Consider the following 121,896-nt stretch of genomic DNA (forward strand, 5'->3'; position numbering starts at 1 on the left):
AATGTCCTCATTGTCAACTGTAAAGTTACACAAATCTTCTGTTGTCATTACTTTAGTCTTTTTCATGTTCAGCTGTAGTCCTGCTTTTGTGCTTTCCTCTTTAACTTTCATCAGCATTTGTTTCAAATCATTACTGGTTTCTGCTAGTAGTATGGTATTGTCTGCATATCTTAAATTATTGATGTTTCTCCCTTCAGTTTTCACACCTCCTTCATCTTGGTCCAATCCCGCTTTCCGTATATGTTCTGTGTACAGATTAAACAAATAGGGTGATAAAATACACCCCTGTCTCACACCCTTTCCGATGGGGAACCAATCGGTTTCTCCATATTCTGTCCTTACAGTAGCCTCTTGTCCAGAGTATAGGTTGCACATCAGGACAATCAGGTGCTGTGGCACCCCCATTTCTTTTAAAGCATTCCACAGTTTTTCATGATCTACACAGTCAAAGGCTTTGCTATAATCTATAAAGCACAGGGTGATTTTCTTCTGAAATTCTTTGCTCCGTTCTATTATCCAACATATGTTTGCGATATGGTCTCTGGTGCCTTTTCCCTTTCTAAATCCAGCTTGGATATCTGGCATTTCTCGCTCCATATATGGTAAGAGCCTTTGTTGCAGAATCTTGAACATTACTTTACTTGCATGGGATATTAAGGCAATAGTTCAATAATTACTGCATTCTCTGGGATCCCCTTTCTTTGGAATTGGGATATATATTGAAAGCTTCCAGTCTGTGGGCCATTGTTTAGTTTTCCATATTTCTTGACAAATTTTTCTCAAAATTTGGACAGATTCAGTCTCAGTAGCTTGCAGCAACTCTATTGGCATGCCATCTGTTCCTGGTGATTTGTTTCTTCCAAGAATTTTAAGAGCAGCTTTCACCTCACATTCTAAAATTTCTGGTTCTTCATCATATTGTTTTATTGTTTTATTTCATGTGGTGGCAGTAGCGGTGGGATACGAACAACAGAGAATCCAGATACGAATACTAGAGAATCCAGAAGAGTGGTGTGGCAAACAGAAATAACAAAACAAGATTTCTTGTGAGAGTGACTGGCAAAGAGTGTGTGGCAAAGAGTGAGTGAACTCAGACACCATGGCTGAATACATAAAAATGAAAAGAGAGGAGCTGGTGGAGAAGTGCATAACATTCAATTTACCTCACGAGGGTAAAGGGGTAGATGAATTGAGGGTACCACTTATAGGATTTGCAGCTGCCCAGCAAAAACAACCTATCAGGGAAGAGACCCCAGAAGGATATTTAAGCAATCCCGCTTATATAGAGTACTTGAGAGAGAAGTTAAGATGGGAGGCTGAGGAAAAAGACAAGCAGAGGGAGTTGGAAGCTGAGAGATTGAAGATGGAAGCTGAGAGATTGAGGATGGAAGGTGCAGAGAAGGAAAAACAGAGGGAGTTGGAAATTGAGAGAATGAGATTGGGGTTTGAGGAGAGGGAGAAGCAACGAGCATTGGATGCTAAATTACAAGTAGAAAAGTTAAAATTTGATAGAGAGAAATTTCACTCTGAGGAGACAAGGAAAGACAGAGATGGAGCAAAAATAAAAATTACTCCAAAAGACTTTGCTGTCTATGAGCCTGGTCAAGATCCTCAAATTTACCTCAGCACCTTTGAAAAAGCAACTCAGTTGTGGGGGCTACCTGAAGATAAATACATGCAGTATTTATCAAACCTGATCAAAGGGGAATTGGCTGAGGTATACCAATATTTCCCCTCAGACAAGCCCGTCACCTATGCTGAGTTTAAAGAGGCAGTATACAAAAGGTTCAGACTGGGACCTGACTACTTTAGAAAATTATTCAGAAACTGTCAGATCCAAGCAGGGAGGTCTTTTGTGGAACTAGGAGCAAAGTTGATGGATATATTTGGAAAGTGGATGAGTAGTGCCAAAGCTCAGTCAGTGGAAGAGGTGAAAAGCCTCATGATACTGGATCAATTATACCATCAGTTACCACCAGAAATAAGGCTCCTGGTCAAAGACCGTTCCCCTACATCTGTGCAGGAGGCCGCAGAGATGGCGGATCACTTCGCCTCCAATAGAACTGGCTGGGTGGGGAAAACATCAAGAGAGTTTAAACCCAGACCATATAGTGCTGGCAGAAGGGATGTGGTACCACAGCGAGTGAGTCCTCCATTAAAATCTGAAGGGCACAGGACACCCCAGAGTGGATCTGTGTACCCTAAAAGTGAGGAGAAATTATGCTACAAATGTGGTAGACCGGGGCACCTACGTTTTCAATGTGAGGTTGCCAACCCCATTAGTAATCCTGCTCAGACAAGGGCAGTGAAAACAGAGCCCAAGGCTTTAGAAGCAGCGAAAAAGGTTCAGTTTTGCCAGATAAACTGGACAGAAGTAACAGACCTTGATTCAAGTCTGAGAGAGGAAGTGAGTGTACAAGGGGCAAATTATTGGGCATTGCTTGACACATTGCATTTGGTTTGACATGCCAAGATCAGAGTAGTAGCCTTTGCCTTTCTTCCCACCTCCCTAACAGCGGAGAGACCACCATTGCTATCTTATGGATAGAAAGAATTATTCTACTACCTCTATGTGTGTTTATTTTTAATGTTGTTTTAGGGAACTTAGATGTGCAGCAGCTAAGGCCAGCACCTTGTAGGAATCATATGGTTCCTCCATGAATGAATCTGTCATTTCCCCACAATTCCTAGTTCTTCTCTGTTCCCTACTTTTGCATTCCAGTCCCCCATGATTATAATCATATCTTGTTTTGGTGTGTTATCAATTTCCTCCTGTACTTCTGCGTAAAATCTCTCCAATTCTTCTGTGTTTCACGTTGGAGCGTAGACTTGGATGATGGTTATGTCAATAGGTTTCCTGTTCAGTCTCATTGATATCACTCATTCATGTTGTGCTGTGTGTAGTTGTGTTGCTTAATTTCGTTTAAAAGCAGCAGCACAGCAGCAGATGTTGAAATGCAAGTGTGCCAGCGTGTGCGTGCATTTGCCTAAGAAAGCAGGCTTTTACCCTGCATAAGCATCACTGAGACTGGAGACTTAGTAAAATAAGAAAAAGCTACTTTATTTATAGAAATACATTGTAGATAGAAAAGGCAAACCTAGTTCTAACTAACTAGCTAAGTTGGAGGCATAACTCCTAGGTGTAGGAGTCAGCCCCATGCTCGGAGAGAGAGCAGAGACAAAGGGATGTCTCCTCTCTCCTGGACAGCCAGAGGACAAAGGAATGGAAAGGGCAGAAGGAGGAGGGGCAGGTAAGCTTCCCTAATGGCCTCACAGTCTAGTGACAGAAGGAAGTCAGTCAGAGCATCACAGGTAAAAGGTAAACAAAGCCTATCCATCTGGAGGACCCTAGCCCTATTTTCTCTCTGGAGCTTAAACAAAAGAACAAAACAGGAGTTGCTCTTGCCCCACTTCCAACAGCTCAGAGCTTGTGTTGTAGCTCCTAATTGCTTTTGCTACATCACTTCTCACTATTAAAGCAACCCCATTTCTTCTTGATTTCTCATTTCCTGCATAAAATATTTTGTAGTTGCCTGATTGAAAATGTCCCATTCCTGTCCATTTTAATTCACTCATGCCAAGTATTGTAATGTTGATACGCTCCATTTCTTGCTTGAAAATTTCTAACTTTCCCTGGTTCATGCTTCTCACATTCCATGCTCCTATTGTGTGCATCGTACAACTCTGGACTCTCCTTTCGCATCTGTGCACATCAGCCTCTGGCCTTCCTTTCGGCTTTGACCCAGCTGCATCATTAGTCACAGTGCTACTTGTCCTTGTCCTTTGTTCTTCCCCAGTAGCTCGGTGAGTGCTTTCTGACCTGGGGGTCACATCTTCCAGCACTATCTCATGTTGCATTTTGGATACTCTGTTCATAGGGTTTCAGTGGTAAGAGGTATTCAGAGGTGGTTTACCATTGCCTTCCTCTGAGTTTGGATGCATCAGTCTGGTGTCTCAGATTTGACCTTCCACCTTGAGTGTCCCTGCTAAGAGTCTAGCCTCTTGGTCTAGACTCCTGATGGCATTGCTCTCAGCTTCTTCAACACTCTCAAACTTCCTCACCACATTAAGGTGTGCATCCTAAAGGGGGACTGATTACTTTACTTTTTCTCAAAAGGAATCACTACAATTACATTTCAGTTACTTTTAAAAAAATGCCTACAAGGTGCTGGCCTTAGCTGCTGCACATCTAAGTTCCCTAAAACAACATTAAAAATAAACACACATAGAGGTAGTAGAATAATTCTTTCTATCCATAAGATAGCAATGGTGGTCTCTCCGCTGTTAGGGAGGTGGGAAGAAAGGCAAAGGCTACTACTCTGATCTTGGCATGTCAAACCAAATGCAACCACCACCACCACCCCACTCAGCCAGCAAGCATAATCTCTCTCACTTAACCACCTCCTGGACCCTGCTCTGCCACCAACTAAGGGAGACGCAGCCAAGCAAACATTTTCCCAAGATGCAAAAAAGTTAAAATACTGCAAATGCAGCACCGTAGCCAGAGAGGGTGGGGGAGGACACTTTGTGTACCATGTGCAAACACAATATTCTCTCTCTCTCTCTCTCTCTCTCTCTCTCTCTCTCTCTCTCTCTCTCTCACGCACGCACGCACGCACGCACGCACGCACGCACGCACGCACGCACGCACGCACGCACGCACGCACGCACGCACGCACGCACGCACGCACGCACGCACGCACGCACGCACGCACGCACGCACGCACGCACGCACGCACGCACGCACGCTGTCATCTTTCACCTCCACAGTTCTTTATCTTCATTCTGCTGCTGCCTCCTTCTCCTCCTTTATCCATGTTCTTGCCCTCCGGCTCCTTTTTTCCTCCACTCCATTCTTCACCACCACTATCCATTTTTTTAAACCATTGTTTTCTCCACTCCACCCTGTCTCACTCTCCACCTCCCTACTCACCCACAGAGCATGAGGGAAGAGTGATGCTGCACAGAAGCCCAGTTTGGGGTGCATTATTTTCATCCACAAATCTGAGGAGCAGAAGACTTCCCCTGCTTCCCCCCCCCAGTAATGCCCCAAAGCAATGCTGGAAACATTACAATTACTCCACAAATGTAATAAAATTACTCCTAGTTCTATTATAATCAAAATGTAAACTCACTTGTTCCTCAAAAAAGTAAAGTATTTCAGCCTTACTTTTGGATAAATATGTTTTGAAAAGTACAGGTTTATGTCAAGGGTAGGGAATGGGTGTGTTAGGGGCAGGGAGAGGAATAAACAAAGTTACACTGCATCTTAACTCCATTTATTCACTAGTTCTGCCCACAGAGTTCAGTGCAACTTAAACCAACCCAAATGCAGACGTAATTAATTTCACCCAAGGGGAGTTAATAGAAGAACAGAAAATGAAGGCTGACACTGCCCCCAACCCCCATCATGCCCCCTTGTTTGGATTCAGTTTAATTACAGAGAAGATATGCCAATGCAGTGGTGGCTAGTGTCCATTGGGGCTGGCGGGGCAGAATACCGAGAGCTGAAACAATTGGTGGAGCCAAATAATTCTAGTTTTGTCCCCATCCTCCTCCCTGCTGAATGCCACAAGGGTATCACCAAGACTAAAGAGGAGGCAGTTTCACCTTGTGGACTGGATGTAACTACATGTATTTGTTCCAATAGACCAGCCTCCACTGGGCCGACATATCTGTTCCCTGACATATCCTCCTGGTTAGGATTCCTCTGCCCATTATTGAAAATCAGGCTCTATTTGTTCATTACCAATTAAATGGTAAATATAATTTAGTCATCTCTTCACAATATTTTCTGTATTGTATTTTTTTCCCTTACACTCTAACGTCTTTAATGTAACTATTAATTTTTATTTAAACATTTAAAAAGTGGACAGTATAAGGTGCAAATTTCCCCCCATTACTTTTTAAATTTTATTTTTAATTAAAAGTTGTACAATGTACAAGCACAAGCAATCATACAATGAAATTAAGAGGAAAACAAACGGTGACAGTAAAAAACTAAATATAAATTTTCCTCGTTACTTTTTGATCCTTGTTTTGATTTTAGGGTTGTCCACAGTTCTGCAATAATAGTAGAAGCTACAACTGGCAGAATTGCCTTGACAAATGCTGGACTTCACACCCTAATGCTCACCTGGCCCATGTTCTTCCTGCTAACGGTGCATAGCCCTGCCTACCTCTAGGCCCTTGTGTACTTTTGACGGAGTGCCTTACCTTTGGCTCCTCCTTTCTTCAAGTTCACAAACCCAATATTTTATCATGTTTTTACTTTGCCCTGTTTCTGTAGCCACCACCGCCCAGAGAGCTGTTGCTAGTCGGGCGGTATATAAGCTTAATTAAATAAAATAAATAAATAAATAAATAAATAAACTTTGCTCTAGATTCCCCTCTCTTCTCCACCCAGGCTTAAATTATTGGAAGATGCGGAGGACAGAGAGCCAGGTCTCCCATATCTTTTGGCTACTCCTTAACTACTGTTTTTTAAAGAAGGCTATTGGTGTGTGTGTCATAATATGGCTAAAATTAGAGGATGCAAGTGGATTTCATTAAGAGTCTTTCTATCCTGCCCCCACTAGTTAGAGCACTGATTTATTCAGAGTTCCCTTTTTGTCCCAGTTTCCTGCCTCCTCCTCTACCCTTTTCCTCAAGACTCATCTTCCATCTACTCTTCCTCCAGGATTCTCTTTCTCAGTCCTTCTGGACAATTTGTCCCTTCCATAGGGACAGCTTCCATATGTCATAGGACCCCACTGCAGTCCTTAGTCATTCCCCAGCTGAACTGACAGTTTTCCTTTCCTCACAGAATCTGGACAGCAAAATGGTTACTTTCCTAAGCAGTGGAGCATTCCATGCTACCTTGCTATCTTTGTTATTCAGTGTCAGAAAATACACTCCCTGTCACATGCAGTACAATATAGAAATAGACACTGCTGCAGTGAGTCAGTGTATTACCACTATGCTGGTGCAATAGCACTGCACAAAGCCTTGCATGAGTCATATGTTAGCATACAACAATGTGATATGGGAGGATGAAGGCGTGCCATCACTAATCCTTATCCTATCCGCACTATTAGGACCTAGAAGGCCCTTGTGCAACACTATGATAACAAACATCAGTTTCAAGGCCCATGGTTCACACAGACCACAGGGTGTTAATAAGCTTCCATCAATGCAGTTGCTTTTCTTTTAAAACACTCATAAGAGAGGCTTGTAAGTACTTCCAGATGGTGGCTGCTCTGGCTACCATATCAACAACAAAAAGCCAATGTTGGCTAAGAAATATATTGAAAAGTGGTGCACGTTAATTGTATTTGCAACAAACTGGGTTTTGGAAGAGGGAGTATGTGTTACGTAAATATGTATGGTATAAGCAAGTAACACAATGACCCTGCTTAAATTTGAAGAGGGTGTGTGGTGTAGTGGTTTATGCCTTGGACTCAGGCTAAAGAGGCCAGAGTGGAAATTCCTGCTCAATTGTAAAGCTTACTTGGTGATGCTGGATTGGTCACTGAATGAAGATTCTTCCTATGGCAAGAGAACTGAAAGGCTTTTTCTTTCTTCGGGGGTGGTGGTGGTGTATTTGAAACATGAACAGCATGAGAATTGGGAGAAAAAATGTCTGGATTTCTGGGAAAAGAAGCCTGTGTTCTCTAGTTAAGTGTTCTATATCTGCTAGAGAGGTGTAAAGGGGGTTTCATTTCTAGAAAGATGTATGTAGGGGCTTGGACTTGTGAAGGAGCAACACCATCTTTTCTATAAGGCTATCTCCTGTCTTTGTAGGAAGGGCCTGCACTTGCTCAGTGGAAAGGTATTTTGCATGAGCTCAGAGGCATGTTCACTATGTTTCTTCTGGCTAGTAGGAATAGCTTTTTGCTACCAGGCCCAAACATAATTGGTGGATCCTTGGTCTGATACTACCTCTCATCCTAACCTACCCCAACAAAATGGGGGAGGGAACCATGTGTGCCCCCCTGAGCCCCTTGAAGGAAGTGAGGGATTACAAGATAAAATAACTGAAACCAAAGCTTGCCTGCAGAATCTGCAGCTTGTGTCTGTTCCACAAAGGTTGCCCCATTTAAATCTGTCACCTTTTAAGAAAGGTCATTTTTTAAATTTGTGCCTGGTGCTTTGACAATCTGTCATGCGCATACATGCACACATGTTTAGGGATGGAGAGCCTGCAGCACTCCAGATGTTTTTGATTAAAATTCCTGTCATCTCTGACCATTGGACATGCTGGCTGGGCAGATGGGAGTTGGAGTCTTACAACATCTGGAGTGTCACAGGTTCCACATCCTTGGGAAATAAATGAGCAAGTACCTGAGTAGCTCCTCAAGCCATCAAACTGTGGAATTTACTTCTGAGTGGATATGCAGAGGATGTCACTGCACCTTAAGGAATCTCCTTGATTTCCAAACTTTGATTTATTTATTTATTTATTATTGTATTTATACCCCGCCCTTCCTTCCAGCAGGAGCCCAGGGCGGCAAACAGAAACACTAAAAACACTTTAAAACATCATAAAAAGATCTTAAAATACATTAAAACAAAACAATGTTAAAAACATTAAAAAAACCTTTTAAAACATCTTTAATTAAAAAAGGATTAAAGATATTAAAAGACATATTGAAAGCAATTCTAACACAGATGCAGATGGGATAGGTCTCAACTTAAAAGGCTTGTTGGAAGAGGAAAGTCTTCAAGAGGCGATTTAGAAAATCAGAGGAAGGTGGATGGGCTGCAGGGCTAGATTAAGACATGCTGAGGGCGCAATCCAACGTGCTTTTACCCTGGGCTGAGGGGAGTTGGATGCAATGGATCTCCAGCTGAGCTAGCTGGGTCCCAGCTCAGCTAGGCTATGCTAGCATAAGTTCCTCAGCCAGGTTGTGCTGGGACCTAGCTGGCTCAGCCGAGACCTGCGCAAGTGGAGCTGGTGTAAGGCCTGAAAAAGGGGTGTGTCAGGGAAGGGGCTGAGATGAGGGGACAGGTTACATCCACCTTGTGTTCAGAGTGCTCCTGCAGGTCCCAATTCAGGCAAAAGCTATGCCAGGAAAAAGGTTGGTCAGTGTGGTGTAGTGGTTAAGGTGTTGGTCTACGACCTGGGAGACCGGGGATCGAATCCCCACACAGCTATGAAACTCATTGGGTGACCTTGGGCCGGTCACTGCCTATTAGCCTCAGAGGGAGGCAATGGTAAACCCGCTCTGAATACCGCTTACCATGAAAACCCTATTCATAGGGTCGCCCATAAATCGGAATCGATTTGAAGGCACTCCATTTCATTTTTCAAGAAAAAAAATTCAATAGAAGTCAATGGAGAGGGCTTACTCCCCGGTGGGGGTATTTGGGAGACCAGGCTTTTACTTTCTGGTCCCTGGGTTGGTGTTTAGCCAACCCAGAGTTTTCCAAATGGCAGTTGGACGTGGTGGAACTTTACTTTGGCTTCTCTTGCTCCAGCACAACTTACGCCAGCTTCCCCTGAGTTGAATTGCTCTGTTAGCCATGTCAAGATTCAGAGGTCTCAAACCATAAAAAATAACGAGAAGAAAGTGTATTACTTTATAATTGAGAGGGTAATGAAAAATAAATGGTAAATCATTCTGTTTGCATATATACGTTGGCAAATGTGCAATGAAAGGCCTGTGAGGTGATATGTGGAGGGGTGGGGGTGACAAAGAGGCAATGAGGGGATTAGCAGAGATGTCTGGTGTGGAAGGGGACTTTTGAATGTGTTGGTAGGCTAGCTCTTGAGGTCTGAGGTGAGGGTGGGCAACCTGTTGTTGATGCGAGTAGTCCAGCAGCCCTGGAAGGGGAAGTTGATGGGATCGGGTGTAGATTGGGATGGGGAAGCCGGGGTTTAGAATTTGGGTGGTGGATTTTATATGCATGGTTAGTTAAACCAAAGGAATTTCAAGTATAATAAATTATACAGCCACGAGAGTGGCTGTATACTATAGTCAGCATGGATTTTTCACATTCCACAATGTTAAATGGAAAATATCCCCGCATGCCATTCTGATGCTTCCCATAAGCTAATTTCAAAACAAAACCTTACATAACTTATAGTCCTGAACTCAGAAACGCTTGCTTAATAATCCTGTCAATTTTCATGGTGATACACAAAACAGTCAGAGAGAATCGAGAGTTCAAAGTCTAAAAAGAGAGAAACCTCAGAGCCCTTTTGGACTTTTTTCTGCCAGAGTTCTCATAATCTGTTGAAATTCATTAAAAATCAGCCATGTTCACAGAGTACCTGTAATCCTAATACTGACCTGGCCCCATACTCTGACCTTCATCTACTGCAGTTTAAAAGTTAAAAAAATGCCTGGTTGATTTTTAATTAATTTAAGAAATTTTGGCTGGAAGCCTATTATAACGCGGGGCATGCTCAGTAAGGACCAACTGTCAGTGTTCCAAAAGCCTCACAGCTGCTGGGCTTGGCTAATCAGAGGGCCACACCCACACCAGACTTGATTTCATTTGAGACAGTCATGGCTTCCCTCAAAGAATCCTGGGAAGTGTAGTTTGTGAAGGGTGCTGAGAGGAGACTCCTATTCCCCTGAGAGAATGGTTAACAGTCAGCCACTCTGATTGAAGGTCTGTGAGAGGAACAGGGCGTCTCCTAGCAACTCTCAGCACCCTTCACTAACTACACTTCCCAGGATTCTTTGAGAGAAGCCATGATTGGCTTTGAGCCATGGCTTTGAGAGAAGCCATGATAAATTCTTTTAAATTGTTTTTAAAAGATGTGTTTTTAAATTTGTATATTTGTTTTTAATGTTTTTAGTTATTGTAAACCGCCCAGAGAGCTTCAGCTATGGGGCGGTATATAAATACATGAAATAAATAGATAAATAAATAATGATTGTCCAAAGTGTAATAGAGGCCTGGTGTGGATGTGGCCAGGGACAGCTTTGTTTTAAATTTGGGTGGGAGGTAGGGTTGCCAGGTTCAGGGCCAGAGACTGATCCTGTATCTTTAGTAGAAGAGAAAGTCAGCCAAGTGCAGGTGTTCTTGCAACAATGTAATGGGAAAAACCACAAGGTAGAATTCTCCCTTCCCCCATCACAACTTTGAAAGATACAGAAGACATCTTGGTTGCCAGGCCCAGCCTAGTCAGTTTCACCTATCCTAATCATGATTGCATAGGAGTATATCCGTTTCAACTCAATAATCATACAAATGATCAGACCTACCTTTTCCCTCCTTCCCCATTCCTCTCCCTTTCTTCTCCCCTGCCCTCTTCCTTCTGCCTCCTCCCCTGTCCACTTCAGGCTTCCCTCCCCATGGTCAGTTTTACCTATCCTAAGCATGATTGCACGGGAGTAAATCCCACTGAACTCAATAAACATGAAAATGACCACATCTGTCCTTCTTCTCCCCTCCCCCTCCTGCCTGCTCCCATCCCAGTCCTCCCCTCTGCCTTTCCACCCCTCCCTCCTCCCCCTCCTCCCTTCCCCATCCCCTGTGGTCAGTTTCACCTATCCTAAGCATGATTGCTGTGTGTGTGTGTGTGTCAATAAGCATGCAAATGATCAATCCATTCTCAGCAAATTTGCTCAGGATCCAATTTCTTACCTCCCAGATTAAAAAGCAAGGAAATTCACTAATATGCAAAACACCTTGAGGTTTAAGAATGTACCTATAGCCCACAGATATTTCTACCAAACTTTAAAAAGCAGGGAAATTGGGCAGCTATAGTGAATGCACCAGGGGAGCAGGAGACCTGAACTCCTCTCTGAGATATTGTACTGCCCTACAAAGTTGTCAAAATGCAAACACCATTTGGGTTGGTCTTTCACAGTCCAATCCACTTGCTGTGTAGCTTGGAAGAATTTGGTAACATGTGCCTCTGAGCATATGGTGAGTGGTGGCAACACCTGTAATCAGCCCAAATAATAGAAAGAAGATATGTCCTGTGCTGATCTTGTTTTAGCACGGAGGAAGCAACATTATTAAGACAGTTGATATAGTTCAGATGGTCACTTTAAATATGTCTGATTTACTTTGCAATTTTCGTGAAGTTTCCTATAGGAAATCATTTTCTTTTGCTTTTGTTTCTATGAATATGTGAAGTACAGCAACACTTTGCAAAATTTATACTAAAAAACCTCCAAACATAATTGTGGAATAATGGCACTGACTTCTGCAAAACAGTCTCCAGTGGACCTCAGAAGTATCTCAATTTGCACAAGGTAAGACAGTGGAAGGTGAAATATATTCTAGCAAAATTCTAGATGTGCTCTATGTTTTTAATTGATCGTGAATACCTTGCCTTAAATGAAGTGGTTTAAACATAGCAGGATGAAAACATGCATCCTCTTTTTTCCAACAGCTAGAGTCATTGCTGAAGCAGCAACATATTGTGATCAGTCTGATTTTACATTAAACTGCAGTTTCAGATTCAACTGTTAATGCACCCAAAATAGAAATAGAACATAACCTCCAATATAAAACAAAAAAGGCTGTCTTCACCATCACATGACAATGACCAAAAAAAGGCTTTGAAATTAATAAAAATACATTTGATACATTTCTAGGATGAATGTGGAGGGGGAAAATTTTCTGGTTTAGATTATCTGTAGAAACATTAGTAACACAGGAAAGAAGCAAAGTAAGAAGAACACCAACAAACATACAAAAATATAATTCTCCATCTTTGGAGATGGCAGGTGTTGCCACCACTCACCATATGCTCAGAGGCACGTTACCAAATTCTTCCAAGCTACACAGCAAGTGGATTGGACTGTGAAAGACCAACCCAAATGGTGTTTGCATTTTGACAACTTTGTAGGGCAGTACAATATCTCCGAGAGGAGGTCAGGTCTCCTGCTCCCCTGGTGCATTCACTATACCTGCCCAATTCCCCTGCTTTTTAAAGTTTGGTAGAAATATCTGTGGGCTATAGGTACATTCTTAAACCGCAAGGTTTTTTGTGTATTAGTGAATATTCATAAATTATCTGCAACATATTTAGAGGCGGCTCATAATGTGAAGCCCTAAGCCATGTCTTCCTTGATTTGTTCCTAAATCCCAAACTGGCGGGATGCTATGTTGATAAAATCTTTCCTAACAAAGAGGAAACTTTGGAAAAAGTACCCCCTCCTCTTTTTGTCACGCTTCCTTTTCCTCCTCCCCCAATTTTCCCCAAGGCTACCAGCAGCAAACGGAGGAGAGGTGCTCCTTCTCTCTCCGCTGGTGTCACACAACCTCAGGGTCAGATACCAGAGTCAGAGGGAGGGAGAGAGGGAGGGAACAGGGACTGATGATGTCAGCCTGGAAAGAGAGAGAGTGTGTGTGGGAGAGGGAAGGAGCGAGCGCGCGGGAGGGAGGGAAGGAGCGAGCGAGCGAGCGAGCGAGTGCGTGTTCCGGGTCAGGCACAGGAATGACAAAAGGTGCTCAAGCTTGAGCAAGAAGCGAGCCGTGCTACTTCTCCTTCCACGGCTAACGAGATCTCGGTGCAACTGACTGGGCAGGCGAGACCCGATAAGAGACAATTACAGGAGGAAGGTTTTCTTTTCTCTTTCACTCGTAGTACTTGCTCCTCTATTCTGTCTGGAACTGAAGAAAAGAAGGCGGCGGCGGCGGCGGCGGCGGGGGGGGGGGGAGGGAGAGAGTTTTCTCCTGTCCCGGTCGAATGTGTGTAGAAGCTGCCTCCTCCTCCAGGACTCGCTGAGGAAAGGACGGGAGGAGAAAGAGAAGAGGGCGCCTAGAAGGCGGTGGCTGGCAAATAAGCAAGCAGTGGCGACGCGCTCTGGAACCCAGTATCGGCGACTAGGGTTGCTAAGGGGCGGGGTTGCCCCCTCCTCTCTCTCCCCTCGCGCTGCGAGTGTCCGAGGGCAAAAGCAGCGCGCCTTGGGTGGAAGGTAGGAGCTTCCATTGGAACGCTACCAGAAGCGGAGAAAAGCGAACGGGAGCAAGAGGAAGAGCGGGGCAGCTGTAAAAGGCTGAGGCGGTGTGCGCCTCTCTTGCCTCGAGTGGCCGCCGGAACCCTGTGCGGCTTCGGAGTCGGCAGGCGGGTGCTGCAGCCGCCTTTGCTGCTATGTTTCATTGCATCCCGCTGTGGCGGTGTAACCGTCATGTGGAGATTATCGATAAGCGCCACTGCTCGCTGGCCGCCGTCCCTGAGGAAATCTACCGCTACAACCGCAGCCTGGAAGAGCTGCTGCTGGACGCCAACCAGCTCCGAGAGCTGCCGAAGGTGAGCGAGGGGTGCTAAATGGGGGGGGGAGTGGGTGGGAAGGTGAAGAGACGGTGGGGCTGCAGTTGGGGCCAGAAGAAAAGGGAGTTTGCTCTTGAGGTCGCTGGTGGGTCAGAAGTTGAGCGCTACTCTCAACTTTCTTCCTCCCCGACCTGGAGGTGAACCAGCCTGCAAAAGGTTCCTTAACCTCTGCTGGGCGCAACCATTAGTTACTTGTTACTCGGAAGGAGTTCCGAGTTTGCATTTACTCACAAACAAGTGTTCTTAGGATTGCATCCTTAAACTTCGAAGATGTAGTTTTCGTGCATAGACTTCTGTCAGTGTCCTGGCAAAAGTCGACGCTGGCGGAGGGGGGGGGGAGAGGAAAATGTGTGGGGCAAGTAGGTAGGTAGGGAAAGGTGACTGAAAAACAGTTGTCTCGGCAAGGGCGCCAGCCTTCCTTGCCAACAGCCCCAAGTCTCCAGTCTTGCAAGACCTGCTTTTCCATATGTGTTATGATGGCCTGTTTGCCTAGTAAAAAGGATTATACTTCACAGCCAGGTACAAATGAGCTTGCATAATGTCATCGTGTCAAGAAAGAACATTGGGCCCAAGATGTAGGGGGAAAGTGAAAGTGGCACAGCTATCTTGTTGGGTATCCTTTGTATTCTTAAAGAAACAGTTTAGTGACTCTTGTAGAATTTTGTTTTGGGTGACCACTTAAGGATTCATTCACACTATAATAGTTCACTATACTCCTGGATGCGCCCTGCCTTGGACAAGTAACACTAGGGTATTTGTGGATAGGGCTATTTCTGCCATTGCAGCATTGTATTCTCCAGTTACTGTGGTCACGGGGATTGCTGCCTACAGTTGCAGATCTGTATCTGTGATCGTACTGGTGGTCCATGCACTCTTTCCCTATGGCTGATACATCATTTGGATTTACAAGGAGAAAAAAAAGTCTGTTTGAACTACCCTTTTTACACAGGAACTGTTGAAAACGTTGTTCTTATACATCCCCAGCCTCCTGTTGTGTTTTGTTTGGATTTTTTTGTTAGCCTACCCAATCAAAAAGGTTCTGAATGGGTGACTGGTTATTTTATGTTTCCAAAATACACACACAGTATAAATTAAACAGATCCTGTGACTATAATTTAACCACATGCCAACTCAATCTACCACACATTTCTTCTGAAATACTTGGGTAAATCTCACGAGGTCTTGGTATATGTGAATGATGATATAGTCAATAGATGCAGCAATGGTGTTGATATGTGCTGCTTTTAGCCGTAGCTCTGAAATGGGTCTTTCGATGGGCTTAAACACATGGGCACCATACATTTTTATGGTCTCAAGTCTGTCTCCTTGCCTCACTAGTGGATTTTCTCATTGTAGATACTTCTCCTTCCACTGGTCATGACTCAAATACCACCTCATCTGAACTGTATTGCACTTGCAGTGAACAGTCTGTGGTGCAAATTGACTGGCTGGGTATGGTTTCTGACACAGGAACTAAGCAGTTTGCAGCCCAATTTGTGTGAGGGAAGTATGGCTAGATTAAAGCAGAAACACAGGGGATAGCTGAGAACTAGGATACAGAGATGCTAAGTGACAAGTCGCGCAGAGGATGGAGGCTAAAGTAAAAGTGCAGAACAGGCAAGGGGCCAAGACAGGGTGTTATCTGAACGAAACACAGGTGGAGAATTCAGCTTGGAAAAAAAAAGTTAGTTAATGAGGCAAGAAGGGGGCTAATAAATGGAAGCTCTGAAGAAACTTTGAAATGGAAATGGACTGCCTTCAAGTCGATCCCGACTCATGGCAACTCTATGAATAGTGTTTTCATGGTAAGTGGTATTCAGAGGGGGTTTACCATTGCCTTCCTCTGAGGCTGAAAGGCAGTGACTGGCCCAAGGTCACCCAGTGAGCTTCATGGCTGTGTGGGGTTTGAACCCTGGTCTCCCAGGTCCTAGTCCAACACTCTAACCACTATGCCACACTGGCCCTCGGAAGAAACTTTACACTGCTTAAAATCAGGAGAGGCTGTGGGCTATGGAGGAGAGAAGGCAGGGGTGCTGGACTGGCTAGCCAATGATAGGGTAGCAGTAGAAGAGCAGCAAAGTCGGCAGTGACCTGGAAATTGGGAACAGGAAGAGACACTGGATGACGGAAACCTGTATGTGAAGGAAAGAACAGCTGAGGAGAAAGTAGCTATGGGACAAATAACTTGCACTGGGCCAAGAGACAGGAGAGGCTGTGCATTAGATTATTAGAAGTGGGCAGGCAAGAAGGCATCAGAATATGGTTTAGTTTCTGCGGAGAGTAGAAGCAACAACTGGCAGAATTTCCCACTACAGCATTGGGACCTGATATCCCTATGGCAATGAGGGCCACTAAGTGGGAGAAGGATTAATTGATTCACTCACTTGAAATGGCTAGTCATCCCAGCCCTAAACTGATTTTATATTGGAATGTCCTACACCTTTGTTCTGTACACTGATTCCTAGGTGTAACTGGACTTGTGCTGGAAAACCAAGTGAGCATTGTTTGCAGATAAGAAAACTATTAATGGTTTTTGTTTTACCTTTTTTTGTCACTCCTCATTTCGTACCCATGTTCTGGTTGTTTTTCTTACCTGCCTCTACTATTGTTTTGGTGTAAAAAAAATGCATGTAATACATACTTTGGAACAAGCTCTAAGGCACTTCTCCCTTTCTAGTGTGTGTATAATGAAAACACACAAGGCTTGTCTTGCATTACATTTTACAAAAGTACCTTGCATGTACAAATTCTATGATGTATGAAGTGGCACTAAGAGGAGTGTCCTTGACCATCTTAGGGTCATCTGAGGTGTTGAACAATCTCAGAATTTGTAATGGTCTCAGCTCTGGGGAAATCCCATTTGCTTGAGCACCTAAATATTTGAAAATTTGCTGAAGTGTAATAACTATATTTAAAAATATCCTATATGTGGAGGGGAGTTGGTTGGCTGCTGGGGGCCCATAGGCAGTATTTATCTGAGTCTGTAGGGTCTGGTAGAATTCAAAACACTTCACAGTGTCAAGGTGTCTGAACTCTAATGAGTTGTATTCCCTTCATGAGCCATCAGGGACATAGTAATTGCATTCAGATAATATGTGCTGCCTCGAAACGTGTATAATAATGTAAGAAATGATCAAGTATTTTTGGTTGTGTTAATACCGGCTACTAGTGCAGTCTAGACTTTGATGGGCCTTAGATTACTCATCTGCTTTTCATGAACTCCCTCAGTTGTTACCACTTCAGAAAACTAACTACTGTTTCATCTTGCAAACAAGCTGCAAAAGCCAGCACTTTTAAAGGTTGTTTGCACAAGGTTATAAAGTGTAATAAGGATTTTCATCTGGCAGACCCATCTGAAATCAGTTTCTTCACATGATCCTTCTTGAAGTTTTGAAATGCAGATATTCCCTAGAAAAAAAGCAGATATTGAGGGAGACATAAATCTATCTTCTTCTGACATAATTTAAATTTACAGAATTATACAGCCATGAGAGTGGCTGTATACTATAGTCTGTAGGGATTTTTTTTGCGTTCTACCATGTTAAATGAAAATACCCACACACACACCTTTCTGGTGCTTTGTATAGTCCCACTTCAAAACAAAAACTTACAAGTCTTATACTGTTGGATTCAGAATCGCTTGCTCTACAACTCTGAAAGTTTTCTTGGTGATACACAACCCCCCCACGGAGAATCCACAGATTAAAGTGAAAAACGGGAGAGAGAGAAAAAAATAGGCCGTTTTGACTTTTTTCTTGAGAAGTTCTCATAATCTGTTGTCATTCATTAAAACTCAGAGATGACTGTAAGGTATCTCTAATCAAATCCCTGAGCTTGCCCCAAACACAGACCTTCATCTTCAGTAGGTTTAAAGTAAAAAAACGGCATGGTTTGTTTTTAATTAATAGATTAAAAAATGCATTACCATGGATTATAACGTCATGCAGGCGCAGTAGAAAGCAGGAGTTCTTTCATTTCACTCCCCCTCCCCCCTCCCCTTCCAGTTACTTGGAGGAAGCAGGGGAAGTCTTCTGCTCCTGTGATTGGTGGGCAACAGAAATGTGACTCACACTGGCCTTCTGCTCGGATTTGCTCCTCCCTCGTGTTCTGTGTGAGGAAGCACGAGGGAGGAAATGAAGAGCCAGACGGTCAGGAGAGAGAGAGAGAGAGAAATGGATGGTGGAGGGAGAAAGCCAGAGGGCAAGGATGACGGAGAAGGCAGCAGCAGAATGGAGGTGAGTGATGGTGATGTGTGTGTGTGTGTGTTCGTGTTCCCATGCCCGCTGTCTCCTGCAGCCTGCTCTTTCTGCTGGCTCAATTGCCCTGCCAGCCCCCAGCCCCTATCCTCAAATGGGTTTATAAATGAGTTACTTTGAGATTGTATGAGACTCTTTGTTTGTAAGACTTTAATCCTGAATTTAGCTCTTGGTTGTTAATATATATATATATAAAAATTATAAAATATATATATATATAAAATATTATATATCACTCTCTCTCTCTCTCTCTCTCTCTCTCTCTCTCTCTCTCGCACACACACACACACACACACACACACACACACACACACACACACAAATCATTAGTATATTCATTGTTCAGGAGGATGCATAGGTTACATCAGCCCTGCAAAGTAGCCTAGTGTGGCTGTACAGATATTGGGGGGGGGCTGAGAGGGAGTTGTGTATGACAACCCTGAAGTTGTGTTGTTCAGTCTCTTGGTTTTGTGTTTCTCATACTGTGTCTAACTCGGGTTTAATTTCATTTTTTAACTTTCCCACCCCCCCCCATGTATGTAAAATTACATAGATTACTAAATTACCCTGCTAAAGCAAATGGAAATAAATTCATCGTTAGTACATTCATAGTGCAGCAGTGAGGAGGGGTGGATATAGTGCTTGAGAAAGCATAGGTTACATCAGCCCTGCAAAGTAGCCTAGTGTGGCTGTACAGATATTGGGGGGGGCCTGAGAGGGAGTTGTGTATGACAACCCTGAAGTGTAGTCCAGTGTTGTTCAGTCTCTTGGTTTTGTGTTTTTTCTTTTTCTTTTTTGAAAAGAACTTTTAAATTGACTGTAGCAGCAGCATTTATTTCTTTAATTTATTAAATTTATATCCCACCATTCCTCCCAGAAGGAGCCCAGGGCGGCAATGGGTGAAGGGATCATTGCTTTCCCACTCATGGGAGAAAAATAGAGGCTTCTTGTGTTTGGGTTGATGCTGGTGGTATAAATCCTTAAATGGGTTTATAAATGACAAATGCTCAAATACTTTTTGTTTGAAGTGTGTGTGGCTGTTTGACCTGTGCTCATAACATTGCTGTAGTTATTTTGAGATTTGATGCGACTCTTTGTTTTTAACACTTTAATCTTGAATTTAGCTCCTGGTTGTTTAATCTTAAATCTCACTCACTCACTCACTCACTCACTCACTCACTCACTCACTCACTCACTCACTCACTCACTCACTCACTCACTCACTCACTCACTCACTCACTCACTCACTCACTCACTCACTGAAATTAGTCCTGAGTTGAAGCCCCCATCTGAAATTAGTGCTGTGTTGGTCACTACCTCCCACTTTTATGAAAGCCTTTGCTGTATAGGGAAGAGGCATTTTCCCCTTCATATTTTGCAGAGAACAGAAGGTCTTCATCAAACATTTGCAGGGGCATCAAACATTTGCAGTTAGTGTAATACCATATTATACTAATGAGGTGGCCAAGTGGTTTTTCTGTTTGTGACCAATAGTGCAGTAGCAAATTAAAAAGTGCAGGGTTTCTTCATGATAGTCACAGCCATGCCCCTCCTTCTTTTTTTGCTGCTGGGTTGAGAATAAAATCCTTTTTAATGCCTTCTCCTATAACAATAGATGTCCCTACCTCAGTACTGACTGACAAGGTTTCAGATAAGGATCTCTCCCAGCCCTAATTGGAGATGCTGGGTATTGAATGTGGGGACTTTTGCATGCAAAGCATGTCCTCTGCCACTAAGTCATGACCCTCTTGTAAAAGTAAAGTCATTCTTGATGGTAATATAACATTTAAAATACACTACTGAACTGTTTCTGTTACTGCTGGTGCTAACTTGCACAGGATCCCATCTCTTACCTCCCGGATTAAAAAGCAGGGAAATTCACTAATAGGCAAAAAACTTTGTGGTTTAAGAATGTACCTATAGCCCACAGCTATTTCTATCAAACTTTAAAAAGCAGGGAAATTGGGCAGCTATAGTGAATGCACCAGGGGAGCAGGAGACCTGAACTCCTGTCTGAGATATTGGACTGCCCTACAAATTGGTCAAAATGCAAACACCATTTGGGTTGGTCTTTCACAGTCCAATCCACTTGCTGTGTAGCTTGGAAGAATTTGGTAACATGTGCCTCTGAGCATATGGTGAGTGGTGGCAACAACTGCAATCAGCCCAAAGAATAGAAATAAGACATGTGCTGTGCTGATCTTGTTTTAGCAGGGAGGAAGCAACATTATTAAGACAGTTGATATAGTTCAGATGGTCACTTTGAATATGTCTGATTTCCTTTGCAATTTTAGTGAAGTTTCCTATAGGAAATCATTTTCTTTTGTTTCTGTTTCTGCGAATATGTGAAGTACAGCAACACTTTCCAGAATTTACACTAAAAAAAGCCAAACATAATAATGGCACTGACTTCTGCAGAATAGTCTCCAGTGGACCTCAGGAGTGTGTCAATTTGCACAAGATAAAACAGTGAGAGGTGAAATATATTCTAGCAAAATGCTAGGTGTGCTCTATGTTTTTAATTGACCATGCCCACCTTGCCTTAAATGAAGTGGTTTAAACATAGCAGGATGAAAATATGCATCCTCTTTTTCCCAACAGCTAGAGTCATTGCTAAAGGAGCACCATGTTGGAATCAGTCTGATTTTACATCAAACTACAGTTTCAGATTCCACTGTTAATGCACCCCAAATAGAAATAGAACATAACCTCCAATTTGAAACACAAAAGGCTATCTTTACCACCATATGACATTGACCAATAAAAAGGCTTTGAAATTAATAAAAATAAATTTGACACAGATTTCTGGGATGTATAATGAGGAAAATAAAATTTTCTAGTTTAGATTCTCTGTAGAAACAGTAGTAACACAGGAAAGAAGCAAAGTAAGAAGAACACCAACAAACATACAAAAATATAATTCTCCATCTTTGGAGATGGCAGGTGTTGCCACCACTCACCATATGCTCAGAGGCACATGTTACCAAATTCTTCCAAGCTACACAGCAAGTGGATTGGACTGTGAAAGACTGACCCAAATGGTGTTTGCATTTTGACAACTTTGTAGGGCAGTCCAATATCTCAGAGAGGAGTTCAGGTCTCCTGCTCCCCTGGTGCATTCACTATAGCTGCCCAATTTCCCTGCTTTTTAAAGTTTGATAAAAATAGCTGTGGGTATAGGTACATTCTTAAACCACAAGGTTTTTTGCCTATTAGTGAATTATATATCATATGTATATAGAAGCCTCAAGGCAAGACCTCAAAACAGCTTAGCTGTGTGTGTTGATCATTAAACTATCAAGAGGATTTTTGTTTCTTTTTAAATTATTCGATTGTAAGTTAAGGGCTGAATTAAGTATTGGTATTAAGTTATTTCAGTTATGAAACAGTGTGTGCTGTCTAGGGATGTCTTTACTTTTTCCATGTCATAAACAAATACACCAAATTGACAAGAAAACCAAAATAGTGGCATTAACTTAAGCAGTGGCTGGGCAACATCTTTCCCCGACTTAGCACCATTTTATTAAACTGGAGGTGAGCGCATATGAGTAGCTCAGGAAAGAAGTATGAAGTAACTACTGCAAGGCTTTTTCTACTATAAAAAAGTCTTCTATCATTGTGCTGATGTATCTAGCCCCACAGTTTGCTTGCATTCCTGTGCAGCTAAGGAGACATGCACGTTGAAAGTTGTTCTCTTGGCTACCATGTAGCAGCATGGTTTTTTGCCCAAGTCGCCAGGGTAATATGCAGGTTATGTATGCTGAATCAGCATGCCTGACACTTTGAGGATACCTTCTTATTCTTAGACTAGGTTTGCCAGATTACTGGTGGGCGTATGAAACTGCATCCCACTAGAAGCAATACAGTGCAGACAGGTGTCCAATCTCGGGCACACTTGCTTTACGGCAGTGATTTTTACTCCCATAAGGCCGGGATGGGGAACGAGTGGCCTTCCCAATGTTGCTAGATGCCCAGATCTCATTATCCCTGACTGTTGGCTATGCTGCCTGGGGCTGATGAGAGCTGGAGTCCACAACACCTGGAGGACCACAAGTTCCCCTTTCCTGCTGTAGGAGACATGGAAGCCTGCTTCCACATGTAGATGTTCTTGGCTGCATAAGAAAGTGCCCTTTAGACAAAGGTGTTACTAGGATGTAGCAAGACACTTTTGGAAGGCCAATGGGGTAGGCTATTTTTGAAGAAGAAAGACAAGACTAAAATAATTTCAGTTCTCAATTACAGTATGGGGTTTATTTGCTTCCTCTTGCTGTGTTCACTCTGAGAATCTATATCCTAATGGCAAAAGGAATCGACATGTTCTATACATTGACTGGGAACCTGAAGTAGTCTGGGTGGTGATTCATCCCATGCATGACATAAGGAATTAAATCATATCAGTGGTTTGTCCCAGGGGTTCCCAGACTGTGGTCCATGGACCACAAGTTGTTTGCAGGCTTCATTCATGAGGTCTGTGGCATGTCTGCATTAAACATTCATACTGATTTTTAACTGTATTTTTACTGCTCCTTTTATTTCTTTCTCCTCTGTCTCTTTGGCCAACACCAAAGGGCAGCCAGGTTGAGCCCTGGCCGAGGACCCTGCAGCCCAGAGGGGGCCCTGAAGGCCCTCCTTAGGATGGAAGAGTGGCACTCCTGTTCCATGATCTGCAGCAGTCCTACAACCTGACCCTGCTGCAGAATGCCGGGAGGGAGCTCTCAGGCAACCCCAATACAGACAGTGTGGGCTTCAATAAGCCCATACGCACGCACCACCAACCTCTCTCATCAGTGTGAATGCCATGCATGCTGTGTGTGCATGCCTGTCTTCACTCAAGATGGCAGTGGGGGCTTCCCTAAGGGACTAACGCCCCCGCCGCTATCTTGGTTGATGGCAGGCATGTGAGCTACATGCACATGTCATTTGCATGACACAGGAGGTAGGTGGGGCACATGGGCTGGCTTATTAGCCCCGTACTCCCTGTATGGGGGGGTGTTGGGCTGTGGTGCTGTGGGCCCAGGGCAGGCTGGTGCCTAAGGGCCCAGTCATGCCTGGCACCTGCCCTGCATTTGGCTTTTCAAAATCACAGGAAAGGGTATTTCCTGGTTCAGGTACCTGAGTGGAGATCACACTGCTTTTCCACTGAGCCATGCCTCAGCCCTAAAGGTAGAGTTTGTGCTTCACCTCAGACTGCCTTCATCCAGGATACAACCCTGCAACCCCATGGGTGCAGACCTTCTTGTGTGTGTGTGTGAGTGTAGCTGCTTCATGTTCAGATCTCGTGTCAGTTTGTTTCTATATGTTTCTATATGTAAAGTCATTGTAAGTCTGTAGAGGTGATCACACAGGGTTCAAGAATGCATGGAAGCCTTTCTCTCTGTGTGTAGATGTCTACTTGCTTTGACTCTCTCTATGCAGACATCAACATGTAATGTGAGTGGGTGTGGCCAGCATGCTATTTGTCCATGTTGAAATATGTCTCTAGACTTATCCATATCTAAATCCATACACTTTTGTCAGTTACTTCCTCCTTGTCTTAAAAAATGGCTCCTCTTTCATCCTTGCAGGTTTTTTTCACCAAGGCCACATTTATAGTGTGGAATTACACTGATTTACCCATAATTCTGTCTCCTCCAGAGACTTTTGTTCTGTGAACGGAGCTAGGTATCCGGAGCAGACAAGTACCCACACCATACTACAGTTCTCAGGATTCTTTGAAAGCCTCAAAAAATGATAGAAAAAAACTGGCTTATATAAATTTACTGTGTAGATTGGAACTATACTATACGCTGTAGATTGGTCAGATATTATCCATTTTCTTATCAGCAGCTGCTGGAGTCATCTTGCAGCAACTCTTTGTTTACTTTCTATTGGGTTTAATTTTTTTGAAACATCTAACAAATTAATAAAGTGCTCTCTCAAGATGTAATAACTTACATTTGATAACTTGTGCAAATACAGGAAAAATACAATAAAGAGAAACATTTTAAAAAAACCTGTCCAGCTGGTGAAAACCTAATTTAAAATTCCTAAAACATTATGGCAGGTATGGGGAAACTTTGACCCTCCAGATGTTGCTGAACTGCAACTGCTATCATCCCTGGTCATTGGTCATGCTTGTTGGGGCTGATGGAACTTGTAGGTCAGCAACATCTGGAGGGCCAAAGGTTCCCCACACCTGCATTATGGAATCGCTATGATATTTTGTTTTCTTGTGGGGAGAAAAGATCACACAACCTTTCTGCTGTATGACTATGGTGCAATCCAGTGTACATCTTTTGTGATTTTTTCCCACATGGAAGAATCTATGTTTAGTAAAAACATGATAGGAACATCATTTAGGGTAGCTGTCCCAACCTGGTGCCCATCAGATGTTTTGGACTACAACTCCCACTATCCCCGACCATTTGTCTTTCTTGCTGGGGCTGATGGAAGTTGGAGTCCAAAACAGCTGGAGGTCATGAGACCGGGGAAGGCTGCCTTAGAGGTTTAGGATGAAGAGGAAGGCTAATCCGTTTTAGATCGGAAACTTTATGTATTCACATGCAAGCCATGAGACTTTAAAATAAGTCATGTCTTATGCTAAAAGATGACAATCCTATAGGGTGTGTGTCTAAGTACTAAATGGTATTTTGAGGATTATATATGCACAATGGAGCTGTCATTTTCTTATGCCTTCAAAAAAATTCAGAGAATTTTCACCCAGCGAGTTTTATTGCTGGAGCGGGTTGCTTGTTGTCTGAGCATTCTCTTTTGAAATACCTAGATTCACTGGAACAACAGGTTTTGAAACATGGCATGGCTTCAAGTCAGCAAAGGTATGTAAGTGATACTGTACTACGAGCAAGGCCTTTCATATCTGAAACTAGATAATCGTAGTTACTAATACTTGGATATATTGCTCTTCCCCCAAGGAGACACATTGGCACATTTTGCATATATTTCTCTGGTAAATCACCCAACTAGGTAGCTTATAGAGGCAGACCTTATTAGTTTGAGTAGTGGAACTGTGTAATATGCCTTCAGGCTGTTTTCTGGGCCATTGACTGTGTGTGGCTGTGCTTTTATGGATGTAAAAGTTTCTATGAGAATACTGCCCCAACTATCTTCTCAAATATCTCCGGAACCCACAAAAGAATGTCTTATGACTAAAGGAGCAACTAGCCTTGTTGTTGCTTCAACAGTCCCTAATGTTTTCACAGGTGATTAGTCACCTTTTGGCTTCTGTCCTTACAGGATGTTACTGTATTCAGCTGTAATGTGAGACAAATTACAACTGATCCCGATTCAGTCATGAGATAGTGTTACTTTCTAGATGTAAATGTGAGTGTTGGAGAGGTGTGGACAAATATAGAGTAAGCTGTTTTCAGGTATCACAGTCAGTCATTAAGAGCTCTGTATTCTAGGTTATATTAAGATGCTTTGGGATGATAGTAACAGAAGATATGTGGGAATACTTGGATTGTCCCACTTGAATTTTCTGTATGAGTAGTAACTGATATATCACCTCCTTAAATTTTTAATTTTGATGTTACATGTTGTTTTTTATGTTTCAAGCTATTTTTTTTAAAAAAAATACTTGCAGTGGTCTAAAACAAACCTTCTATACTAATTCTAATACCATTGCTTAGGTAGAAAACTGCAGCTGGCTTGCAGGCTTGAGGTATCCCTGAGGTATTCAGAGGTACAAAAAAAAAGTATTTAGGAAAAATCTTAAATGGGGGGACAATTGGGGAGAGGACACTTGGACAAACAGCTCTATGTGGATTGAGCATGCCCAGTGCCTATGGAATACTAACTGAGGAAAAACACCTTGATAAATGGATGGGAGGAGAAATGGGATGAAGTGGCTGGAAAAGGAGGATGAGGCATGTGGATATAAGGGTATGTGCCCAATCACACATTCTGGGTAGTCTTCTGCTTCAATAGGCAGAGCTTGAAGCGCCCCCCCCCCCAAAAAAATCCTTGTATGTTACATTTTGTTTCAAGGTTCTACTTATTCCGCTTAATACAAGTTAATATGATCAGCATCTTTTCATTGTTTCTTAGTGCTCGTCAGACTGCTTATCTCAGAGGGCTCTTGGATTATTGACCTAGTTTAAAAGTAAGATTGATATGGTTGTGGCTAGATAGGTGTAACTGACTTTTTAATAGGTGCATTTATACTTTTCTATGAGTTTCTTGAAATATGCACACATTATTAAAAGGGACATGTGCCTAAGATTTAGGCCACAAGTTAGCCAGTGACCCAGTAGTCTTCATTAATTATACAGCCATGAGAATAGTCAGCATGGATTATTCACATTCCACAGTGTTAAATTGAAAATAACCCCATGCCATTCTGATGCTTCCCATAAGCTAATTTCAAACAAAACCTTACAAAACTTAAAGTGTTGAACTCAGAAACGTTTGTTTAACAACCGTCTAAATTTTCATGGCAATACACAAAACAGTCAGAGAATCAAGAGTTCCAAGTGTAAAACGAGAGAGAGAGAAACCAGACCCCTTTTGGGCTTTTTTCTGTCAGAGTTCTCATAATATGTTGAAATTAATTAACAATCAGCCATGTTCACAGAGTACCTGTAATCCTGTTACTGACCTTGCCCCATCCTATGACCTTCACCTTCTGCAGTTCAATCGTTAAAAAAAATGCCTGGCTGATTTTTAATAAATTTAAGAAATTTTAGCATTGAACTCAATGATAAGGCCAGGCAAGCTCAGTAAGAACCAACTGTCAGTGTTCTAAAAGCCAGAGTCACAGCTGCTGGGCTTGGCTAATCGGGGCCACACCCACACCAGACCTTTATTTCACTTTAGACAGTCATGGTTTCCCCCAAAGAATCCTGAGAAGTGTAGTTTGTGAAGGGTGCTGAGTGGAGACTCCTATTCCCCTGACAGAGGTCCAATGGCCAGAATGGTTTAACAGCCAGCCGCTCTGATTGAAGCTCTGTGAAAGGAACAGGGCATCTCCTAGCAACTCTTATCACTCTTCACTAACTACACTTCCCAGGATTCTTTGCGAATAGCCATGACTGTGCAAAGTGAAATAAAGGTCTGGTGTGAATGTGGCCATGGACAGCTGTGGTTTAAATTTGGATCAGAGGCTACATGTGCCTGCTGTAGAATAAAAAGCTGGGGGAAACCCTAAAAAAGAATGATATTGTTCACAGTGTTTTCCTTTCAGAAAGCAAAGGGGCTTCCCCTCTGCCCAGTGCCCTCCCCTCCCGCTCTCCTCCCCTCCCGCTCTCCTCCCCTCCCGCTCTCCTCCCTGCCCTCCTACTCCCCTCCCTGCCCCTCCCCCAGGTCAGTCTCACCTATCCTAAACATGAATGCACAGGAGTAAATCCCACTGAACTCAAAAAGCATGCAAATGATCAAATCTGCCCTCTCTTCCTCCTTCCTTGGCCTTTCCCTCCCCCTTCCTTCCCCCTTTCCTTCCCCTCCCCCATCCTCTTCCCATCCCCTCCTTCCCCTTCCTCCTCCTTCCCCTTCTCCTCCCCCATGGTCAGTTTTACCTATCCTAGCCACGATTGCACAGGAGTAAATCCCACTGAACTCAATAAGCATGCAAATGATCAGACCTGCCTTCCTGTCCTTCCCCTCTCCTCTCCCTTCTTCCTCTCCTCCCCTCTTCCTACCTCCCTCCCTCCCTCCCTCCTCTCCTCCCCTGCCCACTCCAGGCCTCCCTCTTCATGGTCAGTTTTACATATCCTAAGCATGATTGCAAGGGAGTAAATCCCACTGAACTCAATAAACATGCAAATGATCAAACCTGCCCCCTCCTCCCCCTCCTCCCCCTCCTGCCTGCTCCCCTCCCCCCCTTCCCCCCTTCCCATCCCCTGTGGTCAGTTTCACCTAATCTAAGGATGATTTCAGGGGAGTAAATCCCACTCAACTCAGTAAGCATGCAAATGATCAATCTATTCTCAGCAAACTTACAAGGATCCCATTTCTTACCTCCTGGATGAAAAAGCAGAGGAATTCACTAATAGGCAAAAAACATTGCGGTCTAAGAACATACCCATAGCGAACAGATATTTCTTTCAAACTTTAAAAAGCAGGGAATTTGGGAAGCTATAGTGAATGCACCAGGGGAGCAGGAGACCTGACCTCTCTGAGATATTGTACTACCCTACAATTGGTCAAAATGCAAACATAATTTGGTCTTTCACCCCAATCCAAGCTTGGAAGAGTTTGGTAACATGTGCCTCTGAGCATATGGTGAGTAGTGGCAACACCTGCAATCAGCCCAAATAACAGAAACAAGACATGTGCTGTGCTGATCTTGTTTTAGCAGGAGGGAGCAACAATATTAAAATAGTTGATATAGTTCAGATAGTCACTTTAAATATGTTTGATTTACTTTGCAATTTTAATGAAGTTTCCTATAGTAAATCATTTTCTTTTGCAACACTTCGCAACACTAAAAAAATGCTCCAAAAACAAATGTGGAATAATGGCACTGACTGTTGTACAGAATAGTTTCCAGTGGACATGAGGAGTGTCTCAGTTTGCACAAGATAACACAGTGGGACGTGAAATATATTCTAGCAAAATTCTAGGTGTGCTCTATGTTTTTAATTGACCATGCCCACCATTCCTTGAGTAGTTTAAGTATAGCAGGCTGAAAACATGCATCTTGGGCAGGAGAAGTTTGATTTTTCCAACAGCTAGAGTCCTTGCATAAGTAGCAACATATTGTAGTCAGTCTGATTTTACATCAAACTGCAGTTTCAAATTCAACTGTTAAAGTGCCCAAAATAGATATAGAGTATAATCTCCAGTTTGAAACACAAAAGGTTGTCTTCACCATCATATGACACTGACCAATAAAAATGCTTTGAAATTAATAAAAAATTGACATAGGTTTCTAGGATGAATAATGAGAGAAATATAATTTTCTAGGTTAGGTTCTCTGTAGAAACTGTAGTAACGCAGAAAAGAAGCAAAGTAAGAAGAACACTAACAAACATGCAAAAATGTAATTCTCCATCTTTGGAGATGGCAGGTGTTGCCATCACTTACCAAATTCTTCCAAGCTACACAGGAAGTGGATTGGACTGTGAAAGCCCAACCCTAATTGTGTTTGCATTTTTACAAATTTGTAGGGCAGTCCAATATCTCAGAGAGGAGGTCAGGTCTCCTGCTCCCCTGGTGCATTCACTATAGCTGTCCAATTTCCCTGCTTTTTAAAGTTTGATAGAAATATCGGTTGGCAATAGGTATGTTCTTAAACTGCAAGGTTTTTTGCCTGTTAGTGAATTGACTTGTATCCAGGCCTTTGGGAAGGCTTAATGTTTGGAACTACTCAGGGCTTGTCCACACCGGAGTTTACTGTGTGTTTGCAGCTGTTTATGTTCCCATTTAATTTATGTATCCACATGACATTACTCTCAAACACCACCAATGCTTTTATCGTGTGAATTCAGGTTTACCCAATATGGGGATAATTTGATAAGATGGGGAAAATTGGGCTCTGCTCAGGGTTGCAGATGATTTGTTTAGGTGTTCTGGGGTGGGTGGATCAGTTGTCTCTTTCTGTTACTCCACTTTCCAGATCCACTACTTCTTCGATGCTTTCATGAATGGAGAAATATTTTTTTCTTTTGATCCCTCAGATTTACACAAAACCAGAAAACTGCAGAGATAAACCACAACAAAAAATTCTACACCAGATATATTTGGTAGCAATCTGGACAGTGTATGTTGAGAATTTACAATTACTTTCATTTATTTTCCAGCATGCTAGTAAGGGCGGGTCAGGAGCTTGCGCGCGGGCGCACGCATGTGTGTGTCTATCTCTCTCCATCCATCAGATTTGCACAAAGCCAGAAAACCCCCAAGCAAATTTATAATTGCCTGACTGTGTGCTGTTGCAGGGATTTTTTTAAAGAATAACTTGAACACAGCTCTCTGTGTGCATGCCCTGTTGGTTCTTAATTGGCATAATTTAATCAACAAATTAGAAGGTGGAGAAAACACACAAAAGGGAACGCCTACTGGTATGAATGGGAAAGCTCAAAATTGTTCCTCGTATACAAATTCAAATACATGTGGCTGTGGGTTACTTTGGTCTAATTCAAATGGGGAGGATGTAGATTAACAGCTAAATAATGCTATAATGTGGATAAGCCCTCACATCACCTATTTTATTTTTATTACATTTCTGTCCCATCTTTCCTCCAAGGAGCTCAGCGTCTCCCTCCTCATTTTATCCTCACAACAACCCTGTGAGTAAGTTAGGTTTTTGTATCTTGCTGCAAGCTCACATTGGTTCACAGCTGGGCCTCAGATGGTGGGCCATGGTTCGGTGGCTGGGTCGACAGAGTATGCGCTGGGATGGGCTCCGACCCGTGTTGTTCCAGCATGGTTCAGTGCGGACGATCCGCATGTGGTGGTCATTCCCCTGGGTGGGAATGACCTCGGTTACTTGAGGCAAGGCCCTCAGATGGCAGGCATGTGAGGACATGCAGTTGACAAGGCAACACTGGCCTTTGGTACGTCTGCTGTGGTCAGACATTCTCCCACGCAGGGTGTGATGTGGTGTATGGGACCTGAAGGGGATTGATCTGGCACGGAAGGAGGTCAACTGGCGGATTTGGTTGGCTCTTCTTGAATACGGGGGGTAGGCTATTCAGCATCCCCACATACAGCATTGGAGGGTATAGGGCTGATAGCATTCACCTGTCCGATGCAAGGAACAACATTTTTTGGGGGGACCTGCAGAGGTGTCTGCGAGAGGTGCTTCTCGGCAGTGGGGTAAAGGGGGACTAAATAGGGGGGGTGATGTGGGAAGGCCCCCCTGTTCACCTACAGGTGTGGCTGGGGTAAGGGGTAAGGTAAATGGGCTGGTCACCCGAGAGCTGTAAACAAAGACTTGCTTATAAATAGTTCCGCATCTAGGTTTTCCTCTGCAGGTTACTTAAAATTCTAGTTTATAGTTTAATAAAGTGGCCCTTTGTTCAACCCAGTTTACTGTGTCGGTGTCTTATTTCAACCCTCTGCCGCAAAGCAATTTGAATGAACTTGTGGCACACCTCTGATGCTAAGCCAGATATTTAGAAGTGCAGGTCTTCAAAAACCTGATGAAACTCTGAATTTAGCTGTCATGTCCTATCATTCTTCTCTCTTGTTAGAATGCAGTGTGTTGTGACAGCATTTTCTCTGTAAATTTGAAGTGGAAAACTGGTTCTTAAACACCTTAAATCAACAGGGTACTGGCCTGCAGTCAGTCACACCCAACTGCTCCCATTAACACTTGTGTTCTTAGTAAGATGTACACATTATGGCATATACCTTATTTTCTACTATTTCAATTTTCCATGTAGTGAATCTAATGTGTAATTCTGCCTTGATGGAGTACAAGGAGCAGCCAGAAAGTGTGGGTTTAAAGGGTGGCTCTTTAGAGGAAGAGATGGGTGAGGAGAATGAGTGGATGTGTAAGAGATACAAATAGAGATGGGCATTGCATAGTAGGACCAGCTTATGAGAGGATTAGTGGGAGGTTCATTGCATTTTTCTTGTGTGATGCCTATGACAAGTTCTTCCCCTTCCAAAATATGTTTTCATATTTATACAGAGCTGCTTAGGATCATGGTCTTGGATTCTCAAATAGAAATTAAAATGCACTATTTGTCACAGTCTAAGGGGATGTCATAGGAAGCTCCTTTATACCAAGCCAAACTGTTGGTCCATCTTACTGAGCATTGCCGACACTTGACTAGAGGCAGCTCTCTGGTGTTTCAGATTGGGGACATTCCCAGCCCTATCTGGTGATGTCAGGGATTGAACCTGGGGCCTTTTGCATGCAAAGCATGTGCTCTACCCTTGATTATGGCCCTTCCCCAAGTAGAAAAAATTGCCTATATGCCAAAGTCCACACATGCACTTCTCTTCACGCATTCCCACATTCAGATTTGTGTGGACAGTGCAATGGAGATTAGTGGTAGGAAGGGAGTGAGGGCCTTTCCCTCTTTGGATGTGACTTGATATTGCATTCAGTAGATCTTTAGTCTCTCTCACTTGTAAGAGCTAGTCGTATATGCCTTGAAAATAGCTGCAACACGTATCTCATTTTAAGGTATTATACACTTCACATTTCAGCAACTGTTGTGATCATTTAATGCAGAACAGTAACTTACTAATTGTCCTTTTTTTGTGAAAGCATTTGTAATTGAGGGGGGAAATCTTTAAATCTACATGTACAGAGTTAGAAATTCACATTTTGGGGACTTATGTTTTGAAACTGTACTGTTCTGTCTCCACATTAAATACATCTAATGGTTAATGAGTGAGCTGCTATAGCACAGTGGGGAGGAGAGCCTGGCTGGGAGTCCAGAGTCTGTGAGTTCAAATCCCCGCTCGTGTCTCCTGGGTGTCAAGGGCCAGCTAAAGATCACCCCCACAGTGACTGGCTCAGGGGTTACGTGCCCTGCCACCTGTGCAGCCGTGGGCAAGCTGCATAGTCCCAAGGAGCCCAGTTGCCCTCCAGCTGGCAGTTGTGGACAAGGAAGGGGCTGGCTTGTGCAGCTGTGGCAAGCTGAGCAGGCCCTAGCCAGCTGGGGAGGACTAGCCTCAGAGGGAGGCAATGGTAAACCCCCTCTGAATACCACTTACCATGAAAACCCTATTCATAAGGTAGCCATAAGTCGGGATCGACTTGAAGGCAGTCCATTTCCATTTTTTCAATGGTTAATGAACTAGTTAGCTCTCTAACTTTAATGACATTTGAAGGCTTTTAATACACACCTGTAGAACTCTGAATGCTATAGCTTATTCTGAATTTTGCTGCATTTTGATACAAAGGGTGAGTTTGTATCATTCATCCTTTCTTTCTTCCGACAGTTCTGCTACTGTCTTTTCCAGTTGTGCAAGAATTACTTGTGTGAAGTAGTAGGCTGGGATGTTTGCTTATTCTCAGTGGCCACTACTTCTAATAGAAATAATCTATCTTTTCTTTTCTCCCTCCTCCTGTATAGTATGACTATCAAGATTGTTAGTGTGTGTCCTAGTCCTTGTCAAAGAGCTATATTTCCCTGGTTCCAGTTAAACTGGCCACAGATTCAGTAGCATCCAGTAATAATATATGATTATAGGTTTCCTCTGCAGCAGCTGAAGGCGAAAGCTTTTCCCCTCTCTGCTACGATCTGATGAGTCTCGCAGCAGATGCTCTTTAATCTTTTCTGTTTTTTGCTGCTCATTCTACGTAGTGTGTGTGGGAGTAAATCCGTGCCCACAGGAAAATAAAACAAAGCAATCATTGCAGTGTATTGCCTTACTGAAGTGAGCATGTGGAAGTTAGGTTTAGCAGTAACTTTGAAGGATCTGTGACAGAAGGCCCTTGCTTCTGCTGAGCTGCTTTCCCTCCCTTTTCAGAGAGTGACCTGCAGTATTGTAGAATGACTAAAATTGGTCTCTCTGGGATTTTTAGGGCACCCAGATGAGAAGCCTTTCTAAGCACAGCTGCCAGAACTAAACTGGTGATGGTGGAGCAAGTGCCAGCATTAGCTGAGGCTTCAGTTATCCCATTCACTCTATTTTTTGCTGCTGGCCTCTTGTCTACCTTTTCAGTCTCTATATTTTGCTAATTCTGTCAGACTTGAGATCATCTGCCAGAAGACAAGTGGTTGGGTCACACCCAAATTTTGTGGATGTCTGGATACTAATCTGTGATGCTCCTTCCGCCCCCTTTAATGCCATCACTACTCTGTTGTCTGACTTCTGTTACTAATTTCATACTACCATTCTGTACTACTATTCTGTGCAAGAATACAAATTGAACCTAGGGTAGCCTGCAGTGTATACCTGTCATTTTGGTGCCTTTGTAGCAGTCTGACACACAAATGTAGCCACTGGAGGTTTTTACTGGCTTGGGGAGGTGTAGTGGGGAAAGCTTCACCGGCTACATTTCATGTGTTAGGCGGATGCTAAAGACATAGAAGCAGGGATGGGATCTGTTGGCCAGTGTCAGTTCAAAAGCATTCCATCAACTTAACAGGGTGGCATAAATATGAGTTCGTTCTGTATCTGCTAGCCACTGGTTTTACTGATCAGTTTTTGTTTTGGCTCAGGAAAAAATATTGGAATTAGAATAAATATTTTTCAAGGAAATATCAATATCTTTAAAGGAAATATCAATAAATTATCATTCTTATAATTGATTTAGAGGGTTTTTTTAAAGTCCATTTTCAAAAAAGCAGTGGAAATTAAATATATTGAAATCTGATCAGCAATTGAGGATAAGCAAATTAATGGAAAATTTGGTACCAAATTGAATGGATTTCTAGCACATCCCTACATAGAAGGGGCTAGAAAATAAGGAGGCCACCTGCTGTATTGTTTCATTACTTGATTGTGTGCTGCTCTGGACTCCTTTGGAAGGAAGGGTGGGATAGAAATTTAAGTAATAACAGAGAGAGAGGGAACTATCCTTATAGCAGTTTCCATGGGTTCAAAAAGATGTCTAAGGCTAATCTGCACTTTCTGTGAGATAGAGTTTGTGATGTTAGCAAGACTGCATGCTGTTTTTACTCTTGAACTGGTTAATCTGGATTAGTCACCTCTGTTTCCGTAATCCTTAAACTATATTAGAATTGTTACTTGACAGTTCCTTAAGGGCCAGTCTACATGTATGAAACTGAGTAAGAAGGAGCCACGTTTAATTGCGCCATGCATCAGCTGTTACTGAGTGTGATACTTTATATATTTATTAAATTTGTTAGTTGCCTTTGTTCATTTTTATGATGAAAAGCGACACTATAAAAAGATTACAACCAATATAAAACTAACAAAACTAAAAAGTTAAAAATACAATACATGGATATAAGGGTAGAACAACCCACCCCCTAAACAAGTTACTATATAGTTGGTGTGATTCCCCCCCCCTTACATGCTAGCACAAACCCTCTTCAGGTATTTCCACTGGTATAGACAAAACCACCAAGCTGTGTGTAAACTGTGTACCTTGAGATAACAGCTGCAGCAAGGAGTGATTTGAAAGGGATCTCAGTTTGGTCCTAGTAATGTGTAGACTAGCTCCTGGGTAGCCCATGATTAGCATTCTTTCAGTTTTACACAATTGGCATGACCAAAAAGTGGTAAAGCCACTCTCTACTCCCCCAATGCTCCTTGAATGAATGGAAGGAGTTGGGCTAGTCCTTTTATTAGTCTCTCTCTCTCTCTCTCTCTCTCTCTCTCTCTCGTGTGTGTGTGTGTGTGTGTGTGTGTGTGTGTGTGTGGAAAGAATGTGTAAGTGGTCTATGCAGTGCAACATTGTGAATCCCTTAGTGTGCCACAGTAGCAGATTTGTGTTGCGTAGTTGGACGTGACTGGAAAAATCCTAGGAACCTCACAATTTGCTGCTGGTGCCTTAGGAATTTGAAATATTTTCCCTTGGTCTTGTGCAGAGCTGGCTCTGAAAACAGAAACTATCTCCCTACACACAGAGCTTTGTGTATGGATGTTTCATACAGGGTTTGGTCCCATTTATGTTAAGCAAGAAAAACAAAGGACATTTCCTGTTTCTGTGAATACATTTTTTAAATTAACAGATGTCTAGTACAAACTGTAGAAGAGGTGCAAGAGCTCTTCTGTATTCAGCTGTTGGGTAAAGGCTCACCCACTCATTCAGTTAAGAGTGGATGACAGATCGAGTTCACCCTCAACTGGTGCTGTTATCACAAGGGTGTGACAGAAATACATTTTTTTCTTTTTAACTATATGACGTAGCTGCTGTAGCACTGTAACCCCTAATTCTGGAGTCCTCAATGGTGCACTCAGCACCACCTTCCGGCATATGCTAAGGTCTTTTGTCCCTTCCACTTTTTAAAATTACTGCTTTTGGAGGGGGAGCTTTTTTTGCCTTTTTTATTTGTTTTGGTGGGTGTTTTGCTTGTCTGTGGGGTATGTGCATTCTGAGCATCACCAGCTTTTCTGTGACATTGGTATTTTGTTGTGCCCACTGCAGTTTCTTATATTTTCATACATATCCCTTGACTCAAAAAGGTTAGAGTCCTCTGCCCACACTTACCTACCTGGCCTTAATAGGAGAAAGAAAACTGTCCCAAATGACTAATTATTTCAAATCCAAAACTTCCTGTTTGTTGCAGATACCTGTGATCTTTTCTTGTTCATCTTAGGATTTAAAGCCAAGCTGCAGGCATAAGGAGAGTTGGGAGATTAAGTTTACGGTTCCTCTTTCATTCTGTTTCTTGTTCTTAGGCAAATATGATTGATTTGTGCATTAGCAGGTAAGATGCTGACTTGCATGAAGAAGAAAATGGCTGAAAAATCTAAGACTGCAACTCTCTGCAAACTTAGTGGAATCTGATTGTAAGATCTACTTCTGTGTAAAAATAAGAATGGACTCTTAGTGGTTTATGTCCTAAGTGCTGTTCTGTCACTATAACAGCAGGACTGCAAAATTTAATTTATTGGTTAGATAAATCATTTTTTAAAAACATAAGCATCCTGTTCTCACAGTGGCCAGCCAGATGCCAATGGGAAGCCGGCAAACAAACAAACAAACAAACAAACAAACAAACAAATAAACAAATAAACAAACAAACAAACAAACAAATAAACAAATAAACAAATAAATAAATAAACAAACAAATAAACAAACAAACAAATAAACAAACAAATAAATAAACAAACAAATAAATAAATAAACAAACAAACAAACAAACACATAAACACATAAACAAACAAACATAAATAAACAAACAAATAAATAAATAAACAAACAAATAAATAAATAAACAAACAAATAAATAAATAAACAAACAAATAAACAAATAAATAAATAAATAAATAAATGCCACCATGGAAAAGGTCCACCCAAGCATCACCACCACGTGTATACTCCTAGCAGAGTGTCAGCTTTGGGGCTGTCAAGCCCCAGCTCTCTCAGGAGGAACAAGGAGGGGGGCTGGATGAGCGTCAGGGCCGGCTGCTAGGGCAAGGGGAAGAATCAGAGAGTGTTGAGACTTGTGAGGATGAGGCGGGTGGGGTGTGTGTTTGACACTGTGCCAGTTCCCACGGACAGTTCTCCCACCGAAGAAGACCCCGCTCAGCTTCCAGACACCCCCATAGAACCGTTAGGGGATGTCTTGGTGCGCGCACCAACTCCACCCCCTGAGCTCCCCCCTTGGCACGTCCAGCGCTTCCCCATCTCTTGAAACCGAGTTGGCACCTATCGAGGCTGTATTGCCAGATAAGCCAGCAGAGGCACGCCCCCTTTTGCCCCGTGCCAGACGCCGGGAGAAGCGCTTTGGTCAGTGGGAGGTTCTTTGAAGGAGTCAGAGATTATGGACGAAGACCTTTCCTACTTAAGCTTGCTCCCCCTTGACCGGGCTGCTGACTCAACTTTCTTCACATGCTGCAGAGTTACTTAGGTAGCCTAGTTAGGGATTGCAGTGAGCTAGCATAGTGTGACTATGAAACGTATTGCCTTCGATGTTACTTTAATAAAACAGGAATTGATTCCATCCTCATCTCTGTCTCATGAGTCTCGCTCTGGGCAGGACGGGCTGGGAGCTGGGCTGTAACTTATCAGCTGGCAGTTAGCTAGGTCGTAAATCTGCCAAGGCCAGGAGCCGGCTAGAGAAAGGAATGCTTCTAACAACCGTACCAGTAGCAGTGTCCGAAAACATCGTCAAGGTGGAGAAGCTGGGTTCAGAAAGCCAGGGGTTCAGTCCAAAAGGTCTGGAGTCTGCAAACTGCATTTCACGTGGAGGTCACACCCGACGTTGTAGTCAGCAGGCTGCTGCAGTCTCAAACTGCCTTTTAAAACCCATTTCCTAGGCAGGTGCAGGTGATTAGTCTCCCAACTTCTTAGAGCCACTTGTTCTTAAATGGCCCAACCTCCTCCTCTGTTGCTGCAAAACTCGCTGGTGTCTTCGCTCTGCGGGGGGGGGGGGAGCCTCCTGTTCATCCCCTGAATCTGCTTGAATGGCTTCAGCCAGGACCTGGACATTCTCCAGCTGGGGAAGAGCTGGAGTTGCATCCTCAGGGATTCCTCTTCTTCCTTCTTCTGGGTCCGGCTCCGCTGCCTCTTCCTCCTCCTCCGAGGAGTCCTCCGAAGGGGCCATGACACAGAGGGACAGGCCTCCCCAGAAGTTCTGGGTTCACAAGCAAAACCACAATTATTGCTTCCTCTCAATTATTCAGCTCTCAAGCCATTCAGGGCTTTATATCATTTGTAGAACCTTGAATTCAGACTGAAAATGAAGTGGTAGGCAATACATATCTTTAAAAACCAGTGTAACATGGTTCTGACTGCTGCAATTTTAGAGTTGCCTTCAAGGACAGCCATACATGGAATGTATTACAGTTATCCAGACAGGAGATGATCAGGGCATGGCTCACTGTAGTCAAGCTATCCCTGTCTAGGAATAACCATAGTTAGTGAACCAGTCATTGCTGGGCAAAACGGCTTCATGCCACTAAAGAATTGGTGAAAATTCATCAGGTTGCAACCCTACTTAACAGTAGCCCTATCTAAATACCAGTGCCTTCTATGAATTTTCTTCCTATAGAAGCAATATTTTGTAATTGTGCTCTTGTGGCAAATTGTATAGTACTCTCTGGATGAAAAATGAACCTGAAGCATTCCGCCAAGGAGCTCAAGATGGTCTACATGGTTTTTCCCCTCCCCATTTTATCCCTGTGAGGTAGGACTAAGAGACGGTGACTGGCCAAAGATCAACCAGTGAGTTTCATAGCTTAGTGGAGATTTGTACCACTACATCTTTAGATGAAAGCTTACAATTGCTGTAAGATGCACATATTATGCACAGGCACTTGGGTGTAAGTATATTTTAAAAAGTCCCAACTGATGATTACACAAAAAGCTAAAACCACAAATCACCTACACACAAGTGTGTGCTAGTTTCAATAATGGGTAATGGTGCTAAGTGCTAGAAGGAAAATTCTAGAACAGGCAAAAGGTTCCATGAAAATGACTTGCCAAGTGTTGCGGAAAAGGGATTCGTTGAACTTTGATTGGGAATGTGCAGTCCTGGCTCTGGAAGACTTAAGAGAGCTGCATGGGATTCAGGAGGGGGAGCAGGAGGAAGAAACAGAAGTGACATCCCAGTCTTTGTCAAGGCTTGGGTTTTGTTCACCACATGAATTAGCACTTCTCTCTCTAGAATAGTCTCCAAGGTAATAAACTGTGTAAAATATTGCATTCCTGTTCTCTCCTCAAGTGGAGGAGGGATGCTGGTACTAAAGATTTCATTTGTTCACATATTGCCCAGCCATAGTTTGATAATTGGCCCCTTACCTAAGAGTATAGAGAGAAACTGTTAAATCTGCTTGGATTAGCATTTGTGCCTGCTAAAAAGCTATGCAGTTTGGGACACAAGACAGTAGTTCCACTGATACCTTGCAGCATGACTGTCGTGTCCACATTCAACATGGCTGTAACTTGCACTGGTTGCTGATGTTAGGGCACATTTGTTTCTGTTTTACAAGAGAATTTAATTTGTGGTTTGTATGTTTACAGCCATCTCTTGTGGTCCAGTAGCTGGTGCAACTATTAAAACTGTTTTTGTTTCTTAATGAATGTATCTGTTAAACAGATACTCACGCATAGTTACTGCTGTATCTTCACACTTTAAAATGTAGTCCTTATTTAAAGAAATTCTACACTCTAAAATAAGGGTTTGGGATATTACTTAATGCAGCATTCTCTGTGTTAGACATGGTTGCACTGTGTAAGGGCTGTGGGATACTTTGCCAAAGGTTCTTTTGAATATCCTGAAATGTCAGCTTTCACAAGATGAAACTAGTTCTTATGATTAGAGAATAAAACTGGCAGTTTGGGAAACAGTGTTGTGTCAAGAATAAAAGAGCCCTAAATAAATCTCTCTCTTTCCCTCCATATCTCAGGGATTTCATGATTTGGAATTGACATTAAGAAATCCTAAAATTTCCAGATCTAGCAAATGCAAAATGCAAAAATCTGTGGTGAATAATTTTGTGTTGATTGTGTGCCATCCATGAAAAGGTATTCAGTGTTCAGCAACTTAACAATTTTTGTGTTAGAATTTAGAGAAGAGTTTTTGGCGTGGCTTAGGTTATATACTGAGAGTAGCTCCTCAACTGCTGAACTCCCATCAGAACACTGTTTCCCAAACTTCATATCAACTTTCTGTATCACCAGAAGTCCTATAAATATTTTTGGAAATGAAGGCTGATGTTTTTAGGAGAGGGAAAAATATGTTTTTCCACAATATTAGTTATTGGCTTGGAGCAGGGACAGCCATTGTGGAGCCATCCATATGTTGTTGGACACCAACTGCCATCATATGAAGTGATGGTGGCTAGGATAGATGGGAGTTAGAGTCCAGCAACATCTGGAGAGCACTGTGTCAAGTGCCCCTAACCTAAACTACATTCTAGTCTGAATTCTAGACTACATCATGGCCATGCACATTTCTTGAACGCTTGACTGTAAGGGATTTGATTTCAAATAGCTATTCAGAGAGCTGAAGTACTGACACTTACTCTCAAAAATGCAAAGCAGTTACTTTGGATCTTTGTTGCATGATGGTACAGACCCCAACTTATCATAAGGATTGGTTTAATGTTTTTATCCTACAAATAAAAGTTTCCTAAAAACAGAGCATCCTGCAGGCAAAGCACAAGGCTCACGAGGAGAAATTATAGCTGTTGTTTAAAAGACTGTGGTCTCTGGTTCATATGGAACCCATTCTTGTGCATTGTGGGGAGTGAGGTCACACCTGTCTTATTTCCAAGACTACCAGGTGTCCCATGCATGGGGTGTAATATTTGATTAGGATATTGTTCATAAAATATGATGCATCTAGCCCTGAACAGCACAACTGATATCACAGATAAAATCCAGGGGTAGGGTGTGTGATCTAAACCCACTCATGCTACGTTTTTATGCATTTACACCTTATAGAAATTACATGGCTTATGGCCTCATAAGCAGCATGCTGGGAAGAAATTTATTATTAAATTTATATCTTGCCCTTCCTCCTAGAAGGAGCCCAGAGTGGCAAACAAAAACACAACACATTCTGAAATAGCAATATTTGATTTAACAACTTGAGAGTGCTTAATACCCTGATATTATTTGTGTGTGATTGTGGTGATAGTGGAGAAAGGGAAGGTGAAGCAGATTAAATCTGTCATGTCCACATGTCATATCACATTAATCAATTTTTAAGTTGTGCAAAATTATGCAAATTGGTTGCAGTTCTTATGTACATAATACATTTTTAAGACAATCATGAGTGCTGGACAAGTTGCCAACTCTTAGCTCTTTTGCTTGGGTGGTTTCCAAAACTGGCTTTGGCTTCACTAATGTTGACATTTGCATACAGCTTGGGGTCAGCAGAAATTATTAATCACATTTAATTGCACGCCACATAGAAACCTGAAAAAGGACAATGTCTGGTGTCAGCAGATCTCCGGTTCTTGTTTTGCGTATGGGTGTCAAAAATCACTATATAAATTCAGTATGTTTCCATAGCTTAGCATAAATGTTGAAGTAAATCTTATTCACTCGATTCTTAAAAGCATCAGTTTGGATGCAAATCCCCCTGATTTAAATGGAACCTACTTCTAAGTATCCTTCTAAATATTTACAATTTCTGAACTCATGTCATTTAATTCAAACCTGCATGTTCAATTCAGCTTGACAAAAGCTGTTCATGCTGTTCCCATATTTGGAGGTGAGGGGCACACTTCTTCTGTTCTGCTGCTTTTTATAATGTCAAAATGCATATGGGATAAAACAGATGAGGTTTGGCATGTGGAGAAGCAAGGAAGAACACTTTATAATCTCTTCAGGGTGGAACAGTAAATACATGAAATTGTAAGTTCACCTGCAGAGGATAAGGAATCCTTTCCTCCTTATTTCCAGGAATTCCAAAATGAGCACTTTTGATTTTCATGATGTTGTCTACTCTACTCTACCTTAAAAATTACTATAATATTTGTTTCTAAACTTTTTCATTCCTCTGAGCCAGATATGTACAACTTGTGGTCCATCAAGCTGAATGTAGCTCTTCAACCTGCCTTCTGCCTGTAACAGCTGTTTTTACAGCCTTAGCATAGGTAGCAAAGAAGGGCTTTATTAAGCTACCCCACAACTCATGATCCGCTCTGGTGTGTCACAAACTGGGCAGATGTGCTCTAGATTTGTAAACAGAACATGTGACATGAATGAAACACACTTACCTTTTCCTTCCATGGTCTCATTAGGAAAATGTCCTCTTGTTTCCTTCCTGGTCCCAGAATTCCTCTGGAGAATTGTGAGGTGTATATGCATTTACAATGGATTTTCCATTCATTTCAGTGAAGGGAATGGTTCTGTGCTTGCAAAGGGAAATGTATGCAGAACCACCCCTCAGCTGAAGAATGATGTTTACTCTTGATATCTCTCCAGAACTAATTAAGATGACTAATTAGGGAAGCAACCCTATATGCCCTACAGTAGCAGCTAGCTGTAGTGGCCAAAGGATGATCTATCCATAAATTTCTGATCTCATTTGAATAAATTAAGCCAAGGTAGCACCACACTTTGCGTGACAATTGTATGTTACCACTGCAGAATTTATAATATCCACTTAGAAGAAAAAAATGGTATGTTTGTATAAATATGTAGGTTATGAAGACAAAGCTCTGTTTTATAGTGATATAAGCAACTTAGCTTGCAGAGATTGGCAACTTGACCAAGGAGTGCCTAATTGAGTGTGGTCCTACTTTACTTGTACAGTAATAAACATGAAACATGAGTGATCTGGGCTCCCAATCGCATAGGGCCTTGTTTGTGGGCAAAGACTCATTCATACTTTCCACTGTATATGCAGAGGTTGGGCCAGTGTGAATAATCCTGCCCTCATCCAAATGCATTCAATCAGTGTGAAGGTAAGAATAGATTTTAGGTGGCAGGAATAAATCAGGTAAGTGAAGTAATGAAATCTCCACTGTAAGTTGAAAAGATGTTTGGTATGAATTTGCTGTGATTAAAGTTAAATAAATTACACTGCTTCTTTTGCACAGGGGGATTTTTTTTGCAGAGAAGAAATACTGTCAGTTTTAATTTTTGGTCTATGGACCAAGCTGGCCCAAAGGTCCATGCATACATGCACCCATAGTCACCGATAAATCTAGGAGATACTTTACTTTTAATGCAACAAATACATTTCCTATAGTGAATGTTTAAATTAAAGATGATTCATATGTGTTTTTAACGACCAGTGTGTGTGCATCTGGAAACATGGCCGAATCAGGTTTTCCTGATGCATCTGTGTGTGGTAGACATCAGGGGGTAATGATACAGAAGTGCCATCTGTAGCAGGATTGGGGAACCTGTTGCCTTCCAGATGTTGTTGGATTATAAATCCCATCATCCCTGACTAAGCTGGGAGGAGCAGATGGGAGATGGAGTCACATCAACATATGGAGGAACACAGGTTCCACAGCCCTGACTTGCACTGTTGGCCTTATGTTGTCCATGGAGCTGACCTCCTAAAAGAAACATGGCCAACAATTAACAGAATAAGACTTCATGTTCACTAGGTTGACAATTTAATTGGTCTTTATTATAGATTCTGGGTGGTTGTTTTTTAATGTAACAGCATCATTTCTGATGTACACCGCCCAGAGAGCCTTTTAGGCTTAGGGCGGTATATAAATTAAATTAAATAAATAAATAAATTACCAGCAATTTTTGTGTACATACTTAATGGATAATTATTTTCTCTTTCAGCCATTTTTTCAGCTTGTAAAGCTACGAAAACTTGGGCTTAGTGATAATGAAATTCAGCGACTTCCTCCAGAGATAGCAAACTTTATGCAGCTGGTAGAACTTGATTTGTCTCGAAATGGTAAGCTTGAGTATGAATAGATCTGCTCTATGGAATTATTTTAAGCATAATTCAAATGAATAAATAATGAATAAAGCTTTAAGTTTCTCAATATAGAACTGTTCTGTCAAGTATATTTATGTGTACATTCTCCCTGCCTGGAAATTTCAAGGATTGCATACTTGCAGTCTCCAAGTCAAATACACGCAGATGAAGGGCTTAAACTAGCACATTGTCTTCAAGCATAGTCTTGTTTCCTTCCTAACATGTTAGCTAACATGCAACTTCACATGTGCATATTGATACAATACAGTCTCCTTCCTGGGTGTTCAAAAAGTCTTGGCTATAGGTGGGGCTTACATAGGCCTTCTCTGAAGCCCACCATAGATTATCCAGCCCTCCTGCTTCTTCTGAATTAACTACGCTTCCCTCAAATTTCAAAGAGCACAAGTTACATGGGAGGAAGATGCACAGGATGACTCTATTTTTCTCCTCCCTGTCTCTCTGCTCCACTCACACCTCCCTGCCTCCCAGCTAATTAGTAGTGGCAACAGCTGAGAAGCTCTTCCCAATTAGCTGGGCAATGGGGGTGGGGTGGGGAAGCAGGCAATGGGATTGCTGAGGTCCCCTTACATGTCTGTCCCTCCCACCTGACTGCAAGTGTGTAGAGTGACAGGCCCACCACCAAATATAACCTCTGTGTCAAAAAGGTTGCCCACCCCTGGTCTAGATGTTGCATTGATTGCACTAGGGCCATTTGAAACTGCCTCTTTGTGCTGGCTCACTGTCACTGTGGTATGTAGATGACTGTGGCACATGATGTGCAACACCAGGTGTTCAAGGTGCTGGGATGGGGAAGCTTTGTATGATGCAAATACACAGTGTCTTAACTGGTCTATATGTTATAGTAGATAAGATAAGGGAAATCCATTACAGAAAGGGTAGTTTTAAGCTGTCCCTGTAAAGCACATAGTGTAGACAAGTCTATGGCACTGTGGAGTATCAGTAAGCAGTGTAGTATGATGGATGGAAAAATAACATGGGTGGAATATTCTCGAATTGAAGGAGCTAGGTATCTGACAGCGGGGGCTATTACCTTTATTGAAATATTCCAGCAGAGTGCAGTGCCTAACAACTTCCTGCTGTAGAAACTACAGACTGTGTGTTTAATATCTGTTTCTGAGAAGACTTCACCAAGAGAAGTTTGACATCTGCAGAGGGATGCTCTTAAAACATGCACAGTTCCTAAAATTTGTATTGAGAAGCACCACTAAGCGTAAATGGGTTGCATGCTCAATGGACAGGGATAGATTGAAATTAGCAGCCTGGCTGAAAATGTGTAGATGAGAGCAGCAGTGATGATAGAGAAAAAGGCAAGGTAGTAATATTCTCTAATTCGTATGACATGGCTACGGCACTCTGCTGTAATCATGTAGACCCTGTTTCAAACCTTGCATCTGCTGTGAACTCACTAGATTGTCTTAGGCAGTACGGAGGATAGTAGTGCTGACTTACCTTGCCTTACAACAGGGGTGGGGAACTAGATCTGACCATAGGGCCAGTTTGTTTTCTCCCCCACCCCTTGCAGGCAAAGTTTGGCAGGTGGTCTGTCAAGTAACCTTTTTTGCCCACATGGGTTTTGCAGAGCACTTTACGAAGAGCTCCACAAGATGGCATTTTGCCAAGAACTTCTTAACCCAACAGTCAGCTGATCAGTGGTGCTTGCAAACTTCCTTTTGGCTTAGCCAGGTTTTTAGCTGCCCCACATGTGATTGCATGTGGTCATGACTTGACCCTTGTGGGGCAAATGGGAAGGCCTGGTGGGTCTCATGAGGCCTGCAGGCCAGAGGTTCCCCACCCCTACTTTTCAGGGTTGTTGTAAGGTTTACAACTAGATAATGTATGTGAAGCAAATGTGAACATTTGAAAGCACTATATTTTAATTTTATTTACTTAAGACATTTATATGCTGCTTAACAGTTGGCATTTCTAAGCGGTGTAGATAAAAATAAACCATACAGAAAATAAAACAATAAAATATTATCATAAAACTAAAAAGCGCTACCTTAAAGCGCCTGCTGAAACAAGAAAGTCTTAGTCATGCGCCTCAAGTTCAGCGAGGAGAGACCTGTTTAATCTCAGTTGGGAGGGAGTTCCACAGACTTGGCCCCACAGTGCTGAACATACAGATGTTGTTGTTGTTAGTTCCATATAGGTCTTAGGCTGTCACTCAAGGGAAGACTGTCTTCAGTCTGGTGGAATTAGCCAGATTCTAAGCCTGCATGTTCAGAGGGCCATGCTCTAAAGCTCTCCTCAGATTTCAGTTTCAGGCTAAGCCAAGCTAGCTGGAGCAGCTGCCACACCCCTCCTGACAAAACAAAATGGTCTGGTTTCTTTCTTGATCTTGGCAACTAAGAGCTGCTCCCTACAGAAGCAATGGCAACAGCAGAGGTTATGCATGCGAGAGCCATAAGGCCCGGCCCTTGGAAATCCCTAATTGTGGGAAAACAGAAGCTGCTCTTTAAATTCTTGGCTGTGTCTCAACATCTCTGATACAACCTCTTCCTTGATGACACTATTAAGTGCCTGCATGTTTTTTAAGGACACACATTGTTTTGTTTCAGTGCTGTCCTTTATGCTTGGAGTTTAAAAGTGTTTGCCTAGCCCAAAGGGCTTCTTTCCCAGAACCACTGTGGCAGCATTTTCCGTTATTTATTTATAAAATTACCACCTGGTCTGGTTGCAAGTAAGAATGCAGGCAGGTGGAGGATGGCTGAGGGCAGAGCCCAATCTGCGCTAACAGACCGCCGTGTTTCTTTCCTGGGCAGGATTTACTGTTTAATATTCCAAGTGTTTTATTGTAGAGCAGTGGCAGCAGACTCCATGTCAGTGGGGCAGTGGAATCTGCTCCGGGTTTTTGTTTACACTTTCAAGGAGCTCAGCGCCTCAGACAACTCCTTGAAAGTTTGGACTAAAACTCAGAGCGGATTCCACTGACCCAATGACATGGAGCCACCAGCCACCGCTGCTGCAGGAGGGACTTTAAGAGAAACTGGGTGAGCAGTTAAGATTGTAGGTCTGGACCATTGTTGTTGAGTACTTGCTGCTCACTGTTGCTGTAAGCCTTTCCCATAGTAAACAGCTCTTCAATATAGTTATACTGGAATATTTGGTCATCTTCAGATGACCTCTTGATTTGTTTCTGGGGAGATCATACAAAGTTGCATCAAGCAATTGTTATCCCACACTTTCTGGTGCATTTCCCCATCACTTTCTTTATTTCTAAAAGTCCAAATTCTTTGGGAAGTGACTTTGTTGTGCAAAAATAAATCCACTTTAAATGTATGATGTGAATGTGCTAGTATGTGATGAAATCCCACCCACAAAATAGCAACAATCTGGAAGTAGCCTTCACTTATAAACTCAATCACTTTTATTTCTATTTAAATTGAACTCTGCTAGCTGTTGTGTGTTTAGGATTATAGATAAGTTTCTTATCGGGTCAGCTCCACATCTGAAGTGTGACAGTGTAAATATTGCTTTAAAAATTTACTGTTCAATGTTAATATAGAGATTAATTGTGGATTAATTTGAATTAATAATTGCAGATTAATATGGATTGATAATTTCCTGCACCTCCCAGTTATTATTTTTTTAAATGAAAATGGTTCTTCCTTTATGGGCTTTTCAGGCCCAAGGGTGTGGTATTCAAACCTTGATTTATTTCTTTATACCCAACCACTTAAATGAAGATATGCAAATATTTACACATATTGCAAACAGAGCAGTAACTGAAATGCTCAAGTTCTAAGTGGAACAGAAAACACGCTGCTCAGTATTTGTTCTAATTAGCTCTTTCCATGGATAACCACACATTCTGCCTGGTATAGTTAAATGTTTTCTGCAGTATCGATGATCTTGAAAGGCTACAGAGGTGTACTTTTGCCACAGAGACACTTTTCTGGATAAGTTTTACTTGTTTTCTGGTCTCGCTTGTCACACATGGGTTAGGAAAGATTTCCCCTTCAAGTTAGATTAGCTAGTGACCTATAATGAACTAGTTGCTTTTGCCATTCAGTGAGACATGTAATGGCCACGTGCTTGGATTGTCTTGAGCAATTACTATGTAGGAACTATAGTGCAATATATCCTTTCATTCTTCTGTGTTTGGAACAATGTGGTCTGGCATTTGTATATATGCATATATAAATTAATCTTCCTTGCAGGAGAGGTGCTTGGACTAGACACTTAGTCCATGTTTACTTGTGGCAGAATGAACTGTTAGACTCTTTCAATTATTGGTAAGATAACACCTTGTACAAAGGCACATTCCCCAGAAGAAGAATCAGTGAATGTAGAGCTGATGCCTGAACTCAGAGGCACGTTCTCAAAAGATTTAGCTTGTAACTTGGCGTCTGGAAAGAGGAGCAGATGAGTGAAAGGCGAGGCCAAGAGTCATCACTGTGCTCTAGTGGCTCTGCCCCTACCTCCAGAGCTGTTTCCAGAAGGTAGTTATGGGAGGCTACTGTTTGGTGCCATGGGAGCTGTCTTGTAGTGGGTCCCTCAGGGTTCTATCTCATCACCCATGCTATTTAACATCTGTACGAAGCTGCTGCAAGTGGTCATCAGTATATTTGAAGTGTCATCAATATACAAATGATACCCAACTTTGTGTCTCTGTTCCATTTAATCTGGAGAGGCAGTTGAGATGTTAGACTGGTGCTTGGAGGCAGTGATGGACTAGATGTGGACCTAGCTCTCCTGCTATCATGGACAACGATGGTCTCGGGGAAGGAGAGCATCCAGCTGAGGAAGAGGGAAACGATCCCTTAGAAGGGACCCATTCCTTGGGGGATGAGCAGCTATCCTCTCGTGCCAAGGATATATCTCCAGGGGGTGGAGGGATCCTTGTAGTGGGTGATTCGATCATTAGGAACATAGACAGTGGGGTGTGTGACGGGCGTGTAGACCGCAAGGTGTTTTGCCTGCCTGGTGCGAAGGTTGCGGATATCGCCCGTCGTTTAGATAGTTTGGTAGACAGTGCTGGGAAGGAGTCAGTGGTCGTGGTGCACGTTGGCACCAACGACATGGGGAAATGCAGCCGTGAGGTCCTGGAAGCAAAATTTAGGTTGCTAGGTAGGATGCTGAAAGCCAGGACCTCCAAGGTGGCTTTCTCTGAAATGCTACCGGTTCCACACGCAGGACCAGCCAGACAGGCCCAGCTTCGCAGTCTCAATGCGTGGATGAGACGATGGTGTCGGGTGGAAGGGTTTGGATTTGTTAGGCACTGGGGAACATTTTGGGACAAGCCGGGCCTGTACAAAAGGGACGGGCTCCACTTGAACCAGAATGGAACCAGACTGCTGGCACTTAAAATTAAAAAGGTGGCAGAGCAGCTTTTAAACTGACTGAGGGGGGAAACCCGACAGGAGCTGAGAAAGGTCCGGTTCGGAATAAACCTCCCCCCTGGGATAAAAACCAAAGAAATGATGAAATTGTAAAAGGGGTAGGCCTAGAAGTAGGCATTGTGAGAGCAGGGGCACAGGATATAAATTCAGAAGAGCAAAATTACCACAGGCCTAACCACAAGTGCCAAAGACACTTGAAGAGAGACACTGCTTCCAAGTGCCTGTACGCTAATGCTAGGAGCCTGCGAACCAAGATGGGAGAACTGGAGTGTTTGGTCTTAGAGGAGAGCATTGATATAGTGAGCATAACGGAGACCTGGTGGAATGGAGAAAACCAGTGGGATACGGTTATGCCTTTATATAAACTATATCGGAAGGACAGGGAAGGACGTATTGGTGGCGGAGTCGCTCTATACGTGAAAGAAGGCATTGAATCCAGCAAGCTCGAAACCCCAAAAGAGGCAGACTCCTCCACAGAATCGTTGTGGGTGGTGATACCATGCCCCAGGAGGGACTTAATACTGGGAACGATCTATCGTCCCCCTGATCAAAATGCTCAGGGAGACCTTGAGATGAGATATGAAATTGAGGAAGCATCCAAACTAGGAAATGTGGTAGTAATGGGTGACTTCAACTACCCGGACATAGACTGGCTGCATATGTGTTCCAGTCATGACAAAGAAGCAAAGTTTCTAGATATTCTAAATGACTATTCCCTAGACCAGTTGGTCATGGAACCGACCAGAGGGACGGCAACCCTGGACTTAATCCTCAGTGGGGACTGGGACCTGGTGCGAGATGTAAGTGTTGTTGAACCGATTGGGAGCAGTGACCACAGTGCTATTAAATTAAACATACATGTAACTGGCCAATTGCCAAGAAAATCCAACACGGTCACATTTGACTTCAAAAGAGGAAACTTCACAAAAATGTGGGGATTGGTAAAAAGAAAGCTGAAAAACAAAGTCCAGAGGGTCACATCACTCGAAAATGCTTGGAAGTTGTTTAAAAACACTATATTAGAAGCTCAACTGGAGTGCATACCGCAGATCAGAAAAGGTACCGCCAGGGCCAAGAAGATGCTAGCATGGTTAACGAGGAAAGTCAAGGAAGCTCTTAGAGGCAAAAAGTCTTCCTTCAAAAAATGGAAGTCTTGTCCAAATGAAGAAAATAAAAAAGAACACAAACTCTGGCAAAAGAAATGCAAGAAGGGATGCTAAAAAAGAATTTGAGGAGCACATTGCTAAGAACATAAAAACCAACAACAAAAAATTCTATAAATACATTCAAAGCAGGAGACCATCTAGGGAGACAATTGGACCCTTGGATGATAAGGGAGTCAAAGGTGTCCTAAAGAACGATAAGGAGATTGCAGAGAAGCTAAATGAATTCTTTGCATCTGTCTTCACAGTGGAAGATATAGGGCAGATCCCTGAACCTGAACTAACATTTGCAGGAAGGGATTCTGAGGAACTGAGACAAATAGTGGTAACGAGAGAGGAAGTTCTAAGCTTAATAGACAATATAAAAACTGACAAATCACCGGGCCCGGATGGCATCCACCCGAGAGTTCTGAAAGAACTCAAATGTGAAATTGCTGATCTGCTAACTAAAATATGTAATTTGTCCCTTGGGTCCTCCTCTGTGCCTGAGGACTGGAAAGTGGCAAATGTAACGCCAATCTTCAAAAAGGGACCCAGAGGGGATCCCGGAAATTACAGGCCAGTTAGCTTAACTTCTGTCCCTGGAAAACTGGTAGAAAGTATTATTAAAGCTAGATTAACTAAGCACATAGAAGAACAAGCCTTGCTGAAGCAGAGCCAGCATGGCTTCTGCAAGGGAAAGTCCTGTCTCAGTAACCTATTAGAATTCTTTGAGAGTGTCAACAAGCATATAGATAGAGGTGATCCAGTGGACATAGTGTACTTAGACTTTCAAAAAGCGTTTGACAAGGTACCTCACCAAAGACTTCTGAGGAAGCTTAGCAGTCATGGAATAAGAGGAGAGGTCCTCTTGTGGATAAGGAATTGGTTAAGAAGCAGAAAGCAGAGAGTAGGAATAAACGGACAGTTCTCCCAATGGAGGGCTGTAGAAAGTGGAGTCCCTCAAGGATCGGTATTGGGACCTGTACTTTTCAACTTGTTCATTAATGACCTAGAATTAGGAGTGAGCAGTGAAGTGGCCAAGTTTGCTGACGACACTAAATTGTTCAGGGTTGTTAAAACAAAAAGGGATTGCGAAGAGCTCCAAAAAGACCTCTCCAAACTGAGTGAATGGGCAGAAAAATGGCAAATGCAATTCAATATAAACAAGTGTAAAATTATGCATATTGGAGCAAAAAATCTGAATTTCACATATACGCTCATGGGGTCTGAACTGGCGGTGACCGACCAGGAGAGAGACCTCGGGGTTGTAGTGGACAGCACGATGAAAATGTCGACCCAGTGTGCGGCAGCTGTGAAAAAGGCAAATTCCATGCTAGCGATAATTAGGAAAAGTATTGAAAATAAAACAGCCGATATCATAATGCCATTGTATAAATCTATGGTGCGGCCGCATTTGGAATACTGTGTACAGTTCTGGTCGCCTCATCTCAAAAAGGATATTATAGAGTTGGAAAAGGTTCAGAAGAGGGCAACCAGAATGATCAAGGGGATGGAGCGACTCCCTTACGAGGAAAGGTTGCAGCATTTGGGGCTTTTTAGTTTAGAGAAAAGGTGGGTCAGAGGAGACATGATAGAAGTGTATAAAATTATGCATGGCATTGAGAAAGTGGATAGAGAAAAGTTCTTCTCCCTCTCTCATAATACTAGAACTCGTGGACATTCAAAGAAGCTGAATGTTGGAAGATTCAGGACAGACGAAAGGAAGTACTTCTTTACTCAGCGCATAGTTAAACTATGGAATTTGCTCCCACAAGATGCAGTAATGGCCACCAGCTTGGACGGCTTTAAAAGAAGATTAGACAAATTCATGGAGGACAGGGCTATCAATGGCTACTAGCCATGATGGCTGTGCTCTGCCACCCTAGTCAGAGGCAGCATGCTTCTGAAAACCAGTTACCGGAAGCCCCAGGAGGGGAGAGTGTTCTTGCACTCGGGTCCTGCTTGCGGGCTTCCCCCAGGCACCTGGTTGGCCACTGTGAGAACAGGATGCTGGACTAGATGGGCCACTGGCCTGATCCAGCAGGCTCTTCTTATGTTCTTATGAGTTGTAGTCTGACAGCATATGGGGACCTTTAAGAGACATACCTGAAGGGGAAACTTCCTTTCCCTTTGTTGGAACTGGCTAGAACCTATTGGAATCTTTTCCTTAGTCATGGCCTGTGTCTGTGTAGCAAGGCTCAGTCCTAGTTACTATGCTATGTTGAGATGCTGTTCTGTTTACTATGAATATATACAACCATTGAAGTTCTCCTGACTCCTGCTCAGAGCTTGGAAGCAGTTCGTTAGGAAAAATGAATTACTTATAATTTATTTCTTTTTTGAGGAACAAGTGGGTAATTTCTTCACATTTTGACTGTAATTGAATGAGGAGTAATATCATTACTTTTGAGCTGTAATTGTAATGTTTCCAGCTTTACTTTTGGGTGTTACTTGGGGGGGTAGCCAGGGGGAACATTCTGCTACTCTGATTTGTGGATAAAAATCATGTGCTTCTGTGCAGCGTTGCTCTTCCCTCATGCTCTATGGGTGTTTAGGAGGTGACAAGGGAGGAGGTGGAGAGTGAGACGGGGGTAGAGTGGAGAAAAAATGGTTTTAAAAATGGACGGTGGTGGAGAAGAATGGAGTGGAGGGAGAAAGGAGCTGGAGGGCAAGGAGGCAGCAGCAGAACGTACGTGAAGAACTGCAGGTGAGGTGTGTGTGTGTGTTTGGTGCACAAAGCTCTGATTGGTGGCCTCTGCCTCCCTGCCCAGCTCCCCTTTCTTACCAGCTGAGAGACAAGAGCCAAATATATACAAGTCTAGTCAGAAGTATGTCTCTTTATGTTTAATGGAGCTTACTCCCAGGTAAATCAAATTGGGTATAGGATTGCACTATTTATTTATTTATTATTTGATTTATATCCCGCACTTCCTCCCAGCAGGAGCCCAGGGTGGCAAACAAAAGCACTAAAAACCCTTTAAAATATATTGAAACAAAACATCTTAAAAAAAATTTTTTTTAAAGGCTTTCAAGACATCTTTAAGAAAAGGTTAAAAACATGTTGTTTAAATAAAGGTTTAAAAACTTATTAAAAAGCAATTCCAACACTGATGCAGACTGGGATAAGGTCTCAACTTAAAAGGCTTGTTGAAAGAGGAAGGTTTTCAGTAGGCGCCAAAAAGATAGCAGAGGTGGCACCTTTCCAAATTTTTAAGGGGAGGGAAATCCACAGGGTAGGTGCCACCACTATAAAGGTCTGTTTCCTATATTGTACAGAATGGAACTTTAGGCAAGATAAGGACTGGTTGAAGCCTTGAAGTTGTACTAATTTGCGGGGGGGGAGGGGAGGACAGAATAAATATGAAACTTTACAATACAAAGATGTGTCAATCTGGGCAAGGCAAGTAAAATTTGATGCCTATAATACAAGGACGAACCTGCAATCCAAAACATGACTACTCAGAAGTAAGTTCCATTGGATTTAATGGACTTCCAGGCAAGTGTGTATTGAAGTACATACTTACCTGGGAGGAAGTCCCATTGAACCCAATAAAGCTTACTTCTGAGTAGACATGTATCGGATTGCAGCCTTAGTTTCCTTTTGCAGCCATTTTAATTCTGCCTTCTGTATGTTCACAACAGCCAGGTAAGGTAGGTTAGGCTGAGTGTTAGGGACTGACCCAAGGCAGTAAATAAGCAAAACCGATGTTGAGTAAACATTTAAAATGTGAAAATGCTCATGCTCAGAGTATTTTTGTTGCTATTTGTCAAGGCTTTGTTGTGTATGTTTTTATGTCTACTGTCTCACAACTTCTTTTTGTCTGAGAATGTTGTGTTTCATACTGTTACCGATGTTTTTTTAAAAAAATTGTCCAAATTCTGTGGTGGTTTTTCTTTTACTTGAGTTCTTTGCATGGTGTAGGGTTGGCATTGCAGGAGATCAGGCTCTTGTGCATTTAATAGCTGTGGGGCAGGTAAAAATTAAATAGAGTAAGCCTTTTCTACTATGGAAATACAATTATGGGGAAAGCTTCAACTGTTAACATTCTGTCTGTCAGACATCTTATTATTTGTGTGTGCCCCCCTCCCCAGATTTACTTTTGATTTGTGAATGCCATGACCATTGCCATTCCCTTCCCTGCTTACCTTTGCAACAACCCTGTGAGGTAGCTTAGGCTGAGACCATATATGTACATAAGCAGTAGTTAGTAATTGTAGTTGGTACAGCATTAATAAAGTATAGCCCCTAAAATGCTGAAATGTATTCTGGTGGAGTCCAGTCCTAAATATGTCTACTCCAAATTAAGCCTCATTGAGTTAAATGGATAAGTATACAGAATTGCAGATTAATTTTTACCTCTGAATGGAATGCGCTGTCAGACGTAGAATTTAAGAGACATACTTTTCAGGACGTGTTTGAAACAGGTGGGTAGGTGGGAAGGGAGTTGTGTTAATCTAATTGGGTCTTCAACATAGTACCCTCCAGATGTTGTTGGGCTACAGCTCCCATCAGTCTCAGACAACATAACCAATTATCAGGGATGATGGAAATTGGTGACTTAAGACTATTACTATCCAAGTATACTCCAGATATTGTGAAGTTAGCCAAAACTCATCAAGCTCAAGGATCACAATAGTATTTTATAATAAATCTCATTTTATTTACTTTTCTATAACTATATATGTATATTAATAAATCATACCATCTACCTGTGTGAGTTTCTGCAAGACCTGCTCCCTGCATTTCTGGCTGATTTCCACCTGGCCTGGAAGGGCGGGGCCCTGTCTCTCTCCAGCTACAAAAGCAGCAACTGCTGAAGGGGTCAGAGACCATCTACCTGTGTGAGTTTCTGCAAGACCTGCTCCCTGCATTTCTGGCTGATTTCCACCTGGCCTGGAGGGGTGGGGCCCTGTCTCTCTCCAGCTACAAAAGCAGCAACTGCTGAAGGGGTCAGAGACCATCTACCTGTGTGAGTTTCTGCAAGACCTGCTCCCTGCATTTCTGGCTGATTTCCACCTGGCCTGGAAGGGCGGGGCCCTGTCTCTCTCCAGCTACAAAAGCAGCAACTGCTGAAGGGGCCAGAGACCATCTACCTGTGTGAGTTTCTGCAAGACCTGCTCCCTGCATTTCTGGCTGATTTCCACCTGGCCTGGAAGGGTGGGGCCCTGTCTCTCTCCAGCTACAAAAGCAGCAACTGCTGAAGGGGCCAGAGACCGTGTGTGTGTATGTGTGCGTGAACCTGCTGCTCGGGATGTCTATAGACTACTGGGGTTTTGTTTAGTATTATATGTTATATTTTACTCTATGTTGTATTTTAGTCTATGTACGCCGCCTAGAGTGGCCGTTAATTCGGCCAGATAGGCGGCCTAGAAATAAAATTTTATTATTATTATTATTATTATACTAAGAATTCAATGTGTAATCTAAGTGCAATAAAAAGGCATGATAAAAACGATCAGTAATAATCATTGAAAATACCTTTTATGCATTACTCATATTTTAAGGGATGAATAGGAAGCATTGGCATATGCTTAATCTGAGGGGGGCGTTGGGCACAAAAAGATTTTGCAAAGGGGCGTTGGGTCGAAAAAGGTTGGGTGATGCTGCCCTAAAGGGAAGCCCACAAGCAGGACCTGAGTGCACGAGTAGCACTCTCTTCACTTGTATTCCCAGTAACTGATAGTGAGAAGCATACTGTCTCTGATAGTGGAAGTAAAACATAGTCAACATTGCTAATCCTCTTTTAAAGCCATCCAAGTTGGTGGCCATCACTGCTTCTTGTGGCAACTAATTCCAAAGTTTCATTATATGCTGTGCAAGACTACATTTTTAATTGCAGGAGGAGGGATGTTTTTTTTTTGGAGGATTACTTTTGATGTGTACATTTTCTGTTTACCCATGTTATGTCTCTTAAGTTCTACCTCTAACAGTTCAATCCTGCATACATGTCTACCCAATGAGTTCAATGGGACTTACTCCCAGGTAAATATGTACAGGATTAAGTTACCTCTAAGTTTATTTATTAATTATTTGATTTATATCCCACCCTTCCTCCCAGCAGGAGTTATACTGTTGAAAAAAAAAATACAAAGGTAAAGTACTAAAGTTTGCAAATTTTTTTGATGCTGGGGATTGCCATATTGATAAAAATATGTTTTAGTTGAAAGGGGTACTGTGATGCTTTTGCAGCACAACAAAAGCATGTCTTCAAGCAACCGCAATAGAACGCCTGTGCAGTAGTAGTGGCAACATAATTACTGTAAAAAGAAATTCCTTGTCTGATGTGCTCTTTGAGCAAAGGTGAGACAACAGAAATGTATTTCTGCTATTCCAGCAAGCCTTTGAGGTCATTGGGTAAATCACCATGATTCTGTCATTTATCGTATGTTGTTATTATAATTGCTTTTATATGTATTGATGACTGTCCAGTGTTTTACCTATTGTTATTAATGTGATTACATCTGTTATTGTATTTTATCTCTTTTAATGTACGTCGCCTAGAGTGGCTAATTGCCAGATAGGCGACAAACAAATTAAATATTATTATTATTATATTGTAAAAGCAGCATTTCTAGTGTAAAATTTGATTTCGAGTGAAAAAGTATATGTATGTTGGGGTATCACCATTGCTGGTGTGGGGTGGATGTGAGATTATGCCATTCTGTTAATCTTATGGATAAAATAAATTACTCTGCTACCCTCTCGCTCTCTGTGTTTATTTTTAATATTGTTTTAGGCTACTTAGATGTGCAGCAGCCAAGGCCAGCACCTTGTAGGCACTCCAATTTTTAAAAAAGTAACTTAAGTGTAATTGTAGTGATTGCTTTTGAGTAATGGCAAAGTAATCAGTTACTTTCAGAGCAATGGTAATTTATTACTTTTGGGGCCCATGTAACAGTAATTGTAATTTATTACTTGTTAAAAGTAATCTTCCAAGCTCTGCTCCTGCTGCTTCTTGATATAGGGGAGACCTGATGCAAGGTTTCTTCACACAGTGAGTACCCTTTCCCAAATCCACAGGATAATACACCCCTAGCCCTGCAGGGGTGTGTGTGTGTGTAAGGGGGAAAGACTGGTGAATTGGCAGTGGATCAGTAGGTTGTGTGAATGGAAGGCTTGGGTGTGTGTGAGAGAAGGGAAATAAGTGGATGATAGAATGGGAGAAATTGTGCATGCATAAAAGGAGAGAGTGAGTAGGGTGGTTCCAGATCCTCATACTTTTGACTCTCACTAACCCAAGGTACGATCCATCTACACTTCTAAGATGGCAGAGCTTACAGCTGTTTGGAGGAGATATAAACAATTGCCTGTATAAAACTTCCCCATCCAACACAGGAGGGGCATTCTGGCAAGGTGATTGCTACTCAATAACACCCCTGTTAACCATGCTGGGTTACTTTTTCATAAGCCCATCCATCTTTCTCCTCAGAATTGCATAGTTTAATGATGATGGCTTGGCAGTTTGCAGATTCTATTTTTTTAAAAAAAAAAAAAACTTGCTCTGATTTGTCGTAAATGTAAAAACAGCAAGCCTGTATGATCTATCGTTACATAATTTTGCTATACAACTAAGCTGAAATTTTAAGTGCAGTTTCAAACTTCTGCCGGGCAAAATGGCTGCGCAAAGGAAAGAAGATTTCAGCTTCTGCTTATATAGGAACCTCACAGGAGGAAGGGAGGGGGAGAAGAGTATAAAGCACAATGCATCTCTGTTCACAGAGCACACAGACATATTAACTTCCCTCCCTCCCCCTCTCAGTGCCTAGGATTTCACTTGTAGTAAATGAAGCAAAGCTGTATCAAACTCAGTAGCGTTTTAGTGAGGCAATGCAAAGAATTAGCATTAAATTGCCTTCCTAATTCATTGTGTGTGCTGCACTATGGCTAGATTCATCAGCTGTGGGTACAATTCATATTTAAGCCGTGGAAATAAATAATAGCAAAACAATCCTGCCTGAAAGTGTAAAACACATAGTTTTAGTTACAATACTGCTTGCTTGGCTTTCTCCACTTCAGCTGGCCAAAGGTTCACTAACGGTGTGCCTGATTGCACTGTCCTAAGTCATAGAGCTGATAATAGCTGTATTGTTTAGCAGAGTTTGTGTATGGTCTGTTTGCCAGAGCATCACATGTGTACAGGGCATTCATTGTGCACATTGTTGGAAGGATCCTGGATATTGAAGGGGACTAAATTGGTTAACCATGAGTGTTAGAAATTGGTTAGCTATTGTACAAGCACAAATGCTCATGAAAGTCAACAGCTGAGTTTTGTAAACAAATACACACCTGTCCGTTTAAATACGGTTAAAAGGGGATTTTAGCCATTGTTTTAGTTAGTTGTCCTACAAATCTAATAAATATAGGACATTTAAAATGGCTGTACTAGGTTTTTACAGATCCTTTTCCTGATGTAAAGGGCTGGGCATTTAGGTATGTACTTAAAAGCCTTTCACTAAGTTGAGACAATTGTAAGCGGTGTTCTGTTTTTAACCATTGAACGTGGGCGTTTTAGACTAGAAATATGCCCTACTTCAGTCCTGGGGCCTGAACACAGCCCTTGAGGCTCTCCCCAGGCCACACAACCTCACTCTCATTGAGTGCTTTTTGGCTGGTTGGAATGTTTCTTCCTTGCCTAAATGGAAGTGGGGTGGTGGTGTATAGACATCTTTGACTTTTGCATGACTGGAATGTAGCCTACTTTACAAAGGGAAGAGTTGCTTTTGTTGATCTTCTTGTGCCCACTCACAATTTGCATGTTTCTCCCCCCCCCCCCAAAAGGCTGCTCATAAGGGAATGTGGCTCTTAGGCTGAAAAAGGTTCTATACTCTTGCACTATACACTTTTGCATACAATATCTCTTAGGCACAGTGCCACTCCTGCATCAGTACCCCCCCCAATCAATATGTAGCCTACAGGAGAGTTGTGAGGATTACCAACATAATGTATGTGAAATGCTTTAAATACTATCGTTTGATACACAGGGTATAGTTGGTTCTTAGTACCTGTTGTAGGAGAGGATGCTACTCCCTAGTGCTGGCTGTTATTAATTTGAAGCAAGAAACAGACAATGTTCTTCTGCAGACTGATGCATGGGATTCTATTTTATCCATGTATCTGAGCTGCAAATGATGTCACAAAACCTGGAAGATTTAAAAATACCTGCCTTCTTTAATGTCAAAGAACCTGCTTTCCTTTATTAGATCTAGGGGCAGATGAGAAGATTTCTTTAACTACTGTTGCTTTTCTCTTTTATTGTCCAACCCTTATCCACACCATTTTCTAGTGTAGAAACTCTCCAGGGCAGAGGGATACTAGTTAATGTTGCATCTTCTATTGCGGGCTTAAAACATAGTTCATAAACCTATGGGTCACAACCTTGAGGTGGTCATGCTAGGTGGGTCGCACAGTCTTACTTTCTCCTCTTCAGGAGGAGGAGTTGTCCCACTGCTTCTTCCTTCCACTAGGGAAGCTTCTGGGCTCATTCCAGCAGTGGAGGCTGGAGGCGAGAGAGGCAGTGGGGAGGGGCGGGCAGGCCATGGATGAAAACTCAGAGCAGACCAGGGCAGCTCCACAGCAACTGTATTGCTTTGCCATGCTGTTGCTGGCTGCCTCACCAGTTGTTGCAGGCTGAGGTGCAGAGGATGAGGAGGAAAGTGGCAGGCGCCAGGATGGTTCCTGAGGAGGTGTCCTGGCCCACCCTGAGTTTTCTCTCAGGTGATTTGCCTGGGCCAGCCGCTTCCATCTCTTTTCCTGATTCCCTCCTTCTCAGGCGGTGGGGGGGAGGGTTAGCCAGGTGGGGGGCCTTGGCATTGCCTCCAGGCCACAAGGGAAGTACCCTACTGTGGCACCCATGCTGGCCACCCCCAGCAGGGAAGCTTCCCTGACTTTTCTCAACAGTGGAGGGTGGTGGTGGGAGGAACGCTTATGGCAGGCCAGTGAGGCTCTTCAGCAACTATCCTGCACTGTTTTTCCACTGCTGCCTGCCTCGCTGATGACATTGTTGCAGGTTCAGCAGTGGAAGATGAGGAGGGAGCAGCAGCTGGCAGGATGGTTGCTGAGGAGCTTCCCCAGACTGTCCTGAGTTTTCTCTGTTACTTGCCTGGGTTGCCTGCCACCATCTCCCTCCCCGCTTCCCTTTTGCTCGTGGGGTAGGGGAGGTTTTGCTAGGTATAAAGGGAGTTAATGGGGAGTTAGCCAGGTCTAAAGTGAGTTGAAGAAATGGAGGAAGCTGTAGCCAGATCTAAAGGTGGTGGGGTGGAAGAAACAGAGGAATCCTCAACCAGATCAGGGGAAACGAAAGTTTAGCCAGGTCTAAAGGGGGTTGGGGGTAAAGGGGGAGAGGTTTAGCCAGGTATAAACCCCCTTAACTCATTTTTTGCTTCCAACCTGTGGGCCAGCTTTCACAGGTGGTGGGCATCCCTCCTGTCAGTCATGTGACATCATGTGGCATCAAACTGAAAGTGAAAATGTGAAAGTGGGTCCCACGTTGCTAGTTGGGAGTCAGAGGTGGGTCTTGAGTCTGAACCAGTTGAAGACCACTGGCTTAAAAGATTTAAAGCAGGCAGTTAGTTAAGTGACTCATATGCGCAAACTTCATACAGTTAGGAGCATTTTTATTTCCCCGTGTAGGGAGATAACCAGCATACTAGCTCTGTGCATTATTTGGTGTAGGTGTGCTCATTTCTCTCCCCCCCCACCTCTTCCTTACTCTGTTTACCATAAACAACAAAGTGTCAGGGGAGCATGGATAAACTAGGGTTGTAGAAGTCTATGTTGACAGGTTACTTAGGCACCTGGAACATTTTAAAATAATATATCTCACTGGACCTCTGTCTGTGTAATTAATAATTGCAATAATTGTAATAATTACATATACAGGGGTGCCATTTAGGGAAGGCAGTGTCTCCTCTCCACCTTCCTAGTTGTCAGTCCATGTGATCATTCCTCAGGAGTCTCTCTTAACCAACTTATTACTGGTTCTACTAATTAATGCAAAGTAATAATAACCTGTGTGTGGACAAAAGGTAGTTCAGGGCCTATTGGTATATCTTGGGACAATTTAGAGTAGTTTGGCAAAGATTTCTGACTCCTAATTGTTTAACGATGGCAATGGCAAAGTGACCCATACACACACAAAGCTGAAATGAAGAAAGTTGGGTGTCAGTAGTAAACATGATAGATTTTTGTGAGGAAGGACTGTGAACTCAGTTCAGTTCTGGTAGTCAAAAAAACAAATCATAGGCTCAGAATCCTTACTTCTAAGTGTATGCCTCTTATGGCTCCAGTTGGTGGATCTCAGTGTTCTAGTAAAAAAAAAAAAAAAAAAAGTAGGTAGATCCCATAAGCCTGAAGTTTGCCCACTCCTGTTAAAGACAGTGAGTGAGACCTATGTACTAGGTATGCATGCCAAAAGTACAGTTGCTACTTTTGGTGCAGTGGGTAGAGTTCAATATACTTTTATTTTATAACGTATTTTATTTTGCAATTAAATCATAATAGCGCTCTTGAATATATCAAAGAGCAGCTCTTTAAAGTTTACTGATAATCTCATTGCCTTTCCCCCTCCTCTTCCTCCCTGGAATCTTTTGTGGTGTTCCTGAGCGTATATTGACTTTTCTTTTGAGGTCTTTCAGAAATGGATTTGCTTCTTTGTAGTGGTGATTATGCTGAATTCCTCTTCCAAAGCTACTAAAATAGTCAGATAATAGTTTAATGCTGCAGATGGCCAAGGATGTGTTACACGAGGGGAGAGAACAGGGTGATGTAAATGCAGTGCCAGTAGAACTGGCTTGCTTGTTTGGCTTGCTTGTTTGGATTCCACTGCAATTCCTGTCTGTAAATAAATGCAAACCAACATTTAGCATTGCTTTTAGAAAGGTACACGCCAGACAGTATCTTACAAAGTAGTAAATACAGTCTGATTTTAAAATATATAGTGATTTCCAGTTGCTATTTAATACATTATTTTATCTCTTGCAGATATTCCTGAAATTCCTGAAAGCATCTCCTTCTGCAAATCATTACAGGTAGCAGACTTCAGTGGGAATCCACTCACTAGGTAATCGTACAATAATTGAATTATTGTGAAACTGAAAAAACTGTATTTTATTTATTTAAGATATTGTATACCACTTAATCATTAACATTTCTAAGCAGTGTATGCAAACACAAGCCATATATAAAATGAAACAAACAATGAAATCATTGTTTCAATTCTGATGATGAAATCTTAGAAGTATATTTGTAAAGAAGATCTTGATTTTGGCTTGTACATGAGTTTTCTATCCCACCCTTCCTCTGCAGGAGCTCAGAGGTGGCATTAAACAATAGCAAAATACAATCATAATCAAACCATAGTTGTAGCAACTAAAAATTATGGGCGGTATTCAGCTAAAATGCCCCACCAGTGCAAAGATTTCCACTTGCACAACAAGATTTCCTCCTTTCCTCCACCCACATTCACCCTGTGCCCTCCCTAAATCTGCTCCAGAACACATCCTTGTGCTGCTGGAATGTTCACTTAACACTTCGTTGGATTCCACCATGAGAAATGCTGTCTTTATCTACTCTAGGTAAAATAGGTTCTTTTTATAGTTAAATACAATGACCACTGCTTTACAGACAAAATTGACAAATGATGGAAAAGCAATTAACCTATTGGTAAAATAAAAACACAACATCTCTACACTACTTAATGGTGATGTAATGGCTTCCCAAATCATCCTGTAGAGAAGAAAAGAAAGAATATGAAATTAATAATTTTGTTAAGCAAATGCATATATAATGCTATTATATGAGAAAGACATTTATCTGAAACTAAGGAAATTAAATGTTTATGATAATGCTATACAATGAAGCTTTGTATTTTATTTTGGAAAACTTTTATTTGTTTCTTTGTTTTAAAAACTAATAAAAGGTAAATTAAAAAGAGTCATAGGGACTTCTGTGTCGATGGATCCACAGTAGATGAAAATAGAATTTAAAAAATGCTTGCAAGAACTCCTCCTACCATGGTTAATTTGGAGAAAAATTAGAGCTTTTCTGAATAACTCAGTAATGAGAGGTAGCACAACTCGAAGATTGTCCAGGTTCAAAAAGTTACTATTGTAATATGGGGAAAGTTCTAAGTGACTAGTGTCAAATACGTATAAAATCCTGTTAGAAGAAGTATATGGGGACATGTCAGACCTTAAAACCTGGTGGAGTGGGAGCTTGGGATAGACCTAGATAGAGAAGACTAGATTAACCAATGGAATAAGCCACCATTCCAGACTATTGCTTCTAGACACAGGGAGCTTTCTGTGAGAATATTGTACTGCTGATATTTGACACCAAGGAAATTGTCATATATGAACCCAGGGCTTTCTCCTCTGTATTGGAGAGGCTGTCAAAGTGAAGGGACATTTCTGCATATGTGGTGGGAATGCCCAAAAGGTAGCAGGTTTTGGACCATTGTTTTTGATGAGATAGGACAGGTAGATAAAATAACTTCATTAACACAGTTGGCACTTTTAAATTTGTTTGTACAAGAAGATCTGGATTTGCAAATTAAGGTTCTGATCAGCTATCAGTTAGCAGTGTGACTTACAACAACACGTTTTTGAAACATTTGATGGGTACAAATAAGGATTTTTGGTATAAGACTGTCTGGGATATTGCTTTATTTGAAAAAAATTAACTGATAATTTAAGAATGGCACAAGGATAAAGGAAAGGGAGTAAATTTACACCAACGTGGTTTGACTTTATTAAAAGTGTAAATACGCAAGGGTTTCATGTATGTTATCAAGAAAAATGGCAATATAAATCTTCATGTGCTGCTCAAAACAGATGAGACTGATATTTGGTATCTGTTCTGGAGTACAAAATCACAAGTGAGAGGTGGTAAGTTGATTGCATTCTGCTTCTGGTAGTCCAATATGTTGCCTCATAGCTTTCCCAGTGACTGAATATGCTGTTATGATTGGGGCACATAGTGAAGCCTTAGCAAAGTTGTAGTAGCTCTAGTTCAATATATTGATTCCATCAACAACTCTGTCCTGTTTAACACATGACATGCATTTAGACAAAAACAGAGGCTGTTATATTGCCTCCTAAGGGGCTAATTATTTCCATGTAGAAAGTGAGATGCTAATCCTCCTTTCACAACAAGCCTTGATTGTTCCATGAGATATCTAATCTGTCACAGATTTTGTATTGAAATGAGCCCCCATGAAGGATAGCCATCTTCCTTACATGTAGGACTATGAAAAGAAGGCACGGCAGTTGACTGATGTTTGGCTTTTTTCAGTCTGGTTGGATTGAATGTTGTGGCTCTGTTCCACTTGAATGAACTGTTGATTTGCTTTTTTAAAACAGAATATGTTGTGTGGCGTGTTACAGGCCAAGCTGCCTGGTTGTAAGAGAGAGGAGGTCTTTTTTTTGTCCTTGAGAAAACAGTTATATGGAGAAAACAATTAAAAGGCGGGAAGAAGGCCTCTCCAGTAAGAAACACCACATTTGAGCAGAGAACATCATTTAAAACATGCAGTTAACAAAACTGAGCCACTTAACCACATCTTGTGCTAAATCAGGAATTTACTTTCTTCAGTATTGCGTTTGGACAAATTGGTGTTTTGATGTTAAGGATTGAATTGAAAGAACAGCAGAGCAAAGTTCAGCCTGTAGCTGCTGAAATGTTAATCATGCAGGGCTTCTCCGTGGCAGGATGCTGTGGAGAACGTAATGTTTCTGCTGTCCCTGACTGATTTCAACTTTCTTTCTGTAGGTTGCCTGAAAGCTTTCCTGAATTGCAGAATCTAACATGTCTTTCTGTAAACGATATCTCTCTACAAGCATTACCTGAAAATATTGGAAAGTAAGTTTATTTTTTAAGCAAAACCATTTGATGTCTGAAACCATTTGATGGATTTTTACATGCAAGCCTAAATAATTGTGAATGGTGTAAAGAAAACATCCCTCCCCCACTCATCCAGTTGTTGTTGGAGGTATCTTTTAGGTCATCTAGAGCTGGGGTAGTATGGCTACCAAGGGAGTTGGCAAGTGTACAGTCTGCATTCAGCCATCAACTCATTAATGCCCTTAAACTCTATATTAACATAGAATCATTCTCTTGTAAGAAGTGTGTGTGTGTATATATATACACATACATACATGCACACACACATCCTTTCCCTGTGGTTGGTGGAAGGGAGTGGGAAGGGAGAGAAGGGTAATGCCATGTAAGGAAACTTATTTTATGAATTGTAGGTATCTCATGGAAATAGTGTCCCAGTTCAGACAAAATGCTAAACCGTGCTACCTGTCTTCGTTCATGTGTGAGAGGAGCAAGTTTAAGTCACAATTTTGAATGAACCATAGTTTTCTATTACATCCAGTTATGAGAAACTGTGGCTTGTAACTACAGTTGGTTCAAACAAGCTAATCAAAGTGTGGTTTCATATTGTGGTTCATCAACTGTGTCTAGAACAAACCAGTTTTCCATATTTGGATGAAGTAGAAAACTATGGTTAATTTGAAACTTTTAATGGAAGCTTTAAACTTCTTCCTTCTTGCACATAAAGGAGGAACAAGAGGAGGAATTGTGAGTCCAAGGGTTGTGCCTGCTTGTTGTAGCAACAAACCATGGCATGTTGTGATATCTGAAGCAGGCTAGAATAAAAACAGCAGTGCTGGGGGAAATTTAAGATGGGGGAGTTGATTTCTCTTTTTCCCAGAAGGTTCTTTTCTACTTATAGCTATGTGCTACAGTGACTACATCTGTTTGTCTAGCTCGTCCCCTCCCCCAAATAGACTGTTGTATATAAGTGTGTGTGTTGGAGGAGGGAAAGCTGCTGCAGCAAAAAAGTTACAATAAAAGCACCCTGCTGGGTGTGTAGAGATCAGAATTGAGATAATTGCCCAAAATGCTTCCATCCAAGCTTATTGCAAATTAAGTTCTGCAGAGAATTCTCCTTCCTCTGACTTTTGTATTATTAGTCTCTTGATGATGATCTTATAGTCAGCAGAATGATAGGAACAGTGTGAGCTAGATAATGTGTGCCTTGCAAGATCTATTCTTACCATTATTAAAATGTCTGTAGGTTTGGACATCAATTTGTATGTGTGAGAAACTAATGTACAGCCTGTTCCTTCATGATCCTTTCCCTTTATTCATCAGTGACTCTACAGAGAAATAGATGGGATGTAGTGAGGGAATGGCCACTGGCATAACCTTAGTAGCACAGACCAGTGACTGCAGATAGATATGCAGCTGCTGAATGAGCATTCTGTGTTCTCTCTCCCTATCCCAAAATTATTCTAGTCCCCCCAGCTCCTCTCCAGTCCTGTAGTCTATCGCCATCTTGCATATATTTCAAAACTGTTAAATTCCCAATAGTCTTAACTCTGTCAAACCCTGTCCAAAATGAGACCTAGTACCCAATACAACCTCCCCCAAATTGGTACCTTCCTCAGGCTGTGGGAATTGTAGTCCAACAACATCTGGAGGACACTAAGTTGGGGAAGACTGACGAGAAATGCTTGTGTGTGCTTCTGGTGAAACATCAGTCCTAGTGGGAACTGCATGTGTTCTTGAAAGTTTTAACCTCCAGTTCTCCACTCACTAACTCCTGTCAGCAGAGAGTTCATTACGTTGTTCCTGAACTTTTCAAATTGCATTTCTAGAAATAAGTCATCTTATTTATTTATTTATTTTGTATCCTGCCCTTCCTCCCTGCAGGAGCCCAGGGCGGCAAACAAAGCACAACATCATAAAAACAGACCTTAAAATACATAAAAACAAAACAGCATTAAAAACATTTTAAAAAAAACAACTTTAAAAAGGGTTAAAACATTATTAAAAACATATTAAACAATTCTGACACAGATGCAGACTGGGATAGGTTTCAGCTTAAAAGTCTCGTTGAAAGAAGAAAGTCTTCAAAAAGCACCGAAAAGATAGCAGAGTCTAATATTTAAAGGGAGGGAATTCCACAGGGTAGGTGCCACCACACTAAAGGTCCATTTCCTATATTGTGCAGAACGAACCTCCTGATAAGATGGTATCTGCAGGAGGCCCTCACCTGCAGAGCACAGTGATCGACTGGGCATATAAGGGGTAAGACGGTCTTTCAGGTATCCTGGTCCCGAGCTGTATAGGGCTTTGTACGCCCAAAGCTAGAACCTTGAACTTGGCCCGGTAGCAAATGGGCAGAATGATAGAAAATACCTGCATAGAAATGCCAACTTGATAGATATATTTTGGGTTTTCATATGCTAACATGTTCAACAGCAATCCTACAGGCATTACATGGGGACCCTGTTTTTTGTGCTCTGGGGATATGCAGCTGTGTGTCCCCCCTCCCTTCTGTGCCTCAGTAGAGCAGTTTTTCAGATGCATTCCAGAGTTGACCCTTTGGCATTTCTGTGACACATTACAGAGAAAGGCAGGGATGGGCACTGATGTTCAGTACCGTGACCATACTGGAGAGAAATAATGAACTGGAGAAGTAACAAGTTTTCTGTAGGTCAGCCTGTGGGAGGATCCTTAATGGGACTGGGATATGAGAGTGTGAGGGCCTGGACAGAGACGTCCATCAGACATATTAGCTTTATTAATGTCAAGGATGCACATCACCATCAGATAAAAGAAAATGGAAGCGTAAAGGGAAAACTGGTGAATCGGTAATGGCAGAGAGTCTTCTGTGTTCTGTATTTTTACTGAGACATTTCTACTAAAATATGTTTTGTAGAAAATCTTGTCGCTATTGTACTTTTGCTTGTGAAAAATAAATATTTTGACAATATTAATGCTTTATGAAGATCCCAGGCTGTGGTCTGAAGGCACTTGAGGCCAGCATCCTGCTGAAGCTAAGCAGAGTCAGGTCTGGTCAGTGCCTGGATAGGAGACCTCTTGGGAATCATATGTAAGCCACCTTGGGTTTCTATCATGAAAAGAAAGATGGGATATAAATGCAATAAATAAATAAATAATAATAAATAATATTTGTGTTTGCTATTATGAAAAAATGTAGAGAGTGTCATACTCTTTTAAATTGATTTTTTAATTTGCTATTGCTGTTATAAATTCCTTAAATTGTTAATATTTTAGGGGTGCCCTCAACAGCGAACATGGGTGGAGAATTTCTGCAAAGATTATAGCACTTTGGGAATAGGGGTGTTCTTACTATTTAATGTGGCTGAATGGTTTCCATCTTTTCTTTAAAACAGCAACAACAAGGACAAGCCACTGCACTTGGCAGATGGCTGATTGTCAGTTAAAAATCTCTTTAAGAGTGGTGTGAGGAATGTTGCTATGTGACAGTGTTGTTCAAAATGATATTGTACAGGAAAAAAAGGTGGCTCTCCCTTACCTTAGGCTAATTCTTGGCCACCATGTAGGAATAATTACACTGAGTGGAATTCTGACTAGAGAATACTGCTGAAGGATGGGGAGGCAAGTTCCACCAATTCTCCATGCAGGCCCCTATGCCCTCCCTGAAAATCTACTCCAGAGGTGGAAGTACCCCCTTGAACAGTACGGGGTTTGCCCTTTGGCCTGCAGGGAAAGGGAAAATCTGGAAAAAAACCACTCCTTTCTTTGTTCCTCTAGGGGCATCCTCCTGTTGTAAGGAGCTCTTCTGGTCATGGACTGGCAAGGCCGGCACAACCCATTTTATCTGTATTTGCAACAGATTTGTAACTTGAAACTAACACGTGCTTTAACTTTTTGCTGGGATAACTGAACCTTTTCTTTCTGTTGGCAGTCCATTACAATCTTAGAATTTCAACTTTTTTTATTGCAAATACTAAGCATGACTGTACTTCACAGTTTTGTATACCTTGTGTCCAGTAATTGGTTCCAACTCTATACAGTAAGCTCAAAGGGACATTGATATGTATATGCTATTGTTCATTAGGTATGAATTTCTGGTCCTTGCCTTTACTGCCCTGAGTTCCAATCTTCCCCGTTATCTGGCATCCCAGCTGGCTCAGTATGTTCCAGCCAGGGATACAAGATCTGTGGGCCAGAGATTACTGGTTGTTCTGCCAATGTGAACTGCCCTGTGAAGATTGTGAACCTTTCAGGATTTGGTTCTGTGTCTATGGAACGGTCTTCCTGTGGTGCTTCAGCAGGAGGAGGATTTTACCCACTTTTGGAAGGGTTTGAAAACCTTCCTTTTTGATTTGCTGGAGTAATCGAATAGGCTAATTGATTGTGGCTGAGAAGGCTTGGTGCGGGGACTTGGTTTGTAGGAGAATACATTATTTGGTTGTGGTGATGGTGTTAGGTGCCTTTTAGGACGATGGTTGATATTAGAAGTGGTTATGTTATTTTATGTATTGTTTTAATTGTATATGTTTGGCGTGCCGCCCTTTAGTGCAGGGGGTGTAATAAATAAATGCTGTTATATAATAATAACTATAACTATTCTATAACAACTGGTCAGAATAAAATTCATATAGATGTAAAATTTAGAAACATAGGAAACTGTTCTATACTAAGTCAGACCATTAATCCATCTACCTCAGTATGGTCCACCCTGACTGATAAGGGTCCTGTCCCAGATCTACCTGGATATGACCAAGAATGAACCTTTCAGTGAAAAGCCTGGGGTATACCACTGAGTCATTGCACTTCTCCCCAAATTAATATTTTTGGGACAAGTTATAGTTAGAATTATGTTTTATGCATAAAATGTGCTCAAAGGTTTAAGATAAAAGGTATCTAAAACCATTTTATGAAAATATACTTAGTTTTGACGACAATATAAGTTGAACTGTATGTAAACATGAACTATATATTTTGACCTGAAGCTTTGAGATATGTTCCTTCAGATGGCTTTTGACTGATTCTTTTTTTCAATTATTTCAAGGGAGATTTGATTTCTATTTATTCATTTTTATTTTTCTTTAAGGAGTTCAAGGTGTCATATGTGGTTCCCTACAACAACCCTGTGAAATAAATTAGGCTGAAAGACAGTGACTGGCCCAGAGTAATCTAGTGAGCTTCATGGTTGAATGGGGATTTGAACCTGGGTCTCCCAGGTCCTAGTCTGATACTCAAAAACAGGAAGAACTCCCATGAAAAGTGGTGGAGAGGAAGCTGTCTAGGGCTGAATTAAATTGAGGTAAAGACAGAGATGTTACATGTTCTCATGTCTGGGAGGTGGGGAGAAGGCCTGTTCTGGATGGGGTTGCACTCCCCTGGAAGAAGCAGGCTCGCAGCTTGGGGAATACTTCTGGATCCAACACTGTCACTGGAGGCTGAAGTGACCTCAGTGGCTTGGAGTGCCTTTTTCCAGCTCCAGCTGGTTCGCCAGCGTCAGCCGCTTTTTGGACAGAGATGACTTGGCTACAGTGCTCCACGCTCTGATAACTTCTAGATTGGATTACTTCAATGCACTCTACATGGGGCTGCCCTTGAAGATGACCTGAAAATTTCAACAGGTCCAAAATGCAGCAGCCAGATTACTGGCTGGAATTCCCTTTAGATCTCATATAACACATTTTGGAACAACTGCATTGGTTGCCAGTTTGTTTCCGGGCCCAATTCAAGGTGCTTATGCTAGGGTTTAAAGCCATAAATGACTTAGGTCCCACACACCTGAAAGACCACCTCCTTCCCTATGGACCCTCTTGGGTATTGAGATCAGCAGAGGAGGCCGTTTTGGTAGTTCAACCACTGTCAGAAGCTTGGGGAGTGGTAGCCTGGGAGAGGGCATTCTCTGTGGTAACCTCTAAGTTGTGGAACTCCCTCCCCATCAAAGTGTGTCTGGCAACTTAGCTTACAGTTTTTGGTGAATGCTGAAGACACACCTCTTCACCTTTTTCAACACCTGAGACCTACTTTTAGGACCCTTCCTATTTTGGGATTTTAGGGTTTTTTAAAAAATGTATTTTAAAGTTGTAATCTGCCTTGGGACATTTGGGTTGAATGGTGGGTAATAAATGACGATAATAATAGGGGCAGTTTTGGAAGCCTTTTTATACACAGTAGAACATTATCTTTCTGAGCATTTTGATATAAGAAATGCTTTTGTTGCACTTCCTTTGCAGATAGACTATATATTGCCTAGATAGAAGCCTGGACCTGGACCTGGTAATCATCATATGCATACAAAAATGTTCAATAAATACAATTAGTCAACATATTAAAATTATAACATCAACCAGAATAATATGCTACCTTTGGAAACTCAAGGGACCCAAAGGATTTTTCAACTTCCTTTAAAATTGTTGATGTTAGTACTTACTGAGTAGAATGCACTTCTATAAAATTAGTTTCTTATAGGTGGAACAGACGGAACATGAAGCTTTTCTTAAAAAAAAATCTTTTGGTTGTATTTGTTTTAATCTTTTTTAGATTTGTTTTCTTTTATATAATAGGCGTGCTGTTATGCCCACGTACAAACTGAGGGGGCCTGATTCAAATCACTGTAAAAATAACACAACCCCCTGATCTTCAGGAAGCAGTTAAGATCTACTTGGTAACTTTGGTATCGCTTTTTGCTGCCTGTACAATGGGTATGAGTCAGCAGTTCAGTGTCTTTCTGTGTGTGAGGGAGAGCAAGAGCTAGCTTATAGTGGGCTAGAATTCAAGCATGAATAATTATATATAATGTGTGTTAAACATAAGTTGCACCTGCAGATAAGCATAGAGTAGTGAATACTGAAAAAGGGGAATGTGCTAAGAAACTGTACTTGACAAAAAGAATAATTTTGTGGGTTATACACTCAAGATATCCCATACATTATATTCAATTATATTTTGTGTTCTAGCTGCAGTTCCCTGTCTATTTGCAGAGGACATTTGATACAGTTTAAAATTGAGTGGGTAGGACTCTTGGCCTCCCTATATTCAGTATGCTGAAACTGCTTGTACGATCAGGTTTTGAAAGGTTATTCGGAAGGTGACAGATTATTAGTAGAGAATTGGTTAAGTTGTGTGGCAGCCTGTCCTGGATAGGAGCCTGGAAATCTGCTTGTACTACCAAAGAACATTACAACTGATAATATAAATTATTCTTAAAGTTGCTGCAACCCACAGTGAGTGAATTTCTAAAATAAGCTATGACTCTTCTCCAGGCCCCAAATTAATGCCCATAATGCATATAGTCAGTCTATATCCAATCTAAAATAATTTACTGAAAGTCTTATGTGTGTGTGTGTGTGGGGGGGGACATCACATTTACTGAATGCAATTCAGCAAGCTCTCCTACACAAGCATGCACGCACACACACGTATTCACATGCACTCCACAGGAATATTTACCCGGGATGGTGCTCTGACAGCTAGGTGGCCAGCCCAGCTGGCAGAGTGATAGACAGGTGGAGCTGTACATATTAATACAAACCTCCCTAAGTTACAGTGTGGGAACTGAAACACAGCAGTCTTTTGAAATGCACATTTCTCCAAATTATGCAGTTCTCCAACCAAAAATGTGTATACTAGGCAAGAATGTGCAGAAAAATGCAAATAATGATGAAAATAATACGCAAAAAAAGCATTATATTAGGAGGAATTGCTTGCAAAATATATACTGGGCAAAATTGCATACAGAAATGTGCATATTAGAAATGCACACAGAAATGCTGATAATTTTTTGTGCAAACTTTTTAAAAATGTGATGAATTTAAGATTTTCAAAATGGGAGCGATTTATCTATATACAAGTGCCATGGAGGAAATGGATAGGACTATGCACTCATTTGCACACATAACATAGGTGGACCTCAGCTGCCAGTTAGTTTAGCTGTGTTAAAATGTAGCTACATTACTTCCTAAATATTTGAATGAAGCCACCATATTTAAATACTGCCCTGTTTTGAAACTGAGCCAGCAACTTGGTTCTACTGAAAAGGCCGTGTTTTGGAATGTAACCCCCACAGGCTTCTAATTGATCCCATACTTAGGGTAGAAAAGACATCTGGAATGCTGAGGAGAAAAACAACAGTTGTAATTACTTCAGAAATTGCAGCCTCCCTGTGTTGGCTTGGCTATATTTTTGCATGGAAATTAAACTCTCCTAAAACACGACTTTGAAGTTTTGACTGGAAAAGTTCAGTTTTTTTTCACATTACAGTGTTCAAAATGTGTACATACCTTAACAGTATTTTTGAGTTATATACCTTGCGTGTATGTGTATATATATATATATATTAAAATTATATATTACCTTGGAATGGGCTATTGCTCTAAATTCACAATTCTATGGCCCAGAGGAATCTGATCCAGAGACTTATTCCAACATAGCAGTCGGAGTTGACACTGCTATGCTTTCAACAGAGATGTCAGGATGGTGCCTACACAGCTGTTACATGACATTGAAATAGAAAGAGAAAGGTGGAGTTGGACACTACTGGAGAAACACCATTCTGAGGTTTCGTTAGCTGCTGTGGAGACAACTGTGATAATACATCCCTTTGTGTCTGAATGGTCAGTCAACAGGCAGCAGAATGGGGCATGGCAGGACTAGATATATTCTTAACTATTGTCACTCAACACATTTCAAAGAGTGACTCCAGTATGGAATTGCTGAATTAAAATTTATTAGCAAATTTGATTTTATTCAATAGAGATTGGGGGAGTACCTTTCTCACTAAATTATGTAATTATGGAGTCATTATCATAGTAATGTGACAAACTGCTACCCTTTCATTTTATAGGATTCTGGCTGCAATGTTAGCAACTTCTCCCCCCAACTATATATTTATCTGCTAACTGTGGTAGTTTTTCATGCATCTGACCAACTTGGATCTAGTCCATGAAAACCTATGCCATAATAATGTTCTTTACAATGACACATTGCTCTTTGTTGTGCCCTTCTACAAGTTACTAGCATGGCTGCCCCTCTGGAATTCATTACTATGTAAAGCAGAGGCAGCTATGATATAGAAAATATGGGCATATTTTTGTTTTCATTTTTTTTCTGGGAGGTTGGAGGATTAAAGCAGATTAAAGCTTTGGGCTAATATCAGATTCTTTGTGTTCCATTTGGTCCGAAATAAAACCCTGAAAAAAAATTCAATGTTTCTGTGGTGATGGTAAGGCTTTTATTATGATGGGGAGTGAGTGGAAAGTTTAGTTTAGTCATGTAATGTCACTTACGATGATGAACGCTCTATAAATGAGAAGTTATGGCTGGCTGGAGATGTGCTTAACTGATCCTTCCATGACTTGTCCAGTCCCTTATATCCTAATTATAAGACCAGTAAATACAGTTCATTCATATGAGGTACACTTGCCTTAATATTATTGAAGGAAGTAAAAGTTTTAAACTGTCACATAACCATTGCATGACACAGCTGGGCAACTCGCCCTTTCTTCATTTCCCTACTTCACCACTCATTCTAAACCAAGCATTTTTCAGCTATGGATTTAAAACTGAATTGTCTAGGGACTTCTTTTAAAACCACCAATCTCATTGAAAAGAAGCCCTCAATTGCCTGAACATGTTCTTGTTGTGAGAGTTCATCTTATCAACATGTCCCAGATTTTGCGTATTCACACAGATTCACTAATAGGTTTAACATTATTTCAGTGTCGAAGTATCTGTGCCCAAGCAATAAGTGGCATGAGTTGGATCAGTCTTTTTTTGCAAGTACGCACAATATTTTCTTAGTAACAAATTGCAATAGCCTGGTAAGGGGGTAAAACTGCAGCAGATACTCTGGTATGTCCTTAATCTTTTTATCAGTTTCTGTCCCAAAACTTTGAATGATGGTTATCCACTTGCTAATGCCAGTGTTTTTTTTCTGGTTAATGTGATATGTGAAATATCTCACTATATTTCTCTCTGTGTGCGCGCACGCGTGTGTATGTATATATATAAGTAAATGGAAATTTGATCTTGCATTTGCAGCAGTTTACTTTTTGATTGCTTTTGTGGTAGGGAATGAGTTCATGAAAAGTTGTGCCTTAATAAATTTGTTGGTCTTTAAGGTGCCATAAGGTACTTTGATTGTTTTTGCTGAGACTAACACCACTACCCCTCTGGAAATTATTTTTAAAGTGCTTTTTAAAAATACACATAAAGTGTTAACAGGATTTCTTTTTATCTTTTTAGCCTTTATAACCTGGCATCACTGGAATTAAGAGAGAATCTGTTGACATATTTACCTGAGTAAGTTTTTTGTTTTAGGGTTGTTTTTTTTTACAATCATAGTGTGAATTGTAGTATTTCTTCCTATTCCCCTTTATGTGAGTCATTCAGTTCAAGATAGATGATACTGGAATTTAATGTTTTCATTAGCATCTCAGTTATTGTACCTTTATTGAATAATTTGAAGGGAAATGTTCGAGCCTAAACGGCTGCTTTTAAAGCCATGTGTACAAAATACACTGTTTTTGTTTTTCCAGGTCAGTTGCCCAGCTGCAGAGGCTAGAAGAGCTGGACCTAGGAAACAATGAACTTTATAATTTGGTAAGCTTCCTACTTTTAGCATCAAGCATGTTGACGTATTAGTACACAAATTCCCAGACTGGTGACAGTGATGCCTGAAAAACATAGGGCTTCCCAGTTGGTGGCTATGAACTGATTGTGCTCATCCCATTCAAAAATGGAGTGAAAACAACCTGATGGAGGAAGGCTGCTTTCTGCTTCTACTTCCTGAAGCAGAACAACAACCAATCTTCCTGATTGCTTTGGAGAAGCTCTGTTAATTTCACGTTTCGGATGTGTGAAGGAGAAGATGGAGTAATTAACAGTGCTGAATTAGGAAGAATGGGGTTTCCTATTGCTACAACCCTCTATATGTTACCATTTGTTTTGGTTTTCTAGTCTGTCTTTTGACATATGACAACACAGTCTAGTACAAGACTTTTTATATATAAAAAAATCAAACATAAATGTATGAATGGATATTTTAAAAAAATGATTCATAAAACCTTTTTCTGCCAAGATTTGCCTTCAAGGCGGCTCATGATTAATGTTAAGCAAAATAAAAATACATACTACAATACGCTTAAACCATACAATCTAAAATTCTAAATTTGCAGAACAGATGAAACTCTAAAAATATCCATCTTCAAAATTAAAATTCAAAAAAACCAAGGCAAGATTAAAATTCCTACTGCTTTTTTCTTCTCACTTGCTTCCCTGCCCCTCCCACTGCTGTGCCACGGGAAGGCAGCATATGAAAAAAGAGAGAGAGAAACTGTGTAGGCTCTAATTTAATAGCCACAAAATGTGCATAGAAAGCAGACTATAGCAACTAAAAATATTCTGAGGTTAAATTCCTAATAACGGTAGTTCATGTTATACTGTGGTTTTGAAAGCTCCCTGTAAAAACAAAAGCAAAAAGGAGTGGGGGTGTTGTTCTGTTGCAGTACAGAGGCATTATATGTTACTGCTAAGTTTGTACTATAGCCGTTAAATTACCCTGTTTGTCTTGGTGTTTTGCCCTTTTGAGAAGGTCATGAAAACTTATTTTTTTAAAAGGAAAAAAATGACATTTGCTATGTCATTTATAGCTAGAAATAATAAACTCTTAACTTCACAGAATGGTGATCCAGTAGAACGATGTGGAACTCTTAGATAATGTTTGGTTTAAGGGCAGGTTGGCACTTTAGAATGTAGGAAAATGCCTTATACCAAGTCATATCATTGATCCATACACAGAAGGGAAGGGGGAAACTGGAGACCCTCCAGATGTTATTGGTCTCCAACTCCCATCAGCTCCAGCCAGTATGGCCAGTGGACGGGGATGAAAGGAGATGGAGTCTAATAACATCTGGAGGGCCACAGGTACCTCAATCCTGATCTCTTCTGACTGGCATCAGTTATCCATGGTTTCAGAAAAGAGTATTTTCTGGCTCTGCCTGAAGATGCCAGCGACTGAATGTGAGATCTGTTGCATGCAGTACATGTGCTCTACCACTGAGTTGGGGTCTCTCCCACTCTATTGGGCAGATGCACTGCCCACTGACTGCCACAAAATGTGACAGAGATATGTGCCTGTAAAACATACTGGGTATGGAGGATAGCTGTGACTTTCCATGTCTCCTTTGGCTCTTGACCACCATGTGTTTAGACGCACATCTCACAGTCATAACTGATGCTGTGTGCAATGAGAGATGCTTCTGCCACGAAATGTGAATCAGTTGTAAGAGGTATGTGAATGGTAATCATAGTTAGTAACAGTACTGCAAGTAATATCTCCCCAGTATCATTAATACTGTTTGTGGTTTTGCTTTTCTAAAAAAGCTGAGAGTTTTCATATTTTGTTGCTGCTGTTGAAAACAAAATAATTGTCAGTTCAAAATTTCAGAAGCATCCAAGAATTCAGTGTTCTGCATTCTGGATTAGTTATCAACTGATGACACAGTCCAAAATCTCATAACTGGCAAAACCTTGAGTTGTTGTTTGTGCACTGTTTGTGTCCACTTGGGCTTTTTGCTACTCCTAAAAGTATAAAATTAAAAGGGTTTATTAGTCCTCATATGTATTTTGGAGCTGTATTATGGTTTTACTTTTTTCTTTGCCCTTCTGCATACATATGTAGACTACTAAGAAATGTTAAACAGGTATAAAAAGGAAAAATATAAAATAGTGTTCAACATTAATCCAAATATTACTAGGAACTTGCTGAGCAACTTATTCTATTAACTAATGCCATCCTGGGCTCCTACTGGGAGGAAGGATGAGATATAAATCTAATAAACAAATAGTAAATAGAATAGAATGGTAAGAGTTCCTGCTTAATGCAAGAAATCCAGAGCCAGAACATCTCCAACAGATGGCTATCCAACATGTGCTTGAAACCTCCAGCAAGGGAGAGTCCACCCCCCCCCAGGTAATTGGCTCTGTTATCGAACTGGTTTTACCTTCAAATGATTTCTGTATTGTTCAGCTGAGATCAACCCTCCTGTAACTTAAGCTCATTAGACCTAGTCCTGCCCTCTAGGACACCAAAGAGGAAGCCTTTGCCATCTTCTGTGTGGTAGCCCTTGGAGAAGTGCTATGTTGTCCCCCTTTGGTCTTGTTTTCTCTTTTTAGGCTAAGCATCCCCAGTTTCTTCAACATTTCACCTCAGACTTATTTTCCCCGATTCTGGCCACCTTCATTGCTTTCCTCTGAACCTGCTCAGTTTCTCTATCTTCTTAAAGTAAGAGAACTGGATCCAGCATTTCAGATGAGGTCTGACTAGTACTTAATAAAATGGAACTAGCACTTCCTGTGGCTTGGAAACTATGGTTCTATTAATATTCCCTAAAATTGCATTGGGCTAATTTGAAACCATGGCACGCTGCCAGCTCATGCCTAGCTTGTGGTTGACTAAAATCCCATGGTTCTTTTTACACGCACTGCTGCCAAGCCAGGTATTTCTCCAACCTATACCTGCACACTTGATCCACCCACAAAGAAAGTGGCTCATAAAATATAAAATGAACAATGTATAACAACTGAAACATGTTAGAAATAATGTCAATAAGCTAACCTAAATCACATAGCTTTGTATAAAACTATGCAAACAAGCTATCCTAATTTAATAGCTTAGTATTAACCAGGAGAAAGAGAATAATGCCTAACATACATATAAAATGGTAGTGGAACATACCTATGTTCCACATGATGCACCTATATTCAGTAGTTTGTATCCCAGACTTAGGCTGCAATCCAATACCCACTTACCTGGGAGTAAGTCCCACTGAACCTAATGAAGCTTACTTCTGAGTAGATTAAGGATTGCAGCCTTAATCTTCAAACATCCAGGGACCCCTCACCTAGGGTAGTGCAGATACGCACCCAGAGGGGCCTTATGCCTGCCATTATCTTGGGCTTTCACTGGCATACGCCAGCCAGTCACTCTCCTTCCACAGCCCTCTACCAATCAGCATATGTTAATCCAGGCTGGGGAGGGGGTGGGAATTGTCCTTTGGGCTCAACCTACCAGTGGTGGTCCACTGTACTTGTGCAGTCTGCCTTTAAAGTCATTTCATTGCAGGGGAACTCCCACCAAGCCAGCTGCTATCTAGCAGGGGCCATTTACAAGCTGTGTCACCCAGCAACAATAAGGTTCATTGTGGAACTTTGTGTTAGTTTCTATGTTTTGGCCCAGTTTTCCATGCTGTAAGTTCAGACTTGCACAGTCCAAGAGATTCCTGAATGTTCTGGGGATTTTCCAGTTGGCACAGCTAACGAGACCCATGTCTCACTCTAGAGATGGGTAAGGCTATCTGCAAGATCGCTCTTGAGCATCCTCTAAAGCCATGAGTGACTTGCCAAGTGATGAAGTTCAATTACAGTTGGAGCACAGATGGTACAATTTGTGGGGCAAATGTGGCCAGGAAAGAGCACAGAATTGTGCCTGCCAGGTGCCAATGGTGGTTGCAAAACTAGCCTGCTTCTCCACCTCCATTACATCCTCTGTGAACCACTCAGCAGACCTCTTCCAGTCCTGGGGTGGAAACAGCTAACCATTCCGAGATGTGCTGCCAGGGGTTTTCAGACTGCTTTGAGAGCAAAGTCACTTATATCAGTACCATGACTGAAGCAGGTCTGGGGGAGATGCTTGGAGCCTCGTTTGAACAAAATTCATGGGATCATTTTCAGTTATTGCATCCTGAGGATATGGGTGAACCAGATTATCTTGACCCATTCAGTGTGGGATCCTGCAAGGTTTCGTCCTCTCTCTCATACTATTCAATATCTACATGGGAGATATGCTGGAAGGCATCATCTAGGAATTTATAATGTAGTGTCACCAATATATGGAGAGTGCCCAGCTCTCTTCATACCATCTGAATCAGGAGAAGCTGTGCAAGTGCTGCATTATTTGGAGGCAGTGATAGATTCATTGCAGACCAATAAATTGAAGCTAAATCCTAACACAATGAAGGTGCTTATGGGTAGGTGGTTCCCAGGTCTGGAATGAAGGAAGTGGCTTTGAAGACACAGGTGTATAGATCCTCAATTGTACTTCTTAATTTCAAGTTGTCACTTGAGGCCCAAGTGGCTGTAGTGGCGAGGGAGTGTCTATGCCTAGCTCAGGCTAGTTTGTCAGTCCTGGCAATTCTTGGACCTGGATAACTTGCCTTCCATGCTCCATGCTCCAATAACTTTCCAATTGGACTGTTGCAGTGCACTTTAAAAAGGGCTTCTCTTGAAGATGGTCCTGAAGCTGCAGCTGACATAGAAGGCTGCTACTATGAGGGGAAGCAAGACAGGATCATATGACAACAATCATTAAAGCACTGCACTGGCTACCTGTGAGGTACTGAGCCCAATTCAGGTTGTTGGTGCTATTGTACAAAATCCTGAATGGCGTCAGGTTCAAGTACTTAAGGGAGTGCTTTGCCCTGCTCATTGTCCTCCCTATGGGTATAGCCCGTGGCAGCACCCCATCTATGAAATTTCTCTCCTGTGCAGATTCAGTTTTCCCCAGCTTCAAAATATTTGTTTGCTTGGGATATAACTAGTTGAAATCAATACATAGATATATATTGATGTCCATTTTAATTATTGTTTTTATGCTAATTGTATTTTAGAGACATTGTTAGCTGTCCTGCACTCCTATGGGAGAATGGGAGGAAAACAGAAATAAAGCAATAATAACATTGATAGATCTGTACTGGCTTCTACTATATACTGCATTTTTATCAAGATGGGAAACTGCACATTTGACTTTGATACCTGGGAAGAGACCAAAACAGATAGTAAAAGTAGTTTGTGCTTGCAGATCTGTAGTTTCCTGGTCTATAGTTACATTCTTACAAACATATGTACTCATTGAAAAATACTTAGTTCTTCAGCTTGGTTTTGGCTGTGTTCCATATGATGGCACACTGGAGGTTTTCCATCCTGCAATTTTAAATTCTGACTCAGGGTGAAGATATTCATAACTTAATTCAAAATCATCTAATACATAGACTTTGATCATACACTGCATGAATGCAAGGCACTCTTTATATGGTGTACAGGCCACTCATTTCCCCTGATTTGCAGCTGTCAAGGCACTGGAGTGTCATCCCCCCCTGTACGTTCTGTAAATTTGGGAAGATAGGGAATATGGAAATTGATGATCCTACCCTGAGAAGCAGAAGTGCTTTCTTACTCATACAGCAGGATTGTTGTACCAAAGTCACAATTTTCAAACAATCCTAGCAAAAGAACCAAAGATCCCAGTCATGCTAAATTTATTAATCGGGATATTAACACTCATAGATCTTGCATTTTAAGGGTGTGGTTACCTACAATATAACTAATCTGCTTAGATGGAATTCAAAGCAATTTACAGTTGCTGTGAAATCTGTAACTGATTTCTTAAAGAAAGCATACAAGGGGCCCTGTGTTTGTGTTTAAACATGTAATATTTGCAATCTGTATGGTCATTTAACGTGAAGTGTATCATTAATCTGAGTGAATTTAAACTAGCAGTATGGGAAACAAGTACATTTTCCTCCCTCAAAGGGAGCCAGAGACATATATCTTTTCACCTTCAAAAGCTGAGGAAGTAAAAGAAAATATGTGCTCTTCTCAGTTATGTAGATGGTTTGGGCTACACACACAAAATATTCCATAAAATCTGGAATAATCCATCAGAGTTTGAAAACAGTATTTCAATTTTGTTTGGTCTGCGTGTGTACTTGTATAGTGTTCTTCTGTGTGGCCACATTGCAATTAATTGCCCAAAATAAGAAAAGTTGCCTATCTTAAAAAGCACAGTACACTTCTTCCTTTCTGGTAATCAAAGTATCAAGTGTGTAAACAAATAAATAAAATGAGCAAGTATGAAAATTAGACTCTTGCTCCATAATTTTGGCACTGCTCGCTCGGCAAGTTGAATAGTTGCATCAAGCAGCTCTGTAGCTGTGGATGTGGTCCAGAAAATATTTCTCTTTTGTTGAACAGAAGAAGGTGCTTTGGTATGTCTGCTGGAGTGCACTGGTGTGTATAAGGTTATCAGAAGTTGACCCTGGAACTGGAGAAACTATAACATGCTGAGATGCACAGTTTCTTCCCCTCTTTAAAGTTCTGAATTATTAGTAGTTTGGAAAGATGTATAAGTAAAGTAATGGCATATTGAGTGATCAAGAACTGGAAGGGTACACCAGTTTTATAATTAATCTTTATGTATAAAGATTTACCTACTTCATGTGAGGTTTCTTTGCTATAGGACTTGGATATAGCAAATGCAAACTTAATACTTGCAGAAGTTCTGCCTTCTTGAATTGGCTATCTAGGATACTTGTCTGAAGTAAATAAAATTACTTTGGATTCCCCCTATGTGTTTATAAGTATTATATTTTGTAATGGTATTCATGATACATTTTCTTTCATGCATTACAGCCAGAAACTATAGGTGCACTTTATAATCTTAAAGATCTCTGGCTGGATGGAAACCAGCTGGCTGAATTACCTCAGGTAAGAGGCATATCTCTTCAGTTTTGAAGTTGAACTAATCTGCTTTGAACAGTTGTTGTTATTGGATGACTGAAATGGAAATCCAAGACATCCATATCCTGTTATTTAAAAGACAGTGTGTCTGTTTAAAGATTATGTAATATTTGATTTCAACCTGTAAATGCCTTTTCATTTATAGAATTCTGCACGTGTGTTTTGAAGCTGAAGAAGCACTGGGGAAGGGGTGTGATGTCAGTTTCTCCTCTCAAAACACATTGCTAGACATGGATCTGTTTTCCTTCCTATCTCACAGTAGAGAGGCTGCTAACGTAAAAGACTACAAGGAAGCAGAAAGGGCCATGATTATCAAGAGGGGAAGCATGCAGTGGTGGGTAGTGTTAAAAGATATTAACGCCCCTAAAGGGTGGTCAAGCTCTGGTAATATCCTGTGGACCTGCCATGGCAGATGGTTCAGAAGCTGCAGTTAGTACAGAATATGCCAGCTAGGACCAGGCCTACAATACTGGCGCTGGGCACAGGGAACACATTTTGCCAGTCTTCAGTTTTACTGACTCCCAATACATTTCTGGACCCTATTTAAGGTTTTAATGTTCTTTAAGGTTAGGATCAAGGTACCTCAAGGACTGGGATATCATCTTTTGTATTGTAGTACTGTTTTTGGGACTCACTTTTCAGAGAAGTTTACCTGGTGCCTTCTGTAAACTTTCCAGTCCCAGGTGAAACCACCACCACCATCATAATAATTATTCATCCAGGCATTTTAGGATGTATATCAGACTTCCAAATTTTATAGGAATTAGTATTTAAAACAAACTTGCTTGTTTGTGTTGTACCAAGGATAAGACACTTTTTTTTTGCTGAGAATCTCCCATTAGGCTTTCAGGGATAAATGAAAAGAGAAACACTGAGGATGTTCTCTTCATCCACACAATTACATAGATAATGTAAAAGTTTTTGAATGTTTTTAAACACCTGTTATTGTCTTTCATTGATCACTTTAATGTTTTGTTGTAACTGTTTTGAGGTTTTACTACAATCAAGTGGTATATAAATTTTGTTGAATAAAGAAATATATCTGACTGGTATTTTCTAACAGTTTTTTGTGTTTTTTTGGAAGACACTGGAACATAGGAAGCTCCTTTTACTGAGTCAGACCATTGATCTATGTAGCTCAATACTGTCTGCAGTGGCTCTTCAGGGTTTTCAAAAGGAGCCTCTTCTCACTCTACCACTGAGCTATGGGTCTTCCTAGACAGATACAGGGATGGACTTTTGCTATCTGGCCAAGAGAGAGTTGCTTGGAGGCCTGTTACAACAACTTTGTGAGGCACTTTAGGGACAAAATCATTCAGATTTGGACAGAGTTTGATGCCACAATTAGAGCAAGCCCAGCGGAGGCATCCAGAGCACTGTCTGTTCCAATCTGTACCAGATCAGTTTTGATTATTGTAGCCTGAGGATGTGGATAAGCTCCTTGAAGAAGTGTGGCCGACCACCTGCCCCTTGCCCATCTTGGCTTCTTATTGCTAGCCAGGTTTGTCCAGGGAGTGATTAATGCTTCGGTGGAGGAGGGAAAGATACCATCTGCCTTTAAGGAGATGGTGGTGCGTCGCCTCCTTAAGAAGATCTCCCTGGACCCAGAAGTGTTAAACAACTATCACCCAGTGGCAATTATCTCATTTTGCGACAAGGTGCTTGAGAAGGTGATGGAGATTCAGCTTCATGCATGCTTGGAGGAAACTGATTACTTGGATCCATTCCAGTCTGGTTTCAGGCCTGGGCATGGCACTGAAACTGCCTTGATTGCCCTGGTTGATGATATCTTTTGGGAGGGAAATAGGGCAAGTGTGACCCTGCTCATTCTCCCTCATCTCTCAGGGGCTTTTGATGCTGTTGACCATAGTATCCTTTTGGAGCATATCAGGAAGGATAGAGTTGGGTGCACTGTGCTTCATTGGTTCCACTCATACCTCCAGGACCACTTGCAAAACGTTGCTATGGGAGGCTACTGTTCAACACCGTGGGAGCTGTCCTGTGGTCTTCTGCAGGGTTCCATCTTGTCACCTATGTGATTTAACTGCTATATGAAGCCACTGGGAGCAGTCATCAGGAGCTTTGGAGTGAAGTGTCACCCATATGCAGATGACACTCAGCTCAGCCTCTCTGCCATCTGAATCAGGAAAAGCACTTAAGGGGCTGGACACGTTTCTGGAGGTGGTGGTGGGCTGGATGTGGGCCAACAAACTGAATCCTGAAAAGAGTTCTGTATTCCAAATTTTCGATTCCAAGAGGTAGGAAGATAGTCTGTTCTGGAGAGCGTTGCGCTCCCCTGCAAGAAACAGGTTCATAGCTTGGGGATACTCAGGACTTTTGGAGTGAGGTGTCATCAATATGCCATGACACCCAACTCTATCTCTCCATTCCATCTGAATCAGGAGAGACAGTTGAGGTGCTGGACCAATGCTTGGAGATGGTGATGAGCTGGATGTGGGCCAAAATTGAGGTTGAATCTTGAAAAGTCAGAGTTATGTACACAAAAGAAACCAAGTGCACAGTTATAAGACGGGATACTTGGCTCAGCAATGTTGCATGCAAGAAGGATCTTGGAATTGTTGTTGATCACAAGCTGAATATGAGCCAACAGTGCAATACAGCTGCAAAAAGGCAAATGCTATTTTAGGCTGCATCAACACAAGTATAGTTTCCAAATCAATGAAGTACTAGTTCCCCTCTATTTGGCACTGGTTAGGCCTCATCTTGGGTACTGCATCCAGTTCTAGACACCGCACTTTAAAAAGGATGCAGACAAACTGGAACGGTTATGAGGAGAGCGTTGGATAGGGGTGAATGCACCTTCCTCGTCCTCCTGGATCTCTCAGCGGCTTTTGACACCGTTGACCACAGTATCCTATTGGACCTATTGGAGGGGTTAGGCATAGGGGGCACTGTTTTGCAGTGGTTCCGTTCCTTCCTTTCTGATAGGTACCAGAGAGTAGCACTGGGGGATGAGGTTTCGGACCCTTGGCCTCTCACCTGTGGGGTGCCGCAGGGCTCCATCCTCTCTCCTATGCTATTTAACATCTATACAAAGCCGCTGGGGGCTATCATCAGGAGATTTGGGCTGCAGTGTCACCAATATGCGGATGACACACAGCTCTATCATGTAAATCTTCACCGAGGTTGGCTGTAGAAACCCTGTCCAAGTGCCTGGAGTCGGTGAGTGCCTGGATGGGAAGGAATAAGCTGAAACTGAACCCTGACAAAACCAAGGTACTGTTCGTGGGAGACAAGGGAAGGTTAGGGGACTTGGACCTGGTGCTCAGTGGGGTACAACTGCCCCTAAAAGACCAGGTCCGCAGCCTCGTGGTCATTCTTGACTCCCAACTGTCCATGGAAGCTCAGGTTTCGGCTGTGAGCTGGGCAGCACTGTATCAACTCCATCTGATACGGAGGCTATGCCGCTACCTTCCCAATCATCTGCTCCCATCGGTGGTACATGCCCTGGTCTCCTCTCACCTAGACTACTGTAATGCTCTCTACGTGGGGTTACCCTTGAAAACAGTCTGGAAGCTGCAAATGGTACAGAAAGTGGCAGCGCACCTGATTAAAGGGCAGCCGCTGGCGAGATCACATAACTCCAGTGCTCAAAGAGTTGCACTGGCTACCAGTTGCTTGCTGGGCCCAATTCAAGGTGTTGGTTTTGACCTTAAAATCCCGACACGGTTTCGGTCCAGCCTATCTGAAGGAGCGCCTCCAGCATCATCAGCTATGCCACCTAACAAGATCAGCCTCAAAAGACCTCTCTATCCACCAGTCAAAACAGCTAGACTGGTGAGGACTTTTTCAATTGTGGCCCCCACCCTATGGAACTCCCTTCCAAATGATCTCCGCCAGGCCCCTTCTACAATGAGTTCCCACTGGGCCGTGAAGACCTGGCTCTTCAGGCAGGCCTTTGGGGTGGGCTAGATTTTAACATCATTGCTTTTAGATTTTAATGTTATTGTATTGATGTGTCATTTTGTGCTATTTTGCTTATTTTGTACGTCGCCCAGAGTGACTGGTTAGTCAGCCAGATGGGCGACTAAGAAATCCAATAAATAAATAAACGGGTTCAGAGGAGGGCAACGAGGATGATCAGGGCACTGGAATCAAAGCCCTATGAGGAGAGACTGAACGAACTGAAAGTCAGAGGTCACACATACCTTCATCCAGGAAAGCAAGAGACATTACCAAAATTCAAGGACATATTCTTGTTAGTCAAAAGTATGCAAAGACAATGTGGAGAGTGGGCAGGGAGAGGGGATGAGGCTTGGGAAAACCTTGAAGGCTGGATAGAGAGGCCTGGAGGGCTGCCTTTGGTCCTTGGGCCTGAGGTTGCCCACTCTAGCTGTACACATCTCATTCTTTGGACAATGGAAAATGAGGGAGACACTCTACATAAAAGCAGGAGTGAGCTACAGATTTGGAATGTCTGCTTTCTGCCATCTTCTCAACTGTTGATTCAGCAACTTGAGTGTTCTGATAATTGAAGAGCTGAACTATGACAGAATGTGTGTAGGCGTGAATTTTATAGTGAGGATGTGCTTGTATGTGAACAGGATTAAAAATAAATGGTGTTAATTTTACAATCAGACCAGGCATCCTTATCTTCTGCTAACTGTAATCAGAATACAAGTCTTAATTATATAGTGACAATACTTAGTATATAATTCAATAAGATAAAATAGTTGAAAGATTTCTAATGGGGCAATATTTTATCTTACAAGAATTGCATACATAAAATCCACATACACTAATACTGAAGCATTAGTCAGCAAGGACTTCTTTGCTTAGATCACTTGAAAGGGGAAGTTACATTTGTGCACATAAGCTTTTTCATGTTTAGCTCTTTGAGTATTACTAAGAACTGGGTGTTGCTTTACATTGAATAACTGGCTGGCAGTATTGGGTTGCACCCATAAGTCTCAGATCAAATTAATGTGGACTGTTGCCACATGCTAGGTGTTGCATGCAAAGATTTTACTGGTGACTCACTTGTAATATCAGAAATGGGTTGTCGTCTGGCAGAGAGGAATTGGTCTTTTGCTCTTAAGAGTTTTGTAATGGGACAGTTGTCAGCTGTCTGGGTATTGCATGTTGAGACCTGACTTGGATTTTTGTCTTGTAGGAAATAGGAAGCCTGAAAAACCTGCTATGTCTGGATATCTCTGAAAACAAACTGGAAAAACTACCTGAAGAGATAAGTGGTCTGGCATCTTTAACTGACCTATTAATCTCCCAGAACCTTCTTGAGGTGCTACCAGATGGCGTAGGTAAGTGAAAAGTAAAACAAAGTAAAATGTAGAGCAACAACAACAACAAAACCCCAGGAAAATCCTATAATCCAGTCCAAATACTTCTAATGGAACAAATTTTTCTCAAACAAAATTCTGTTTCAGGGAAGTGCTGGTAAAGGGGGGAACTACACATTGACTGTGTTTACACATAACACTAACCCATGGTTTAGTGTTATAAGATTCATGTACCCCCTGCTACCTTGTCCTCCTCTGGCATGGCCATAAGTAGAATATTAGAAGCTTCTGCTCTGACTATCCATAATATATATATATATATTCAAAAGTCAAAAGCCAGGGTGAAGAGATGTATTTTCCACATGCAATGAAAGCTGTAAAGGTGTCATTTGCACCTCTGTGGGGAGGGAATTCACAACTAATGGGCTACCATAGAGAATTCCCGGGCCACCATTCCCCAAACTTCTGAGGGCCCCTTCTGCCAATCTCAACACCTGAGAGAATCTGTAGGGAAGGAGGTGGTGTTTCAGATATTTGGGGCCTAAGTCATTTAGGGCTTTAAACACAAGCATGAGCACCTTGAATTGGGCCCTGAAACGAACTGGCTGCTATGACTTACTAAAATCAAGCCAGCATAACAAGTCACAGTTTGCTTTGTTTTAGTAAGGCGTAGTTAAGACTAAACACAGTTTGTCTTGAGTTCAGAAATAACAGTAAGCTGCAGTTAATCAAAAATGGAAGTGGAAAGCATCCAAGTTGCTCCTCGCAGCCATGCGGGGCAGGGGAGTGCGTGAGCTTGAGGCTCACACAGGCTTCTAGTCATAACCCTAAGCCATTATGAAAACTGGGCTGAAAATAGCAGCTCCATGCCAACTTCTCTCTCTTCCCACTCTGTAGCGTGTAGCACATTTGGGGTTTTTTTGTTTCCAAAATAGAGTTAGGTTGTGCATTAATCTCTTATACAGCATTGGCTGATGCTAGTGGAGATGGCTGAATGCTCAGTATAATGATGCTAGGGCATGTGGTAACTGCGCTACACATCGAAGAGCATGAGAATGAGAGAGTGATATGAGTTAGCCTAGGTTTTCTTTTAATGCATAGTTCAGGGGTCCCCAATCATTTGGGCCCATGGACACATTTGCACTGCACACACTGCGATCAAGGAATAGAATCTGCCAGATTCTAGCCACGTTGGACCTTCTTTGTTGCTGTTCCACAGGTCTTACACCCACTTTTGAAGGAGCTATATAAAAAGCAAAGGAGTATATAAAGTACAAATACACAAATATTTAACCCCAAATTGTAATACTCTGTTTCTGTTCTACACTATGTACCACAGATATGTTTACAATGCTCTCCCAAATTAATGTGTTGGCATGGTGTGCCATTGTATAACCATCACTCCTCCAACTCTACTATCCTCATTTGCCTGAAGACTCCTGCTCCTTATATGACATAGGCCATTCTCTCTTGTTCCCAATTGTGCCTAAATCTTCCTCCTGGGTCTCTGGCATAGCTCCTTCTCTTTCCTCCTTTTCTTGAAATCCCTTCTCACATCTATCCTTTGATTTAACCTGTCACCTAACATAAATGAAGTGTAATCCCTGTATTTTCTTGCATCCATCCTGTTCCTTATCCTCCATTTCTTCTGCCTCTCCCACTGCTGGAATTTAGATGGTCAGCTTCGTGGGGCAGGGAGCTGTCTTCTGCTTATGCTCATTTCTAAAGCATGATATACATTGATGTTGCTATATGAATAATAGTAACTGAAGTACAATGGTTTTCAGGTAAGAGAATGCTCTTTAAGAAAACATCTGACCATGTGATTCTCACAACTGCAGTGTCTCTATTTATGTAAGCATTATTTTGATTGCCTTATCCTGTCTGGTACTGCCCAAACCTCTCCCTCTTTGTCCTTGTCTTCCTCCCACTTGCTAAACATCCTGGCTGCTGCCTTTCACACTCCTATTCTTGATACAGCTCAGAGCAGCCAGTCAGCAGTTTTCTTTTAACTTGCTGAGTATTGCAGTAGCAGTCTTTTTTGTTTATTGGTGAACAACAATTACCCATTGCTGAGAAGGCAACTTTTGGAGGCTTATGAATGAGGTCATTAATTAGCCTCCATCAGGCTCTCCAACTGTGGCCACAGTATTAAGAAGAACTACCTAAACAACAATCCCAAAACTGCATCCAAATTCATAACGTTCTATACCTGTGTGATGTAGTCACTGGATGGAAAGATGGAATTGGATTTGGAATCAAATCCTTGCTCCATTATGAAGCTCATTGGGTGTCCTTGGAAGGCCAACATCTATCAGTCTAACATACTCATAGGGTTATTGAGGATAAATTGAGGCCAAGGCTGGATTAAGGTGGTTTGGGGCTTTGGTGAGGTTCACAAAATAGGGCCCCCCTCCCTCCCAAAGGAATGCATAAAATAAAGTACCATAAAATGAAGCTTGTGGTACTAATTTATTTATTTATTAAATTTATATTCCATCCTTCCTCCCAAATGGACTAACAAATTTATTATGGAATAAGTTTTTGTGGACTACAAAAAAATAATCTCAGCACCTCCAGTTTCACAATGCTTAGCAAAACACTAATGAAAAACATTTTGCCAACCTTTATGAACAAAAAAAGAAAGGAAAAGGAGCTTAAAACATCTGCAGAAGGTGATTTAGTATAATGGATATCAAATTTTGCTTCCTTTACCAGAGTAACACATCTTTGTACTATAAAGGGCCATTCTCAGTCTCCCCCCCCCCTTGCAAATTAGTACAACTCTAAGACTTTAACCAACCTTAATCTGGCTTAATTATTGTTTATGTTTAATTCTTAAATCCCACTTGTGTTCAGTTGAGCTTAGTGTGCACAAGGGTTTGATTCTTAATAAGAATTGTCTTAGGCCTGTAGTCACTGGGGCTGGGGGACTGAGGAAAGCAGGGTGATCTGCTTTCATTTTCATTTTTTAAAAAACTTTACTATTTTGCTTTTACAGGTGAAATAGTAAGGAAAAGCATACAGTCACTATTTTCATAATTGCTCAGTAAAAAAATAAAACCTGTTCCCACTTTCCATTGTTCTGCGCAGATGGCAAAACTGCTAAAATAATGAATTTTTAATGTGTTAGAATAATTTTTATTTTTTAAAAAATAATTTAATTATGTTAAATTATTTGATTTTATAACCCTCTTTTTTATTTTATTATTTTTTATTTATTATAAAAATAACAACAGAGAGGGAGAAAAGGGAACAATAAACAGAAACAACAACAAAAACCCCTGGGATCAATGAGATACAAAGTAACATAATTTTACCAGATTAAAGAAATGTAACCAATATTTCACAGTTTAGGTCAGTAATCATAATGAAATGGCCTTCAAGTCGATCCCGACTTATGGTGACCCTATGAATAGGGTTTTCATGGTAAGTGGTATTCAGAGGTGGTTTACCATTGCCTTCCTCTGAGGCTGAGAGGCAGTGACTGGCTCAAGATCATCCAGTGAGCTTCATGGCTGTGTGGGGATTCGAATCCTGGTCTACCAGGTCATAGAAAATATGAATTATATATTTTAATTCATTATTTATGAATTGGTTCGCAAAACATTTTCCTTTTCTTTAAGAAAACCACATAGATATAGCCATTGGTGGAAGTTGGTCCTGTAAATCATGATTAGTCATGTAATCAATGAATAACCACCAAGTGGCAACATATGCATCCTCTTTAACCCTATCTTGTAAAAAACAAAGATAGTGAGTAATTTTATCTAATAAAGCCAAATTCCATATATTTTAAACCATGTAAATTAATCCAGATCTTCCAGCATTTTTCATTGTTGTATGATGGTTTGATGAGCCTCCATCAACAATTTAGAAATCAATGGTTTAAATTTCAAATTAGCATTAACATCTTTCAACAAAGGTAAAATAAACAATTCTGGAGTGCATACTATATTTTCTTTTGTAATACTTTTAAGTTCCCTATGCACTAGTTCCCAAAATGGGACAATTTTGGAACAAGTCCAGCAGAGGTGGAAATATGTGACCTTGATGGAACAACCGTGCCAGCATAGTGGACTTATATTGGAAGATATAAGACAAGCGGGTTGGTGTTAAATACCATCTATGTAGGATTTTAAGATTAATTTATTTGTGAGCAACAGGTATGGTTTTGTTATGTTTAAATAAACAGATATTATTCAGTCCACACAAACCATTTCAAAACCAAAATCCTGTGCCCATTGGATTTTGAGACAGCTAAGCTGACCCATTTGAGTGTCCAATTATATTTTATAAAACACAGAAACTATATATTTACCTCTAAAGCCCATTGTTAGCCCATTGTGTGAGAGCTAATAAACTGAGACTCAATCCAGACAAGACTGAGACACTGTTGGTGAATGCCTTCCCTGCCCAGAGGGTGGATGTTTACCCTGTTCTAGATGGGGTTACACTCCCCTTGAAGGAATAGGTTCGTAGTCTGGGGGTTCTTTTCGATCCTTCCTTGTCTCTTGAGGCGCAAGTGGCCTCGGTGGCAAGGAACTCGTTCTACCACCTTCGGCTGGTAGCCCAGCTACGCCCCTATCTGGACAGGGATGACCTCGCCTCAGTTGTTCATGCTCTGGTAACTTCTAGGCTGGATTACTGTAATGCGCTCTACGTAGGGCTGCCCTTGAAGACAGTTCGGAAGCTCCAGCTAGTGCAAAACGCTGCAGCCAGACTGCTGACGAGGACCAGCCGGTCAGCGCATATAACACCTGTTCTGGCCCGTTTGCACTGGCTACCCATCTGTTTCCGAGCCAGATTCAAGGTGCTGGTTTTGACCTATAAAGCCTTACACGGCGTGGGACCCCAATATCTTGTGGAACGCCTCTCCCGCTATGAACCTACCCGGTCACTTCGCTCAACATCTAAGGCCCTCCTCCGGGTACCAACCCATCAGGAAGCCCGGAGGACAGTTACTAGATCTAGGGCCTTTTCTGTAGTGGCCCCCGAACTGTGGAACAGCCTCCCCGAAGAAGTACACCTGGGGCCTACGCTTCTATCTTTCCGGCGCCAGGTTAAGACCTGGCTATGCTCCCAGGCATTTTAAGCGTTTAATGTTACAATTTTAAATTTGCTACTTTCTTTTGTTGCTGCTTGTGTTTATTGTTTGTAGGCTGATTTTATTGTGATATTTTGTATTTTAACTTTTTTGTACACCGCCCAGAGAGCTACTCGCTATGGGCGGTTTATAAATTAAATAAATAAATAAATAAATAAATTGTTAGCAGTGCATTTTCAAAAGGAATAAGTAGGTGGGTAGCATGAGCCCGGACACAAGGATCTTTGAGAATATGATCTAGTTGGTAGGCATGAAGCCATCCTAAGCCCAAATTCTGAATATTTATCCTAAGATGGTCCAGAGAGATTGAATGGTCTTGAGTATTTTATAACCCTCTTTGTCATGAGCCAAGCAAGGAGGGAGCAGATAGACAAGGGCGAAACAGAGAATGAAGACTTGGACTGGGAACCTGATGAGGGGGCAGATAGTGGAATGGTCTCACAGAGTGCCCCAGCCCCTGTATTGGACAACTCAGCCTCCTGTGCTCCTGACCCCCCTGTGGAAGCACTGCCAGCACCACCAGAGATTTAATCTTGCATGTCAGACATTTCCCAGCCGAGTGCTGCCCAGTTTCCCCTGCCCGAACTGTCTGTTAGCAGCCCCTCTCTGTTGGAGATGGAAGCTGAGATCAAACCACCTTCGCCCCATGCTCAGAGGAGTTTGAGGCGGGAAGTTCAACAGTCTGAGCTGAGAAGGAGCCTGCATCTGCGTGCGAGATCTAAGCCTACTTAAGGGGACTCGGGGAGAGGGGAACCCAATTGCTGAGTCAGTGTCGTAGAGCCCTGAAGACACGCTTACTCAGTGTTTCTTCAGGGCAAGAGTTCCTAGAAAGCATAGTTAGGTTAATGAGGCGCACTGCTTTTGATGTAACTATAACTTTGATAAAAAGAGAAAAAAATCAGATGCATCTGAGACGGAGTCCTTCGACTTCGGGCAGGATAATTTGACTTAGCAACAACCTCCTCCATCTGATTCCCCCAAGACAGAAAGAATGGAAGCGACCAGTGGAGCTGGGGAGGACCTACAGAGAGCCGTGGAAACCCTGATAACCGAAGTTCAGAGCCTTCGAACCGAAACTCAGTCTCTATGAATCGAGAATCAGACCTTGCACCTCCAAGTGACTCAACTAGTGGCCCAGGGGATCCCCACACAGCAAGCACAGGGACCCATCCCACCTGGCCAGCATCCCAAATCAAGTCTCCAGTGGGAATGCCCTCCCGCGATGGAGGGAGAGTAGAGCAATTCTCCATGTTCATAGCCTAGTGTGAGCTTTATATATGAGTGCGACAGTTGGAATCCCCCAATGATGACATGAAGGTGGCATTCATCATCAGTCTCTTGGAGGGAGAAGCTGCCCAGTAGGCCACCCTGTTGTTGCTGAAACGACCCCATCTTGTCCCAGTATACCGCCTTCATTGACAGCACGGCCGAGATCTTTCGAGACCCGCAGTGGAGAGAAACTGTGTTCCACCAACTGGGAAACCTGCGGCAGGGGAAAAACTTGGTTGGGACATATACTAACACCTATTGTATCCTTGCCCAGGAAACATACTTTCACAACTTTGGTTTAATGTATTTGTACCGCAATGGGCTCAGCGTCCTGGATGAGTTGGCGCAAACTCTGTAGCTGAGCACTTTCCCAGAACTGGTCCATTTGTGCCTACATGTAGATAGTCGACTTGAAGGTCGTCACCAGGAGCGCAAAGCTGAGACAGTTTGATCCTTGCCTCCCATACCACTCCCCCGCACCTGCATTCCCCCTGACATGGGAAACTTGATGCCACCTGGGTGGACCCCATGCAGATAGGGGGACATGGCCACGTCTAACAGAAGCAGAGAGAGAAACATTGAAAAGAGGTGCTGTGTCTATATTGCAGGAAGGTGGGGCACCTGGCCAAGACATGCCCCTCTAAGTCGGAAAAGGCTCTGGTGCAGGAAAACTTCAAATCCCAGCCCTTGTAAAGCTCTATGAATTGGGATTGACTGTAAGTCAGCAACCTCAAGTTAAGCCTCTCCCACTGAAGTCCACTTTACACTTGCCAGTCTGCCGAGGCTTGACTACAGGGCAAGATGTTTGTTAGTGCTTTTGTTTGCCACCCTGGGCTGCTGCTGGGAGGAAGGATGGGATATAAATAAAATAATAAAATAAAATAAATAATAATAAAGATGTCCAGGTGTTTGCTATAGTGGATTCTTGTGCATCCAGCAACTTTATGGACAACAACTTTATTACGGTCATAGACCAGAAATACAGTGTTACATCTGTACAAACATCAATTATCGTTAGAAAATGACTTAAAATCGCAACTTTATGGACTTGAGCTTTGCCAAAAGGCACAGCGTGCCAGTCACTGAGCTAGAGTTGCTGCTGTCCAAGGAAACCATAGATGGACGGCCCCTGGCTTTGGAGGTGGTCACCCTGGCCACAGCAGAGCTGAGGGTGGAGATACCAGGGCACATGGAAAGGATGGCGCTCTATCTAGCTGATTTGCCTCGATTCCTGGTGGTACTGGGAATGCCCTGGCTGGCCCAGCACAGTCCTGCCATCTCTTGGGGAAAGGCTACAGTGACCTTTCAATCGGATTACAGTAAGCAACATTGCCAACCTCCAGAGTTGGCCATTGCAGCAACGATGGCAGCAGTACCCCCACTCGAGGAGGCTTCCCTGCCTAACAAATACAAAAACTTTCAGGATGTTTTTGACAAGAAGGAAGCCAGATCCCCCCCATCCTTACGACTAAGCCATAGACCGGGACCTGGGGGCCCTCATTCCCTCAGGGCTTATTTATTTCCTGTCTGAGCCAGAGTTGGTGGCGCTGAGGGAGTTCCTGGACATTAACTTGCAGAGAGGGTTCATACGACAGTCCACGTTGCCTGCCAGGACCCTGCTGCTGTTTGTCAAGAAAAAAATCAGGGAGCTGTGCCCTGGTCATGATTACAGGGAGGTTAACAAGATCACCATCCCCAACAGTTACCCCTTGCCTGTTATAAATGAGATGCTGGAGCGTCTCCATACAGCCAAGATCTGCACCAAGCTAGACCTATGCGGAGCTTACAACCTCATCAGAATCAAAGAGGGGGATGAGTGGAAAATGTCCTTCAAGGTCCGGTATGGCCACTTTGAGTACCTGGCCATGCCATTCGGGCTATCAAACGCCTCAGCCACTGCCAAAATTTAATGAATGACATCTTTTGGGACTATTTGGGCCATTTCATGATAGTTTATTTAGATGTCATCCTTATTTACTCAGCCTCCCCAGAGCAGCATGAGTCGTTTGTGCTGGCAGTGCTGCAGAGACTGAGAGAGCATCACCTGTATGCCAAGCTGGAGAAGTGTGGTTTCGACTTGACCATCCTGGACTTTCTGGGCTACTGTATAACCCCCCACAGGAGTCGAAATGGATCTGGGGAAGGTGTGCTGCATGCTGTCCTGGCACCCCCCACCCCCCCCCTGGTTTCTGGGGTTTGCCAACTATTATCAATGTTTCATTGTGACCTTTTCTAACCTGACTATCCCACTCACTGAGTGCCTAAAGGGACCAGGCCCCTTCCTATGGACCAAAGTGGCTCAATAAGCATTCGATGATTTAAAGCTGCTGTTTTCCTCAGAGCCAATACTCCAGCATGCAGACCCCCAATTCCCTTTTGTGGTGGAGACTGACTCATTGGATGTAGCCATCAGAGCGGTCTTATTACAACCAGACCAAAAGGGGGGTTACGACCCTGCATTTACCTCTTTCGAAAGCTGACCAGTGTGGAAAGAAACTATACGGTCTGGCAGAAGGAGTTATTCCCCATCCATAATGCGTTCGAGACCTGGTGGCACTTCCTGGATGGAGCTTGGCATGAAGTGGAGGTCCACACTGACCATTGGAACTTAGAGAGCCTCCAGACGGCCTGCAAGCAGAACCAGTGGTAGGTGCGGTGGGCTCAGTTCTTCCCTAGGTTCTACTTTCACATTAACTACATTCCACAGGTGCAGAACTGCCAGGCTGATGCCTTATCCTGCAAGCCAGAGTATAAAGAAGACCAACCTCTGTCCTCACTTCATTATACCACTGGAGAAAATGGTGGCGGCTGCCTGTCCAGGTCCATGGTTCAAGGAATAGTGTTGTGCTCAAGAGCAAGACCCTTACACTCAGGAGAGGGTGTGAGAATTGGGACAGCCCTTCCAAGACAGCGAGCCAGGCTTTTCTCGGGGGGGGGATGCTCTGCCACTATGAAGCCCTTTATGTGCCTCCAGGAGAGATTCGAGCCAAGGTCCTCTGTCAGTGCCACAACTCCCTAACCGCAGGGCATTTGGGGGTGTTTAAAACTTTACAGGCGATCGACTTCCGGGAAGGGTTGCTTTGCCTGTGCTGCCTCTGAGCGAGCTCTCGTCTCAGAAGAAGCTTTTTCAGCTCTAAAATCAGTCACAACGTTCTTTTTGACTGATAAAGACTTTCTCCCGGGCAGGGAGAAACGTAGAGATCAACCCCAAAGCCTGTTTTTGTGGGGAGGACTGGATTTCATTTATTTATGAGAGAAAGTTCAAACTGCAATGCCGGACGGACTTTCATCAAGCTCTAGCTGATTATAGCGACACGTTTATATTTTCTTTAAAGAAAACGGACTCTAACAGGCAGATAAGCATCCTTCTTTCTATCTTCTTTTTTTACTTGGCTTAAATTGATGCAGCAAAAAAGAGATTTGTCAATGGATCAGCTGTGAAGAACTCTTAGATGAGTTTTGGCTTTTCTCTTTCACTAACGAAATTAAGGAGGAAAAAAATCGAAAAAGCTTATCTTTGTTTTTATCGCAAAAAGCTGTCCTGGAGGTACATTCTAAAGAAATCAACGGAAGAGGGATTTCTATTTCGAGGAGGGGGGGGGAATTCTTTTTGGTCTATTTCATTTTGACGAATCTGCTTGTTCACGACGCCACTAATTGTTTTGATGTTGGGAACTAAGTTTGTTTTGTATTCCTGAACACATAGAGATAAGGCAGGCTGTATTGTCTACACTGATACAAGCAAGCCTGAAATATTAACCCAATTGTGGCTGAAATAATTTTTGTCTCTGTGGTTTTAAGAATGACAACCAGGAAAGTGAATGAGACCATGGAAGAAATTATGTTTCAGAAAATAATGTGTGAGATTGAGATAATGAAACAAACCCTGAGACAGGGTAGACAGGAGATGAAAATTGAACTTAACAAAATGACGCAGGAGCTTAAAGAAATAGTGGATTCTGTGAGAGAGGAGGTTGATGGGATAGGGAAGCTACAAGCCCTGGAGATTGGAACAAATGTGAAATTTGAAAAAGATTTGGATTTTATGGATGTTAGAAATAAAGTTGATTGTTTGGAATTCAACATTGTCTCTGAAGAAATTAATGAAGATTTTGGTGGTAAAGTTATCAATGTCTTGGATAATTTTCTGGACTGGAATGATGTGATGGAGTTTGACATAGAAAAAATCTATGGAGTTGTCTACAGATATGTGACAGTGGAGAAACTCTTAAGAGATGAGCCAGTGCATTTTGTAAAAAAGAAGAATAGAGATATGACTTTGCAGCAACACTTCAGTAACATATTCAGAATTCTTGACTGGAATGATGTGATGGGTCCTGACATGGAAAAAATTTATGGAATTAACTACAAATATGTGACAGAGCAGAGATGCACCCAGAACAGAGATGTGACTTTACAACAATATTTCAACAACATATTCAGAATTGATGGCAAAGACGTATTTGTGATGGGGGAAATTCCCATCAGACTCTTGTTATATGACTATGGCTATGACAGCAAGATCATCATGGGATACTGATAATGGATGAATGGATACTGAAACCACTGGATTTAACAGGACTATTGAAGATGGAAGGTGGAATTAATATTGATAATGGAAGAATGGTTATGGAAATTATTGGACTTAACAGATTTGACGAGATGGATTAATTGATATGTTTACTTGGACTATGGCTATGACAACAAGATTATTATGGGATATTGATAACGGAAGAATGGCTACTGAAATTACTGGACTTAACAGGATTATTGAAGATGGAAGATGGAATTAATATAGATAATGGAAGAATGGCTATTGAAATTATTGGGCCTAACAGATTTGAATTAGATAGATTAAGCAACATGTTTATTTGGAGAAAAATTGAAAGATATATCTTTCAAGAAATTGAAACCTCTCTTGGACTTTTTGTGGAAAGAATAAAATAATGTTTATGAGATTTGATGATTAATTAAGATAATTACTGGAGGAAAGTGATTTTATAATATAATTTTAGAGATAGGATTGTTATATATTCTAGACCTATAACTGATCTGCGACAAATCGGAAGTCGACATTTTATTTTATTGTTTAATTGTTTTTGTTTTGTTTTGTTTTTTCGTCTTTGAAAATTTGAATAAAAATTAATGATAAAAAAAAAACTTTACAGGCGATCACGTGGGATTTCTGGTGGCCAAGGGTCAAGCATGACATGGAAAGATATGTACAGTCCTGTCCCACATGCTTGGGAGCTAAACATGCCTCAGGGTGGCCAGCTGGTTTGCTGGAGCTGCTCCCTATGCTCGAAGGACTGTGGCGAATGGTGACTCAGGACTTCATCTGCCTGCTTCTCAGGGAAAACATTGGTTTTATTTATGTATTATTTATTTAAAATATTTCTATCCCGCCCTTCAATAGGGTGGCTTACAATAAAATTGCACGCATACATAATAAAATTATACACAATAAAAACACAAAACATTACAGTAAATTAAAATACATAAAGTACAATTAAAATACATAAAATACAATATGCACATATATATATATACACAAACATACATACATGTATATATATATGCATAGATATATGGGAGAGTAATACTAAAAGGACTCAAAAGATAAGAATTGGCTCTCCGGAACAAAATAGTTTTTACAAGTTTCCAGAAAAACATCAGTGAGGGAGCAGAGCAGGCTTCTTGAGGCAGTGAATTCCAAAGCCTGGGAGCCACAACTGAAAAGCCTCTCTCCCATGATCTTGTCAGTTTTGGTCATTGTGGATGCCTTTAGTAAAATGGCTCATTTCATTCCCTGGGCCGGACTGCCATCCACAAGGGAGACGGCCTAGTTGTTTGTTCAACATGTTTTCCGGCTGCGTGGACTCCCCACCAGCTTGGCCTCAGATCAGGGGCCCCTGTTCATGACGCAGTTCTGGCGTGCCTTGTGGCAGCTGTTACAGAGCGAGTTGAGGATGTCATCCACACACCACCTCCAGACAGCTGGGTAAATGGAGAAAGTGAACACAGCCCTGGAGCAGTATTTCCGTTGTTATGTGAACTACCAGCAAGACAGCTGGGTGTCCTTGCTGTCCCTAGCTGAATTCATTTACAATAATTCAGTACATGCATCCACTCGGCAGACACCATTCTTTGCCAATTTCTGCTACCACCCGTGCACCTTTGCCACCCCCAACTCTAATCCGGCTGTCCCAGCAGCAGTGTTTTACAGGAGTTGCAAGCCATGTAGCAGCAGTCAGGGCTAAAGCCAACTGCAAAATAATAGTAGATCAGCATCGCCAGCCGGGCCCTGAAATACAAGTAGGCAACAAAGAGTGGCTCTCCACTTGTTATTTGCCAATGCAGTTCCCTCCACGAGCTAGAGGAGCAGAGGTTGAGACCCTTTAAAGTAGAAGCCCAAATCAACCCGGTCACCTTCCGTTTAGCTTACCTGCCTCCTTAAAGATCCACCCAGTATTTCACTGATCCCTGCTGACCCCAGAGAAGCCACCAGACCCCCACCTAGCACCCGAAGCTCTCCCCCCACCATTTGTTGTCAGTGGTCAAGAGGAGTATGAAGTGGAGCAGATCCTCGACTCCTGCCGGTGTTGAGGAAGCTGCAGTATCTGATACATTGGAGGGGGTTTGGTCTGGAGGAAAGATCCTGGGAAGTGCCAACAGATGTCCACTCTGGATTTGGTGAGAGTTCCATGAAGCTTATCCAAACAAGCCCAAGCCCACGGGGTTGGGGTGGGGAATCGGCATGGAGGAGGGGATGATGCTGTGAGCCAAGCAAGGAGGGGGTAGATAGATGAGGGCAAAACAGAGGATGAGGACTTGGACTGGGAACTTGGGGAGATAGCATGGACTCAGATAGCAGCATAGAGTCAGAGTGCCCCAGCCCCCATCTTGGACAACTCAGCCCCTCAGCTCCTGACCCCCCCCCCTGTGGAAGTGCTTCTGCTGCTGCCAGAGATTCAACCTTGCACATCAGACATTTCCCAGCTGAGCGCTGCTCAGTTTCCCCTGCTGGCACTGTCAGTTAGCAGCCCCCCTCTGTTGGAGACAGAAGCTGAGATCAAACCACCTTCACCCCGTGCTCAGAGACATTTGAGGTGGGAAGTTCAACCATCTAAGCTGAGGAGGAGCCTGCGTGTGTGCACAAGATCCAGACCTACCGGGGGGGAGGAACCCAGTTGCTGAGTCAATGTCTTAGAGCTGCAAAGACATGCTTAGTCAGTGTTAGTTCCTAGAACGTGTAGTTAGGTTATTGAGCCGCACTGCTTTTGATATATCTATAACTTTAATAAAAAGAGGAAAAAACCACAGACTTGTCTGAGACTGAGTCCGACTTCGGGGAAGACACTCTTTTATCAAAATAACTTTAAATATAGTGGTCTCCTTGTATTTGAGTTCTGTTTGTTTTTCATTGATATTGACCCTCCTCACCATGATCTGCTGTGCCACTTCCTTACAATAAAGCCAAGACAGAAATCCTTTATCCACTTATCTGGGAGTAAGCAAAGACACTTGCTTCTGAGTAGATATGTGTACCATTGTATGCAAGTTAACTGTACAATGTATTCTTAACAAATGCCTGGATTTTAGCTCCTACACAGCAGGAGGCATGTCTAAGCTTCTCTGCATAGTTTTCATATTTTGCATTTCTATTCTTTAACATCTACCCAGGCTTATTGTGCAGTAGTATTTGCAGAAAATAACTTCTAGGGAGTACCGGATCTCATATGAACCCACCACAGGAAAGATACATTGTGGTTGTTACTTTGAAAGGAAGAGAAAGTGGGAAGTTCAAAGGAATAGAAAATTAGACAAAAGCAGGAAATAAAGGTGCATTAAACGGAAAAGGGAAACAGTAGCTCTTTAGGACCTCTTCTATAGCTGGGTGACTCATCAGTCGCAGCTCTGACTTTACTCATTGGCTGAAAACACTGCAAGGTGGAAGCAGCCAAGTTGGCTCATCTCACAAAAATTACCTAGAAGTTGCCTTTACATTTTGCTTCAAGGGACACACTTGCTGTTTCCCATTCCAGGGTGACCAAGGCTGTTGCATTCTCACAGCAGGATGGGAACGAGACTGAAATGGGTTGATATAAGCCTTGTCTCTTCCAGAAGATCTTGGAGTTGGGTTATCTCCACACATTTAAGCACTTTGTCCAGAAATGAAATACAGGGCAAGGGCTAGCAAATGTTTGATATGATTGTATCTAGAGGAATTTTTGCAACTCCTGAAGTTTTTAGGTTAGATAGTGTAGCTCCGTCTCTCAGGAATATATTAATCACTCTTTCTGCTGCTCAGCCAATCCTCCTTGCAACTTCTTTAATTAGCCAGGATAGGCAAGAGTCAGTCTCGCTTCCAAGACCCTATCCGCATATTCAGGCTGAAAAGAAGCAATAAGAACACAAGTAAGTGCCAGAGACACCCCAACTAACTCAGTCAGTTGGAAGCACAAGTCAGAATGGATGTGAGCAACTTTTATCTACAAAGTATCTTGCAAATTGGTCTCAGAAGGCTGATGAGGAGTCCTCTGAACACCTTATGTAAAGAACCACTTGCTACTTGGGAGAACTTTGCTGGCTGACTCTGCAGGTGCAGTGGTGGCAGAAAATTAAGAATAATTTGTTTTCATCATTGCCAGCAGTCCCTAACTTGGGTTCTAGCCTGTGTCCAATTGGATTTGTTGTTGATGATATTGTCCTCCATTGTGCCACCTTCTGTCTCATTAAAGAGCTAGGTGATAAATACCACTTAGACAAAATACACATGAAGTTTTGTTTCCCTATTTTCTAGATAATACACATCTCTGAAACAGTTGCCTTTTTAAAGATCTCATTAGAAATGAGTTTTTTTTTAAAAAAAATGCATAATTTTGCTTGCACATCTTATGTATTTTAGAACACCTGCTAATGATGTCTGGCAAGTGTGTTTTATCTTTATTTCATGTATTTTGCTATTGATGTGTTTAAAGCCACTAAACATAAACTGTTCTTTTGCTTGTAGGAAAATTGAAAAGGCTATCCATCTTGAAGGTTGACCAGAACCGACTTGTTCAGCTAACAGAAGCAGTAGGAGACTGTGAAAGTCTTACTGAATTAGTTCTCACAGAAAACCAGCTGCTGGTAAGTATGGTTTCAGCTCTTCAAATGGATGGCAGTAATTAAGCTTTTTGCCACATCCTGACTCACTTTCTCTGCAGCATCTTTATTTTGCTACCTTATGACTCCTATAGTGAAATATAAGACAGCTGAATTAGTACCCTTCTATGCATTTTCCAAACACAATATTGCATATTATAGAGGCTGTAGTCTAGGAAAAATATTGGATTAACTGCATGGATTTCAGTTTTAAGCAGGTGTTATTTGAATCTGGCTTTTAACAACAAATCATTCAACAACGATCTGTGGCATATATGAGAAATGCAACAAAAATGGGAACCCCAAAAAGAAACTAGATCTTGATTTCCTTGATGGAAGACCAGTTGGGTCTGAAACATGCTGGTGGAGAACCTTTGGCTCTCCAGATGTTTCTGAACTACAACTTCCATCAGCCCCAGCAAACATTGGCAAACATGGCCAGTGTCCAGGGAAACATGGCCAATGGCCTTGGATAATGGGAGTTGTAATTCAGCAGCATCAGGAGGGCCAAAGGCCAGGGGTGATGACATGTAGTTCAGCAACATCTGGGGGGAGAAGTGTTTACCAGCTTCTGGTCACAATGGAGGATTGGCAGCCCTGGTCATGCGTGTGCAATCATATGGCCCTAACTTTGCTCTTGTCTGCTTTACCCCAAAACATGCACCGTTAGAACTTCCTTCCATTCACTTATCTTGGAATCTAAACCTTTAAGTCTCAATAACCTGTAGCACCTGGAACTTCCAAACAGTTTGCTTTGCAAGGTAAACTGATTTTGAAAATACGATGGCACTGATAATTGCTGACATTGCCTTGTTTTGATACGAAACAGACTTTGCCGAAGAGCGTTGGACGGCTAAAGAAACTGAACATACTGAATGCTGACAGAAACAAACTTGTGTCTTTACCCAAAGAGGTAAGCAGTATCCCTGTCCTTTATCTATGCAGGGGAAACTGAATAGTATGTAAAAAGGTTTGTCATTTTCATCAACCAGCAGCCCCATCCAACATGGCCAGTGGTTGGGGATGATGGGACTTGTGGCCCTCCGTATGATGTTGGGCTATAGGTTTCCCATTTCTGAATTATAATGTAATGGAGTGAGAGCTTGGATTGCACTGGCTAGTTAAACCTAAAATAACTGGACCTGGGTGGGTGGAAGGAAATATACATAAGGAAGTAAGTATGGTGAGCTATGACAGCCTACAACTGATAGAGGAATTTTAGGGTTACTATCAAATGTTTTCTGGGCTGTTTCTAGAGGTTTAGCCCAAATGACTAGATTTTGCTTGTTCTGGTCTTGGACATCTCAGATATGAAAGGGGGATGGCTCTTAATACCTGTCAACATTTTCTCAAAATAGTAGATGAAATGCTGAAGTATTTTCAAAGTTATAAAGAGTTGAAGGCCAGTTCCTTTCCCAGGGCAATGTTCTGGAATGCTAATTGCACATGAATGTGTGGTGCTCTATCAGAATACCCTTGAAAGTCCCAGGTAATTATGACTATTACCAGTTAACTATTTAGCTTTTTATGGTTTAAAATTACTATGCAAAAGTTCATCTCAAGGTCACAAGATCTGTAACCAATGAATTGAAGAATTCAATTGTATACAATGTCTACAATTTTTATTTAACACACCAAATGACAGTCTTATTGTTGCAGACATTTGTATCCATGACAGGTTCGCACCTGCTGCAGAATATATGTGTATTTCTGCATGAATAATTTCCTGAGGGGTAGCTGTGTTTAGTTTGTTTTAGCAAAACAAAAAGCATCTTCTGGTACCTTACAGGATTATTTAACAGATTTACTATTGCAAATCTGCTCAGAATCCTCAGGAGCCCCAGAATCCTCACAGGAAAGTAGTCCTGTGATCAGTACGAGTGCTGTGCAGGCATCTGCCTTGGAAATGAATCTAGTACTGTGCTGATACAAGTTTACAAAGCATAGCGCACCTTGCACATCCCTTCTGTAGTCCATGGAGTTGCATCTTTGGCCACAGTTCCAGCAGAGCAGCCATGTTATTCTGATACAACTAAAGCAAAGACCACACACTTAGTACACTTTACATTGCTACACTATCTTTTTCTTTTGTTTGTTGCAACAGATGTAGTTACTTTCCTAAATATGTGTCTGCCATTCTTCAATTTATGGAAAAGCTCTGCTGGGCATATCTAATCTACTTGGTTTTAGTCTGCTCTGTTGCTGAGTGAAATTGTTGTGGAGGGATGACAGCAGACAGACTTCTGGTGGTGAATTTTTTGTTGCCAATTTAGCTGTTTGATTGCTAACATTTGCTTTAAGCAAAATATGAACATGTGCTATAAATAAAAAGCCACACATGGTGTGAAAGTCAAAACGACAAGAAGAAATTTAATTTAATGCATTCAGAGACTAAAAGACTGTGCAGGGATGGGAGCAGCATGGTGAGGAGTCAGCCATCTGACAGCCTTCCAAATTCTGCAGACTGAGTATGGTGGCAGGAGCATTTGGCCCTGGAAGTAGTCTTGATTTGTCCTAGTAACCCAAAGGCTTCAACTGTGCTATTGACACATAACTGGATAAATGCTACATGTAAATATTTTTAAAATAGTCTTATTAGCCCTTGAAAGTAAAAGTAAGTTTGTTGCTTAGGTTGGTCACATGCTTTTGCACTCTAAGACTCAAGAACTTTCCTTTTCTTTGCTGTTTGGATGCTGATTTTGTGCTCTCCCCGCCCTCCACTCCATACATCTGGTGTCTGATAGGTATGGAGAAAGGCAATGAGAACTGATGAGGGTGGCTGAGAACCCTGAACAGTTCTGTTAGAAAACTTGAGAAAGGATCAGTCTAAAGAGACAAATTTAGATAAGAGTACCCATACCCTTTTACAGAGGGTTATACTAAATCAGGCCAGTGGTCCATTTAACTCAGTACTATCTGCAGTGACTGGCAGTGACTTTGAAAGTTTTCGGATAGGGAGTCTTTCTGAGCCCTACCTGGAGATGCTGGGATTGAACCTGGAACCTTCTACATTGGGGTGGGGGACTTGTAGACCTCCTGATGTTGTTGTACTCTTATTTAAATAAATAAATACTCTCAACTCCCATCAGCCTTAGGCAGCATGGCCAATGGTCAAGGATGATGGGAGTTTGATTCCAATAACATCTGAAGGGCCACAGGTTCCCCAACCCTGATCTGCATGCAAAGCATGTGCTCTTAACACTGAGCTACAGCCCTTTCTTGAGAGCTGTAAAGTCCTCTAATTCCTCAGGGAATTTAATCAGATGTGGCCATTCTGTAGATGCTGGGCAACTTTGGATATCTAGCCCATAGGGTGTAATCTTATCTCCAACAAATACATTGGCAATTGGCGTAGCTGAGAACAGTTATTGAAAGCAAAGCAAATCAGTCTCTTAATTAAATTTAACTGGCAAATGAGAGTTTATTCTACAGTTTTATTCATATGGCTGTTATGATCTTCCAAGAACATTTGTAGATGTAAAGAATGACTTCAGTGGTTGCAGCTGGGGAAGACTGTGTTTTCAAAGATGGTAAATTTCTGAAGTAATAAGTGCTTGTACTCAGTCCAGTAGCAATCTCGCCCATAGCTGCTAGTAAAGCCTCTAGGGCTCTGTACTTGGAGACATTTGGTATAGTATGATACTTCAGTGATAGAAAATGTGAGCTCAGGAAGATGACTATTTTCTCCTGTTTTTCTGATGTCAGTGATATTTAAAGCTGGAGATAATACTGAATTGTGAACAGAATTTTGTCTTTGACTCTGAGTACCTCATGTATGCCATGCTCTGATAAGAAAATGTTTTCCCTCTGGTGAGATTTGCCCTCTGTCTGTACTGTATGATATGTCACAATGTCTGAGGGACCTAAATCCAGTGAATTGTGCCTGTGGGCATGTAGATCCCACCTGACCTTTTTCTGTGAAAGCTGAAGATTATTCTGCGGAATGTACTGCTGCATGAAACTGACTGTTGTGTTACAATGCAGAGATAACCGCATTCTGAGTCAAAGAACTGAGGCAGGGAAAATAATTGAGTTTAGCATCAAATACACCAACATAACTTGTATACTCTGCACAGAACCTTAAATATGATAGCATGTTTATTTATTTATTTATTTTAATAAGCAAAGCAAAAAAGCTTGGACAGACTTGATTGCGTGGCACTGAGGAGCAGAAAAGCTTGGCTACAGACTAAATCGCTGGTGGCCAGTTCTTTTGGTTAAATGGGCCACAATTTTAAGTTATGAGTATGCACTTCAGTACATAATGCCCCTCACCCTACTTCAGTTTTTTAGTTCAATAGCTATCGCCAATTAAACACTTCAGAGGCAGGCAATAGTGTAAGCCTGGTTCAGTACATTAGCCAGACCCATTTGCTGTCCATCCTCCTGTCCAAGGATGCCACAGACACCCAGTTCATGTGCCAGTTGTGCTACTAATTGGTCACTCTCATAGGCTAAACTGTGAATGTTTCTATTAACTGTTCATAAGTCTAATTATTTTATTTATTTATTATTTGATTTAAATCCTACCCTTCCTCCCAGCAGGAGCCCAGGGCGGCAAACAAAAGCACTAAAACACTTTAAAACATCATAAAAACAGACTTTAAAATACATTAAAACAAAACAACTGTAAAAACATTTTTAAAAGCTTTGATCTTAAAAAAAAAGGTTAAAAAACATGTTGTTTTTTAAGAAAGATTTAAAAACATATTAAAAAGCAATTCCAACACAGAAGCAGACTGGGATAAGTTCTCAACTTAAAAGGCTTGTTGAAAGAGGAAGGTCTTCAATAGACGCCGAAAAGATAGCAGAGATGGCACCTGTCTAATATTTAAGGGGAGGGAATTCCACAGGGTAGGTGCCACCACACTAAAGGTCCATTTCCTTTGTTGTGCAGAATGGACCTCCTAATAAGATGGTATCTGCAGGAGGCCCTCACCTGCAGAGTGCAGTGATCGACTGGGTATATAAGGGATAAGATGGTCTTTCAGGTATCCTGCTCCCAAGCTGTATAAGGCTTTGTACACCAAAACTAGAACCATGAACTTGGCCTGACAGCAAATGAGTAGCCAGTGCAATTCTTTCAGCAGCAGGATGACATGTTGGCGATACCCTGCCCCCGTGAGCAGTCTCGCACCAGCTTAGAATTTTGCACCAGCTGCAGCTTCCAGACCAACCTCGAGGGCAGCCCCACATAGAGTGCATTACAGTAATCCAGCCTGGAGGTTCCCAGTGCGTGGACAACAGTGGTCAGGCTATCCTGGTCCAGAAATGGCTGCAGCTGTCTTACTAGCCAAAGCTGGTAAAAGACACTCCAGCCACTGAGGTCACCTGGGCCTCTAGCAACAAAGATGGATGTAGGAGCACGCCCAGACTACAGACCTGCTCTTTCAAAGGGAGTACGACCCCATCCAAAGCAGGCAACCGACCAATTATCTGAACTCGGGAACCATCAACCCACAGCATCTCCGTCTTGCTAGGATTCAGAGTCAATTTATTGGCCCTCATCCAGCCCACCACCGAGTCCAGACAGCGGTCCAGGGCTTGCATGGCCTCTCCTGATTCAGATGTTACAGAGAAATAGAGCTGGGTATCACACCTTGCCCCAGATCTCCTGATGACCCTCCTAAGGGCTTCATATAGATGTTAAACAGCATGGGGGACAAGATGGTATCCTGTAGCACCCCACAGTACAACTGCCAGGGGGCTGAAAAACACTCACCCAATGCTGTTCTCTGTTAAAGACCCTGGAGATAGGATCAGAACCACTGTAAAACAGTACCTCCAATACCCATCTCACCAAGTTGGCCCAGAAGGATACCATGGTCAATGGTATCAAAAGCCTCTGAGAGATCAAGAAAGAGTAACAGGGCTGCACTCCCCCTGTCCTTCTCCCAATAAAGGTCATCCATCAGGGTGACCAAGGCCATTCAGTCCCATAACCAGGCCTGAACCCAGACTGGAACAGGTCAAGTTAATCTGTTTCATCCAAGAGTACTTGCAATTGCTGTACCACAACCCTCTCGATCACCTTCCCTAAAAAGGGGGTATTTGTGACCGGTCGGTAATTGTCGCAGACCAATGGGTTCCAGGATAAGCTCTTTCAGGAGCGGTTGGATCACCGCCTCTTTCAGGGTGGCCGGAACCACTCCCTCCCGCAATGATGCATTGACCACACCCTGGATCCACTTGGTCAAACCCCTTCAACAATCTTTAATAAGCCAAGAAGGGCAAGGGTCGAGAGGACATGTTGCTGGCCGCATTATCACAAGCATCTTGTCTACGTCATCAGGCTGCATCAACTGAAACCGTTCTGAAGAAGTTGCAGCAGACGTTGCACTGGACATCTCATTGGAGACTACAGTAGATGTGAATGGGGTGTTAAGACTGCTACAAAGGTGAGCAGCTTTACCCTCAAAGTGCCTTGCAAACAATTCACGGTGGGCCTCCGAAGGATCTAAAACTCCATTTCCTGTAGTTGATTCAAGAGACCCCTGACAATATGGAAAAGCTCCAGTGGACTGCTGTTTGAGGAGGCAATGGTGGCAGAGAAGTGGGCCTTCTTCGCCATCCTCACCGCTACACAGTAGGCACAGTTATGATGTTTTACTTGTGCCTGATCAGCCTCACAGCACTTTTTTCACCACTTGCACTCTAGTCGTTGTCCAGCCTGTTTCATTGCCCTTATCTCACTGGTATACCAAGGTGCAAACTGGGCTCCACAGTGCCGGAGAGGGCACTTGGGGGCAACAGTGTCGAGAGCCCGACATGCCTTGCTGTTCCACAGCGTGACAAGGGCTTCAACAGGGTCACCTGCTCTATCTACTGGGAACTCCCCCAGGGCTTTCAGGAATCCAGTGGATTCTGTGGGCGGACCATCTTAATCTGTCCACCACTCCTGCAGGGAAGGATCGGAGCTACAAGTTTAAACTTCACCAGGAAGTGGTCTGATCATGACAATGAGGTGACATCCACCCCCCCATCTCCAGACCACCCCTTCCTCCATCTGGAGCAAAAACGAAGTTGAGGGTGTGCTCTGCCCTATGCATCAGGCCGGTCACAACTTGAGACAGCCCCATAGTCGTCATGGAGGCCATGAAGTCCCAAGCTGGAACACTAGAGGCAACCTCAGCATGGACGTTGAAATCACCCAGGACTTTAATTAATAAATAAATGTTATAATAAATAAATTTTGTTCACTTTCTGGAACTTAGATATTCACACATAAACATTTATTTCCCTGTACCCTCCAGCACTTTTCATGGTGTCATAAGTGGCTGTTTCAGTGCTTGAAATTCCATCTTGCCAGGGGTGAACTGTGTCTGGTGTTACATAAACCAGCTATTCAGGCTGTTTTGCAGCTAATCATAGTAATCAGTGCCACCTACAGAAATATGACAAAGTGAACTGCCAAGTGCAATAATGAAAACCTCTACTGTACAGTGTTGGGATGGAACCCTGACAAAATTCTGACAGGTGAGATCAAAGGAGGTGGGTTTAGGCTGCCTTAATAGCAAAGGGTTTGAGATGGAGGAGTTAGTGGGTGGCTTTCAGCAGGCAGCTTTGATGGTGATGGTCAGGTTCTTTGATTCCTCCTTATTTGAAATCTTTGTAGGAACTAACAGCTGATTCACACAAATATAAAGTGCTTTATTTCATCACTTGGTTGTTCATCATTTGATGTGGGGCAGCCTGTTTTGATAAGGTATTGTCTAAGGTGGTGCGCTTTGAAAGAAAAACTCTGGTGCTTGATAGTGGTGGCTGTTTTACACATGCAAGTCATTGCTTAATGTTGAAGTTTCTGAGTCCTGAGCTCATATATGTATGAACTTAGTCTGCTGTATTGTCACCTATTTTTTTGCTCCCTCTTTTGTAGACGCATATCTTTATCAGGCACAAAAGAGTGCTAACATAACCCTTTCCATTCTGTGGCACTGAACCTGCATCGTTGTGTTACAGAATAATAATTGTACTGTTCTGTCTGTACTGGCTGACTTGGGAGTAGGGGAGGAATTAAAATTAAGAGCATGGTTGGAATAGTGGCAGGAGAAAGCCACATGCAAATCACTCCCTGCCCAAAATTGGCAACAGAGCAGAATACAATGAGGAATGCTACATTTCCCTGGGTCCCTAAGCTTTGACAGCCATTGGAATGTATATGCCAAAGATACCTTGCACATCTAGATGATACAGTACAATTCCAGGATTTTTTTTAAAACGCTCGTGCATAGCTTAGTAGCATACACTGATCATAAGCAGTGAAATGCTATTTTTCCCAAATACCAAGGAGTACAAGGCTAGAATCTGACCACCTAAAGATGCTTGGTATGCAACATAAAATGCACAAATGAATACAATCTTTCTCAGTCCTGTCAGGTTATCCAAAAGAGGTAGAGGTTCATTTATGCAATTCTACCACACAGATTCAAATGTCTGCTGGTTTTGTCTCTTTTGCTTTTGCATTTCCCTTCTGTACTCGACCCATGCTCTGAGTTATATACGGTATATAAAAACAGGTAAAATGAAATAATGACAAATATATGAATTGATGGCTATGACTAATAGAACTTTTGGCAAATATAGTACGAAGTGAGTCATTGGCTATTCGTTACTTGACTTGGTGAGAAGGCAAGAGAATATTCTGGATTTGTGTTATGTCATGGATGCTTTGGAACTTGCATACAATTTAGACAGTCCTACTTTGCACAGCACATAGTTAAACTATGGAATTCTCTCTGACAAGAGGTAGTGATGGCCACCAACTTGGATGGCTTTAAAAGAAGATTAGACAAATTCATGGAGGATAAGGCTATCAAGGCTACTAGCCAAAATGGCTGTGTTCTATCTACACTGTTGGAGGCAATATGCCTCTATATACCAGTTGCTGAATCGCAAGTGCGGAAAGTGCTGTTGCACTGTAGTTCTGCTCGTGGATTTCCCATAGGCATCTGGTTGGCCACAATGAAAACAGGAGGTTGGATTAAATGGATCTTTGGCCTGATGCAGCAGGGTGGCTCTTATGCTCTTTGAATCCTAGACTTGCCACATTTGATAGCTTACCAGTTTTGGTTAGATGCTATAACTTCAGCTAATAATTTGGGCAGAGCCCAGCCTTATTCAATCTTGTCAACGTTGCTTAGCTGCAAAGCATGACATTTTTTAATGTCTACATGTGGTGGATATTTGGAGCGCACCATATATATCCACACATAAATGTGTGTCATTGTTTGTGCCCTGAATGGTGAACTTTCATTAAACAAATATCCCAGAGAACCCTTAACGCATACCCACCTTTATATTGCCTGATTGTATCTTATCTGTGAACACACAGTGCAGATAGCAAATGGCCACTTACCACTTAGTAGCTATTGGTAAAACTCATTCTAGGATGTATGTAACCACATGGGGAGCTGGTCATTTTATCTGACCCCATGGTAAGCAAATATTTTATCACATTTTGCATTCAGCATTACAGGCAGCTAGCTTGCCACATGGTTTCATTTGGTGAGTTTACAGGCGGCTACCATAAAGTGGTTAGCTTACCAGGCAAATTGTTCAAGGCTGTTGGGTGTATTGCTAGCTGGAGGCTAGCTTTAGCTGATTAAATTTAGTGGAAATATTGAGTTCTCTGATGGAGAAAAATTGTCTCATTATAGTGTGTGTGTGCATGCAAGACTGGTATTGTCTAGTCCTTATAAATAATAGTGTGTGTTATATCAAACAACTGTCTCTTGTGTTTTTCTTAATTGTTAGCTGCTTGGAAAAATTGAGTCAGGTAAACTCTTGTAACCTTGTATTGTTTCGTCCACAGTTGCACTGGTTCCTTCCATCTGACTGCTTTCAATGCATGATTATTCAAATTGGCTGGCTCCTCCGCTGCACTTTCATTGCCCCCAAAAGTCTGGGATTTTCCAGCTTAAGGGGTGGGTGACTCTCAAGGCTGCATGGGCAAAACTCATTCTGCTTATGTTCTCGACGCAGAATCGTTCAAAGCAAACACTCCTTGTGTACAACAGGGCATGATTTGCCTGCTCATCTAGCATTCACTTACCAGAATAATCGCGCTTAGTTTTTCATTTTAGAGATACACCAATTAGGCAAACTATAGATACCTTTGTTACAGCACCTCACATCCTGTGAAAGTGTTAAGAGTACTTAGCGAAATTTTAGTGCATGGTTTCTCACTCCTGGGAAGGGTCTGTAACTTAAATACAATAAATAATCATCTTTCTAATACCTTTCACTACTGACTCCTTGCATAAAAATATTTCTAATGGAAGGGAATATGATGAAAATATTTACATTGGCAAAAAAAATTACATAAAGATTAAAGTGTGATGAAAGGAATACTATTTGAGGTGATTACTGAAAAAGATTTCAGTTACAAAGAAAAAATATGAAAATTAGTTTCAGCTAAAATTGAATTAACTCCAATAGCCAGATAGCATTTAGTGAGTCATTTGAAACAGTATCTTTAGATTTATAACCAAGGCTTAGAGGGGGCTTTAAAGTGGCTTGCTGATGCATGGATCGTGGTCTCCTTCAAGCAGTACAATCTCTTTTTAAATTGATGGTTAGCATTGGTAGTAACTACAGTAGAAACTTTTTTATCCTTTTTTAAAAAAGAGAAATGTAAAGATTGAAATGCCATCCATATTGTGATGTATGCATCTTAAAGATGCATGTATTATTGAAGTCTTTTTATCACAGAATGCTAAACATCTGAGGTTTTGAACTGTATAGATCCTGGCAGTTAGGTGATCTCTAGACCAGCCTCTCCCAACTTTTGGGTCCCCAGATGTTGCTGGACTACAATTCTCTTCATTCCTGACTGTTGGCTGATGCAGGTAGAAGTTGTAGTGCAACAACATGTGGGGACCCAAATGTCAGGAAAGGCTTTAGAGCTCAAGATGCATAGTGTTCACTACATTAAAGCTAATATAGGATATAAAGGAAAACTGAAGACCTAACATAGTAAATTGAAAAGACTAGCTCTTAAATCCTATACATATTGATTAGAATAAAGTCTTGTTCATTTCAGTGGAACTTATTAAATCATTTTGCATTTCAGATCTGTTTAGAATTGCTATCTTTAAAATAGTGATTGTGATTCTGTGCAACTTAAAAAGCTTGCCCTAAGTGCTTTTCTTTTCTTCCTGTAGAAAGAATGAATATTGCTTTCAGATGTGCTATTGAGTTGAACACTGCAGTTCATTTAAATTGTGGCTTTTTTTAGTAAGAAGTGTCTGACAGTGCAGGCGTACATACTAAAAGTATCAGAACTCAGTTTTCAGGTTTGCATGAGGAGTGTCAATTATTGCTATGGTGCAACCTTGCAGGTGTTTGACTTAGCAAAACGCCTCCACTGCAGGTAGAGTGAACTGAAGAGGCAAGTGCTTTTGACAGTGTATCTTGCTTTGAGTGAGTCAGCTTGTGTATTCTATTGTGATTTTGTAGCTACGCCAACATAAATACAAAGACATCCTTGAGAACCTGATACAGAAGAGCCCGTGGGGAAAAAGAAATCAGATTGGGAAGCCTAATTTAAAAATGCAGTAGCAGCACAGTTTGACCAGGAATTAAGAACGACAACAAAATGTCTTAAACTTCATGCTCAACTGTTAACTTCTTTTGTAACTAAACAGAAGTTTAAAGTCACTCTTTGAAACATCATATGAAGGGTTAGCTGAGAAGACATCTGAATGAGTGTCCCAAGACTGCCCCTTAGTGGAGCGAGTTGTTGTACAAGCTGGATACTAAAGCGGACTTAAGTATTCCGGTGTTTTGATAACCTATCATCAGTAGTACTCACAATCCATGTTATACATGCATACTTCATTAATCTGTGTCTCTGCAGCAATAATGCAGTCTCCTTTCTTTTCATAAAACAGATTGGTGGGTGTTGCAGTCTAAATGTTTTTTCAGTACGTGACAACCGGTTATCTAGGATTCCTCCTGAGATATCACAAGCTACAGAACTTCATGTCCTAGATGTAGCTGGAAATAGGCAAGTACTTGTCTCTAGCATAAACCCAAATTATTTTTGCATTGTATCTTTGAAAAAGATATGTGGAATTTGGCAGCTTTGGGGGGGAAAAACCTTGGGGAAAGAACACTTTGCTAATTGGGTGTTGAGGGTTTGCTAAGTATTTATTCCTCAGGGGTACAGCTATGTAGAACGGTACTACATCTGTAATGAGATTTGGGTCTATGGTTTTTAAACACCTGTGCTTTCTGTGCAGAAGAAGAATCTGTACTGAAGGTTAAAACCTCCTTACTTAAAACTGTTGTGCTATGTTAAGAACTGGCAGTTACTAGGATGGGATATGAGTCTTTATGCAGTTCGAGGGTAATTTAGATCCTAGTACTTTTACCCCATCCCCACTCCCAGTTTGGAGAATGTCATTTTCTCCCTTTCCATTCACTCCTATTTAGCCTATACCCATTCTCACAACACTGTATGGAAATGTATGAAATATGAAGGGGGGCACCAGCTTGGTGGGTGGAGGAATACAGCCTTTCTTCAGGAAGGTGCAGTTTTCAGAACTGAACTTGCATAAATTCCAAGGTCTTTCCTGAGCACATAGATGTTTCTTATTTCCTTGCCTGCACATAATAAAACAAATGTAGTAAGACGGAAATTTTGTTGGAAAAATATAAGTTATGCTAAGTGTTTTACAAACCATGTTAAAAGTTTTAAATTTCTATGATACTGCAAGGGGGAAGAGTTGTTGGTAGCATCTTATCCCCCCCTTTTTTTTACACTGGAATGCTTTATTCTCTGTAGTGGTTTAAGTACTATTAGGATTGTTTTCTCTACTAGGTTGCTTCATCTTCCCATGTCGCTCACTAGTTTGAAGCTGAAAGCATTGTGGTTGTCTGATAACCAGTCCCAGCCTCTGCTTACGTTCCAAACAGACACAGACCCTGAAATAGGGGAGAAGACTTTAACATGTGTTTTACTTCCTCAAATGCCTTCTGAGCCTGATTGCCAAGGTAAATATATTTTAGAGATCATTTTCACATGAAGCAAGATGGCTTCAGGATAACGAGGAAAGCAAAGAAAACTCACTTGCCTGCATAGTATCACGTAAGTGTGCTATGTATCTTAAATGTATAGACTACTAAAGAGGTTTTCAAAAGATCAGTTTTGAGCATATAAAGTGTTGCATAGCTTCTACCAGGTGACAAAAAATAATGGCTTATTGGCTGCCCATCCCTTGTAATTTTAGTTTTAATATGTTGCTGAATAAAGCTTAATTCTGGAACAGCTTTTCTTAATGGCGTTTCAATATGTTGCACGTTCTTAACTCTTAACATCAAGCAAGTACAAGAGTTAAATACTTGAGATGATTTGTTTCTACTTGTAGCTGATTGGTACCTTGGGCATTTGAGAATGTGCATTTCAGGGAAACAGTCTAAGAGCAGAAGCCCTATAAGGTTGGTGCATCAGCCTCTCTGATGTGACTATTCAGATATGGAAACTAGCCTCATTGCAAATATTTATTTAGAAAAATATTTGTATACTGCTATTTTGTTGCAAACCAGTTTGATGTTTTTAACATGTTAAAAACAATAACCATAGAATGAAAAACGTTAAGCCTGGCGGAACAGAAAGGTTTTCAGCAGGTGCTTAAAAGTTAAAACAGAAGGCGCCTGCTGAATCTCTATTGGCAGAGCATTCCAGAGAACTGAGCCGATGACACTGAAGACTCAGTTTCATGTCGATGTTATATTTATTTATTTATTATTTAATTTATTTAATTTGTATACCACTTCATATTTGAAAAAAGTCTCTAAGCCGTTTACAGTGTTGAAAAAAAACAAACCAAATTACACATTTAAAACAATACAAAATGTTTAAAAGAAACCATTTTAAACATTAACATCTTAATATTAATAAACAGAATAAGAACCAAATTATACATTTAAGACAATACAAAACATTTTTTAAAAAATCTTAAACATTAATATAACCTAAAATAACTAAAATAATAAAATCATAATCACTACTAACAGATTAAAACACAAATTAAATGAGCCTTGCCAACTCGGGGGATGATCAAAGCTGCTCCTGCAGATGATCTCAGTGATTTAGCAGGGATGTAAGGGTCCAGGCAGTCCCTACTTTACCAAATGTAAGCACAAGTTCTTTGCAGCTGACTTCTCAAGTGAATGTAGTATGGCATTGTCAAACACAGTTTTTTTTCCAGGAAAAACCCTGACATCTGAACTGTTCAATATGTGATGATGATAACCTCTTAACACACAAATTTGCTATATCTGCTTGTCTGCTGTCAAAACAGATAACCTGCCCCGATGTGGTGCACTCGAGAGCTTGGTAAATGAAATGTCAGATGAGACATGGAATGAACGAGCAGTAAACAGAGTCAGTGCAATCCGCTTTTTAGAAGATGAAAAAGATGAAGAAGATAGTGAAATGGTATGTTTTCTCAGAAAGCGAATGCAAGAGTGGGCCCATAGGTGTGGTTTGTTGGACTATTGATTATTTTGAAATTAATTTATATGGTGGCAGCAGGCTATTTTGCTGCCAATTTTGTTAAATGCTTGTGATCAGATACTCTTGTAAAAGCCCCTGAATAGCAAAATATTGCTATTTAAACCTAAATCTAATTGATATTTCCATGACTAGTTTTCTTTCCTTTTATGCTTCTTTAGGTGAGGGAGGAGTTTCAGTTTTCCAAAAGCAGGATAGAAGTAGTGGCTACTGTAGAAGATATATCTTGGAACCTATGTACTGTAGGCAATAAGCCATTTTTTGGGGGGGGGGTAGTGTCATTGGACTGTCTCCTATCCCACCATACTGTTTGTTGTTGGCCCCACAATCACTTCCATTGCTCCTCCTTCATTTCATAATCATTTGCATTGATATCTAAATACAATACCTATGAACAGGCAGGAAATGCTCAGTGTTGTGCTCAAGTGAAGGAGGGCCTACTGGGAGCATCTGTCACTGTACTTATGAGACCTCCACCAAAGTATATCCCCACTCTGTCTCCAAATACTCCTGTGAAGTAGGCCCACTTAAGTAATTACTTTTTATTCATAGAAGATGTCAAGCTGCAGACAATCATGGCTCCCAGATGACTGTAACTATACAATAGACATATTTACATTCACACTTAAAAACACTTTAGGTAAACACCTTAGGTATACACCTAAAGACGTAATTTGTGAATGGTTCATGATATGAACCTAAAATATGTTTTGTTGATTTGCTGCTAAATGTCAGTTAGTGGATCCAGTCAGGGTCCATGCACAACATGCCAAAATTCTGGCCTATATGTCAACCTTCATTGGATTGTTCACCCTGGTTTTATTTGCTTAGCAGCACCTAGTGGAACAGTGAGGAAAACACAATCCATGACTCAAAACCACAAACTGAACATTATAACTGAAATGAATACACCTGTTCAATGAGACTTACTCCCAGGTATGCAATCCAATACATGTCTACTCAGAAGTATACTGCATTGGGTTCAGTGGGATTTATTCCTGGGTAAGTGTGTATTGGATTGCAGCCTTAGACTGGTAGAGTCTCTCCTTGTGCATTGCCGGTACAGTAGTTTGGATCACGACTAAGTTGATTGAACTTAATTATCACTGAAATCAATGAAACAAGTTAGTCATAAGAGTCATTGATTTTAATAAGAACTAAATGCAGTTAATTTATTCTGGATCCAACTTGGTGGTGTTATCCAAAGAACTGATGTAAAGTTGACAATATATTTCATGGTAGACCTATTGGTATCTAATTGCCAAATCTGAAAAGCCATTTAAAATAATATATAATATTTTTAAAAGGAAGACACAAGAAAAATCATTTACTCCACTGTTTGTTTTTAGAGGACACTTCTAAGGCGAGCCACTCCACACCCTGGGGAATTAAAGAACATGAAAAAGACAGTGGAGAATTTACGGAATGATATGAATGCTGCTAAAGGACTGGATTCAAACAAAAATGAGGTCAATAATGCCAATGACAGAGTGACCACTTCTGTGTAGAGGCTTACCTCCCAGATTTTTGCCTCTTGTCTCTTTCCCCCATGCTGTTCAATGGTTACTGTTGCATCCTGGGATTTCATTCAATCAACCCTCATGTGTGTAACCAGCAATCCGACTCATCTCGTCTTTGTGTCATTACTTTTGGAAGGTTCTTCTCACTGGAAGAAAAGTACCTTATTTCAATCCAAGCATTTGAACCAAGAGGGCGCAATGCACTGAGAACTGCCTCCCACAGTCTTGTTCTTTGCTTGCACAGCTCCTGTTTGTTTGCTGGTGAATTGTTCCCATCAATTGAAGTGTTGTCATTTTAAAAAAGATAAACGTTTCTGTTGTTTTATAAAAAAAAGAAAAGAAACATTAAGAGAGATACACTATTATACAATCATGCATATCTTTTACACAGGGAAGTTCTCTGCTGTTGCCCTCCCCCCCTGAAAGTTTGGGGTATTTATACTGCCCTGTTTTGGCCTGTGGTGGAGAAAAAGTATTTTCACAGAGAAGTGATACATTTTAACCTCTCTGGCAGCTCAGATGGTGTAAATTTTATAGTTTTGTATAGAAGTTGAGTTTCATAACAAACAAAAGATGGATATATTTCATTTTTATAAAGAAATTTGAAGCGGTACATTTTACTATTTGTAGAGGATGAATTCCATTGATATTCATGCTTGTCATATCTGTATGTGTCTTAATGCAGCCTAAGTCAAGATTAATTAAAACACTTAGTAAGATTAGTTTAAAGAAGGGTGCCTCCTCTGATGTGCTACTTTTTAAACAATTAACTTTTAACTTCCCTTTTTGTAAGAAGAAAAAGCTGAAGTTTTTCTGCAAAGTGTCCTTCATTCTACTATGGTGATGACACTGAATTGCCACTGCCTTATAATATGATGCACTCACACTTTTTAAAAAAAATGTTCATGAAGAAATGACTTTGGCTGAAGCATTACAGCCATTAGAGTTTCAGGTGTCCACCTTTTTAAATGTGCCATTTATATTTTAAACAAAGGAAGAAAATGCACAACAGCAAGAGCATAAGTTGTGGAAACTAATGTTATGTACTATAGAGGCATGATATTCTCAGATATTTGGAAGGTTTTATATCTCTATAAAACCTTAATAAAACACTAAAAAAATAGTGGCTCAGTAACTTTTCATTCTAATACTAAAATGGATATATAACTTTAATTCATTTGTATTGTATGTTACTTGAAATTTGTTTTGAAATGTATGTAGCAAATTCCTGAGGGTGATACCAAATATAAATTTGCTGGATGCTGATCCTTTCAGACAGAAAATAAATACAGCGGATGTTGCTTTACAAGGTAGCTTTGTTCCAGAAACCTGGCCAAAGAATGGATAAGAGGACACTTCAGTTTCTAGAGAAACATAAATTCTTATGTTTGAGCCACTTATTCTATGATCTTGGTTGTGAAACATGAATGCTGAGCCATCAATATTGATACATACCAGTGATGGGGAACCTGTGGCTCTCCAGGTGTTGCTGGACTAAAACTCTCATCATTCCTGACTATTGAACATATTGCCAGCCGCATCTGGAAGGCCAGATTTTCATTTGCCTGTGCTGGGGAAGCCTTCAAATGTACAGTGTACTGTACTATAAGCAGTGGTATTTTTTTTTGAAAAAAATGGTGTACTGGAACTCATATCTTGATAAATTATAAGAGGCCTTTCCCATCCTTCCTCTATTCTTGCACTCCCTCCCTAGTGGCGGCCTAGTCATTGGATCTGGTGGGACTGCCAAACAGTCCTAAAGGTGTGGGAAATGAGATCACAGGGATGTAGCCAGTTGTCCTAGCTTTCTCTCTTCCTCA

At 41.7% G+C, this 121,896-nt stretch overlaps 1 protein-coding gene across 1 annotated transcript; it reads left to right on the top strand.

Moving 5' to 3' along the window:
- The first annotated feature begins 13,620 nt into the window (after positions 1-13,620).
- LRRC1 (leucine rich repeat containing 1) lies at positions 13,621-121,321 on the top strand. Its single transcript, XM_061626247.1, has 14 exons — positions 13,621-14,203; positions 44,228-44,345; positions 62,858-62,936; positions 65,645-65,734; positions 75,926-75,982; positions 76,219-76,282; positions 83,150-83,224; positions 88,392-88,536; positions 103,905-104,023; positions 104,868-104,951; positions 115,930-116,045; positions 116,862-117,034; positions 118,345-118,481; positions 119,906-121,321. The coding sequence occupies exons 1-14, from the start codon at positions 14,045-14,047 to the stop codon at positions 120,062-120,064; spliced, it is 1,575 nt and encodes a 524-aa protein (XP_061482231.1). The 5' UTR covers positions 13,621-14,044; the 3' UTR covers positions 120,065-121,321.
- Positions 121,322-121,896: the final 575 nt, after the last annotated feature.

This window comes from Rhineura floridana, chromosome 4 (genome assembly GCF_030035675.1).
Source record: "Rhineura floridana isolate rRhiFlo1 chromosome 4, rRhiFlo1.hap2, whole genome shotgun sequence".
Taxonomy (NCBI): Eukaryota; Metazoa; Chordata; class Lepidosauria; order Squamata; family Rhineuridae; genus Rhineura; species Rhineura floridana.

Coding starts and splice junctions, on each gene's coding strand:
- LRRC1 (XM_061626247.1), top strand. CDS start 14,045: ATGTTTCATTGCATCCCGCTGTGGCGGTGTAACCGTCATGTGGAGATT. Junction 44,346..62,857: donor ACTTGATTTGTCTCGAAATG/GTAAGCTTGAGT, acceptor TATCTCTTGCAG/ATATTCCTGAAATTCCTGAA. Junction 117,035..118,344: donor TTCTGAGCCTGATTGCCAAG/GTAAATATATTT, acceptor CTGTCAAAACAG/ATAACCTGCCCCGATGTGGT.